General features: G+C 43.1%; 5 protein-coding genes and 1 pseudogene across 7 annotated transcripts in view; 2 read left to right on the plus strand and 4 right to left on the minus strand.

Annotated features, from left to right (window-relative positions):
* Positions 1–7,877: 7,877 nt before the first annotated feature.
* On the minus strand, positions 7,878–16,447 carry Insl6 (insulin like 6). The gene is given in 8 exon segments (XM_042054464.1): positions 7,878–7,987; positions 7,989–8,036; positions 8,038–8,072; positions 8,075–8,209; positions 8,212–8,262; positions 11,455–11,720; positions 13,566–13,632; positions 16,294–16,447. Coding segments are annotated over 8 exon segments (825 nt in total). The 3' UTR covers positions 7,878–7,918.
* Positions 16,448–18,580: 2,133 nt separating this feature from the next.
* On the minus strand, positions 18,581–21,556 carry LOC119806054 (prorelaxin 1-like). Its single transcript, XM_042054465.1, is given in 3 exon segments — positions 18,581–18,655; positions 18,657–18,853; positions 21,355–21,556. Coding segments are annotated over 3 exon segments (474 nt in total).
* Positions 21,557–23,659: 2,103 nt separating this feature from the next.
* Positions 23,660–24,130, minus strand: LOC119807085 (annotated as a pseudogene).
* Positions 24,131–40,133: 16,003 nt separating this feature from the next.
* Plgrkt (plasminogen receptor with a C-terminal lysine) lies at positions 40,134–52,642 on the minus strand. Its single transcript, XM_038340428.2, has 6 exons — positions 52,532–52,642; positions 51,603–51,663; positions 49,284–49,370; positions 42,516–42,646; positions 41,907–42,016; positions 40,134–40,535 (listed from the first exon to the last, which is right to left on the minus strand). The coding sequence occupies exons 3-6, from the start codon at positions 49,362–49,364 to the stop codon at positions 40,414–40,416; spliced, it is 444 nt and encodes a 147-aa protein (XP_038196356.1). The 5' UTR covers positions 49,365–49,370; positions 51,603–51,663; positions 52,532–52,642; the 3' UTR covers positions 40,134–40,413.
* A 99-nt stretch (positions 52,643–52,741) lies between these two features.
* Cd274 (CD274 molecule) lies at positions 52,742–79,086 on the plus strand. Of its 3 annotated transcripts, XM_038340397.1 has the most exons (10): positions 52,742–52,897; positions 55,212–55,231; positions 59,061–59,187; positions 59,493–59,703; positions 64,395–64,460; positions 65,438–65,773; positions 71,268–71,552; positions 73,634–73,741; positions 75,319–75,378; positions 76,396–79,086. In XM_038340397.1, the coding sequence occupies exons 5-10, from the start codon at positions 64,409–64,411 to the stop codon at positions 76,416–76,418; spliced, it is 864 nt and encodes a 287-aa protein (XP_038196325.1). In that variant the 5' UTR covers positions 52,742–52,897; positions 55,212–55,231; positions 59,061–59,187; positions 59,493–59,703; positions 64,395–64,408; the 3' UTR covers positions 76,419–79,086. The 3 variants fall into 3 exon arrangements, with proteins under 3 accessions (XP_038196325.1, XP_038196338.1, XP_038196317.1); XM_038340410.1 differs by lacking the exon at positions 59,493–59,703 and having other exon boundaries at positions 59,061–59,297; XM_038340389.1 differs by lacking the exons at positions 52,742–52,897; positions 55,212–55,231; positions 59,061–59,187; positions 59,493–59,703 and adding an exon at positions 59,821–59,886.
* Positions 79,087–98,380: 19,294 nt separating this feature from the next.
* Positions 98,381–144,179, plus strand: part of Pdcd1lg2 (programmed cell death 1 ligand 2) — a 64,770-nt gene continuing 18,971 nt past the window's right edge. Inside the window, exons 1-3 of the mRNA XM_038317721.1 lie at positions 98,381–98,549; positions 119,424–119,491; positions 137,793–138,098. Of these exons, the coding sequence (XP_038173649.1) occupies positions 98,536–98,549; positions 119,424–119,491; positions 137,793–138,098 (388 nt within the window). The 5' untranslated portion in view covers positions 98,381–98,535. The remainder of the gene's footprint in view (positions 98,550–119,423; positions 119,492–137,792; positions 138,099–144,179) is intronic.

The following is a 144,179-nucleotide window of genomic DNA, read 5'->3' on the forward strand; positions in this document are numbered from 1 at the left end:
TAGGTTTAGCTCCTGGGTATCTAGTTTTATCAGCAATTGCCTTGAGGAATCTATCTCCCCAGAGTGTGCATTTGGTACCTTTCGTAAAGATCAGGTCGCTGCTACTGTCTCTGGTATCATCTGGAATTAGGTCATTTGGTGAGGACTGCATTGAATCTGTAGATCACATTTGCTAATCTGTCGGTTGCACAATAATTCTTAAGCTCCACAAACATGGGAGGCCCTGCTGTTTTCCTAACTTCTTCAGGGAGTGTAGTTATAATTGTAGAGGACTTGGACATCTTTGGTCAGTTTGGTTTTGAGGGTGTTATAAGGAGATTGGCTGCTGAATTATTTTTAAGTCAGTTTCTTACTGGTGTGTGAAAAAACCACTGAGTTTTATGTGTTTTACGTCTTGCTGCTTTGCTGAATTGTTTGCTAGAGATAAGGTTCTTGGTGAAATCTTTAGAATTTCAGATCATGTACTCTGCCAATGGGGGTATTTTTATATCTATGCCTGTTGCTATCATTTTATTTCTATCTATTGCTCTGGCTAAGCATTTGAGAATTATAAGCTCTGCTCTTGAATAAGACTGAGAACTGATACCTTTGTGCTATTTCTGATTTAGAGGAAATGCCGTTAGGTTTTTCACCGTTAAGTAGAAACCACAAATGCCTTGCCTTTCATATTAAGGCATAATATTTCTGTTTCTTGGGACTTATGTTATAAAAAGATGTTGAATTTTGTCAAAGATTTTTTTCTCCATCTAGTCTTCTAAGCTTGTTTTTATGAGTATTTACCTGCATTTAATATATATGCACCATATGTCCCTGGTGCTCCCAGGGGCTAGAAGAGGGTTGTCATATCCTCTAGAACTAGAGTTACGGACAGTTGTGTGCCGCCATGTGGGAACTGGGAACTGAACCCGGATTTCTCTGTAAGGGCAGCAGATGTCTTATCCACTGAAAATCTCTCCAGACCCTATGTTGTGATTTTAAAAAAATATATTTTATTGGGAATTTTATACAGTGTATTTTGATCATCTTCACCCAAGCCTCCTTTGACCAGCCTCACCTCCTTGCCCCTCCTCTCCTCCATCAAGTCCAGTTTGTGTTGCCCAGCCACATTTGGGAATATATGGTGAAACTGATGGCTTTCTTTTTTCTTCAGGTAGCATAAATACCACCTCCCAGAGCTAGGAAGCTGAGTAGGGATAGATCTTCTGGGTGAGTGCCTGCTTGGCTCCTCAGTGTTCTGTCAGTCCAGTAGGTAGGGCCTTACTGTCAACTTCTGGGGTTTACCAAGAGTGTTGGCAGTAGCCTGTCATGTTAGAGGGAGGACTATATATGGGATCCCATCTGCTAATAACTAACAAAGAAGTAACCTACTCCTGGTACTGGGTTTTCTTGGTATTGGTTTTTTGTTTTGTTTGTTTTTTGCTGATATGCTAGTTTGGGTATTATCCTTGTAGTATGGCTCTTTAAAACTTTTTAAAATGTGTATATATTTAAGAGCTTCTACGTAGGCTTTCATATAGCTTTTCAAAAGGTTTTTAGTTTTCTTTCTGCATATTCCTTCCCCTAGCCTGCCCTTTAAGATCTTGGGTGTGTGCTTGCCTACCTGCCTGCCTTGTTTGCCTGTCTACTTTTTATCTGGTTTTGGTGGTCAGAGTAATAGTGGATTCTTAGAATGTAGTTAGAAGGATTCTTACATCCCTGATATATAAAAGTCTCACCATATAGTCACTGGCTGGCCTACAGCTTGCATATAGAAACAAGCTGGCCTCAAACTCACAAAGATCCACCTGGCTTTGCCTACCAAGTGCTGGGATTAAAGACTGTGCCACCATACCTGACCCCTACATGCCATAGGCAAGTTCAAAGGACAATTGTAGAAATAAGTTCTCTCCTTCCACCATATTGTCTCCAGGGATCAAACTCAAGTGGCCAGCCTTAACAGCAAAGTATCCTCACCCACAGAGCCGCCTCACGGGAGAGCTCATGTGAAATAAAACAACAAAAAAGGCAGAAAAGGAGAAGCTAAAAGATAGAAGAAATATCCAACCTAACGGATTTGGCAAATCATAGCAACAACCAAAAAGTAAACACACAAGAAGACTCAACAATCATGACAGCACTTTCTTAAGCTCACAATGCCGCCACAGTGGAACTCATAGCTAACGGAATAGATGCCAAAAAAGAGATTCAGAATCATACTTTTTTCTTTAGAAAGATCAGTGACCATATACAGACTAATGGAAGAAGTAAGGAAATCAATTCAGAATCTAACCAAGGTGGGACAATGGGCAATACTTAGAAGCAGAAATTGAAAAACATGGCAGAAAATTTAAATGAGGAATTAGGGACTCTGAACAAGAACCAAACAGGATTTCTATAAATGAAGGAATCGGTGAAATAAAAGCACAATGGAAATAAAGCATCAACAGACAAAACCAAGCAGAAGCACAAGTTGTCGAGATAAACATGGCATAAAGAGAATGGTAAATGTAAATATAAAGCACAGCAGCTAGTCAGTGGAATCACACCAGCAAGTTTTCCTAAAACAGAAGAGGACATCCAAATACAAGAAGCATTTGTTTTTGTTTCTTGAGACACGATCTCACTCTCTAACACTGGCTGGCCTGGAACTCAACTATGTAACCAGGCTGCATTGAATTCAGTGCAGTCTGCCTGCCTCTGCATCTATAGTGCTGGAATTAAAAGCACGTATCACTATACACAGCACAAGAGGCAATCTGAATACCCAGTAGGCATGAACAGAAGAACCTCTCTCCAACATAGTCAAATCAAGATGCAAAAAGATAGTAAATCTTTAAAAGTACAAACTCACAAGAGTAACATCAAATAACACCAGATCTCATTAGTAGCATAAATCAAGAAGGCACAGAATGACATATTTTGATCCTGAGAGTAACCGCTAGCCAAGATTTTTATACCTCTCAAATTTATCTCTTAAAATTGATGTAAAAATACTAACATTTGGCCGGGTGGTGGTGGCACACGCCTTTAATCCCAGCACTCGGGAGGCAGAGGCAGGCGGATCTCTGAGTTCGAGGCCAGCCTGGTCTACAAGAGCTAGTTCCAGGGACAGGCTCTAGAAAACCACAGGGAAACCCTGTCTCGAAAAACAAAACAACAACAAAAAAAAAACCCCTAACATTTTGAGATACAGATTAAGGCAGTTCATGACAACCCTGCCAGCACTGCAGAAAATACTTAAGAAATGAAATGCTATACAAAAAGACAAAAGTCAGTCTCATCCATGAGGAAGCAGGAAAAAACACAATTCATGAGAGGAATAGATAATCAGAGAGCTGGAAGGAACTCATTCATTTCCACACACAAACAGTAAATTTCAATACTAATAAGATAGGAAGGGAAGAATTATCAATAATCCAACCAAATAGAACAACAACCAACAAAACCATAGGAAATAGTAAACCTTTTTTAAAATAACATTAAATGCAAATGACTTCAACTTACCAACTAAAAAATGAAAACATGCCACATTAGAAGACAAGATCCAAACTATGTGTTGTCTCAATACATTTCATTGTCAAAGATATTCAAACACTAGGAATATGGAGAACAGTATACAAAGCAAACAGAAGCCATAAGCAAGTTAATATAACAATTCTCATATCTGATAAAGTAGATGTTGAACTAAAACTAATTAGAAGAGAGAATATCAATATACATTTTAAAGAAAGGAACAAGTAACCAAGAAGATACAAGAATGTGTATTTATGTACCAAATCTTGGAGCTCCTAGTTTCCTAAAACAAACACTTAAAAGGCATAAAAAAATCAGACATGACCAGATACAATACAATATTTTGGTTGCCATACTCACCTTTGGATAGATCTTCTAAACTAAAATCTGACAAAGATTTAAACTATACCACAAATCAACTAAATTTAACAGATTTATAGAATATTTCATAGATAGGACCTGTATGTTCTCCGTAGTAATAAAGCTTCTTTAAAATCAATCATGACTTCTATATAGCCAGCCTTAACAGATGCAAAGCAATTAAAAATAATTCCTTGTATGTTAACATATAATGATAGAATAAAACTAGGTATTAACAGCAAGAGAAAGAAACTACAGAATACTTGAATATCAAATATACTTTTGTATGAACAGTGGAAATTTTTTAATTCTTAGATTTGAATATAAATGATAGCACAATCCACCAGAACCTCCGCTAGTCTAGTATCTGATAAATGCTGTCAGGCAAAGTTACATGATTCAAAACCATAATATATAGATCAGATCAGTACACCAATAAACTGGCCAAGAAAGAAATGAAAAATATCTATTCATAGTAGCTTCACAAAAATAATAATAGCCATAAATAAATCTAATGAAGGGGGTTATCTCTGCAATAAAATCCTTAAGATACTAAAAATGGGAATTGACAACACGGGATGACGGAGATATCTCCTGTACTTCTAGTTCGACAGCATATTGTGAAGGTGGCTACAGTGTCTAAAGTAATCGCTGAATCAATGCAATTACCATCAAAATCTCAGAAACATTCCTCACAGAACTAGGAAGAAATACATTCATAAGGAAACACAAAGTTAAAAGAACACTGTTGGCCTGGGGAGGCAGAGGCAGATGGATCTCTCTGAGTTGGAGGCCAGCCTGGTCTACAGAGCAAGTTCCAGGACAACTAGGGCAACAGAGAAACCATGTCTCAAACAAAAACAAACAATGAACAAAAAGAATACTGTTGGATAGCACAGTGCCTAATCTCAAAGCATACTAATCTCAAAGAGCAATGGTGACAAGCCAGCATGGCGCTGACACAAACCAGATGCACACACCAAGGAACAGAGTGACAGGACCCAGAAACCAATCCACACAGGTGTACGCACTGTTTTCAACAAGGGAGCAAAACCATACACTGGGGGGAAAAACACAGCTTTTGTCAACAAATGGCACTGAGAAAACTGGATATGTGTATGCAGAAGAATGAGTTAGATCCATATATCTCACTCTGCACAAGTCTCAATTCCAAATGGATCAAGGATTTGACCATAAAACTTTAATCACTACAATTGCTAGAGAAAACACGTCAAGATTCAGGCATAGGCAAAAGGGTAGAGGTGCTACAGTGATACATAAGGTGGTGCACGCCTTCAATCCCAGCACTGGAGAGGCAGAGGCAGGCGGATCTCTGAGTTTGAAACTAGCTTGTTGTACATGGTAAGTTCCAGGACAGCCAGGACTCCATAGTGAGACCCTGTCTGGAAAACAACCATATGACCTAGCAATACCACTGCTAGGTGTATATATATATATATATATATATATATATATATATATATATGTGACTCAGAGTCAATAGTCAATATATGGGAGAATCTTGCACGCCCATGCTTAAATCTGCACTGTTCACAGTGGCTAACCTAGGTAGTCATGGACAAGTGAACGGATAAATAAATGTGGTTCATATACACAACAGAATTTTATTCAACTCGAAAGAAAAATAAAATTATGACATTTCAAGAAAATATATTAGACTGTGAATTGTTATATTAAACAAAGTAACCCAGACTCAGAAATACAAACACTACGTTTCTTCTCGTACAGTGGTTGTAGACTTTGACATTTACATATGTAAGTGTAACTGGGGAAGGGAAGAGTTGGGGAGAGAAGGCTTAGGAGGGAAAGGAGTATGGAATAACTCAAGGTAGAACCTGGGGGGCTACTCGAGCAAGAAGGGGGATGGGTAGGGCGGGGAGCAATGGGATGAGGGAGCAGCAATGTGGGAGGAGGCTCAACAGAAACAGAATGTGTTTAAAAGAAGCATAAATGAGACACACATTTCTATGTTGGATGCTTACTTAGTCCTGGCTGTCATTTTAACTGGGCCTGCATTCAACCAAGAGGCAAACATCTGGCCACAACTGTGAAGGACTTTCTCAAGTGGGAAAATCTATTCGAATGTGGGTTACACCTTCTGGTGCAAACCGAGATATAAGAGGGCCTAAGGGAAAAGGCTTAGCCTTTGCCCCATTTGCCTTTCTGACAGTTCTACCTTGTTAGTATGTTCATCTACACGCTGCCACCACCACCGCCGCCACTATATTCCTTTGCTGATGTCAGAACCAACTTCTTCAGCTTCCAATGGAGAGTAATTTGGACCTGAAGACCAGTGGCTCTTCTATGAATCCTCCAGGCCTTCAGTACCAGACGGGACTGCTGAAGCATCCAGCTTTATGATCTCAGCGTCCTCCAGTGTGACGACAGCCACTGCTGGACTTCCCTGACTGAAACTATGTAAGTCAATCCAATGAATCCTCATATATATATATATATATATATATAATATATATATATATATATATATCCCGTTCTATTGGTTCTGTTTCCCTATAGAACCATGACTGTATGTATACTTGCTACTTTTAAAAACAAAAATTATTTTTTTGAAAAACAGCAGGAACTTCTGCTTCCTCCTGCTAAAGGCTTGACAATAAGATCTCTTTTAAAATCAATCTCCATCCACCCAGGGGCCAGTGAGCAGGCCGGCAGGTGCAGGGTCCTTCTCCAGCACCTGCTCCCTTGGTGAACCATGCACCTCTCTTCTTTAACTTTAAACCATGCCCAGCCTGTGAACCTCTGCAGTCTGGTGAAGCCCATTTTCTTTACTCTTTGGCTGAAAGTTTTGCTAGGGGTAGAGGCCACTGTACCTACTGTAGGGTGGGGGCCACTCTCTGTCCCCTCCCTACTGGAATGCCTAGGTCTGATGTTAGGGTTCCATTTCCTTAACGAATCTGGTTTTTGTCCAAATCGAAAGGTAATTTTCTAAATCTAAAGCCTTGCGGACCTACTCAAGCCTGACTATAGACGTAAATTCCTGTCCAGATTTGGTAGTTCTCTCCGTTTTACAAAGTAACTAACTGCAGACTAGACTTCGAAAACAGCAGGAAAAACAGTTTACAAATGCACAGGAAATAGATGTTTGCGTGGAGAAGAAGTTTTGTTCCAAGACATAATGCAGCCAAAAAGGAATAGAAACGTCCACTTGAGCAGAAGTTATAATTATACGGCACAATTGGGAAGAAATCTAGAGACAGCTTGGCTGACGCTGTACCCATCAATGAGTGGGTAAGAAAATTTCTACTCTGGAACCTCAGATTAATGATTTGTTCAAGCCCCCCCCCCTTTATATTATTAAAAATTATTTCATCCACGGGGCTGGGAAAATGGCTCAGCAGGGAAAGGGGCATGAAAATAAACTCAGGACCTAAAATGTGCCTCCGCCTATTGCAGGAGTCATCAGCGGCTTTAAAGTTGCTGTGACAAAACTGGCTTCCGGAAATGAGCTTAGTAGTTATGGACCGTGTGATAATGTATAATTATGTAGAAAGAATGTGAATAATGTTGCCCATATTCCACTTAGAATGCAGCTTAAGAAAGTTTCAACCACAAAGTGCACCAAACCAAATAGGTAATTTCTAAATGTCTACATGAACTGTGGCACTTATAGTAACATCACCTTTAAAATACATATGACAGGGGCTGGAGAGATGGCTCAGTGGTTAAGAGCATTGCCTGCTCTTCCAGAGGTCCTGAGTTTAATTCCCAGCAACCACATGGTGGCTCACAGCCATCTGTAATGAGGTCTGGTGCCCTCTTCTGGGCTGCAGACATACACACAGACAGAATATTGTATACATAATAAATAAATAAATAAATAAATAAATAAATTAATTAATTAAAAAATATGTATGACAAAAAGGAGCCACTAAATACCTAGATGCCTGGCACCACCACGAGACACTGTCAGGTGCTCATGAGTGTTCTCCCGTTCAGTTCACAGAGGCATAGCCTACAAGCATACTTCAAGAACTAATAAGTGGTAAATTAGACACAGAAAGTATTTATTAAGCTAGCATGGTTTCTACGATGGCTCGTACATCTCAGTCACCAGTGATGCTTGTGTTATCATTAAGTTTTAAAAATCAACATAACGGGAGACATGCGACGGCCAGCTCTTCTTTTGTGCACCCTTTAAGACAGGCATTTATCTGAGAAACCTCTGCGTTTCCTCGGGGATGGATCCCCCAAAATAAACTGCTGAAGGCATTGATTTGTTTGTTCTTTTTCTCCTGAAGTTTCACACGCTCAACATTGGGATGGACAATCACGGGGATGAGAACTCTTCTGTCTTTTCAAAACTGATAGTCAGGTGGGACCTGGGGTCCCAAGTGTTTATTGCTTTCTCCTGAGAGGCAGATATGGGGACTGTTGAGAGAGAAGGAAAAAAATTCTATTTATTCAAATCTTCTATTAGATGTGACTTTACATTAGAATACTAAAATCAGCTAATTATTAAAAAATCATTTGAAATGAAGTTCAGAAAGTACAGTTGTCCAGAGGCAACACAACTTTACTAAAATAGGAGAAGACTGAGCAACCTTTGACTATTTTGTGATATTTTTTTATTACAATACCACTCACGTGGTGTAGAATTCAGCATTTCACAACAGTGAAACCCGTGGTTCCTAGCAGATCTACAAGCTTGTGCAACCATCAGCGCTAGCTCACCTGGGAACATTTCTTTCACCTCTCAAACACAGTAACAAACAAGCAAACAAGCCAGCAGCCCCCACCAACAGTTCCTCCCATGCGCTCTCCCTCTAGCGCGGGGCCGACCTTCGTCTGTTCTCTTTTCCATGAATTTCTCTATTCTGTACATTTCACACAAGGGTAGCTTCTGCTGTGTGGTCATTTTTGTCTGTCTTTCAATTATCAATTATCGTAATATTCCCCATGTTTATCCAGGATGTTATACATGCTCCTCCTTTGTTCCTGTCATGGCGAAATAACTCCCCATTGTGTGGCTTTCCCATATTACATTCCACCCATCCATCTATTGGGTCCTGGATATTCTGGTTGTCTTCAGGTTTTAGCTATTATGAATAACACTGCCATGGATATTCATGCCCACATTTTTATGTGTTCATGTTTTCAGTCCTTTTGGGAATAAAACCTAGGAGTGGAACATTTAGGTTCTGTGGTGGTGCTTCTATGGCATCCCCACAACACTGGTATTTCTGAACATCTTCGGCATGGGCTTCTCTGTGTCGTTTTTAGAGAAATACCCATTAAATCTCATGTTCATTCTTATTTGTTCTTGGTTGCCTTTGTTAATTCCCAGTCAGACTGTCTTTTATGTATAGGTTTATAACTAAGCAGTAGAAGCAAATAGGAAAATGTGGAGAAAGCTGAGATGTACAGATTTATTATCAGATTGTTTCTGTAAACTCAATCGACATTGGATCTGGATGATAGAAACTAAAATAACTCCTGAATATAATTATGCAGAGGCTTTGTGGATGTTCACAGTGGCCATATTCAGTTCTTCCTAAGAGGACATTTTTTTCCAAGGCCTTAACCTCAGATCCAGCTTCGTGAGCCATGCAATGCATTACGCAACTCCATTGTAAGCTCAAAGAAAGAAACCTAACATGGTGGGTGATGATTCATGGCATATGGGAAAATTAATCGGCCCAGTCAGATTCCTGCATTTTAAAATTAGAAGTAAGTAATAAGAAAAAGAAGAGTTAGTGCGATTCAAGACTGAAAAGATTTTATGAGGCTCGTCATAGGATAAAGGACATAGTACAAATGAGCAAAAAGAGAGAGAGGGGGACGAGGAGGAGGAAGAAAGGGAAAAGGAGGGGATAGAGGTGCAAGGAGCTGGGCCTTCTGAATTCATTGCTGGGTTTTCATTTCCCTTCTTCTTTTATTGTGAGGTTTTGCCAGGGACACTTTGTCCCTGAAGCTAGGGCACTACCCCTTTCGGCTGCTATTGTGATTAATAAAACAGAATTCTAACTACACTAAACAAGAAAACAAAGATCCAAGGGAGCAGATTACAGTGAGAAGAGAAGGAAAAGGATGGGGAGAAGCAAGATTCCGGAGAAACGGTCATTAGACATTTGGAATCAAGATGAAATAGATTCCTATGAGCAACTAAACCTACAGAGAGACAACACAAAACCTAAGTCCTTTAAGGACAAAGAAAGTCAGAGCATAACCAGTCACCCCCTAGAAGACACACACAGATGGTCCTTTGAGGTGGAGGCCCCCTATTCCCTAAAATACAGTAATTTACCCAACAGTTCCATGGTCATTTAAGGAAGCGCAATTAATAATCCCTAATTCCAAGCCAGGTTAAGAAGACTGAGGGTTTTTGTTTTTGTTGTTGTTGTTTGTTTTTTAGGTTCGTATGAAGCAAATTTCCTCTTACAAACAGAAGTTTTAAAAAAGAAACTATGAAATTACATTGAGTTAAATCCTAAAAATACGAGTTTACAACATAGGAGAAAAGCTTATATCAGAAAGGCCTGGTCTACAAGAGCTAGTTCCAGGACAGGCTCCAAAGCTACAGAGAAACCCTGTCTCGAAAAAAAAAAAAAAAAAAAACAAAAAAAAACAAAAAAAAAAACCCAAAAAAACAGAAAGGTAAGGGCAGGTCAAAGTCACAAAATGTGTCAACGCTAATTCACGGTCAGCCAGCAACTGTTGCAATCAACAGAATTTTCACCACTTTGAGCTCATTTCTTAACATCCTTCCCCATATAATCTCCCTTCCCACCTCTCTGCATAGATGAATCAGCCACCAGGATTCGGCTCATCTGCTCTTGCCCACTCTGGTCCTTCCCTGTGTCCTTTATTGGTTTCCATTCCACACGAATTGCTCTTTGGTTTTGCGTTCTTTCCACTATCAGCCATTTGGAATGAACCCTACTGACCTTCGCTGATTCTTTCGCTTCCTGTACAGGCCACCCAGACCTCCTTGCTGTTCCCAGTAGAATTAAGATAGAGCCGTCTTTCCCTGCTGTTTCCTCTAAACAAACACCCTCGCCCCTGGATCCATTTTCTACTGTCACGACGCGATGCCTGGCGGTGGCTAATTTCCAATGAAAAAAACTGAACTTAATTCATGATTTGTAGATGGCACAGTGCCCAAGGACCTTCCTGTAACATCATCCCCTAGTGGAGATGCAAGACAAGAACGTGGGAACAAGAGGCGACAGGAGGACGAAGTTGATTTTGCAACAGATTCATTCAGGATAATCCACGTCTGTGATGATGGCCCGAATCCACTTCAAAGGTATTTAGTTCCCTTTCACTGGACTTCACCTCCCAACACTGCGGCTGGGGGATTTAGCTTCTAACACATGGAATTTGCACACACGTTCAAATCACTGCAACCTTTTTTGTCAAATGTTATCTTTTTAATAAGGCCTACTCTGGCCACATTATTTCTTCTAGATATTCATATTAGATTGTATGTTTTTAAAATTGTCTTTACACGTATTCTAGGCACAGATTTCTATCTCCTGCAGAAACTCACGGGCAGAGCAAAGTAGAGTCTAAGAAATGCTCACTGACGAGCAAACGCACACCCTCCCTTCAGAGTTTTACCTGGGCTTGTGAATCTTCCCCAGGCTGAAGAAGGGATTTGGTCAGGGCTGAAGGTTTTGACGTCAGTCTGTAAGGAGTGGTGAGCGAGATGGGTCAGAGGAGTTTGGTCGTCCATCTCGAACTGGCTCCAGTCGGTTTGGCCACACAGTTTTGTAATTTCTATCAGCAGGTGCCTGCCGCACAGCTTCCTAGGTTTGCCCTCTTGCTCCTGGGAGAAAGCAGCCAGTAGGAGTCCAAGCCACAACACACGCCGGGAACAGCAACAGCTGCTTCATTCCCTGGGCTCCGCCGCAGAGCCAGGCGCTGCAACGGCCGGTCGCCCCCGCCCCGCCGGACCCCGCCTCCTCCCCACCACGCCACGCCCCTCGCCACGCCCCTCTCACGCAAGCCCTGGCTATCTTTTCCAGAACACTGAGGTTAGGTGTGTGGTGTTCTAGGCCTGCTTGGACTTCCGGCTTGCAGGGAATTGAGAAAACAGGATCTTTTCCGCCCAGAAATCAGAAAGGAATGTCCTCCATTCCCTGGCTTTTACTCATTTTCTTTTTCTTCCTGGCCAAGAGACTGCCATTAAAATATGAGAAACATAGACCCCGAGTAACCAAAAATGTTCTAATGGAGATGCTGCAAACTACACCTGGAATGTGAACTCCTGTTTGCCGAGTGGGTAATGAGATCTCTTTTCCCTTCGGAAGACATCCTCTCATCTCCTTCATTATATTTTTTACTTTAAGAAATCATTGCTGGAGCTAGAGAGATGGCTCTGCACTTAGGAGCATTTGCTGCTCTTGCAGAGGAAATGGGTTCCTTTGTAGCACCCACATGGCATCTCACAACAGTCTGTCACTCCAGTTCTGACCTCCATCAGTACCAGGCATACACGCGGTGCATATACAGACATGCAGGCAAACACACATACACATCAAATAAAATAAATAGACCTTTTAAAAAGCATTAATTTTTTTAAGGTTAGCATGCGAAATAATGGGCCTAATCATGGTATCTTCTCACATCGATGGCATTACATTTGCTTTCGTTTATTCCGTGCCCTTATTGTACTCGACCATACCCCCACCGGTTCGGTTTCTTTCTTTAGTAATTCTCCCTTTCACTTTTTTTTTAAACATGGATCTTATTACTTAATTTCCTCTAGTTTCCTTAAGCACTCATCTCTCTTGGGGTCCCCTTTGTAGTTTCATATCCTACAAACACAAGCATATACATATATACATGCACAAATATGTAGTTTTAAATCTAGATTCCATGTGTAAGTGAAAACGTCATTTAGTATTCTGCTCCTGGTAAAAATTTGCCTTAGTTTATTTGTATGAACACATTCTACTTACAATAAATCTTTTTTATTGTTTTATTATACTTATTTACTGTGGGGGGAGGGTGCCACAATGTGTGTGCATGGGGGTTGGAACCAGTTCTCTCCATGCACCATGTGGGTCTCAGGAACTGATGTCACTTTCTCCAGCTTGGTGACAAATGGTTTAACCTGCTAGGGTATCTCACTGCCCAGGAAGGAATACGTTCTTAACTGCTACACATTATCATGACCAGTATAAGAGCTAAATAGATTAATAGATTTCTTTTTTGTTGTTGCTTTTGTTTTTTGAGACAGGGTTTCTCTGTAGCTTTGGAGCTTTGGAGCCTCTCCTGAAGCTAGCTCTTGTAGACCAGGCTGGCCTCGAACTCACAGAGATCCGCCTGCCTCTGAATCCCGAGTGCTGGGATTAAAGGCGTGAGCCACCACTGCCCAACTTTAAATAGATTTCTTTAGCTGAAAACTTTATTATTTAAATGAAGAATTTTGAGTGAATAAGTTCTAATATTATAAAATTAATCTCAGGCTTATTTATTAGTATCCTGTGCAATTAACTATTCTAGAACATTATTCTAAATATGTAAAGTATTTGTCTATCTGAGTCAAACATACTTTATTTAACATGATTTACAATTGCATCCATTTTCCTACAAAGGTAATAACTTCATTTTTTCTTTATGAACCTATAAAAATTCCATTGTGCATATTTACCATATTTTTTTAATGTAGTTTTTATATTTAAATATGTGTGTGGGTGCTGAGGTCAAAAGTAGTGTCAGATCACCTAGAGCTGGAGGTACAAGTGGTTATGAACTTCCTGACGTGGGGGATGGGAACCAAACCCAGGTCCCCTGGAAAAGCAGCAAGTGCTCTTAACCACTGGGCCCCGGGCCAGCACGTTATCACTGGGCAATCATCAGCTGAAGGGCACCTGGGCTGGTCCCACTCCCTAGCTATCTTGAGTGGTGCCTCAATGAACAAGTGCGCGTCTCTCTGATAAGGTACTGTAATACTTCCAGCTCTGCTCTTCCTGGTAAGCATTTCTTCAGCTATTCAGGGTCTTCTGTGCTTCCATGGGAATTCTGGGGTTATCTTTTCCAGTGCTGCCAAGAATGGCAGCGGGATTTTGATGAGTGTGGTACTGAATCTGTAGACATCTTTTGCTGGTAATAGTCATTTTTTGCAGATTAACTCTGCCTCTTCTTGAGCATGGGAGGGCAATCTAGTTCTATTATCTTTTCCAATTTATTCAGTGTCTTAACGTTTTCACTGTAGAAAATTTCATCTCCTTCATTTGGTTTAGTTCTAACTAGTGTTAGGTATCCAGAAGTTCAGGGAATAAGAACTCCCTCCCTCAGCGAATTCATTGCTGATCTGTATTAAGGCTGCTGATTCTCATGTGTGATTCTGTCCTGTTACCCTGTTGAGATATTAATCAGTTCCTGGAGTTTTCTGACAGCATCTTATGCTGTTATCTACTCATCGGTTTAGTATTTTTACACTTACCCTAAATAATTTTTACTTCATAATAATGTAAGGATGCTTATATATTCATAATACATTCTATAGAAGTTTTCAGTTTTAGTGATCATTGGTGATATATTAGTGATATTGTACAAATATATTTGCATATCTCGTATGGTTTGGGTGTCATTGCTGATACAGCATTTAGTTTTTCTTGCCAAGTGGTGCTGGAGATTGAGCCCTCAGAGTAGGCTGCTTAATAGGATATTGACCACTAAATCCAGAAGTGGTAATCAAACAAACAGATGTACAGATTGCAACACAGAATTCAAGAAACATGGAAAAGCAAGGCAACTTCTGAACCCAAAGACCTATCCTGAAATAAGTCAAATGCCAGGTGAAGAACTTCAAATGTTTCTGATAAAATGACCAGTGGTCTGAAAGAGACTATGAACAAGTAGCATGACATCAATCCAGAATCTAGAAAGGAAAATCAGCACACAGAGGCGAACATCATCCATATAGATTTAAAAAACAACAAAATTGGAAGAAAATTCAGCAAAGAATTGAAATTTTGAAAGAAAAAGGAATATTGTAAATGAAAACATTAATGAGTCAAATATCAAAACGAAACAAACAAAAAAAAGAGAAAAATTTGACTAATAAACTTCAACCAGGCAGAAGGAAGAAAATGAGAGAAGGTAGTGAAGGCTGATGAGATGCAGTAACATTCAAAACACAAGGAGATTTAAAAAGCATGACCACAGCATCCAGCAACTCAGGGACACAATCAAGAGACCAAACCACAGAATCCAAGAATGGAAGACGGGTCCGCAGAGAAACACTAGAGGGCACAGAGAATATAGTCAACATAATTGTAGCATTAATTCCCCCAAATCTAGAGAAAAAGACATCCAAACATGAGGCATTTGAACCCCAAGTGCACAGAACTAGAAAAGAACCCCTCCGTGGCATATTATAGTCAAGGTATCAAAAACAGGAAGTGAAAAACAATATTAAAGGCATGACAATCAAAACTAACACCATCATCACACAAAGATAGAAACAGTAAACATCAGCTCTCTTATAAGCAAGAATCTTAAGAAGGAAAGCATGGAGGATACATTTCAAGACTGAAATTAAATAACTGCTGACCAAGATTGCTGTGTCTAACAAAACTATCTTGGAAACTGATGGAGAAATTAGACTGTCTTTAGTATCTCTTAGTATAAGATGATTGCCAGCAGCAAGTAGGATACTTTGACTTCATGCATTCATATGTGTATCTCTTGTATTTCTTTTTCTTGTTGCTCCTAAGAATTTAAGCATTATAGTCAGTCAAAAGGAATGACCTTGTTTTGTTTTCATATTTTTGAGTAAATGCTTTCAGTTTTTTCTCATTTAGTGTATATTGTCTTATAGATGTGTTAGGTTGAGACATGTTCATTTTATTCCTAGTATCTGCAGGATTTTTATCATGAAATGATGTGGGATTTCCCTCTGTATGCTGTGAATACCATGGGTTAATAATGGAACTGCTTTGGGCCTATAGCAGAGCTATAGGGGAACAGAGGTAGGTAGGGAAAACTAAACCAAATGCTGGAAGAAAGGTGAGTCAGGGAGAAGCCATGTAGCCCTGCTGGAGACAGACACGGGAACTTTTCCTGGGTAAGCCACAGCCTTGTGGCAATACACAAGTTATAGAAATGGGGTAAATTAATTTGTAAGAGTTAGCCCATAAGAAGCTAGAGCTAATGGGCCAAGCAGTGATTTCATTAATATGGTTTCTGTGTGGTTATTTCGGTTCTGGGCAGCCGGGAAACAAAACTAGCAGCCTTCTCCAACAATGAAAGGAATGCTGAACTTGTAGAAGCCCTGGTTTTTTTTAATGTCAACTGAGATGGTCTTGTGGTTTCTGTTCCTGAAGGTCATTTATGTGTTGAATTACACATAAATTTGCATATGTTGAATCAGTCTCTTCTTTTGACTCACTGAGTGGCTTGAATGAGCGTGGGTTAAGTTACTTCCTATAGCATGGGCAAACTTACCATCAACTACACCACAGAAGAAACTGACCCTTCTCAGGGAGGGATAAAATCTCAAAGCACTCCACCCATTTCCTGATCCATGATGGATGCTGAAGGCCCCAATTTTTGTGCAGTCCGTGTCCAGAAGACAGCATTTCAGAGCCTGCTTCCACATTCTCTAACACTTTACATGTATTACCACTTCACATCCTCCCAACATTTCATGGGCTTTCATGGGGTTGCTATAGATGTCCAGTTTAGGGCTAACCACTCAATAGTCACTTAGTCTCCCATACTTTGGCCCATTTGTGAGTCTCTGCATTAATAACTGCCTTCTTTCATTTTCAATGAAATGTGGAGTTATTAAAGGATTATATAATACAGATTAGGACAATCTCAGCACTTTTCTTGAAAACAACCAATATCCCAACTGTACTAAGCCACAATGTTCTAGTCAGAAACTCTTTCAGGGAAATGCTGTAAGAGAAGAACATACCAAGCATATATAGATGGAGACATAAAGGACTCAAACTTTATGTGTCAGACAATCTTATCTATGCGATTCTGTGCTATACCAGTTCTGGCTAGTTTAATGTCAACACAACCACAAGCTAGAGAAGCCTTCAGTTGAGGAAATGCCTCCATATGATTGGGCTGTGGGCAAGCCTGTTGGGCATTTTCTTAATTAGTGATTGATGGGGAGAGCCCCACCCACTGTGGGTAGTGCTGCTTCTGAGCTTGTAGTCATGGGTTCTAAGAAAGCAGGCTGATCAAGTCATGAGGAGCAAGCCAGTAAGCAGCACTCCTCCACGGCCTCTGCATCAGCTCCTGCCTCCAGGTTCCTGCCTTGTTTGAGCTTTTGCTGTGGGACAATGGTCTTTTATCCTGTCACTTGTATTATTTTTAATAAATGCTGATTGGCCAGTAGCCAGGCAGGAAGTATAGGTGGGATGACTAGGCAGGAAGTAGAGGCAGGACAATGAGAATTCTGGGAAGAGGAAAATTGCAGTCTGCAGTTGTCACCCAGACAGAGAGGAAGTCAGACACAGAGCAAGCAAGCTGTGATTGCCTCACTGAAAAAGATACCAAGCCATGTGGCTACCACAGACAAGAATTATGGGGTAATATAAGTCAAAAGAGTTAATAAGAAGCCTGAGCGAATAGGCCAATCAGTTTACAATTAATGTAGGCCTCGGTGTGTTTACTTGGGACTAACTGGCTGCGGAAACGGGGCAGGGACAGAAACTTAAGACAACAAGCTTTGTCCCGACTGTCCTTCAGTGATGAAGAGTGAGATGGAAACAGAAATCAACCATAAACCCTTTTCTCCCCAAGTTGCCTTGGACGTGGTGTTTCAATCATAGCAGTAGTGGACAACCCTATTGCTTGGCTTTGTATTTTCCCATGCACACCCCTTATAAGCCGACATGCGGTAAATGGAACGTCTTTGTTTACTCCATCTGAACAGAATGTGGTCCTCCAGGCAGTTAAGAATCTTCATCTGATTTGTTACCTGATACCTTCCTTGCCTTGAACGTGTCCAGAATACAGTAGGTTCTTAACTAACCCTTAGTGTAATAAATACAAAGAATGATGCTATCAACAAAATAATGAATTAAGTGACAGTAAGTTTATAGTATTTGGTAAATCAATGAATAAGTGAGTAAATGAGATTTATGAGTTCTTTTGTACTGTTCCCTAACTTCTGTCATCATTTTAGTTTATTACTATGCTGCTTAGAGTTTAAAATCTTTTCTTAAAAGCTTATCAGTGATATAGTCACCTTTTATTCGTATTTATTATCTAGTGCCTCCTAAATTAGACATAATGAGTATCTGTTGTGGTGAAAAGACATTTTAACTGCGATTTATCATTAGCCAGCTGAATGAATTTATTAAATTATATTAAATTAATGATATTTAAATTTATTTATCTTATTAACTTTTTAATTTTATATATATGAGTGTCCTGCCTGCGTGTATTGTCTGTGCAAAGCCACTTGTATTGTGGTGCCTGCAGAGGCCAGAGGAGGGCCCAGGACTTCCTACGAGGGCATTTATATTGAGGTTAGCTCTTATATGTGCTTAAGTGGGTAAGATTTCATAGCCTTCAAAAGCAATAAGATTGTTAAAAAGGCAAAATGAGTTTTGCATTAGAAGTATTATTAACAGAACAACAATAATGGAAAAAACATTTCTTTCATTCAAATGGAAATCCCAAATGTAAATAACAATTTCTCAGATTCTTATAATCGAAGGGAACAAAAGAGGCATCAAGCAGGTGCAAGGATGCACACATCTGGTTCCCATCAGCAGTACTGAGCGATAGCTCTTCTGGGACAACCAAAGTGGCAACATTGATAACTCAGCCATACACGGGACTGCCCTCTTCCTCCGTGCAGAGTATCCAAGGGCAAAGGCGTTGGTTTCTGGAGGACCGCTGGCTTCTGCTTCACCTTGTGTCTTATTGGAACCTTTCTCAAGCCTTCCAGGCTGCCAGCTGAATTGTTCAGTGGTGGTGGCATGCTGCTGCAGCTCTGGTAAGGGCAGACGCGCCCCGCAGTGCATTGTACCTTGAGCTCCTGTGACCAATTTGTGAGGGTCTTTAAGCATCGTATCCGAAGGCGCCGCATCTTTGTTGATGGATGGCACAGTTTTCTGTGATGTTTAAAAGAAAGTGGGTGGGGGAGAAAGATATTCTGTCAAAGAGCATTCGTGAACTAAGACACTTGAATAGCAACAAACTATTTTTGCCAGGATATATTAAACACTGAAACAGAATCAGCAAGTACGGAATATCTAAATGGTTTTGCTTGCTGGACAGGTCAGAGTGCTATGATTCTTACCAGGGTTCTCTTTACGCATGGCCTTCCAATATCTTTCTTCATCACACCTGCCTTGCTTTTTATCACAGTAGTTTTTCACCCTTTGACATAGAATGCTTACTTTTCTGAAATCGTGTTGGCCATTGAAACATTAGTGTTCACATTGCTAGGCGAGGCGTGGTGGCACACGCCTTTAATCCCAGCCTTTGGGGGACAGAGCAGAGGCTCTGTGGGGTCTACAGAGTGAGTGTCAGGCAGCCAGGACTAGGTAGAGAGACCCTGTCTCAAAACAAAACCCCACTAATATGCATGTTTTCTAGCCTGAGTAATTTCTTCATTGCTTTTGAGCCATGAAAGGAATCCTTGAAAAATATTTTCATAATTTTAAGAGCTTAAGTGTCCCATAGTATGAGGTATGCTTCAGGATAGCTTTTAAAAGACAGAGTTTCCAACAGTTTCAGCTCTGACCAGGAGGATGGATGTCTCTAAACATTTATTGTAATCTTTTCCTCCAGATGTTTTGCTCCAAGTCAATGGTATTGTATATTCAAGAGAGAAACAGCTTAAAACAATGGTTCTCTCCACCTTCGTAACACTGTGACACTTTAACACACTTCCCCATCTTGTGGTGACCCCAACCGTAAAATTATTTTCATTGCTACTTCATAACTGTAATTTTCTACTGTTGTAAATCGTAATGCAAATATCTAATATGCAGGCTATCTGATATGTGGCCCCCCACCCCCCAAAGGGGTCTCAACCCACAGGTTGGGAACTGCTTGCTTAAAAGAACGCCATGTGCTTCTCAAAGAGATTAGTGTCTCCCACAGTACATGTGCCAAAGTGTTAAATGTGCGGTTTGCCCAGTAGGAAATGCTGCTAGACCCACCTGGCCCCTGCCTTCTTTATACCTATCTATAGTTCAGCATGCCCTGACTGTTCCATGTGGCAATGCCAGTTAGGAGTTTAAAAAGAAAACATTTTCTGCCAAAAAAAAAACCCACACAAAACACAACAAACAAACAAACAAAGATCCCTTACAGTAACACAAACCCTTCCGACTTTTACCTATTCCAAATGCACAAATTAAGAGTTTTAGCAAACAAAGAAACTGGAAATGTTGGTTATGTTCAAAGTTTAGAACAATGACTCAGTCTGGCTGCTGTTCTTCTTCAGCTTACCAGGAATAGGAAAACCCAGGAATCCAAAAGACACAGTAAGCGTGGAAGGGAGATGCCTGGGTAGCCATGGACGCTTACCCTTCAGAGAAAGCCAAGCCCTTCACCTATACAGGGGTGCGCTAGGACAAAGCTCCTTCCTGTGAGTCCTGCCATTCCCTGAGCCAACAATATACTTCAGCAGCTGGAATTTGGCAGAGGGAAAGCAATAGCACTGTGGCTACTTTACCTTCTCACTGCTCCCTGCTAGCTCTAAGTCGGCCATGCAGGTGACATTCTGGGCGAATATATATATATATATCAGAAGTTTTAGCTCTTTTCTGAAGTAAGACTCTTGAACTTTAACGTACCTTATTGGTCCCTCTTTGCTCTAAAACTTTGTCCAGATAGAGCTTTCTTGGTGGCCAAGCAAAGCTGATGATAACTTTCTATGAACTTAGAACTAGTGAGCAAAGGCCAGTTATAGTTTGGGTCAGAGTTAATTTACAGGTTTTTGTGCCTTGAAATTCTTTATTTAAATAATTTTTAGGTTATTTTGAAATCCATATTTTTAGTTTGTAGGTACTAGACTCAAATATTACATTTTAATCTAACTGAATTCATACAGGTACATGCTTTTTAATCACTGAAGTTTTATATAGCACCAAAGAGTGTTCGGCCACGGTAGTCTGAAGGCTAGCCTCCCTTCTTGCTGGTCCCCTTCACTTTCCTCTAGGGTTTCTCTTGCACTCCCCTACCCTTTAGATTGAACTGCAAGACCTAATTCGAAAGGATGCAGGTCAAGGCTGGCTGGCTGATATGCCTAAAGCGGGGAGCAGGAGTTCTCGCAGGCATAATCCACAGCCCAGATTTGGGCTCCCCTAGGATCAAGCACTACTCTAGCATGAAGCTGCTGGCGGCTGCTTGCATGCCTACCTCCCTCTGATGGGTTCTCATTGAAATTCTTTAATCCAAGCAAGTTACAAAGACCAAACCTGAGGCTGGAGAATCATAAGCCATAGAGGGCTGGGTCTTTCCCACTAGGGCAGCCGGTGGGAAGCACAGCACCGGAAAGCTGGGGAGAGTTTCAAGGATGCTCACCTGTTATTGACCTTTGTCGCCGAGCTGGCTCCTTCCGGTCCACTATCAGTGAGGTCCCACAGATTTCGATTACGGTTCGGACATATGTACGGTCACACACCTTAATGACTTCGTTCAGCCACTCTTCCGAGACCCGTGCCCTGCAAGGCTGGTTTAACAGCAGCCAGAACCCCAGGAGCGGGAGCAAGAACTTGCTGGACATCATGGTCTGGGCAGCTTCTGGAAAGCTCAGCCTTGGCGGGACTAGGCTCTGCAGCTTTCCTAGTGCTGGAGCCGGCTTTTATGTCCCTTGGGCGCTCTTAGCGCCTAGGTAGATGGTTCCAGCTCCACCCTCTTTCCACCCACCCGAGGCAAGGCCTTCTGGGATTGATCTTGATCACCTTGCTGACCTTCCTTCTCTGCGTCACCTTCTGTCCTTATCCCTCTCACTGCACTTTTCCTCTCTGCTCTTTGCCCTCAAACCATTCTGCATTCCGAAATTACTCTGGATTCGAGACTTTTCCTTGGTTCCAGAATGAACCATGGCCCCTGCTCATATGGAGACCACCTCCTTACAAACAAAGGCTTGCCAGCACGAACATGTGCCCCTACCTTCCAACCCCAGTAAGAGTTGTAGTTGTCCAACCCCAGACAGCCTGTCAGTCCGGAGAAACTATAACAGGAACGGACTAAGCGGACGATTTTTTCACCCGAAACCTGGTAGAAAACATTGAAACTTGTTTTTTGTTTTGTTTTGCTGATGTGAACGGGGCTGCTTTTGTGATTTCTTTTCGGCAAATTCCTTCTTGATGTTTTAAAATGCTGCTGAGTTTTGTACGTTGGTTTTAGACTCTAGAGTGGAGATTCTGCTAGTCATAATGGAGTACATTTTTTCTCTGTATAGAATCATGTAATCTGCACCATTTGACTTCCTCCCCTTGTAATTGTTTTCTGCGTTCTTTATTGAGTTATCGTTCATCCTAAACTCTTCGGGACTATCTTGAACAAGAACATGGCCCTTCTCTTGTTTTAAATATCAGATGAAATGCTTTTAGCTTCTCTGCCAATATGATGCAGGCTGTGGCTTATCATATACTCTTATGTTAGATATGAACTTTCTATCATTTGTTTTAAATCATGAAGCAATGCTGGATTTTATCCAATGTTTCTCCTACTTCTATTTTTATGATTTTTGTAATTAATTTACATGATTATATTACAGTTATTGATTTGCAAATGGGAAACCATCCATACATCTATTTTTAGGATGCAGCCACCATGGTTCATGAAACATTTTTTTGATGTTTTACTATTTTGTTGAGTGTTTTTGTGTCTGTATTTATCAATGACATAGGTTTATAGCTTTGTTCATCGTATCTTTGTCTCCTTTTGGTACGGGGTGATGCTTCCCTGGCAGGATGAATTTTGACTCTTTAGAATAGTTTGAGAATAAGTGATACTTCTTTAAGAATTTGGTAAGATTTTGCTGCAGAGCCAGCTAAGGTCAGGCTGTCCTTTGTTGGGAGACTTCTTGGTTGCTCAGTCTCATTACTTATACTGTTCTATTCTGGCTTTCTATGTCCTCATGGTTCAATTTTGGTAAATTATCTGTATCTAGAAATTCATCATTTTTTCTTTTATTTTAAAATTTTAAATGAGATTGATTTATTAGATATTGTACATAGCATATAAGGCCTTTTCAGATTTTTTACATTATCCTCAGTGATGTAGCTCTAATATTTAGTAGCAGACATATAATCAAAAGACCAAACTACCTCAGTTTGTGGTAATTCAGTCTGGAGGTCTAATCAGACTAAAGATCCAAAAACCTGTGATGTGCTTTTTAAAAAAAATGAACCTGGAAATTAAGCAAACTAGAGGATTTTTTAATTAAAACCGCTTCAATGCTAATAATAATAATAATAATAATAATAATAATAATGATAGCCACACTCTCTTTACATATAGTTTTTTAGTTACAAAAGAGAATTTGGGGACATATAGCCAGACTGCTAATGTTTTCAAAGCCATGTGTATGTTTTGGTTTAATCAGAAAACTCAAAATATCTTTTTCATTAGACATGTGTAGGAATGTTTAGCATATGAAAATACTGGTAACAGAAAACTAAGCTGCTGACAGCATTATTCCAACCCCCACAGCAAGTTTTATTTTTATATAGCATCAAGTCACACAGCCCACGGGAGGTCAGCTCCCAGTCTGCTCCAGCATAGTAAGAGAAAACCTCAGAGTAGTGAGGGCTTAGGAAATTTTTTTTTTTTTTATGTTGAAAAGGTGTATATTTAGAATTAGCCGGCTGGGCTCAGTTTAGATGATTCCAATTTTGTTGGCAACATCCAGAGCATCATAATCAGGAGCCAACCGGACATACGCCTTCTTCTCTCCGTCGGGTCTTATGAGGGTGTTGACTTTGGCCACATCGATGTCGTAGAGTTTCTTCACAGCCTGTTTGATCTGGTGGTTGTTGGCCTTGACGTCCACAATGAACACAAGTGTGTTGTTGTCTTCTATCTTCTTCATGGCTGACTCGGTGGTCAGGGGGAATTTGATGATGGCACAGTGGTCAAGCTTGTTCCTCCTGGGCGCGCTCTTCCGGGGGTATTTAGGCTGCCTTCATAGCCGCAGGGTCTTGGGCCACCGAAAGGTGGGCGATGTGCGAATCTTCTTCTTTTTGTGGCCGTGGATGCCTTTCAGCACTGCCTTCTTGGCTTTCAAGGCCTTCGCTTTAGCTTCCGCTTTGGGAGGGGCAGGAGCTTCCTTCTTCGCTTTGGGCGCCATCTTGACCTTAGGAAAAATTCTTATCTGAGGGTTGCTCTTAACCTAAGAAAAAAGGAACAAGCACATGCTTTCCTGATGGTACTTTTCTCTTTTACTTCATCTTTAAAATGCTCTCTGAGAATCTCTCTGTCCCCACACAGCTACAGAGTCATTTACAGCTTCCTAATTAGGTCTCTGCAGTCCCTTCTCACAGCTCTACCCAGTTCTTCCTCTCAGTTCTTTCATTTCCAGCCAAACGCTGGAAAATTATGAGTTACATTTTCAGGACCTGACCCATTCTCTTAATACAAGATACATCACATAGTTTCTCTTAGGCTGGGGCTGTCATGAATAATGCCTGGTCCAGCACGTAGGTTTCAGCTGATGAGGGTCCCCAGACACTAAGCAATTGGCTGAACCTTGAGGAGCAGGAGTACGTGCTGAAAGTGACATTATAGTTACTAAATTCCTTCAAGCTATGACCTTCGATCAGCAAAATAACATCTGGGACGATGACTTCGTATGTTTGTCCCTAAGGCCAACCAGATATTTGTCTCCAGGGACAACAAACCTACGTAGAATTTGTTCTGTAGTCAAAAGTTAGCTGTCCATGTAAAAGGTTGTCTTTGTGACTGAGAATCCTGTGTCAGTCTGAGGGATGTAAAATACCCTAGTCTTCGTTCTATTCATCAAAATTATACAGCAAAAATCATCTTCCTAATCATCCGCAGCTATATGTGTGCCCAATAAGTGTAAAACACACCACCAAAGAACTGTGGAAAGGACAGCTGTTCTTATCGGGGAGGCACAGCAGGGGCGCTTGAGAAAGCTAAGAGCAGAAAACAACCCGTCCATTACAGTCCGTAACCCACAGCTTTGCCAAGGGGGAAGGGACACCCAACAGGGAATCATGTGTCTGGTGGGTCGACCTGTTGAACATTAGTGCCATTGCTGTACACGGACCCTGAATTATGACCACCGCAAGCTTTGTTTTCATAAAGTACCAAGACATTTTGTTTTTTTTTTTAAAGACATACACAATGAACTTGATTCTTTAATCCAGCATAAAGTATGCCCTTGTCTCTGCTACATGAGAACGGGTGGCATTGCTGCTGGCGTCTGAAAGAAGAGGCTCCCAGGGACCATGATGGCAGCTGCCCTGAAGCCATGTTCTGAGGTTTTCAGTTTGTTGGTGCATTGGTGCTCACCAGTCCCTAGGGATCCTTCGTGTTCCTCACATACTGGTTTTATTGCACCCCTCTTTGTTTGTAATTTTAATTAATTGCATCTCCTTTATTCTCTCTCAGTTGTTCTAACTAAAATTTCTTGATTTTTGTCTACTCAAAACCCAGCTCTTCATTTCATTTATGTTTTCAGCTATATTTTATTCTCTATTTATTCTTGTGGTCATTGTTATTTTGGATTTGGACCTGTCCTGTTGCTTTTCCTGGACTTTGAAATGCACACTTAAGCTGTGTTTTTTTTTTTGAAATCTTATTCTTCTTCTGAAGCATTTCTTGCTATTATTTTTTAATCCATAACATTTGATTCTATCTTCATAAGTTTTAAAACTTTTCTTATTTTAGGCTAAAAGTTTATGTTTTCCATTGCATGTTTAAGGATGTACAAGAAAAGAGAGATGCAATATGGCCAATATAACATAGTATAATTTTTTATTATTTTTTGTACTAGGAGTATATAGACATGGATTAAAAACAATTTTAATTTTCTTCATTACTTCTTCAATGACTTAGTGTTTACTCAGTATCATTTGTAGTCTTCTACATATATTCATATATTATATAATTTCTGAAGTTTCTTTTACTCTTTTGTTGTTGTTGTTATTTTTCCAGACAGGTTCTCTGTGCAACTGCCCTGGCTTGTCCTGGAACTCTCTCTGTAGACCGGGCTGTCATTACAAGGAACTCACAGAGATCCAACGGCTCTGTCCTCTAAGTGCCGGATTAAAGTGTGCACCACCACTGCCCAGCTAGTTTCTTTTATCTTGATTTCCAGTTTTATTTTATTATGACAGAAAAAGTACTAATATGATTTTGATTCTTTTAAAATCTGTTATTTGTTTTGCCTTATGTAGAGAATGCTCCTCGTGCTGAATGAAATGAGTGTGTATGTGGCAGAGCTGCGGGGTTGAGAGTTTCCATTAGTATCTCCCCTCGTGTGTTAATGTCGGGGTGTTTCTTTTTATCTAGATGTCTGTTCCGTGTTGAAAGAAGGAAGCTGAAGTCCCCATTCTTATTGTATTGGAGATTATCTCCCCCTTTAGTGTTTTATGATTACATTCTTTAGTATGGGTGAATTTACTCTATAATTGTTATGTCTTCTTGTTGAATTGATCTCGTTCTTGTCTCTCTTTTATAGTTTTATTCAAATGTATTTTATTTGATGTAAGTATAGGTATTCCTCTCTGCGACTGTTTTGTTAAAGATCTATCTATCTATCTATCTATCTATCTATCTATTTAATGTGTACTGTCTTTTGCCTATATATACTCTGTATGAGGATATTGGATCCCCTGGAATGGGAACTACAGACAGTTGTGAGCTTCCATGTGGGGTGCTGGGAATTGAAACCTGGGTCCTTTGGAAGAGCAGCTAGTGCTCTTAACTGCCTGAGCCATCTCTCCAGGCCCTGCCTACTGGTTTTCATTAGCGTGGAATGTCTCTTTTCTGTCTACACAGTGTGTCTGTAGTGGTGAAGAGAATTTCCTGTGGGCAGCATAGTGTTAGATTGGGTGACTTACTGAGTTATTTATTTCTAAGATCATTTGGATCTTCATCTTTAATCCACTCAGGCTATATCTTATTAGTTTTTTCAAAGAAATAATTTTTTTCCTTTTCCTTTTGATAACACGTTAATGTTATGTATTAACGTGTCTCTGTGTGACATTTCAGGTCCATGTGGATAGCATGCACTCGTTGAATCCAGCCTCTCTTTGTCCAGCCCTGCCCACCTTCCCAACCTCTAATTTTCTTTTTTTTCTTTAAAGTATTTACTTGTTTGTTTGTTTATTTATTTATTTATTTATTTATTTATTTGTATACAATGTTCTGTCTGTGTGTATGCCTGCAGGCCAGAAGAGGGCACCAGACCCCATTACACATGGTTGTGAGCCACCATGTGGTTGCTGGGAATTGAACTCAGGACCTTTGGAAGAGCAGACAATGCTCTTAACCTCTGAGCCATCTGTCCAGCCCCCACAACCTCTAGTTTTCTACACACAGATCTTGTTTTGTGTTTTACAGAATTATACACTGCTTGGCAAGAAAAAGTATGGAAGCAACCAACAACTAAAAGTCTTGTTCTGTTGATATTTGGGAAGGAAGAATAAAGCTAACTCCTTTCGGGGTGTATAACCCGGAGCAATAGAATTGCCATACCAGAGAGACACCCGTGCGCCAGTGTGCACAGTTCACATTACTCAAGATACAGACTCGATGTAGTAAAGATACACAAGGGAATCTTATTCAGCCACCAGGAGGATGAAAGCCTATCGTTCTGTAGCAGTAGACAGAACTGGAAGATGTGTTACGTGAGATAGCCAGTGCACAGGAAAAGAAACACCAGCTTTTCTTCTCTGTCAGGGAGTCAGTGTTTTTTTAACCCGAGGGGTTTACTTACATTTAATTTATGTTATTAATAGCTAAGACTTACTCCTGTTAATTTGCTTATTTTTTTGATTTATGTTTTTCTGTGTTATTCTGTTTGTTTTGTTTAATATATTGTTAAAGTGCACTTTATCCACTTCTCTTTGAGCTTATTCTTTCAGCAATCTCATGGTTCTTCCTCCCTACCATCCCTCTCCCTCCTCCCCCTCCCTCCCTCCCTCCGTCCCTCCATCTTCCTTCCTCCCCCCTCCCCTCCCTCCTCGTCCTTCCTTCCTTCCTCCTCCCTCCCTCCCTCCCTCCTTCCTTCCCTTCCTCCCTCCCTCCCTCCCTCTGTCCTTCCTTTCCTTCCTTCCTTCCCTCCCTCCCCCTCCCTCCCTCCCTCCCTTCCCTCCTCCCTCCCTTCTCCTCCCTCCCTTTCCTTCTTCCGTCCTCTCTTTTTCTTTCTTCCTGCTTAAACACTCGCCAAGCGCCTGATGAGAATTTTCTCTAGTGGGTGATTAACTCTCTCTTGATTTTGCTTCTTCAGGGTCTTCATTTTTCTCCTTCATTTTTGAATAACAGCGTTGTCAAAAGCAATTTGTCTAGGTTGTCAAGTGTGTTGTTTCAGAACTTGGAGTCAGTCGTTCCCTTCCTTCCCGCTCTGAAGGTCTCTGTTGTAAAGCTGTTGTTGGACTGATGGACCACGAATGGAACTTTGTACCTTTCCACTCTTTCTTTTAAAGATTTAAATAATTTTTTAAAGTGTGTTGTGTGTGTGGTGTGGTGTGTGGCACGCATGAGGAGCTCAGAAGACCATATCTAGTCCCCCAGAGCTGGAATTACCTTGTATTTTCACAGTGTGACTAAATATGCCACAGGAGGGTCAACTCCGACCATTCTACTTGAGGATCCACGTGTCTTCTATATGTGCATGTCTATCTTTGAGATTGGGGCATTTTCTAACTATTTCCAACCTATTATTTAATAGGCTTTGCTTGCTTCTTTGTTTTTAATACTTGTCTCTATTTCTTAGGCTTCTGGTGGCCAAATGTACTTATTCCTTAAGAATGTCTCAGAGAGTCAGGCGGTGGTGGCGCACACCTTCAATTCCAGTACTTGGGAGGCAGAGGCAGGCGGATCTCTGTGAGTTCGAGGCCAGCCTGGCCTACAAGAGCTACTTCCAGGACAGACTCCAAAGTTACAGAGAAACTAGGTCTCAAAAACAAAAAACAACAAACAAACAAACAAACAACAACAACAAAGAATGTCTCAGAGACACTATTTTCTTTTCTCTCCCCTTCTTTTAAATTTTCTTTCATTTTTATATTGCGATCATTGGTGCTTTGTCTGCATGTGTGAGGGTGCTGGATACTCTGCAGCTGGAGTTACAGACAGGTGTGAGCTGCCATGTGGGTGCTGGGAACTGAACCCTGGTCCTCTGGAGGAACAGCCAGTGCTCTTAACTACTGAGCCACTTCTCCAGCCCTTCCTCCTTTTCTTTTCTGCCTGAGATATTTTAAGATCTGTCTTCAGCCTCAGGTTTATCTTCCTGTTGAGCTAGCCTGTAAACATTCAACCTCAATTTTCAGCAACTTTTCGAGCTCTTTGTTTAGAATTATCTGCTTGGTTCTTTCCCAAGATCTCAAGCACCACGCTTAATTGCTCTTTCATGGCAGTTTGTTTTCCTAACTTGCCTCTCGCTGTGCTGTCTTTAGTGCTGTTTGGTTTTCCTGTACTCATTCTCTGAAGTTGGATGCTTTACCGGGCATTTTGCCAGTGCCCTTTGTGCTCAGGTCTGTTGTTCGTGTGTTCCTTTAGAGGCATCATGTCTTTTTCATATGTCTTGGATCCAGAGCTGATATTTGCACACTGATGGGTCACTGTGGCTTTTGGAGTACCTTGTGTGTGGTATCAGTTTACTAAGACATGTTGCCTTTTGCTCCGGGTGGGCCCTGTGGTACAGGTACTCCACAGCTTCAGTTGTGAGTGATGGCTGCGGATACGTATGACGTGTGTGGTTAGAAGAGTTGGAGACCCGTTCTGTCTCCCGGCTCATGATGAGCTCAAGATCCTCCAACGGCCCAGTGGCTGTGGCCCTACAGCTGTGGGGTGAGGCGTTTGTGTGGGAAGATCTTTGACAGGGGGATGGTGTGGAGCATAGCCACCCCAACCTGGGGCAGCTCAGTTGAGTAGCGGCTATGCATGGCAGCAGTTTTGGGGGTAGGACACTGTTGGGAGCTGTGAACCTCCAGATCCTGAATTTCTTGTAAACAACTTGTTTTCCTCTGCTCTGAGCAGCCTGTAGCTGCTTTGAGCATGAGACCCTCAGGAGTTCCTGATGGCAGGAAAGTGGTTTCTGGTGGGTTTGGCTGGGGCGTGGCTATCAGTTAAGGATCCTTCTATAAGCTGCTCCTGGACACAATAAGGGAGACATTCTTGGGGCATTCCTGTTTCAAGGATGACCCGTGTCTCTGTCTGTGTGTCCCTGTGTGTTTAAATCTCCAGGCCCTTGCCTGGATCGTGAATGGTCCTGTAGTACAGGCACCCCAATACAGGAGTAGTACCATATGTCATGTAGTTACAGTGGGTGGTATAGGAAGCATGGACCCGCATCTGCATCCAGAGGTAGCTCAGGCTAAATATACGGTTTGAGCCAACTTTGGTGCTAACACCAGCACTGATATTCTGTCAGGCCCAGGGCCAGCACAAGACTGTGTCGGAAGTCCCCATCTGCTGGACTCCCCCATTCACCCTCTCTCCTGTTGTATGGTATCCCTCCCCACCAGGAAAACTGAGGTTCAGGTTCCCGCACTCTATTCCACTCTCTGATCTTTGTGTCCTCCAGGGTTCCTGTTTCTCCTTTCCTGTGTCCAGCACCGCTCTCTTCAAAACACAGCTATGTATTTGTTATTCTGGTTCTTCCTATTGGACCAGGAGCTGAGTGTTAGATACCTTTAGTCAGCCATTCTTGCTCTTGCTCCAAATACATTTTTTTAAAATAAAAACATCAAGTCGAGCATACACTGGTTGTTTCTCACAAGGGTTTTGGGCACTCTCGAATAGTACATGTATTAGTTATGATAATATTTGAAGACTGAAGTAATTGTCTTTCTTCCAAATGGTTCACCATGGGTCTTCTTGACAGCACATAAAACCCAGTCCTGTAAGTGAATGCTTATTCTGAGGCTGTGAGCTCTGTCTAAAGCTCTGTTTTTGGAGAGGAAGCGGGAGGTAGGCAGGGTTGAATCTGCAGGGCCACTTCTGTGTCAGGATGTCACCTGTGTCCCATTGTCCTGGCTCTTTTGTATTGACGTCACTGTTCTATAGAGCACAGGTCTCATCTATGCCTAGAGCCTCTGCGTTCCCTTGGCTGACCTCAGTTCCTCTCCTGGAGGCCTTCTTCCTGAACTAGCTTCTGACCTTCATCGTCACCAGTCAGGAGCCTCAGGCTTGGTCAGAGACTCTAAGGGAAAAGGGAGACACAGTTTTTAAAAGATGGGCTTCCTACTCTTCTAAAGCTGGCTGCTAATAACTCCCCAGGGCCTTGTGTTTTCTGGTCAGTTCTTGCTGTTTCCCCAGTCTGCCCACCACAGACAGTCTGTACCTGAGCCCGGTGATGATGTCACAGAACCTGGATCTTGTATTTAGTTTTATGAAGGTCTATTACTAGTAACTAAGTAGAGCCTGGTAGTGGTGGCACATGCCTTTAATCCCAGTGCTCAGGAAGCAGAGGCAGGTGGATCTCTGAGTTCGAGGCCAGCCTGGTCTACAGAGTGAGTTCAAGGACAGTCAGAGCTATAGAGAATAACCGTGTCTCAAAAAACCAAAAGCAAAAAATCAAAAAACAAGAAAAAGAAAAGAAAAAAAATGAAAAGAAAGATGGCGACAAGTGCCTGTAAGCAGGGCCCCAGACGATGAGCTGTGCTTCTGACCCCAGACGATGAGCTGTGCTTCTGACCCCAGATGATGCACTGTGCTTCTGACCCCAGACGATGTGCTGTGCTTCTGACCCCAGACGATACGCTGTGCTTCTGACCCCAGACGTTGTCCCCACAAGCCCTTCTTGCTTCTCATCCAGTAGGACTCTCAGGAGCCATACTGAGAGCCACTGATGTCGTACCAAGCAGCACTGACTGAGAGCCATACCCCCAAAACCTGCCAGCCATACGCCTCATGAGTGTTAGCCTCAATGCTGCATGTTGGGTAATTGGTTGGTCCCTGAAGTGGAAGCGTTTCATTTCCAAAGAACTAAACAAGATTGTGTGTGGCTCACCAGTATTGGACAAGGACAACGGCACTTCACTTGAATAAAAACATGTTTTATACCAAGAATCCTGGAAACCACAGATGGTTTCCCTTGGCTGTCCCTGAAGAAGTGGAGTCAGTTGCTGTCCCCTGAAATAGTCCTTATAACAATTGTGATCTTGTCATTCTTTGAATCAAATGTCTGTTTTACTTTCTTGTGAGGCAGTGGGTTTTTTTGTTTGTTTGTTTTGGGTTTTTTTCCCGTGAGAGTATGAGTCATTACCACAGTTTAAGTTGATGTCAAGTCTCATTAAGGGGTCAACTGGGGTCTAAGGCCTAAAATGAATGGCCAGCAATATCACATGCTACCCCGATACCAGGTAAATCTGGAAGGGCCTCAGCTGGCCTGCCTATAAGTTTCTCCTCCTCTGTACTAGTGCTGCTGAAGTCTGGCAGCTAAACAGCCCTCCTTATAGAGAGAGCTCAGCGCCATTCTTGCTTGTCCCAGCGTAGTGAGTTTTAACCCTCTGCTAGCTTGCTGGAATACTCAGATAAGCCAATCACGTGCTGTCATGGGAACCGCTTCACCATCTCAATAGGACAAATACCTGTCTCACACACAGACCTTGCCTAGTCAGTCTTTCCACGCTTTCCACTCCTGTGTGGCCTAGAACAGCAAACAAGGCCCGCGTTCCAGACCTGGAACTGTATGCTTAATGTCTGCTGTTTCTCCAATCTGCCCACTACCAGTAGGCATGTTTGGTCACCTTCATAACCCTAAAAGGAGAAGCCCATCTTCTCCAGCAAAGTGATCAGAAGACAATTCAAACAGCCTACTCCTACAATCTACCCAACTCCTCCTCTTTCTTTTTTCCCTATGGGTTGAGGTAGTTCGAAAGAAAACCACCCCCAAAGGGAGGGGCACTATTAGGAGGTGTGGCCTTATTGGAGTAGGCATGGCCTTGTTGGAGGAAGGGTGTCATTATGGGGTCAGCTCAAGCCATGCTCAGTGTCTCAGATCATTTCCTGTTGCCTGCCTACTACATCCGCCTTCACGCTGCCACGTCCCACCATGATAACAATGGACCGAACCTCTGAAACAGTAAACCACCCCATTCAATGTTTCCCTAAGAGTTGCCATGGGCATGGTATGTCATCACAGCAAGAGAAACCCTAAGACAGAAGTATAGGTCTTGCTTTAGACTTCCTAATGCAGTCTAAGATCCCTGCGACCTTTCCCATATCCGTTCCCAAGAGAAAACTGCCCACTTGTCTTCCAAAGCCCAAAGCGGGCTGCAGCCCCTCCTGCTGGGAACTGGATGAGGTTCCCATTGCTGTACTCCCCACCAGTACTCCTCCTCTGTCCCTTTCTTCTGGTTGGAGTCTTTTCTTTCTTTCTTTCTTTCTTTCTTTCTTTCTTTCTTTCTTTCTTTCTTTCTTGTGAGTTTTTAAATTTTTATTTATTTTTATTTTATGTGCATTAGTGTTTTGCCATGGGTGTTGGGTCCCCTGGAACTGGAATTACAGGCAGTTGTGAGCTGCCGTGTGGGTACTGGGAATCAAACCAGGGTCCTCTGGGAGAACAGTCAGCGCTCTTAACCATCGAGCCATCCAGCTCTCCAGTCCCAGGCTGAAGCCTTTCTAACTAAAGTATTGTATTATAGCTTTGACCTGCAGCCAGAACTTCTGGTTCTTAGAGAGTTGTCTGAGGTTTCCAAGTGCAGCTTCCAGGTTGTTTGCACGCAGGGCTCTGGGGCTCCCCAGCATCCGGGATGCTGTTCCTGTTGTGACCGCTCTGCTGCAGCGGCTCACTGTTTGTCACTGCGGCTGGAGTTTTTCACCAGCCGGAAGCCCTACAGCAGGCTGGCAAGCTCCACATCAGGCATCCCTCCTACCCTACTGGTTGTAGGACCTTTGGGCATGGAACTCTGCTGGCAGATGTAGGGCCACGAAGGCAGACCTAACAGTTAGAGGCCAATCCCCTTCCAGACTGAGCTTTCAAATGAAATGCCAACCACACCATCCCAGCACTGTCATAGCTGCGGTGCCTTCTCCGCCATGCTGGACTGTACCCTGTCAGACCACGAGTCCATACATCCTTCCTCCCCGATGTTGCTTCTTGTTAGATATTTGGTCACAGTGATAAGTAGCTGAAACACCTGTGTTGTAGTAAGAGGGCTGCTTGTTCATCAGGCCACCCAGAACCGAAATAATCACACAGAAAACTATATTATTTAAATCACTGCTTGGCCCATTAGCTCTAGCTTCTTAATGGCTAACTCTTGCATCTTAATTTAACCCATTTCCATTAATCTGCGCATCACCATGGGGTCGTGGCCTACCAGCAAAGTTTTAGTGCGGCTGTCTTCAGCGGCAACTCCATGGCTTCTCTCTGACTCCGCCCTTTTTTCTCCCAGCGTTCAGTTTAGTTTTCCCTTCCTACCTCTATTCTTTTGCCCTATTAGGCCAAGCCAGTTTTCTTTATTAATTAGCCAGTTGTATTCACAGCATACAAAGGGGAAATCCCACATCACTGTGTTAGCTGTGGGTTTGTTGTATATGGACTTGAATGGACAGAGGTACATTCCTTCTATGCTTAATTTGTTGAGAATTCTCACTATGGATGAGCATTGTATTTTATTGAATGCTGTTCCTGCATCTGTTGAAATGATTGTGTGCTCCGTCTTTTATATTATTAATGTGCTGTGCTAATTCAGTCTGCTTACTCATCATTGACCTGTTCAGGTTTTCTGTTTCTTCATGATTCAGTGTTCACAGGAATCTACCTGTTCCTTCAAGGTTATCTAGTTTGTCCGCGGTAATGATTTATAGCCGTCTCTCTTTTGATTTTTAAGATTTATTTCATTTTTGACTCTGTGTACATGTGTCTGGAGGGAGGAATGTGCACATGAGTGCAGGTATATGGGGAAGTCAGAAGGCCTCAGATTCCCTGGAACCGGAGTTTCAGGTACTTGTGAGTCACTTTACATGGATGTTGGGAACTGAACTGTGGCCCTCTGTAAGACATCTGTTGCAATAAATGTCTCTCTAATAAATGCTTTTGCAACATCTGTAAATTTGAAACATTGTACTTCTATTTTAATTTTTCATGTTTTTTAAAAGTTTCTTTTCAGGTACAATTGTAGGACAGGAACATACTGTTTAATTTCTACAAGTTTCTTAATATCCCATGATTCATCTTATTGCTTTCTAGTTTCAAACTATGATGGTCAAAAATGTGTTTGATATGAATTTAATCTTCTGAAAAAAATTAAGATGTGTTTTGTGACTTACCACATGATCTCCCATGCAGAACGTTCCTGAACAGTTCTTAGGGTTGTGTTTTTGGCAGCTGAGGGAGGAATGGAGGTCTGCTTGTTCTGAAATGTAATTCAGCTTCCTTGCTTTTTATGTAGGGTTTCTGTCACCTGACAGATGATATTTAGTGTTGGCCACCTTGCCGAGAGCCTCAGCAGCCTAGGCTGAGGCTGTCCACAGTCATGATGGTAGCTGTTGGAGTCTTCAGTGGCAATGTCCCCAACATTCTCCCAATTTTTCTTCCACTGTAGAAATTGTGGCTGAAGGCATCCCTTTGGGCACTGTGTCTGGCTTGCTCTCTGTTTGCTAACGATGACTCTATGGAATTCCATAGAGCTTAGTCCTGAAGCACATGACAGTTCTGGGGTCTGGGACAATGACAGTATTAGTTACTATCAAACTTTCAATAATGATGTACAAGATTTAGATATTGGTGAGCCTGCCAAGCAGTCCAGAATAAACACATAGGTGGACACCAAGTTAGAGGTTCAGTGACCCCAGGGTCAGTGTAGAAAAACTGATACCCAGAGCATAGGTATGCACAGAGAAATTTTGGTGTTCAAGTATGTAACAGGAAGTGCCTGCTTGTTCATCCTGGCTGCAAGGCTAACTTAGCCCCGAAATAACCACACAGAAATTGTATACATTAAATAATTGCTTGGCCCATTAGCTCTAGTTTCTTATTGGCTAATTCTTACATCTTAATTTAACCCATTTCTATTAATCTGTGTATCATCATGTGGCAGTGGCTTACTGGGTAAAATTCTCAGTTTCTGTCTCCAGGGGATCCATGGTGTCTCTCCGACTCTGCCCTTCTTTCTCTCAGTTCTGTCTTCCCTGCCTACCTAAGTTCTGCCCTATCAACAGGCCCAAAGCAGTTTCTTTATTGACCAACGAAAGCAACACAAAGAAAGAAGGATCTCCTATACCACAAGTACAAGTTAGTTCTGGATAGCAATGAGTCTGGTGTCTGAGAGGTGAGCCAGGCAATGTAGCCAAGGAGTGTAGATCTAGAATGTGGACATTTCTGGAGCAGTGTGGGTTGGGGTTTCCCAAGGCTGGGGGAGGTGGTGGGGAATAGGCAGTCAGTCTCCCTCTCTATGGTTTCTAGGAAGGAATGACTGCTGAGTACTCTGGGACAAAGAATCTGGCATCCTGTGAGGAACAAGCCTCTTGGGAGCATAGTGGATGCTGAAGGTCCCCCAGCCTTTCTTTGCTATTGGCCAATCTGGTGTCTCAGATGTGCATCAATGGGCCTGTCTATGTAGATGCTCCATTTTATTCTGCCCTGCTGTGTTGCAGATTTTTGATGGGCCCTCTAAGGTTATTTTGTTTTATAAATGTTTTGTTCATTTGTTTGCTTTTTGTTTTTTGGGAGGATGAAGGCTTCTACCTCCTACTTCATCATCTTGGTAACGTCACCTCTTTGACCCAGGTTGTATTTCAGGATATTTTTTTAAACCACGTTGAATAAATTCCTCTGAATATTAGGGTTTTTTTTTCTGCTCAACATTATACTTTTGTTTTCTAATGCGTGTAGTTTCAAAAGTTCAGAAAAATCAAATCTGACAGATTTAAGAAATGCCTTGGTTTTTAAAGATGAAAATGGGCATTATATGGATATATATGTGTCATATAGAGAATTCCCACTTATGGGTCTCAATGACTATTATTCTACCATTCTTAAGGTCAAAGGGTATCTTCTACTCTTGTGTCTACAATTCTCTCTCTCCCCCCTCTTTCTGTGCATGCATACATACATGCACATACATACACAGACACTATTTATTACTTTATATAGTCTCTTACTCATTCAATTATGACAGTGAAAATTATGGCAAGATTTACTATAATTTTAGATAATATACCTTGAAATGCACAAATATTAGGCATGCAATTTTGACAAATGGACACAATGGTGTATGCCAAATCTTTATCATGACACAACAGTTCTATTTTGCCTCATAGCCCTTTCTAGTCAATCCTCAGCTTTCCAGGAAAATGCTGCTATTTCCAGGAAATGCTTAGGTTTCATAAATGGAATCACAATGAACGGGCTTTAATTTCTAGGGGAATTTCCCAGAATGAATCTCTCATTAAGAAACGAGAACAAAAGATGACAGAGAGGAATGAGAGTTTGGGAGTGGATAACAATTGAAGCAATTTAAGTAATGGGTACCAAATGGGCTCAGGAAACGCTGGTCTGACTGACGCTATCCCTGCCCAGTGCTCCCAATAGAAAGGAGTAAGAATTGCCACAGACAGAACTGAGTTCATAGCGAAGACTTCTGACAGCATCTAATGTTCCATTTCAACACCAGAATTTGGCAGAAAAATTTATAGTAGAACTCTTTCTGAAGTTCCTCTTTGACCCTAGGTGATAACTTAGACTGATAGAAAACATGAAAACCACGCAGATTTTCTGAAGTATAGTTCTGCTACTTAGGTGGGTTCTGTACTTCGAGCAGCAGAGTCACAGCAGTGGGGACACTTTTCTTGCCTGTATAAAAAATGAACCAGCCTGTGAGAGGACCCCACTCCCTACACTGGTTTTGGGAGTAACTTAACTCAGGCAGTCCTTCATGGCCTGTCTACTGGTGGAAGCTTTCAAGTCAGCCCCCTTGAGTCACAGATCATCCCCTTCTGGGCCTTGTGTCCTGCCTGTACATAACCCAAGAACTGCTCTAGTCTTCATAAGACTGACCAAAGTAAGCATTAAAAACAATCAGACACTGCTCTCTGCAGTTTGGTGGTACGCACTGTCTTCCTGGAGTTTCCTGCGGGTGCCCACAAGGCCAAACCCAAGGGAACATCTTCAGTTGTCCCACAGAACAGACCCCCCCAAAAGCAAGACATACCACAGTGGTTGAGTAACACCAGGCTGTGTTGATAATGATTTCTCAGCAGGAGCCTCTGCCTTTCTCAGAATGGCAGCACAGAAAAAAAAAACTAGGTTCTGACTAGAATCTCTAGAATATCACGTTTGGACATTCATACACTGGAATTGTTGAAATATATATAACACCTCAATTTCAGATGGTTTATATTTAGATCACATTGGTTGCAGAATTTTTGAAATTTGATATGTGTATATACACACAAATACATATATATGCACACTATATTACTATATATAATATCTTTAATATAATATCTTTCTGTCTGGGTGTGATGCTGTTATCTTTTATCTAGGAACTGAACCCTGGACCTCACACCTGCTAGCCAAGCACTCTACCACTGAACTTCATACCTCACCCAATATTCATAATCCGAGTCTGGCCCTTCCCCGTTCTCTTCTAATCCAAGCAGAGACAGGGTTTCCCTGTAGTTTCTAGAGCCTGTCCTGGAGCTAGCTCTGTAGACCAGGCTGGCCTCGAACTCAGAGGCCTGCCTCTGCCTCCCGAGTGCTGGGATTAAAGGCGTGTGCCACCACCGCCCGGCTCCAAGCAGCTTTTGTGGTTTTTTTGAGATAGGGTCTCATGTAGCCCAGGCTTTCCTTGAACTCACTGTGTAGCTCTGGGTGGTGGGCTAACCCATGCACTTTTGACCCATTTTCAAACACTTTATATGGTTGTAAGACAAAGCAGATGAGGCTTTTTAAAAAAGTATCTTATTTGTGACTTCTTTTGGTTTCATTTGTGATTCTAAGGATGGAGCCCAGGGCTCACACACACCAGGTGTAGACTCTATCACTGAGCTGCCCACCAACTTTGTCTCCCACCATTGACAAAGACAGGGGGCGAAGTTACTATGAATCTCTAACTCTTTGTTTCTTAAAGATACTTCCGTCTCTTCTCTCTCTTAATATGTTTCCCCATTCTTGAAGCCACACAAAGTCTGGGAGCTAACTGAGGAGAGACCACAGCTGTTTCAGTCCTTGGAAACTCACTAAAAGGTGCAATTAAGAGGTAGTAAATATTTAATTAATGATAACAGCTGAGATAACACAGGAGTGACAGATGAAGTGGTTGTCAGTTCTGTAAAAGGATGATGTGATAGAAGTTTTGAACAATCAGCGATGCTAAGGCCAGCTGAACTGGGGTTTAACCCAGCTGTGCTTAGGAACAGTTGCTCAGCACAGTGGCTTTAGCTTTGCTGCTCTGTGCACTTGGGAAAACTATGGCAGGGAGTGGACGTGTAGATGTGAGTCACCAATGAACTCCGCGCCTGCATCAGGACAAGGAGCTCAAAGGTCAGATAGGCAAAGGCGGCCAAGGGTCCTGTTAGACTGCACAGCAGCTAAGCCTTCTGTGAGTCTTTCGCACCACCTGAAGGGGCCTTAAACTACAGCTGGTGAGCAGTGACATTGGCAAAGCTGGCACAGCAAATCTAATTCTAAAGTTTAAACTCTTGACGAGCCATTTTGGGCACCCATAGCTCACCACTATTATGCAGATTGTGTGTGTGTGTGTGTGTGTGTGTGTCTTGCTATGTTGCTCAGCCTGGCCTCAAATTTAATAACCTCTTGCCTCAGACTCCAGAATAGCTGATATTATGGTAGTATTCTATTATGCGTGGGTCCGTTAAAGGAAATCTCCATCTCTTCCCTCTATAATTTCTTTTTTCTATTTAGTTATTTGTTCATCATTTACCCTGCTGTTTGAGCGTATCATATATGTATACAATGAGATAAGGACATATCACCCATGTTCCTCCGCACACTCCCTGCTGACTCCCACTTATACCTCTCGACTTCATCATCTCTTCCTCCTCTTCAACCCTGAATGCTGTAATTAATTTTGCGTTAGTCACCAGGGTTCTTTTGTGTGGGACAGGACACAATAGTAGATGCCTATGAGAGTTGATATCGAGTGGAAAGTCTGTATGAAAAAAACTCAAGCAGTAGGACATGGGTGTCAAATTCAGAACAATATAATTTATTAATTTTGCACTTGGATAACTGTAAAACACACACACAGGAAGTTTGATTCTTATTTAGAATACTGCCATGATTTGGTTGAGCATTAGAAATTTTATTTTAAAATAGATCAACAAATTTATTTTGAATTTTAATATTCTAAAATAAAAATGCATTGTATCAAAATCATGATCATTTAAAAAACTGTAAACACCGTGATTCAAGTCAACATTTCTGTGTTTTGAGTTGTAGCATGTACTTTGAGGGTACACGTGACTTCACTTGTCCATGACGAATCGACTCTGCTCCTTTCTGATTTTTTCAAGGCTTTCAAAGGTGATCATTCCTTTTGGCAGCTCCAACTTAGCCTTTTCTGTGTCTAATATGTCTTCGGCTTCCCCTTAAATAAAATGCAGAAGTGTGTAAGACCGCGGAGGGGTCATCAGCATTTTGGGAGAAGGCCTGATTGTTGTTACAGGGGCACACGGTGTGTGACACTCTGTGTCCGCGACCTTACATCCCAGAGGTAAGCATTGCATCTAGTTCACTCGGGAGAAGGAATGCACCACTTGGGGTTAACACAATGACGGATTCTGGAAACCCAGCTGCAGCTGCGTGTTGTGGCACACACCTATAACTGCAGCCCTCAGGAGGTAAGACAAGAGGATGGTGAGTTCAAGGGCAGCCTGAGCATCATGGGGAGACCATGCCTCAGAAACAACGAAGGAGAAATGATAAAGCACGGAGGGGGTAGACAGAACTACCTGGGCTTAACCAACACACAAAACATACATACACATAATTGCAAGTTAACACTAACAATAAATAAGCTGTCTGCAAGATGAAAAACAGTTTTAGAAATTATTAGAATTCTTTCCCAAAGATTTAAAACGTCCACATCTTCCAGCTCCTGGTCTAGGTCAGGGTAAGCCTTGATTTGGTGTTTGCCAGTTTCCACCATGACGCTCCCACTACGACCAACTTCAAGCCACCAACGGGATGCTGCTGAGGCTGAAGCTGTGCCTGCACTTTGTTGCATCTGCATGCTGCTTCTGCAGTTGCAGAATGCAGATGCAATTGATATAAGTAATCTATAATTCTCTAGAATAGAAAAATAATTAGAAACAGACAAGTTCTGGGTGCTTAATACCCTGTTTTAAATGTAATTTAGTATTTATTAGAATTTAATTATAAGTCTGTATACTCCTATTTAATTTAATTTTAGTAAACAACTATGCCTCTCATCCACCATGCAAAATTTGTCAAGTCAGTTCTTATGAGCTGGTAGGAGCTGACTTTATGCCACCCTGCTGGAGGGAGCAGAGATGTTCGTCATTAGCGTCTTCGGAAAAAGATCCTATCAGAATCTACGTAAGTCAAGGGTTTGTAAGGAGGGGATGCATGTGCGCATGTGTGTTCATGTGTGTACGCTTGCATGGAGAGGCCAGAGGTTAACACCAGTGTCCTCAGGCATTCTCTACTCTGTTATATTTTGTTTTGAGACAGTGTCTCAGACTGGCCTGGAGTTTGCCAAGTAGGCGAGGCTGATTAGTCACGGAGCCCAAGAGATCTGCCTGTCTCTGCCTCCCTGGTACTGAGATTACAAACTTGCACCACCACGCCCAGCTTTTCCACACGGGTGTTGGGGATTGAGCTCAGACCCTCGTGCTTGCTCAGCAAGCACCTTACCGACTGAGCCATCTCCCAGCCTTGAGAGGAGATCTTGAATCAGAAGATTAAGTAGGAAGCAAACTAGTTTAGGAAGCCTTACTTTTCATTCTTTGCAGAAGGGTTCCGTAGCCCATGTCATACTGGTAGGTGAAGATAAAGCTGAGAGGAACGATAGGAATAAGCAAGGCTGGCTTCTTCCGCTTTATTGCGCTGTTTCAGAAACAAAAAGATGGGTGTCAATGGTAACCAGCATACAAATATCTTGTCCTTGTAAGAAAAAGCACCTGCTTTCTGGAAGAATGTATTCCACTCATAAGTTATTTCATTAATCTGAGGCTTCTATAGCAATTAAATTTCCTTGCCCAGCATACCTCACCAGAGTCTCTGCTAATCTTTCTTTGACTTCAAGGCTTTGATTCCTCCTTTTAAAGAACATAAGGACACAGAGATACCATTCTGGGCCTCTGGGGAGCCCTCTTTAACTTATAGACTAGAGAAAGACAGAAGGAACCGAAGGAGCTAAAGGCAGAAGGAACTGTTACTTCTCTTGTTCTGCAGAGGAGAAAGCTAAGAGAAAGCTACGGGAGGTTTCTTTGTTTACATGAATAGTGTTGGGTTCAAAGTCCTACCTCAGCCAACCTAACAGTGCTATGATCATGGCAAAGACTGAATTATTTCAGAAAGATATTCAAGTAAAACGTAAACATACCCAGATGTTAAAGAGATGGTGGCAATGCCAAAAAACGTCCCGAAATATTTGAGGAATTCTCGAGACCAGGCGATCTGCATAGCCATTTGTCGTTCCCTCATCTCATTCTGCATGGTCAGCTGCCTTTCCAGCTACGCAAAAAGACAAAGGGGGAGAGTTATTCACCTTTCAGCTTAGTATGGTTCGACCATCTGCTCTTCCTTCTTCATTCGTCTGGACGTGTGTTTTATCATTAGATCACAACAGATTTTGACTAAGTCACTCTGAACAGCTCTGAGCAACTGTCCCTTTGCAGTGACAGCTCCTTCAACTGGGCACAGAACAGACAGTGCTCCTGCTCGCTGAGGTCTTGACTGCATTTTTGGTGGACCCCAGCCTCATGATGTGAGAGAATCTTCTGTTTGAGTTGATTTCATTGGTTAATAAAGAAACTGCCTTGGCCCATTTGATAGGCCAGCCCTTAGGTGGGTGGAGTAGACAGAACAGGATGCTGGGAGTAAGGCAGACGCCTCGGGCAATCGCCATGCCTCTCCTCTCTGGGTCAGACGTGATGGAGCCAGCCGCCAGGTCAGACATGCTGAATCTTTCCCGGTAAGACACCACTCGTGGTGTTACACAGATTATTAAATATGGGTTAATCAAGATGTGAGAATTAGACAATAAGAGGCTGGAACTAATGGGCCAGGCAGTGTTTAAATGAATACAGTCTGCGTGTTGTTATTTCAGGTATAAAGCTAGCCGAGTGGGAGCCGGGCAAGACGAAAAGCAGGCCTGCTCGCCTCATCACTACAGCCTCAGATATGTTTCCAGCCTTTTCTGTTTCATGTGAGGAAAGATCTATGGACCACTACACGCACCCACCTTGCCTGCCTCTGTTGTTAGTATTTGCTTGGAAATCATTTTGCCTCCTATCCATGCTGCCTTCCAGATACACCCAACCACAAGTTGAAATGCCAGGTCCTCATCATACAGTGTGGGTGGGAGAGTTGCTTTGAGGGGTCAATAGATCAATAGAGATCTTCACTTGTCACCGCCTGTGCCTTGTGCCGCTTTAGTCAATGCCCAGAACACAGGGCACAATACCTGACTGGCTTTTCAAAGAAACGCATGGAAGCAGCAGCGGTAGCAAAATGAAAACCCAAGGCTGTGATTTGAAGAGTCTGAGTCTTCAGAGGGAAACCTGCTTTCTTCTTAGCCTCTTAATTCTAAACACCTGACAGTACAGTTCACCAGCAAAGTTCAGAAACAAAGCGAGAGTTCATGATGGAAGAAAAAAAAAAACAACGTGATTTGGTTTCTAGCCGTGTCCTCCTCGTTCTGGGATGGCAGGAACTGAGAGGAGGATGGTGTGAGGATAAGGCCTGGCAACCTCCCCTTTCTCTCCCTCCCCCCACAACCCAGGAGAGTGTCAGCCAAACTCCAGATGGGCCAGAAAGCCTCCAAACAAGGAGGATTCTGGGAGGAGGAAACCAAAGCAGAGAGACAATGGTTGCAGGGCAGGCCTGGGTTCAGAGCAGGCCTGAGAGAGTTGGGTTAATCTCAGCTTCCCAGGTGTCTGCATGGTTTCCATATCACCTGGAAAGGTTCCCAGGAGGTCACTAAAAATTAGAAGCAGGTGGCATACCAGAGGGTCACTAAATCATAGAGCCAGGAGAACTCACAGCAGACACTTGGGTAATAAGCCAGAGGTGGTGGGAGAAGGTTTGGATCTCAAGGGTCCACAGCATTGAAAAGTGTAGGTCATGACCAGACTCACCTGGAGCATGATCAATGCCCTCAGAACAAATCACTTCGTTTCCCAGGTGGTTGTGAACAACAGCAGAGAGGTTTCCCTCAACTAGAGATGCCTCCTCTAATGGACGTGCCACCTGAGGTCACCTAGGCCAAACCAAGATTGTTCCAAGGAAAAGTAAACAGAGAAGGAGAAAGAGCAAGGACCAATTAAGCCACTTCGCCTTGCCAAAATTTGCCTTTATCGGTTTGAGTTCCATTAAAGATTAAAAATATGCCTTTGTATGCATGAATATTGAGTGTGCAACCTCCATCCTTGCTAGATCACTTATTTCCCAAACTCATATAATAATGCAGATCTCCCAACATGATATAAATACAGCAATTAATAATTTGCATGCATATAAAAAGGTATCTAGATTAAAAAAAAAAAAGGCACAGAAAAGCCCAACATCAGTGTTCCGAGTTATAAACATCTGTGGAGTTCTTCAAAGTTCCAGTTCCTATCCCAGCACCCAGAGCAGTTAGTCCATGTGTAAGGTCAGCATAAGTTTCGTTTAAGTTTATTTTACTTTATTTCATTTTGCTGGCGGTCTAGGTAGCTGTGGTGTGCAGTTAGGATAGAGAACTACTGCCTAAAGGAGCTATCACAGGACAGTTTTTTGTTTATTTACTCGCAGTAAACATTAAGCAGATAAAAGTCTGAGACTGATGGCTGGGAGCTTTGGAAAGATTGTGGGACTAAACACTACGATGTTGTGGTGAACACCGAACACCCTCTCCTTGTCGTATGCATCAAGCTTATGGTAGAGAGTAAACCCAATGTATCAAAATTTTATAAACCAGGCAAGAAGTTAGAGGACGCCCAAGATGGGATGTGACTCTGGCGAGATCCCGTGACTGCATGAGAAACGCGTGATGGAGGAAGGGGAAAGGGACTATCTAAGCAGGCAGAAATGGTACCGTAGCATGAAGAATAAAAACCCAGAGACAGATATTGGGGTTCAACCTGAGAAACAGAAAAGGAAAGCAGCCAACCACTAGCTCTTATCTCTACCTCAGACCAAAAATGGGTGAGATCCTGTCTCCACGAATCCTGAAGACTCCACACCTCACACTCCACACCTCACACTCCACACTCCACTGAGCCCCTGTCTCTCTGCCCAGCCATATCACTCCTGTCTCCACCTCCCTAGTGCTGGGGTTAAAGGCGTGGGAGCCCAAGTTCTGGGATCACCTTTGTGTGAGCAGTTTTTCTTTTAGACAGATTCAATCTCCTGTAGCTCAGGGTGGCCTTGAACTCATAAAGAGCTGTCTGCCTCTGTCTGGATTAAAGGTGTGTGCCACCACTGCCTGGCCTGTATGACAGCTAGTACGGCTGCTTTGCCCTCTGATCTTTCTCTGTGGGAGGCTGCCGTTTCCATCCCGCCTCACTAACATCTGGATGCTGTAAAGTTGTTTATGTGCGCCACCTAGTGGTACTGTGGAAAAATGCTCAGCAACAGGGGTTGAAAGGTAGTTTCTCTCCTTACCCCTCAAGCTTCTTTTTCTTTTCTCTCCTCCCCCATTCTCTTCCCTCCGCTCTTCCCCTCCCTCCCCCTTCGCTTCCCCCCCCCCCGTCTCTCTCTAACTGTGTCTTTTTGCTTGTTGTACTGCACCTCGTGCCTGCTAGGCAAACGCTCTACCACTGAACCATAGCCTCCAGCCCTAGTACATTGTATGAAATTCTCAAAAACTAATTTTTATATATTAAAAAGTCCTCTTTTTTTCTGGTTCCTGAGGGGGAAAAACAAAGACCTTGTGCCTACCAGTCCCCGGCCATTTATACAACCGTATAATCTCCTGAACCCATGCAGGGACCCTACAATACTTAACGTTACGTTCTCTGAATGGGAAGATGGACTGAATTCAACTGGTGTAGTCTGAACAAAGTTTGCAGTGAGGAAGGGAGGTTGATCCAGTTCAAGACGCTGCCAGCGATAGTGAAATAATGTGTCATGTTTGTATGGAGAACTCAAGGTGACCAAATCTCTCCCATTCACGAACTCTGACCCTCGGGGGAGGGGGGGGGTGGGTTATAGAAACAGGAAGCTGGAGAGGAAGGTGGGAGGTTGCAGTTGAGCTTCAGGGAGTCCCCTGCCCAGTACACCAGCACCCACTTCTGGACACGGCTTCCAAGTCCTCCCTGCTTTGGTCTGCTAAAGCTGCCTCTACCCCAAGAGGGCCACAGCCAGGCTAGTTCATGCAATAGAATTTTTTTTTTTGTCTCAGTTCTAGGATCTAGAAATCCAAAATCAATGGAGTCGAATCCTTGACAAGCTATGAGGAGACCTCTGCTCCTGGCTTGGAGATGACTGTGTCCATATTTGGGGTACATGACCAAATTTCCTCTTAAAAATTACCAATGTATCAGATTAAGGTCCACCCTAAGGATTTATTTTAACTTGATTACATCTGTGAAGACCCTATCTCCAAATGAAGTCATACGAGGGTTAGGATTCCAGCATACAAATTTTGAGGGGACTTAATTCAGACAGTAACTGAAGGGTCCGAGAGGCTAGACAATCATGGCTTTTTTTTTTTTTTTTTTTTTTTTTTTTTTTTTTTTTTTTTTGCTGAGCTTTTGTTTAAAATAAGTTTTGTTCAGTGGAAGCCTTATGATCTTGCGGTGTGACATCTCCACTGTGGGCTGGGGAGTCCCAGACAGGGACAGGGACAAGGGAGGAGGGGCCTGATGGCTGGTCAACTGAAGATGGTGTATTTGAAGGTGCAGCGGGTCAGGTCCTACCTCACCTTCCCTCCGCTGTGTGCCAGTGAAGGAGTCATTGCTCTAGGGAAATTTTCACCCTGTCTTCTTCCAAATGAGAGAAAGCTGCTGGCTCAAGAGGGGCTGGGTTCCTAGGCTGGGCTCCCCCTTGGTTTAGATAAACTGGAAACGGATGACCTCGAGGCCGCATCTGGAAAATCTGCTCACTGGGATTGATTCCCTTGCCTCTGGTCAGTCAGGTGACTAACAGGGACCACAAATACCCCTGCACATCCTTGACGGGTAGATCAAAAAAGTCAGGCCCTCACTACTGGAGCCATCTTGGCTGTGTGTCAGTGAACAGCCCCACACAATGAAACAAAGCCAAGGCCTCCACGCGTCTCTTGCTCCTGGTTCATGGTAAAAGCCGTGGATTCCCCTCCACTTGGGGTTCCCCATGCGTGACCTACATCCACAGAGTGCGGCACACCCACTTACGCCCATGCCCACGGCTGTCACCTCTGTGAACTTTGAGCAGCATGAGGAAGTGACACCAGCATTACATTACGCTCATGCAGCTTCGGAGCAGTGACGAAGTCCTCTGACGTAGGACTCTGTAACTTCCAAGAGGAATAAACTCCCCAAGTCTTCACAGAGCCTGAGGTCATGTGGGCCGATTAAGAATGAAACTCCCGTAGTTTCCACACACAGGTGGCTCCAAGTTCCTGACATACTGGGCTGATTCCTATACTGTGGTCACTTCTGGTCATTGCTCTGTTACAGTAACCTCCCTCTCCACCCCCCCCCCCAAAAAAAAACCAAACAAAAAACCACTTGCCCATTCTTTCAATTTTTCCATTTCCCCCCAAGAAATCATTGTCCTACACAGAGACTCTTACAAGTCTTTAACAGCAACGGGGTATAGTGGCAGATACCTATAACCCTAGCACCGAGGAGACAGAGGCAGGAGGACCAGAAGTTCAAAGCCATCCTAGTCTACATCACCAGTTTGAAGCTGGCCTGTGCTATATGAGACCCTAACTTTAAAAAAAAAGATTTTAATAGCAATGACAGCAACACCCAATCTAAGCAAGAGGCATTATATTATACACTCTACATGGCGTACATTCTATTTGCTGTGTATCATTTTTCCAACACCCAGTCTAAGCAAGAGGCATTATATTATACACTATGTGCTGTGTATAATTTTTCCTTCCTGGAGCTTCTCTGGAGGGCGCATTGGCTATAGGGTACAGACCGGGACACTGAGGACAGACTGTGCAGGCCATCAGGTTGATATGGATTCAATGGCAGTCTGGTTTACCTCTGATTTGCTCTGCCCAAGAGTAGTGCTGTCTGCTCTTAGAGCCATAACAGACCACGGGACCTACGTGATCTTTGTCTAAAATCTTAGCAAAACAATTTGGGACTAATTTCTCAACTTTCAGCTGTGAGTTACAAAATTTTAAAATTACTTTGACAACTCACATTAGGCAATTCGGCAATCTCTTTGATTTTCTTCTAAACATCTACTGTATAACCCAAGGTCAACTGTAGAGTCTATAGCAGTTTCCCAATGCCACTTCAACAAATTATTAACTGAGAGTAAAGGGAATGGGCTGGCAAGGCTCTGTCTTTCTGGAGGTGGCAGGGGAGAGTCTGCTTCTTTGTCTTTTTCAACTTATTGAGGCTGCCTGCCTCTTTTGGCCCTGACTCCCATCTTCAAAGCCAGTAGAGGGCTGCTCAGTGTGGGTTTGTGGTTAAGATTTCTATGTGTAGCGCAATATGACATCTTTGAATTCTTTCTCCCCCCTCACGCACCACACACACACACACCCACGCACACACGCATACACATACACACACACACACACACACACACACACACACATGCATACACCTAGTCTCCATAAAAAGGCTCTGGGAATACAATCAACCCATATGGATAAACCAGAATCACACCTCTTTATAGGAATACACAGTAAAGCCCCTTTCCGTGTAAGGTGTCATAGTCCTAATATAGCCACAGGTTCTAGGAATTCCAGATACCTTGGGTATATTCCGTTCATAATATACTCTAAACAATTAGGTGTGGTGTGGAAATTTTGAAACAAGTATCTGGATTGGAGGTGGGCCATTCACCAACTAGGCAATCGTCCACTTTGTCTTTGAGGATGGTGCCCAAGAGCGTTTTAGTTAGGGGTCAAGGGTAGTCCAAGAGAACACACCTCTAGAACACCATTCTAGAAATTCTATGTGATTGGAGCATGACATCTTAACGAACACGTTACCTGAAGTTGACTGTGCATGACTGTGAACTCCCTTTGGTTTTTCATGTTCTCATTCATAGATTTGGAGAATATAAACCCCATCTTGACCTAAAGCAGGAAAAGACGAGGCAACTTTAAATAACTGACTCTGTGCATCCTTATACAGGCCCTAAGTTATGCTCAACAAGATAAAAGGAGAGGAAAAAAAATGGCTTAGAGACTCGTGCAACTACTTACTGGCTGTTTAACCTCAGGCATACTTACCCAGCCTGGCCTCATTACTTAGCCAAGACCAGTCGATGGAAATAATTTCCCATCTCTGTCAATCCACAGTGCCATGTTTCCTCATGTTTCTCCCCACTACAAATCTAAGGCTATCCACCTTCTTACCATCTGTGCAGTAGACAGGGAGGCCTTGCACCTGAGGATGCGCGTGCAGAAGTACCTTGGTCTGTCTCGCTGGTACTTGTGCTGTCGGGATGACGTGTCTCACGGTCAGTGTGTCAGTGTTCTTCCCGAGGTCTCACGTTCCTATCCCTCTTCGACACACATCTCATTCCCAGCGTCTGGCAGCTGGTGTCCCTTAGCTCTCCTCTCCCAGCATCGCCTTCCTTCCCTCCACGTCACCGAGGCTCTCAAATGGAGGGAAGTGAAGATGCTTACACGCTCTTGCAGGTACCACGGCCCATGATAACCCCGGGTGTTGGTCTTCACTTTCTTTCCACCTCGTTTGAGACAGTCTATTCCACTTGCTGCTCATCTGTGTACAGCAGGCTAGCTGGCTGGGAGCCTTCTATGGATCCTCATGTCTCACCTCTGGGACTGCAGATTTTCATTGATTCGGGAGCTTCCACCACAGGTCTTCATGATTATATGTCAAGAGCCATCTCCTCTGCCCGGAAATGTGTTTTTAAAATGACCACACTGTAGAATTTCTCCTCTCCTTCCAACGGAAGTTACAGCCCAACCAACTCATTGTAAGTTGGAGATATCATGGAGAAAAATGCATTTACTACACCTAATATACTGAACATCGTGGTTTATCTTAGCCTGCCTTAAATGTATTCACAATACTTACATTAGCCTACAGCTAAGTACAGACATCTTTTTATAATAAAGTGCTCAGTATAATTTATTTAGTATTACCCCAAAGCTGAAAACAGAATGGTTAATCTGTTTTACTAGCCCAGAAATGATTAAAATTTGAAGTTCGTTTTCTAATGAATGCACGTTGCCTTTGTCTCATTGATACCTGAAAAACAGTGACCCAGCCACACAGGCACACCCACACCAACCACCTGCAGTTCGCATCTTATTATCAGTAACAACCACCTAAGAGGGCTATAAACTGTAGGTGAGTCAGAACGCCTAATTGAGTTCTAAATCCAAGTGAGTCTGTGCAGCAAACATTTTCGTTAGTTATCGGTTTTCCTCTCAGAAGACTAGAAGGCACAGGGGAATACCACGACTTCTCCACTTTCTTCAATGTCGTTTCCGTCGGCTGTTGAATACACCATAATCTCAATGCTTTCCAGTCAGGATTTATGTCTATTCTGATCCCAGACAACAGCTATTTCCACATCTTTCCTCATCAGGAAATCCGGGGTCTAGAGTAATGCAGGAAATGAGCCGGAGGAGGACAGGGGGGGTTCACATCAGCTGGAATGGTTACCCTATTAGGAGTGGGAGCTGAGGGTCAGGCTTCAGTGACTTCCGTGTATTCCGAGAAAGAACACACCCTGGAATTACGTGGCCTTGAACCAATGAGCTGCAGAGCTGGGCAGAGGCTGAACTACGTACTAGGAAGAAAGAGCAGAGCCCTAAGTAGGCCTGGGAGGTCTTGAGGATTCCTTCCCATCGGCCATTGTCCCACTCGGCACCCTATGAGCAGACAGAGGACACTTGTGGGTACAGGGGACCTAGCAGGTTACTCTGCTATCTCAGTATTGACAGCCCAAGGGAGTCATTTCCAGCTGAGCTTGCAGGGGAAAGACTGTCAGTCATCTTGATGGTCTCTGTGGCTTCTACTTGACAAACACTTGCACAAAATAGGAATGATTCAACCCAAGAAAACCTTTGGCTCAGGCTACCCGGCATCCCTTGTCTGTCTTCCGCATGTAGGAGAGGAAGGTGGAATTTTTATACCTGCTGCAAACATCTTCAAAGAAATCAACTATTCTCTGGTTTACACACGCACGTGCGCGCACACACACACAGATCCCAGTCCCTTGGCACACTCATCTTTATAAGGGGCGAGCTCTCCCTTGAAGTGGTGAGACAATCCTCATGCCAATCTTCTAGAGAAGAGAAACTCTTCGGAAAGCTGGGGTTCAGGCTTACCTCTTTCCAGGCCTTGGACTCTTGGACTTTGGATGTGTCGGGGAAATCTCAGGTAGCAGGGCTAAAGACAGAGGGAAACCAGAAACAGTGTTCAAATGAGTGCACCAGCCTTGTAACTTCACCTTGAAGAGTGTTTCCAATTCCTTCTCCCCTATACCAATCAAAGTCATTGGCACCCCTTCCTTAGGGTGTTCCAAATACCCTCAAATTTTCTCTCTCCTAGAGACAAAATACTATCAACAAATGAATAAGAGTGACCTCGAATCGACACTATTACTGGTAACACAGGAAACAGGAGTGTAGTGTGGGGGGTGGCTTTTGGGGGGCATATTATTGCTCCAGCTTGCCAGCCATGATTCAAATTACTGTGGAAAGATGCGTTTCTGGGAGGAATGTTGATTGCAAAAATCCCAGACAGATTTTCTCTGGTCGCCCTGGGAACCAAGATTTGATTTGGAAAGAGAAAGAATTCGTGACTTCTGTCGTCCAGATTTCTGCCCTGCTTTATTAATTAAATGGGTCACAACATCACAATCATTCTCAAATCTTCCAAACTATATTCCCTAGTAAACTTAAGCAAGAAGCATGTAGCCTCTGGGGGTATTTTCCTGTCATTGTTTCCACTCTGGCTCTGAGGAGCCAGTTTCCTGTCATTTAGGTATTTCGCCTAGAGTTATGCCATGTCCCTGCCCAAGGCACTCTGCAGACTTTTCCCAACTTGGTGACAATGCTACTGAGAGCTCACTCTCGCTCACGGGGCCGGGTTGGCAATATCTGTCAGCCTCGGTGAGAGGGGGTGGGCATTAGCAGAACCCAGAGCCCAGGCCTTCCCTGCCCCAGCAGGAGCTGCAGCTGTCCGGGGGGGGGGGGGGGGATGCCTGCGGCCGAAACAACCCTCCCTCCCTGAGGCCGGATGCAGATGCACTCACGCGACTCGGTGCTGGGACGGTGACCTCAGCGGAGGACCCTAGCCAATGCCCCTGATCGATCAGGGCAGGACTGTGCTTTGCTTGGCAGAGCCTAGGGATTGGCTGGTTATGACAGCGGGTTGCGCTCTTCAACCAATCAGCGTGGCCTTTGGATCTTTTAAGGGCTCCTGTTCCCGAGGCCTGGGTTGTTCTTCCGGTGCCGGCGCCGGCGCCCGCGCCCTGAGCTGGGAGGAGGGTCAGAGCGGCAAATTGCGTCCACACTTATTGGGTGGCTTTGAGGGAAAGTCGAGGAAGCAGCATGGAAATGCCATTTCAAGTCCTCCGAGTCCCGACCCTGTAAAAATGCCGCCATCAAATGGCTTAAAGGTAAACAAGAAACAAAAGCAAAACAGTGATCAGAATTTCCATGTAACCTTTTGCCCTTCCCATATTACGTACTCCTGCTAGCAGTGTGTGTCTGGAGTAAGGCTCTCCAACCTCTGAAGAAACACCCGAGGACCCATTAGCACTCTTACCCTTGCTACCCAGGGGTTTGCCACACCGTAGAGAAGGCGTCTACCTCTTCCAGACCCAGACCTCCCAGGCTTGTGTAGATGCCCTCGACTTCAGTTCTCTGTATTCTGACTTCTAGATTCTTCATTTCAAACATGATTTGTTCAGTAGCCGGATGGGAAAATTGCAACAATATTTTTCTTTCTGTTTGTGAGAGCAGGTGTGCTACCAAGAGTAAAAGCTTTTAACGGGAGCTGAGCAGCAGATCCCTGATAACGTTTATGCGTGTAGACAAACCATGCCTCAATTCCGTTCGGTCTGCAGTAGGACTGAAGCCATCTGATTATCGAGTAGTGAGAGCTAAATGAGAAAACAGACTTAGATGCAGACACGGTGTTCAGCCCTTGGATAGCATTCTTCAGTAGCTCATAGCTGGCAACAGTGGGAGCTTCTGCTACCTGTCCTCTTGAAGGGCCCAGGAAGAGAGGGTGGTTACTAAAGCCAGAAGAGAGCTGGCCCTTAGGCAAGAATGCCTGACAGGAATGTTCAGCAGAGGAAGCCGTGCCCACCTTTGGGCAGAGAAGGTGAGAAAGGCAACCTTAGGAGGCATAACTGTTCTTGTGTCCACAGATAAGCACTAGCGGAACCAGAAATGTTAAACAGGCAGGGTTGTATCTTCAAAGGGAGAGATGTATAAGTCGTTTTTCTGCCCAGAGGCTGGGAGCGGAGGTAGTAAATAGCCTGGCGACCTTTGCTTTATCTGTGTCACTGAGACCACATCAGATTCTCCCCTAGACCTCTGTTATGAATCTGTTCTTCTCAGTCAATCTATACAACCCATCTTTATGGATCATGTCGCATGCAGGTAATCTACAGAACCCATCTTAATTTATTTTCCACCTTTTCAAAGATTTGATTTGTAGATGGAGCAGCGGGGCTGCGTTCCGCCACCTGGCTAGCTTTACACCCGAAATAATTACATGGAAACTGTATTTATTTAAACACTGCTTGGCCCATTAGTTTCAGCCTCTTATTGGCTAATTCTCACATCTTGCTTTAACCCATATTTAGTAATCTGTGTAGCACCACGAGGTGGTCGCTTACCAGGAGAGATCTTAACCTGCGTCTGTCTTGGAGAGGAGAAGCATGGCGACTGACTATGGCGACTTCCTGAAGGGTCTGCCTTCTCTCTCCCAGAATTCTGTTCTGTCTACTCTGCCTACCCAATTTTCTCTCCTATTAAAGGGCCAAGGCAGTTTCTTTATTAACCAATGAAAGTAACACAGAGACAGATGACTCTCCTCCATCATTGATTATTCTGGACTGTTCCTATAAACAAAATGGCTTTTACTGACTTCTTTTACTTTGACACTATTTTTTGTGTTCATCTAAGTTATAGCACAGGGACTGGTGAGATGGGTCAGTGGGGTGATGGACTTACCACCCTGGGACCCAGTTCTACCTCTGGGATTCACATGTGGAAGAAAGAACCCATCACTGCAAATTGTCCTTTGACATTCATAGGTGTTCCATTCATGAGTGTTCACTTGTACACATGCACACTAAATAAATTAGAAGCAAAAATTAAACAAATAAATTACAGCATGAATCATTGCTCCATTTCTTGCTGAGGCTAAATAATATCCCAATACATTTTGTGTGTTCACTCAGAATCAATGGACTTATGGATGGTTCTATTTTGGCCTATTATGAATAACATTGTTAGTTTTATGAACATATTTTAAGTTATCTTGGGTGTATTTGTAGGGGTAGAATTGCTGGGGCATACAGTAAATCAGAGTTTAACTGAGTGGGCTGTAGAAGCATCCAATGTGCTTACAGCTTGATGGCAGTAGATAAGGACACTCGTTTCACTGGTATTCGCTGGGTAGCAGACACCAGAGCCAGAGTTCCGGGTTCGAATCCCACTTGTATCATTTCCTGTCATGTAAGCTTTGACAAGGTACATGAACTGTAGGTCTCCATTTTAGCACCTGTACAAGAGAGCCAACTTCAGGAACTAAAGCTCCCAAGACTGTTCTCCAAGTTGGGTAGTCTCGTAGGTAGACGAGAGTCTGACACTTTTAAATACTACCTGTTTTACGATCACTGATACTTCTAATCATGTGATTGTGACATCTTACTAGTCTCATCTCATCTTATTAATCTGATAGCTTTTTTTTTTTAGATGATGCTCAGCTTGTCAAGGTGAGTCACTGAAATGCAGTAACTGAAGATGACAGAAGTGGAAGAGGGGGCAGAACGTGGAGGAAAGCTGTTCTGAGCAGGGGCCGTTACAGCTCAGAGTGTAACCTGAGTTGGAGGAGGCTTCACATGTTCCACTCGAAGCATTGCATAGCATCCCAAGAGTCATAAGCCTGACTGGGGACGCGCGAGGGAAGATTGATATGGGCGTGAACTCTCTTCTCTCTAGCTGTATGTAAATACTCTGCACAAAGGACGAGCAGGAAGCTCATAGATGATTCTCCTTTGGGTGCTTTTCAGCTGTGACGTCACAGTACCATTTGACTAAACCCCTGCTAACTTCCTCCTTCTGGAACCCGTGCAATTCACATGACCCTGTTCTCAACCTGTCCATTTCAGCCTCCTGTCCCAAGACCTGCAGCCTGGTCCCCTCCTCTGATAACCACCTCCTTCTCCTCCTCTTTTTTTCTCCTTCTCCCCCAGAAAATAGTCTCTGAACTCTAAGAACTGCAGCTCGAGAGAGAGCTCATCCAGTTAAGGGCCCTGGTTGCTCTTCCAAAGGACCAAGGTTTGGTTCCTAGCTCCCATATGGCAACCTATAACTCTCTGTAACTCCGCTCCCAGAAGGCCTGACAGCCTTCTGCAGCACAGACATATATGCAGACCAAACACCCATGCATATAAAGTCAACAAAATTTAAAAAGTAAAATAAAATGGTCTGCCCTATTACATGTGATATCCCGAGACACACACATATATACATACCTATATATGTGTGTGTGTGTATACATACCTATTATATATGTGTGTATACATACCTATATATATATGTGTGTGTATATACATACCTATATATGTGTGTGTGTATACATACCTATATATATATGTGTGTGTATACATACCTATATATGTGTGTGTGTATACATACCTATATATATATGTGTGTGTGTATACATACCTATATATATGTGTGTGTGTATACATACCTATATATGTGTGTATGTGTATACATACCTATATATGTGTGTGTGTGTGTGTGTGTGTGTGTGTATACCCTTTTGGTTTCCATTCCACTTTCTGGCATACAATTCTTAGAAACCTGTTATAATTGTCTGATTAATAAGGGTGCTTGGTAGTCTTTTGTTCTGATATATGACCACATAGCTACAAATTCTTTGGAATTTCCTGAGAGATGAACATGCCCTTCGTTCCAGTGAAGTCACTCTTGGCGAGTTCCTGGTTTTGACCTTGTCATTAGAATGACCAGACTGTGGGCAGAGAGAGCTTGACACTTTCACCCCCAACACCTGTCCTCCGCAGTAGGGAGAAGGGCTGGGAAGCTGAACTGATTGCTGATGAAGTCTCTATGAAAATTCTCTGAGCTAGAGCTTCAAGCAGCTGGGCTGCAGACCATCTAAAGGGTCCTAGAAGGTAGTGAACCCAAAGAGAAGCACGGAAGCTCCCTCCAGCTCCCACCTGACCATACTTTGCCCTGTGTATTCTTTCATCTGCATCAGTGGTGATGTCCTTTATAATAAACTAATTCTCATAGGTAAACTGTTTCTCCCAGTTTGTAAGTTACTTTAATTAAACAAGCCAGAGGGAGTCATGAAAATCCTAATTCATCGCGAGACCATCAGAAGCTCTAGATGCCTAGACTTAAGATTGGTATCTGTCATGGGATCTATCCTGTGGGGCTTTCCCTTTGACATGTGGGGTGTGACTTTACCTCTCCACGGATAGTTTTGGAATTGAATTGAAGTATAATGCCATCTTCTCAAAGCTCCTGGCTTCCATGAACACATGCTCCTCAGCCTGCCTTCTTCAGCTGGCTAGCATGCTGTCTGTAGAACACCATTATAGACTCCTCTGGCTGAAGCTATACTATGGATATGCATACAACGAGAATCCAACCTTCCTCCTCAACCTTCCAGACCCTTTCAGTTTAGACTCCAGCCACAGCAATGCTGGCTCCCAGAATCCACCAGGCTTCTCACCTTCACAGTGCACACCAGTTCCTCCTGTTGAGCCTGCTCCTCCTGCAGATGGCTCATGGTTCTCTCCAGAATTCACTTTGTGCATTTCCTCCCCATTGGTGGTTAGTCTTCATCGTCAACTAAGCGGAACATGAGCGGTAAGGAGGTTTTTGTCTGCCCCAGACGAATAGGGTAGGTGAGATAGGACAGGAAATGGAGATGTTAGAGATGACCAGCATGTTCTACTATTCAGTCTTAGCTAGCCACTGGTTTTCTCTTGTCTGAATGTTTCTCTTTATTTTGTCCAAATCAGAAAACTCAATTCATTTTCAGGGCTGCTTCTCCCTTATTTAGGTTATTTGGGCTTATTTGATAGATTTTTGGAACGATAAAATAATTTTTTAAAAAATTAAACCACGTCCTATTTTTCTCCTTCTGGAGGATACCAAATTTATTAAGGAGCGTGATTGACTTCATGGGAAAATGAGCATCTGAGGTGTAGGGCAGGTGGAGAGGTGAGGGTATTTTTCGGAGGACTCACATGCAAATCATTGCGAGCAGCAGGTTGAGCCTTCTGCAGTTCCCAGGGGCAGAACTGGGGGAGGGTGAGTTTCAGTTATCTCCGGCCTTCTCTGTTGACTCTGCACGTTGACCCTCGTCAATGCTTTTGTAAAAACAAAAACAAAACACCTTCTCCTCCCCCCCCCCTTGTAGTTTTAAAAATGATTCACGTGGTAAGAAACTACTCAGGGGCTATGACTTAATTCTCACTTGTCAAAGCATCATTTAGCTAAAGAACTCAGCTAAACAGTGAGTTTCTAGAGTGAATTGTTTATAAACCTGAGTTTTTATACGACCACGCTAACGTATCATAAATGTGCCTTGGGACTTGGCTATGGTTTATAGAGAAGAGAACTGTTGACTAGAAATGTGTTTGTCTGAGCTTGTGTACGTACACATACATATGTTTAAATTGGATTTCGACATATGAAGTCTAACTTTTATTTTTAGTCACTAAAATTGAGAAAACTACTTTATCCCATTATTAGGGTTCAAAAGACATTTGGAAGAGGGAGTAGCTCAGCTGAGCCTTCAAAGTCTATTCCAATTTTATTAATGATACCGAGAGATCCACATTCTCTAGAGATCCTCCAACAGAGACTAGAGATGCTTTGAGAACCTGAAAATCCGGTTACAGCCAAGCCAGTGGGCAGCCCAAGTCTCTCAGAGCACTGCTCTAGAACAATCCGGTTACAGCCAAGCCAGAGGGCAGCCTGATAGTCTCTCAGAGCACTGCTGTAGAACTGTAGTTTTAGTGAATAATTGGGAAAAGCAAAGCATGAAGAAGGCCCTTGAGGTCCAACAGTGAGATGCTTAAATGACACAATACTCCTTGGAGTTCCCATTGCTTCCTCTTGGAAAAAGCCCACATTTCCAGTTCCCAGAAGAGCTTTCTCGACTTTACCTAGACTAGACTTCCCCCACCTGGATCCTGAGAGGGCAGTCAAGTAGATTCATAAAGGGCATGGCTCGACATGGGAACTTCTTGAATGGCAAGGCAACTCGAGTTTCATTATGTCGAGGAACTTTGAGGAAGTTACCAAATCCACGATTTAAAAATATGTTTCCTATTATAGAGATAGACACACCTACTTTCTAGAATTAAAACCCAAGATTCGTTCTGTTGTTAACTCTTTATGCTGTGTAACTCTGTATGTAAAGTTACATCAAGATGGTCACAAATCCAGAAAGGGCTTGAAAGAGGTGGGGAATCGGACAGTAATTAAGGTATTTGGATTTTGAAGATAATATTGAAGTCTGAGATCGTATGACTTGAGATGTTTTGTTTTTTAAAGCGCTTACTGCTCAAGAACGGAAGATTTAAAGTCGGGTCCCCAGCACACACAAATAAGAGACTGAACCCCGGAGTGACATGGTATGGGGAGAGGGGAAGGGGCGGAGATCCCTGGAGCACACTGGCCGGTGAGTCTAGTCAACTGCAAACGCGAAGTTGGGGCAAAGAGACCCTCTCTCAAAGAGCAAGGTGGGGAGATGTAGAGAGACAACCTAAGGTGGATCTCTGACTTTCACAGGTATTCTCCCCTCCTCCTATCCCAACCCTCCCCTCCCACCGCCACCCAAATAACAGCTCATAGTTGTTGATTCAGAAGCGGTTCTTTTAGGAAACCTGATTTACAAGAAAGCGAAGGCAAGTTTCACTTTCACTTTTAGTTTCGTTTTTTTAAAAAATAGTTTTCTGTTTGTTTGTTTTTTCTTTCTCACGACAGGGTCTCACTATTGTAGCTCTGCTTGCCCTGGAGCTCTCTGTGTAGACCAGGACGACCTCCAATTGATAGAGATCCACCTGCCTCTGTCTCTGGAGTCCTGGGATTTAAGGCGTTCGTCACCACGCCGGACCCTAGTTCGTGTTTTCGGTAAATTCAGGTTCTTATCACAAAGTGGACCCTGAAGCCTTCAGCAGGAATTCCAATGGGACAGGTTCGCGCAGGGCTCGGATTTTCGGTTTCAGGGCGGAGGTGCTCAGGGTTCCCGCCCCGCCCTGAGCAGGGCGGGAACCCAGAGTGGGCGGGCCCTGCGCTATAAGGTTGGGGGGACTCGCTAGCGTCTGGCCACACAAGTCACACTGCACCTGCAGGTCGCCGCCTGTTTCCCCGCCTACAGGTAGGGAGCGTCTTCACGCCGAGTCCCGAGACCGCGGCTGGCAGGGCACATTAGAGCCAGAGTCCTAGATCCTTTGAGGATGGAGAGAGAAGAAGGCAACAGGGAAACACAATGGGTTAATAGGCAGCAGAGCCCTGCATGGCTAAGACCTCAGAATCTGTCTGGTGATAAGGCACCGTTAGTGTTAATGTGTGTGTTTATGAATCCGGTCTTGGGGTAGGTAGCTGGGTCAGAAGAGTTGGTCCTAGCGCGGCTTTGATTGTTCATTAGCAATGACTGGGTAAGTCGTCCTACTTGAAGCATCTCCTGAGGTCCCTTCCTCTGCTAAGATCCAGGGCGCTGGAGCCTAAGACTTTTACTCTATCTGCCCAGAGGACCTAAAGGAGTCTTGGAAGAGGAGCAGAAGAATTTAACATAAAAAGAATTTAACATAAATTTCTTAGACACATTGACCTTGGTTGGCTATATCAAGGTTTAGCTTGGGGTTATCGTAAGTACGGTGTTCTATCTTACCTACTTTTAATCTGAATAAATGATTGTGGATGCTCTCCTATGAGTTAAATAGCCAGTTTTTTATTGCTGTATTCCATTGTGCTGGATAATTAAGGGCATCACTCTCCCACTGATAGATGCCCAGGTTATTTATAGTGGGTTACTAGCTCAGTTATTCACTGGCCATCACTATGTGCAGTTGCCTGGAACATAGCTGGGTATTTCCTTGAGATAAACTCTTAAAGCTACCTAGTTATGTCTGGGTATCTGAAAGACCTTTATATGGAAAAAATAAACTGAAGATGGGTTCCAGAAAGTATATGCAGCTGACAATGGCAGTGACTGGCAGTATTTAGGAAGAACTTTATACTCTGAAAATATTAGCCTTTTCCAGCTGAATAGCGTAGACAGGAGGTCGTGGCAGCAGTCACAGTCCTGAAGGTGGGGATGAGAGGGAAGGAGTTCAGGTTTTAGGATCATTTGATAGAATTAGAAACTCGGGTAAATCTTCACTCTTACTTGTGAGAAAGGAAGCTTGTGGCTGCTCCCCTCCTGCCTTCTGTGGGAAGACAGAGAAGCTGTGCTCCAGGGTGCTCTTCTGGACTTCCCGGGGACAAGCTTATTTCCCCATCTTGAACGAGCTGTCATTTCTTCCACTGTTCATACTTTGGTGCCCTGTCTCTGCTCTCGGCTGGGAATTCATCAAAGAGTACAGTTTCTTGCCCGAGGAAGAAGTTGATCCTGTGCTCTTAGACCAACTAAGAGGTGCTGGCTCAGAGGTCAAGACCACGCTTATTTACGAGGTCCCTGGGCTTCCTCTTTTCCCCTCCCTCTACCAACAGCTGACAGCTGCACTCTGAGAGCCAGGGAAGGGAGGGTACGGTACTGAATTAGGTGAATATCAGACCTAGCTCAGCGTCCTTTGGTATGCCATCCTGTCTCATCTCCTTGGGCAGATGATGGGAGAGAAAGGTTTTAAATATGTGCCCAGTGTTAGGAAGAGGATAATGAATCACTCTATTTTGTTCTTCTGATAAATGTCCCCCCCACCTTTTTAAAGATAGTGTCTCACTATGTAGCTCAGGCTGACCTCAAACTCAAGATCCTCCTGCCTCAGCCTCTCAGCTGCTGTTACATCCTGCCCTTTTCTAACTTCAAGGGTTTATAATAGTCAATAAGAAGCCTATGACCTTAAGAGACAAAATAATTGATCAGATAATTATCATGAACTAAGCATTTCTTCAAAAAAAATTCAAGCTGCATTTGTCAAGAATTGAATTAGAAAAAAAAGTAAAAAAAATAATGTTGGCACAGTGGGAAGATGCAATGATATCAATTTTCAGAATGTGTCACGGATTGGGAAAGTACTTTCTCCTTTGACCAGCAATTCTCGTTAGGGAAATCTATCTTCCAGGCCTAGCCTTGGACCTGGCACACAATAGGTACTCACCAAACATTGCCTAAATACACACATACTTATGATTTTGAAAAAAAAGGGTCAAAACCCTCAACACCTAGCAATAAAGGGCCCATTAGATACAAGACTTACAGAAATTATGTCACAATCTTACACTTTTTTTTTTTTTTTTACAATTTTACACTTTAAAATGGCTAGTAAATGTATAGAAGAACTGGGACTAGAGAGATGGCTCAGGGGTTTAAAGCACTTACTGCTCTTCTTGGGGGACCCACAGCCCTCTGTAACTCCCACTCCAGGGTCTCTGATGTCCTCTTTTGGTCTCGGTGGGCACCGGGCACACATGTGGTACGCATACATACAAGCAGGCCAAACATTCCTACATATGAAATGAATAAATCTTAAACATGTAGAGAAAAGCTGTTTCATTGTTGGGGGAAAGGAAACTATCTACAGACACGCTCAGAGTGGCCACAGTTTCTCCATCTTTCACCGGTGGCTCTGTGGGCCAGCTCTGTTTCTGCCGTCAGGCGCTGTCCTATGTCTGAGAGGTCTTGGCAGCCTTCGGGCCTCTATATCATCACAGCAGAAGTGGCTCTCCTCCTTCCCAAGCAAACTTTGGCAACCAAATCTGTTAGCCAGTATTACCAAATACTCCCTGAAGGGAGTGTATGTGATGCACGCACAGTCGTTTCTGTAACAACGGCAGAACATTAAAATAAACTCATGGTCATTTCACCTCACTGAAGATGTCTAGACTCCATTTCCAGGGTCCTTGACATTCCATCACTTCATCCGCCAAACACTCGGAAGTTTGGTAGGTGAAATCATTCATTTTATTCTAACAATAAAAGTAAAACATGCGTTTATTCACTCATTTGAAAGTTGGGTGCACACATGAAAGACAAAGAGACCATTCATGGTTCCATCTCTCCTTTTCTGTCTTTCTTCCTTTAAAATTACGAACAGGTGAGGACTCACCTGTGGTCCCTGTAGAAGTCACGTTTCACTGAAGATAATCTGCAGATAACCATGGTCAGGCAGTATCTTCAGATGGGCTTGAGGGTTTCTTTAAACCACAAGTATATTTTTGCATTATGCGCTGCCCTCCAAGTTCCTTCCTACGACTTGGCAAACTCATTCCCTATGCATGTACTAAATTCTGCCCCTCATGGTCTTCGGAGTACATCCAGGTTTATTCGCCTTGAGGCTACATAGGGTGTTTCAAGTCTGGGGCTGTTGTTAGCCATGTTATCCCTGCTATATCTGTGTTCATTTGTTTTCCTACGGTGGATTTCTAAGACAGGGAAAAAGAGATCATATGACATACACAGTTAAAGTTTTAACAGAGCTTACCACACCGATCTTTAAAAAGCCATACAAACAGTTTCACATCCTTAGCAATGAAAGTCCAGAAATCCTGTCTACCTGTATTTCACTAACACTAACTATGAGGAAGCTATAATTTTGGAAGAGCAAAAGGTCAAGAATGTTATCATAAATCTTCAATATACTTTCTTAGAAAGAGTGTCCTTTCCTATGTCTATATTTATTATTCTCTGAACTATGTGGGGCTCTTGTTTATTTTCCTCCCAACCCGTGTATAGTTTTCTTACTGAGTTGTAGAGAGTGAATGCCCACAGCCCTAGTCTTCCACTTTATATGCCTGTCAAATAGATTGTGAGTAGGCACAAAGGCCAAGGAGACGCTAGGAAGGAGGACTGACTTTCCTATGACAGTTGTAAACGTGAGTAACACAGAAGAGAGAAGATGTTAAGGAATTGGCTGGGGTGTAGTACTAACTGTCTTTGACCACCCTTTTTGGACATCAGTTCCAAGGAAGAGTGCCTTCTGTTTCTTGCTCCCTGCTCCTCCAGTGCCCCAAACAGTGCCAGACTCAAGAAGAGATATTCAGTGTTCCCTGAGTGAATTAGAAAAATGTCGGCAGAATAGAGACCAGATCTGACAGCTACATCTCAGAGAGTGGTCCTGAGGCATCCAGACCTTAGTAAATGGGCCAAATCAAATTCTCCTCCCTTCCCACTCCTGTTATTGGTATACTTACTCTCTTTATTGGGAAGAAGAATTATAATTTGGAGTAGGTAAGAGGCAGAGGGGAGATTTTAATGTTTTTTTTTTTAAGATTTCAAACTCAATTTAAGCATTGAAAAATGAAAGTGAAAATCAGATTTTTCTTTGCTTTGAAGCTTTGCCTAAGGCAGGCTTCACAGTTAATTCTCAATGTTGAAAAGCATGGTGCAGAGGGAGGAGTTGGGGGGGGTATTCCCTTGGCTTATTTTGAATGTACGTTATCGATTTGGAGGGCTTATAACCCAATGTGAAGATGTTCGTCTCACCAGACTAATTTCTCCTCACTTGGTTCTGTAGAGCCTTGAGTTAGGAAAGGAAAGTACCGGCCTTTCAGCTTTGTCTCTGTCTCCACATTCACAGAGCGTGCTTGGTTCCGGCTGGCTTATCTGTGCATCCCGTCCTGGCTCTTGGGGGTTATTTCTATATGAGAAGGACAGATCATTTAGTGATGGCACACTGTTTGGCTATTTGAGTTAAGCAGTACCCCCTCTGTGTTTCCCGTTTCTAGATAATTCCAGAAGCATGAGGATATTTACCCTCGCTACGTTCACAGTCTGCTGCCACTTGCTAAGAGGTAAGTCTCCAAATCTTTTCAGTGGGTTCTGTATTTTCGGTATTGTAACCCTGAGTTGAAAATAGAAGTAATTTGTGTGTGTATGCATATGAAGTGTGTGTGGTGGTGGTGGTGGGGCGAATGCACACATGCATTTTCTAGGCACACATGTGGAGGTCAAAGGGCAACCTTGAGTGTTGGGCCTCATCTTCTACCTTGTTTGAGACAAGTTCTCTTATTTGTTGTTCATTGCCAAGGACTGCAGGCAGCTGGCCCCAAACCTCCTGGGGATTCTCCTGTCTCTACCTCCCACCCCACTGTAGGAGAACTGAAATTAGGATCGCAGGTACATTCTGTTGTAGCTGGTTTTTAACATAGCTTTTGGGATGAACTCAGGTCCTCATGTTGCATAGCAAGTAGCTTACTATGCAACAAAATAATTTAAAAGTCCCTAAAATAATCTAAGGGAGTTGTATTTTGCTTATTAAAAGCACACTCTAGTTTTCCTTCTTCGTAAATAAGTTACTTGTATCATTGTAAAAGATGAAGGAAAATACAGGGGCTGTAGGTAGATTTAGTAGTGGAACTCTTGCCCAGCATGAACAAAGCTCTGGATTCCATATCCCAGCACTGGAAACAAACAAAAGCAAACATAAAAAATTAAAAAAAAATTACAAAGACCTGTGGGGGTGGGGGGGGCTTACTATAAAACTATAGTTACTACAAAACAAAAAGATTGTCCATTTCCCATGCACAACTCCTAAAGATCTCTGGGAAATGGCGCACTGGTAAGATATTTGTATTTATTGATTTCTTATAAACAAGGCTGGGAATATACTATCTAAGTTGCTTGTGTTCTTCCCAGTGAAGATATTTTAAAGAAGAGTTTTGGTGTTCATGCAGTTCAACAAATAAAATGATTGTAACCTTTTACCCATTTTCCAAATGTGTTTGGAGGACTTTTCTGTCTTCTGAAGGCCGGTCCACTTTCTTTTCAGCCTTCACCATCACGGCTCCCAAGGACCTGTACGTGGTGGAGCACGGCAGCAATGTCACGATTGAATGCAGATTCCCGGTAGAACACCAGCTGGACCTGCCCGCCTTAGTTGTCTACTGGGAGAAGGACAACCATCAAGTTATTCAATTCGTAGATGGAAAGACAGATCGGCAAGACAGTAGCTTCAAGGGGAGAGCCTCGTTGCCAAAGGAACAGATTTTAAAGGGAAATGCTGGGCTTCACATCACGAACGTGAAGCTGCGGGACACCGGTGTTTACTGTTGCATGATCAGCTACGGTGGCGCAGACTACAAGCGGATCACACTGAAAGTCAATGGTAAGAATCCATCCGGATAAGAAAGTCTTGACCTGTGTTTAAGACATCTCTGTAATGCAGAGAGCTTTTCATTGTTGGAAGTCCACACCTACTTTTCACACAATCGCAGCCTGTTCGTCCATTCATTGGTTGGCTGATTCATTCATACTCTTCACCAATGAATACTCCTAGCATCTCGTGTTTGACAGTAAAGTGAGATCCAGTATCAGATAATGCACAGCCGTGCTCTGCAGCACTGTGAGCTTTCAAAGATTAAGTGCCAGGTGTTTGCTTCTTATCATTGTAAATGCAATATATACACTTAAAAATAATTTGGATATCATGGAAAGGAATAGAATCATAAAAATGTCCTTCCTCCCTGCAATACCATCATCCATGGCATGCATATGCTATTTGTGTATCCCTCCAGAACCTTTTTACTGGATTGGTTTTTTAAAAAATTCTATCAGGCTTAGCATATTTTCCTTCCCTTGAGTATCTCCATACAAAATCCAATATATGTGTATGTATGTAAGTACATACGTACGTACATACACACACACACACAGCCTGCTGTACGATTCACATTAAAAAAGAAAAGATCAATCTATGAAGGATGAAAACTGGTGATGTTAAGTACAGAAGAAGCCATTCTTCCACAGAGATGGTACAAGCCACGCCCACCAGACATATGTTTTGTCTCCAGGACTTTTATTAGGGTCACTTGGGAGTACATTGAGGAGGCACTAGTGGTATAAGTTCCTGAAAAAGGACTCCCAGAAAATATCAGCAGGTCACTTGAGTTTAAGGTTCTGGATTGGAACTAGCTAAGGGAAGGAAATTACCTTACTAACCACCCCTGCTTTCGCTGTTGGGTTTCATAGAACTGAGAGTTGTACCTCTCCCAAGCGTTCACACAGGCAATCCAAACGCCTGCCAGGACCAGAATTTCCCCAAGGCTCCTTGCTTCATATACTTCCCAAAGTGGCGTCCTTTCAATTTGGAACCCCCTTCCATGGTCTGCCAAAACTTCTCCCTGATTGACAGTGAGCTGAACTTTGTCTTCCCCAGGCGTATGTTTGAGATGATCTGCCTGCTTCTTTGGGTTTTCATAATAATCTGTTAAACATTTGACTCGAATTAGATAATCTCCTGTAATCTTTTTATTCCTAAACTAGTGTGAAGGTCAGTATTATGAAAAAAATAGGAAAAGTTCACACTTCTTATAAGGCATCAAGATAACTAGTACCTAAAACATTACGTAGAAGTTAGGATAATGTGTCCATTTGATGGCATATGAATGGGTCTCTGATGCTGGATCTCTTAAAGCTACCATTGTTATAAAAATATCACTTGTCTTTATTTTCATTGTCTTTTGTGACATCCATGAATGAAGGGATGTGGTTGTTCATATCTTGAGCACGTGTTAGCTCATCAGCAAGTATGAGGTGTCTATTTTGTTCCAAGACATTTAAAGGCATTATGAAGCCTGAAGGTCATGATCAGTCAAGGTTGCTGAACCTGAGGTAGGGGGAAAGAACAATCTTATCAGTCAGGAAGAAGGAATCATAGAGTTTAAGTCTCTGTGTCCAGACATCCCTGGTGACTTGTTGGGAGTAGCTGACTTTGTGGTGAGGAAGACTGTCTTCTAGATTATCTGCTCCACAATATCTCTGATGCTAAAGGCAACCTTCTGGAACTGATGACTTCTCCGTGGAGGGAGATTTGATGAGGCAAAGCTGATGGCAAGCAGACTTGAAGGTCTGCTTGTGTGAACGTTTCATCTTCTCTCAGACATCGCTACCTTGGCGTTCTACTCCCATCTCATCTTGTCATTTGCAGCCAGTGGTTTGGGAGCTTAGATGAGCTAGACCAAGGATTTGAGCCTGGGCTTTGTGGCTTTGGGGGGTGTCTGGGCTCAAATCCAGCTATTTGAGAGGCTGAGACAGGAGAATCACAAAATAGGGCAAAATAGGGCCTTGTCTGGGATATATGGGATATATACCCCTTGTCTGGGATACACACACACACACACACACACACACACACACACACATCATGTTCAAGGTCAGCCTGAGCAACTTAGCAAGACCCTTTCTCAAACAAACAAACAAACAAACAAACAAAAAGATTAAGAATAGGAACAGGACTGAGGACATAGGACACAGCTCAGCGGTAGAATACTTGCCCAGCATGTGTGGAACCCTGGGTTCCATCTCTAGCACCTTGGTGGCTGGCATGTAGGAGCTTTGCATGCAGAGGAAGTAGAACTCCTGAGTCATCTCCCATGCAAATGATTTCACAGTAATGCTGCTGCCCCCTTTCTCTTCCCATCACTGCAAGTGTGTGGCAGTAAAGCTCCCTGGGAGGGTGGACACTCACCCTGGGATTTTAAAGGTGAAGCATTTCAAAACTGAAATGTGAAAGGCTGTAGTTTTGTATTAACTCAATTGCCATGATCTCTTCGGGTGCTATTATACTTTCAAAAGGTTACACAAGACCCCAGGTATCCGGCTTTCAATTGAAATCTTTAGTTTTAATCACTGAAATTAGTATCACAAAAATGAAATGTTCATTTAATGTTTCTGGGACCTTAAATGATATTAAGCAGCTGTAGGAAACATTTTAATCATATGGATAGATGATTAAGGCCCACCAGATCCCCAAGTCCTGTTTAAATCTTTTCTGTGTTATCTGTCTCCATCTAATATGTCTCAGAATATCATTTTTATTCTCTCTTTCGTCTAGAACACAAACCGGAGGGGCAGTGGCTGGGTCTGTTTTATTCATTGTTGGGCCTCTATGCCTTGGCATATGATCATGTTCCTGTGCAAGAAGAAAAGAGAATAATATTTGTTGAAGGAAGGAATGGTTGTTTCAAAAACCATTAGCTTAAGATGTTTGTTCTCTGAACACACTTGAATATGGGAAAGTTGATTGCCAAAACTGTTTGCCAAGAGCTGTAAGAACTTTCTGAAGACCCACTGAAGCAGAGATTAAAAAGGGAGGAACACTGTGCTCCTGGTCCTACTCGTTCAGCTGGTGGTAGCAGGAGAAGTTGCATAACGCTTATGTGACTCCTAATACATGTTAGGCCACGAGCCTGGGCTTTTTGCTCGTATGAATTCATCTAATCTTTAACAGGACTCTGTGGAGGAGACCCTTGATCATGGCCATGCTGTTTTTTTTCCTACTTACTATCTTTCAAATCTGAATGTGTCTTTCAATGGATGGCATCTTAGATTCAATGATATGTGGCATTATTCTTCTCATTTGAAGGTTTTAAAAATTGAGGTCCAAAGAAATAATGCAGTTTACCCGAATTCCACCCATCTAAAACTATAAAACCAGGTCCTAAACCTAACTAGCTCGTTTCTGAAATCTGTGCCCTTGCTAATTGGGCTTTGCTGCCTAGCTTTGGGCTGCTGGAGTGCGCATCAAGCTGTACAATGACTTTAAACTAAACTGAACTTTGTTTGGTCTTGATCAGCCAGCTAGGTAGCAGAGTATTAGAGATCTGAGCCAGAGTTTTCAAAACAAGCAAAACAAAACTTGCTTGTCTAGCCTTTCCGTAAAGCGCCATAAACTTGTATGTGATTATAAAATATAAAATTGGCACCAACACATAGTTTATATCATAAGAAATTGTCATTTTGAAGATCAAAAGAAGATAACTGTCATCGATTTCATATAGTTGACTCAACATAATGCATGATCTATTCTTGAAATGGACAAAAATAGACATCCCAAAGGAGAAATAATTGGAATAAACAATATGTGTAATGTCTTACCAATTGTGACAGCATCGGTGTATATTATGATGAAATTCACCATTAAGAAATGGAGATGGTCTCAAGAATCTTGAAGCTTATTTTAGCCAATGCTTTATAATTTCCAACTCAGTATTTGCTTTTAACTTCAGAAAGTGGTTGATGAAGTCACTTCTGACATTTTGTTTTGCTTTGTGTGGAATTTTTTGCTTTGTGTGGAATTGTTAGCATTATCTTCAAATCTCTGTTTCTATAAGGAGACTTTTGAATGAGCTCATTAAAAAAAGGTTAATTCAGTTAAAAGTAGACACAGGGAATGGGTCTGTAGTTCAGCTGGTAGAGTGTTTGCCTGCCTTTCATGAAGTTCTACTTTAAAACCAGATGTCGTGGCAACACTTGCCTGTAATTCCTGCACTCAGGAGGTATAGAGTTATCTTTTGCTACTTAGCAAGTTCAAGAGGCTAGCCTGATCTACACAAAACTCTCAGCCGGGAGGTGGTGGTGTGCGCCTTTAATCCTAGCAGAGGCAGGTGAATCTCTGAGTTCAAGGCCAGCCTGCTCTACAAGAGCTAGTTCTAGGACATCTAGGGCTGTTACACAGAGAAACCCTGTCTTGGAAAACAAAACAAAACAAAACAAAACAAAACAAAACAAAACAAAAAAAAGAAAGAAACTCTTTCTCAAAACCAAACAAACAAAAAGGAGAATTTGAAAAATCCACAGTAACCCTCCTCCTTCCTGTGGCTGACAGTGACGTACAGTGACTACCATCAATGGTATGAGGCATAAATAATTTAACAGGTACTATAGCAAACACATAAGTAGAAGTTCTTACATTTTAACGTTGCGTCTTCGTGCATGTGCCCATCTTCTTATCTTAGAGATAAAAGCTGTGGGGGTTCAATCTGTGTGGATGAATCAACCCTTTGGTTCACCATGTTCTTCTTCAACTAACGCCCAGGAAGAGTGAGACTAGAAAGCAACTGTTTCACTCCAAATGTTCTATCATTGACAGTGATTTTAAATGTAAACCTATAATTCCCAGAAAAATTAAATCTTGGGCAGTGTGGGATAGACGCTATTGTGGTGACATTATTTCACGAAGTGCCTATTTAATAAGGTATAATCAGTGGTTTCATTTTTAATTGTTATTAAATATGACAAGTACAAGACTTAGGGCTCAAGTGTTCATAAAAGCCCTTTTGTGTTTTGAAATCATAATTATACCTATTTTATTGGTGGTCATTTTATTGATTCAAGGGCAACAAAACATCATGTCATTATTTCAGTTTGCCTTATACTAGCTGCTCTGTGTCAAATTTCTGTGAAAATATGTTGCAACACTCTTATTATGTCTTTGGCTGCGAGTAGGTAGTAAAGTCTCTCTCCTAGGTTCTAAATGGCTCACTAAAACATTGAGGGCAGAACAATGATTATTGATTTAATAGATATAATTTATATTTAGATAGAAAGACCTTTGGTTTCAAGATGACAATTTGCTTTATTTATTTGAGACATTTAGTTTGAGCCCAATAAGCTCACCGGTGTGATTATTCCTGTAATGTGATTATTTAAGCCCAAACATGGCCCAGATTTGAACAGAAAACCTGAGGTAGACTAGCACGCACTCCCTGAGCTGAGCTGGAGACATAGTTCCCCAAGAACTGGCCCAAGTTGATAGTATTTGTAAGCAGACAGCACCTGCAATGGGAGAGAGCCCTGACCTCTTTTTGCTTATGATCTAGCCCCGTACCACAAAATCAACCACAGAATTTTCATGGATCCAGCCACGTCTGAGCACGAACTAACATGTCAGGCTGAGGGCTACCCAGAAGCTGAAGTGATCTGGACAAACAGAGACAACCAATCCCTGAGTGGCAAGACCACTGTCACCACTTCCCAGACAGAAGAGAAGTTTTTCAATGTGACCAGCACTCTGAGGATCAACGCAACAGCTAATGATGTTTTCTACTGTACATTTTGGAGATCACAGTCAGGGGAAAACTACACAGCTGAGTTGATCATCCCAGGTAAACTGCCCAATTCTGTCCCTTCTCCCCTAGCATGACAGCTGTCTGTCATAATCACTCAGTGCCAGCTGACTGAGTGCATGGATAAACAACACTTATGTTTATTAAATGTATGCTATTTCCTCATTTTCTTGCACACAAGCTATAGTGCTACTTAAAAAATATTCAGCAAGTGTTTATTGAGTATTTGCTCATGGCAAACTGTATGTTAGGCACTGAGTGTTGGCAGATGAGTAGGACAAAAGTCACTGTGCTCCAGGAGAACAGGGGACAGCTGCAATGTAGGAAAAACTGTCGCAGCTGGGGCACCATGGGAGCATGAGATAAGGACTCAACTTTCATAGCGGAGCTGCTGTCTTCTCTCTAGGGCTTCTGTAGTAGGAAACAAATGCTTTGTCCTTTCGTCTTAGTCTCAGTATGAAGGATCCTTTCCCCCTGTGTTGCTCTGATGTTTCAACTCCAGGAAGTCTGTCTTGTGCATAGAACATGAGGCTGATGTCTTTTGGCAACCTACTAGATTTCTGTGTAGTTCACGTGCCCTGTAAGGGTTGTAACTTGCCTGGCAAAGCTGTCGTACAGATAAAATGAGCTGTAGTGTGTGGAAATCCTTTGAGAACCTTCCCTCTATAAGTTCAGCTGTTTTTTTAAGCTTGTTACCTTACAGAAATAGATGGGATGGGGGACAGCCAGGTGAGAGGCTCAGAGCATTAGGAGGACTTAAATCCAGGGTATTCTGAAGAGAGTTGCTTGTGCTTCACCTCCTCTCCAATGTCCACCAGCAGTAGTGCTCTAGAGAGCTTAGAAAAAAGAAAGAAAACTACACAGAAAAGTCAACTAATATGAAAACACAGCCCAGGATGGACTTGGAACCAGAAAGAGCAAACAAATGTAGAAAACCAGGAAGACAGCCTAACTGAATTGGGCTCCCTCATAAAAGCTGTCTTACTGGGTTCCTGCCATTCGATGCTTTTTTATGAGGCTGGAGATGTAGCTCAGTTGGGAAAGTACTTGCCTGGCATCCACAAAGAGCTGACACCCAATACCAGATAAACCTGGTGATATAGGGTTCACCTGTAATCCAAACACTTCGGTGGTGGAGGCAAGAGGCGCAGAAGTTCAAGGTCATCTTCAACTACTTAGCAAGTTCAAAGCCAGCATGGATCACAAGAGACTCTGCTTCAGAAACAAAACAAGCGAACATCATCACAATAAAACAACAAAAGCTGTTTGATGGCAATTTATTTTTGGGGCATCCTGGAGTAACTTTCTTAGCCCCTCTGTCTTCTTGCCTGTAACTTGGGTTTGTTTGGTTTTATAAGAAATAGTTGGTAGGTTTAACATCTGTTACTTTGAAATGCAAGTACAATATTTGTGAACAGGCTTTATAAACCATGTAGTTAAGTATTGTGGATCTCAGTTGATTCATAGTGGGGACAAACAGGAACTGACTTACAACAAGAGATAGGAGTTGGCAATCCCAAAGCGTCCTCGTGCCCTGGGACCTACCTTTCCCAAAGCTTCAGATAGAGACACTGGCATGAGAAGCCAATGACTAGAATGTCAAGAGAGTTTCAAACATGGGAGGATAAAAACACATATTGGTCCGCAATCATGACCACAGGTGTGGAAGGCAGAAGCTGCTTAACAGTGCCCAGTGGTCTTCCATGTTCTAGAGTGGGCCTTCCATGCCATGTTGGCTGTTAGTGTCTATATTAAAGAGTGCACAAGAAACTTACTTCGTCGAGGTCCCCATTTAATATTGCAGTCACTTTCTGTGGCATTATGCTAAACATGTCACAGATAGCCACACAAGACATCCCTAGCATTTCTGTTTGATAGGCTGAAACCTTTGGAGGTTTCAAAGTCAATCCGCAGTGGTAGAATTCAGTCTTGGAGGTTTCTAAAGCCATTTGCGGGAGAAGCGTTCAGTCTGTTTCACGTGTGCAAGCCCTGACTGGCTATTGACTTTTAGTAATTAAGATTACCCTAGAGCCAAACTAGATTTCAGGAATGACCTTTCTCCTGACTATTTCCAAGCAAAACCTTATCTTTAGTCGGCATCTTTCAATTCTGTTTTTCAGAACCACCTGCAGAATTTCTCCCAAGTAATAGGACTCACTGGGTACTTCTGGGATCGCTTCTACTGGTGGTCTTTGTTGTAGGCCTGGTCTTCTGCCTAAGAAAACAAGGTATTTCCTTCACCGCTGTGGTTTCTCTGTTGCCTGGGGAAAGTCCATGAAGGTCTTCTTACCGCGATATTGAGTAGGCAGTGTCAGAGACAGTACCTACCCTAACTTGATAAGGGCAGCCCCGTACCACAGGGAGCTGCCTGACCCAACAGGCTAGCAGAGCCTTCCTGGGAAACACTTGACCTTGAAGGTTGTGCCCTTCACTTTCACTTAGACAAAGTAAGTTTGAGCTGTGACTCCGGGGCCCGAGTCTTCCTTCAGCCCTGCTCACGTAGCTGTTCCGCAGCCTCTCCTACCTGGGAGTGTGCCGTTGGACCGTGTTGTACTTTGGAGGGGTGTGAGTTGGACAGGGAAGCTAAAGGACTCAGCTTTCAAGGCAGCACTGCGGCGTCCTCCGTTCAGTCGTTCACAGGAGAGCCGGGCGGCACCCCTGTGTGCAGAGGTGAGGTGTAGGTGTAGGGGTAGGACGGGTAGCATTGGAGGCTGAAGAAGACAGCTGTAAGGTTCCTTTTAACAAGCAAATAACCACAGACTTTGAAGAGACCCATTGTGCCTACTGGTCTCAGTTGAATTCAAGTTGAATTCCTTGCGACATCCTATTGAGCTGGATTCTGGGTACCCTAAGTAGGGAAACATTTCTGTCTAAAACTGCTATCTTTACCACAAAGCATTTTTTTTGCAGACTTTCTGGAATCAATATGACATAGTGTTTTAAATAATTTCTGTATATTGATTTCAGCATTTACCCATAAGAATGATTTAAATCTAGGAAAATGAGTGCATTCAAATAATGTCATCCCCTTGTAAGATGACTTAGAGAAAACCTTTTCCCCAGTACTTTGAAGTGTATACCCAGAGAGCCAGTGATGTATGGACTTGCCTGAAGCCAAATAGGGAAGTAAAATGTGGAAATGAACTTCAGTCTTCTGAAAGGAATTCCCCTTTAATCCTTCAGAGGATGAGTGTGTGAGGAAAGCCATATAACTGTGGGGGTAGCAACCAGCTGTGTCCAAAGTACAGGCCCTGACCAGAACCAAGAGGGTGGCCAAGGTGTGACATTAGGTTTCAGTGACACATCTGGACTAGGACTAGACTTGGGCTTGTGCAAGGAAGGGGTTGTTGCCAAACTGAGTCTGGAAAGGACTGATGGAGAATGAGTGTAGTAGAGATTCAGTAGGTAATAGAATAGTTCAGGATGTTGGCCAGCTCTGAGGGTAGGACGGGAAACAAAGTAGACAACCCTAGAGAGAGACAAAGAGGAGAGAGAGGGTGAGAGGAAAGGAGGGAGGGAGGTGAAAGAGAGAGGGGGGAGAGAGAGAGAGAAAGAGAGAGAGAGAGAGAGAGAGAGAGAGAGAGAGAGAGAGAGAGAGAGAGAGAGAGAGAGAGAGAGAGAATGTGTACTAAGTTGTTGAATAATTAGCTTTGGGGTTTTGGACCTGGAATAAGGAAGCTTGTGGACTAAAAGTCTGGTGATTAAGATTGAGTAATGCCTTATAAAAACCTTGAGTTGAAACTTGAGTCACTGTGGGTCATAGTGTTGTGCTCAACGGAATTAAGATCGATTTCTCTTCATTCAGTGAAAACTCTAGATGTGGAGAAATGTGGCTTCGAAGACACAAAGTCAAAAAACCAAAACAGTAAGTGCAACAGAAGGGATGGGTAAACGGAAAGACAATGCAGTTTGGTCCTGCAGGGCTGCGGTTCCAGCGCTCTGTAGGCTGAGGCAGGGGGATATTGCGTTGCAAGCCTCCTGAACCACATAGCAAAAAACATAAACAGGAAGAAGAAAAGACTATTATAACAAGAGAAATTGACTAGTCGTGACCTCCCCTCCTTCCAAAGGAGGACCAGGGGCTCCTCTGCCTCACAACTCCCACAGCTGAGAAAATTCTGGGATGGTCCTGCATAGTAAAACCCAGCTCAGGGCTGCAAAGAGTTGGGAGCAGGAGGGGAGGGGCACTTTTGTCTAAGCTGCTGATACCTTGGTAGCCCCGCAACCAGAGAGAGTGCTGAGTCAGATGAATGTGTAATTAAACAAAAGGTTCTGCTGTGCGGTCAGCTGTTAACTCATTATAAATATGAGAATCATCTCCATTTTACAGTAGAGAACGCAGAGCCAAGACTATAAAATAAGGTGGCAGGAACACTCAGCCTCACCATGAACTTTCGTTCCCATGCTATGTGCTCCATTTCATTCTGCTGCTAATGTCTATGTTTATAGAAGTAGAAAACCCTCACTGCCCTAAATTTTTAAATAAGCTATATTAAGTTTTCTAATTCACTTTACTGTGGTTAGAACCCAAGGGTACCACTGAGCCCAGGCAGCTGGCTCATGAATTTGAGCAGACTTGGGCAGGTTCCCTCGTGTGCACTACCATTTATGCTGCTGAGTTACCCGAGGAACCAGCCTAGCTTGCTCAGCTTGAGGGTTTCTCAGTCCAGCAGGTTTTCCATTTTAAAAACCAGGGCAGTCCCGGACAAACAAGGGTGTTCAGTCATCTGTCAGCATGCAAGTGTTGTCAGATTTGTCTCTGTCTTATTGCAACCTTATCATATGATCTAGCAACATCCAACTTGTTTGTCTTGCACGTCTTCATGCATTTCCCTGCACACTCCTTGCCCCTGTGAGATTATTATACTATTGTCCCTTCTAGATACACAGTTCGAGGAGACGTAAGCATCACGGAAACCTCTGATCTTCGAGGTGGGTTTGGCAGTCTGTGGTCTGTGAATGAAGGGACCCTTGGGATGTGGGCCCAAGGACTCAAAATGGAACCTGGGAAGACAAGAGAAGAGAGAAAAAAGGCGAGCCTGGGACAAAGGACATTTCTGCAGGAGACACCAATAAGCAAGTTACCCGTTAATCATCTTGGAAAAGTGGGCTGAGAACCCCTGGCTCAACATCTGGCCCTTGCAGAAGTGCCCTTTCCCTCCACTCGGTGCCTGGATGGGCGGCGGAGAGTCACGAGTGTTGAAGTATGAGTGTTCCTATTTATTTTGAGTTTGTGTGTGTTGTCGAGGGAGTGTGGTTGTGCCTGCTGCGTTCTAAAACATAATAGATGCTAACATACGGTCACCAAACTCTACTGCTGCTTACCAACTTGTCCACAGGCAGAAAAGCAAGTGCACTTGTGAGGTGCTTGATGTCCTCTGTGACTACTAGTGTAAGCGGGACACGTGGAGAACACACGCTTGGTTCGACAGTGCTCTTGCTATTCGACTTGAATAATCTTTATTCTCAGTCCTTGAGGCTCTGTGGTAGTAATTGTTCCATTGAAGTGTCAGCTTTACAAGTGTACTACATGCCACAGTCTCATTTCATCTCCATAGCAACAACCCTCAGGGTACTCACTTCTCCACTAGCCCAAGAAGCTGAGCAATTAAGTAACTTGCCCACAGAATAACAGCTATCAGATTTCTGTCCTTTCAGGATACAGTTTATAGCTAAGAAATGAATTTAAAAACTGCTTAAGTAGCATTGATTTCACACAGCCTTGTATACCATGCTGGCCCTGAGCATAGAGATGCAAGCCAGGGTACTGGCTGGATATGCGTATGCATATGCTTAAATTCAATACTCAAAGCAATGTTCATTGACAAGGAGTCTATATTTAAAAGACTCTGGAAGTAACTCTTGAGTTCCTTGTCTAGCATTGGATTTACATCTGATTGGTTACCTTCGCCATACAGTCTCACATCCTCCTTGTGATATCTGGCATTGCTTAAAAGTTCTTTTTTATTTTTCTATCTAAATGATATTGAGGGTTGGGGAGATAGCTCAGCTGTAAAACACTTTCCTCACAAGGTATAAATCCCCAAATTTGTTCCCCAGAACCCACATACAAAAACAGCTGGGTATATCTGCATGTGTTTGATCCCAGCACCAGGGAGGCAGAGACAGGCAGATCCCTAACTCTCATTGGCTGGCCAGGCTTATGAGAGCTGATACCTCAAAAAATAATGTAGACAGTGCCTGAGAAATGATGCCTGCACACACACATGCACTACACATGCACATGGACACACATGCAATCCAAATACATATCAACAGGGTGCTGACTCAGAACGGTCCCAAAGACAAAATAAAACTCTATTCCATTGCCCTAGCCTTGCTAGCCCCTTCCCAGAAGCAACTGGTGTTGTTTTTTTGCACATATATTTTCCCAAAGACGATTAATAGGTAGAAATATATGTTAAAGTACCTATATCTATATTTTAATTCCCAAATAGTAGCTCACTGTGTATTTTCTATATTTGCCCTTTTTATTTAATGTTCTGATCTTTATGCAGCTGCTGGACCCTATTTAAAGATCCAAGAAGGGAACTGCCTCCTTTCTAGGGTTTTCCTTCCCATACCTCCAGATGTTTCTCATACTGCCTAGGCCAGGCATTGTGTCTGCTATCCCTACCTGTAAGATACCATTTATAGAGCACTTACTTACTCGCTCACTGAATTTGTGTTTGGTTTATTTTATGTCTGCTCAAAGGGAGACCATGAGTCCCCAGGGTGCACTGAGTCAACCGAACACCAAGGAGTTGGTAGCCTTCTGGGTCACTCAGCACACCAAGGAGTCGGTAGCCTTCTCTGTGACTCAGCACACCAAGGAGTCGGTAGCCTTCTGGGTCACTCAGCGAGACACAGTGCTGGTACTGCTGTTTTCCCTCTGCTTCTTTTCTTAAACACAGATGCTCCGCTTGCTTATTATAGGTTCTCCCTGGAAATCCCAGCATTGCTCCTCCTGCTGGTTGCCCTGGACCTGCCCCTTAGCTCTGCCTGAACCCTTGAAGGTCACTGCCTCTCATTGCCACAGGGGCCTCAAAGATAATGTTTTCTTGGGGGGAGGAGGGGAGAAAGAGCCCAGAGCTTTCTTTCAGTCCTCTTTGTCTGGTCCCATGTCAGGGCTGAAGAAACAGGCCAGGTATGGTGGTGCATACATGTCTCTAATCCCAGCCTTCAGGAGGAGGGGCAGGTAGATCTCTATGAGTTGAGGCCAGCCTGGCCTACATAGAGTCCAAGTCAGCCAGGGCAACACAGTGAAATCCTGTCTCAGAGGTAAGACTGATAAATCAGAACCCCCAAGGGAACCCTTCTGTTACCCGTTCACACGTTTATTTGCGGGATGATTCTCATGGCAATGTCCTGTTTGTATGAAGTTTAAGAAAATATATAGTCGAGCGAGACTCCACTTACTTACTTTATTTGAAATCTTAACACCGTCTCACGGCGTTGGATTGTAATGGCACTTTATACTTTTGTGTTGTGGATCGCCCTAAATGTAAATTTTATTTTGCATCTAATTGTCATTGTATTGCATTAATTTAATAAAATATTCTTATTTATTAAACATTTTTGTTTCTTAAACCATTTCCAGTCTAACCTCCAGCGGGACGAAGTCACTTTGAATACCTGAGATCGCTGTCTTTATTCTCCCCCCAAAACACATAGCTTTTATGCTTAGATGGCATGTTATCAGTCAAAAGTCTTCCATCCAAATTGGAGATCTGGGGATGGGGTGGGAGGATAAAGCAGAATCCCCAGAACCAGGGATGTGAAGGGGCTTTGCTTGGAGAGCATGCTCAGGTATGCATTGGCATCACACCGCAAAGCTGCACGCCCCTCAGTCTTCAGGTTCTGAAAAGGAAGCGAGAAACCTAGAACTAAGTTCAGGACTAGGACCCAAGACTTCCCTGGAACCATAAGGAAGTCTACAGTCCTTTTAGACAAACACCATCACACGCACCACTAGAGAAAGTGTGGCTCTTTGAATGTCTTGGCCACTTCCTCACAATTCAGCTTGAAGAAGCTTTGGATCCTTGGATAATTTCTTGAAATCAGATGCTCTCAACACATGGTAACTGCTCCTAATGACAGATGACAGACTCCGGATGTTTTTAGAGGAAGAGCTATATCTTTATAGTAATAATGACACACTGTCTATGTCAGTTCCTGGACAATCGACAGGTTTACCAGCAGAAGGCTCCATGACAGGATCGGATTATGTGCCAACACCATGTGGATTAATGTCTTTTCTCTGAATGGTTCCTTCCACCTCCAGTTCCTGTTTTGGCAGTCTCAAAGTAGAGTTATACAAAGTAACATTTAGCTTCAGAAATCAATCTTCCACTTCCTCTGCTAGTATCTCAGTGACTCACACTTACATCTTACTGGGAATTGTGAAGAAACACTCCACGGCTTCAAGGGGCTTTCAGTCTTACTGAAGACACAATGTAAACAGTTGTTTAAAATGCTGGTGAGAGTTTGGTGCTGCCTGGGGCCAGCCAGAAGATAAGATGGTGAGTCCTGAACAGAGGAGTGTGACTTGGATCTGGGTTGTCCCTCAGACAGTCATCAGCTGGAAGCTTGGTCTCCAAGGCAGTGGTAAGGCGGGGATGACTTTAAGAGCTGATGACTGGTCCTGAAGAGGCATTAATGGTTTTCTGTGGAAAGTGAATCAGGCCCATATGGTTACTGCAGGAAGCTGACTTCTTTCTTGGATGGTTTGGATGGGATTAATTCATATCACGGCTGTTCTCATGAGATCTCAGTTTTCCTTCACGGGCTCTCCCTTTTCATCTCTTCCTCTCCAATTCCCTTTGCACACTGCTCACTGCTCTCACCTGTGTTCCTGACACACGATGCTACTCCACCATGCTTGGACGCTCTCAGAGGCCTCTACCAGGTGTGCAGCGCCAGCTTGGGCTGTGACACCCCTGAAAACGTTAGCCAAAGAGACTTCTTTTCCTTGTCAAACAGCCACTCTCAAATTTAAACTCAGAGTGAATCCTAAGGCCTGGGGTTCTTTTCAGAGGACAGCTGAGTCGTCATGGCCACCCTTGATGGCTCGAAAAGTGACTTCTTCCAGACAGTGTAAATGGGACAAAGAACCTTGGTGCTTACTTACGCAGATGGTGGGGAGGTCAGGAGGCACTGCCTGTGGTAGCTAAGCTGCAGTTTCTGTCAGATTACACATGATCTATCATTTCCACTTCTACAGCTTCCCATGTGTGATAGGTCACATACTCATAAACTTAGCCATTGTACCTTTATTCAGAATGACCAAATGTTTAACACTGTTAACAAGGAATGGATCAAACAGATGCAGGTACCGCTCAACAATAGAATACTTTAGTAGACAGCTACGAAAACAAAGAAGGAATCCTTTTTGGACTGATATGGGAACAATCTCCAAGATGGTTCTATTGTTAACGGTAAATTATGCTGCACTTGGGGCATTATATTAATTATATATAGAATATGCAGCCTATGAATATTCATTCACATGCTAAGTGCTAAGTATGGCTAGATAACCCATGCTCTTAATCTATACATTATGAGCTCTATGTGTCTGTCCAGAAAATACAAATTTTGCACTTTTGGAAAAGAAAAAAATGTGCATTTTGCATGTATTTGCAACAAGTACATGTTTAGAAAGAGGAATGAGAACTTGATAGAAGATGCCTTATGTCGAAAATTGGGACTATAGTAGGTAAATTTAAATTATAGAAGGAAGCCTGCTATCTCTTGTATCTTTTTTGAATCATCTTTTTCTCCTTTTCTTTCTTTTTCTTTTCTTTTCTTTTCTTTTCTTTTCTCTCTCTTCTTTCTCTCTCTCTTTTTTTGTTTCTCAAGACAGGGTATCCCTGGCTGTCCTGGAACTCTGTATATCAGAATGGCTTCAAACTCACAGAGATCTGCCTACCTCTACCTCCCAAGTGCTGGGCTTCCAGCTGTACACCACCACTGTTTGGCTGCTTTTGAACGTTGTAACTATATTGTCATTTCAGATAACTAAATTGTAACTAACTAAAAGTCTGAGTTCAATTATTTACCTTCCAGGGTCTTTCCTTCACTTTGAAGATAAACTTTCCTTCACTGTTAATATATAAAGATAATACAAAAATCAGCAGCTAGAGAATTTAAAAGCTTAATCAACTGTCACTTGAATTTCAGTGTGACCCTGAGCTCAACTGAATCGATTCATTTTTCTTTCATATTTTTTTCTGTTTTTGACAAGCCTTCCCAACACAGGCTCTGACCCATGAACACCCAAGCAGATTGTTTATTTAGAGATCTGATTATGTAGCTGTAGGGTTGGATCTGCATGATAAGGATCCTTACAGAAGAATAAGGCACCATACCTGCCCACTGTTTATGTTCCCATGGATGGAATGATTGAGAGATCTAGATCACAGCCAGCATGCAGGAATGGTCCTCACTTCTGTTGGTGCAGTATGAGAAGTGAGTTTTCACACACTCTTGCAAGTGAATTTTAGCAAAACATAGGTGGGGCTTTTTTGATCAGTAATTTGGGGCCTTTGTTGAATCTTGAAATCCCCTAGGACTAGGCTTTCCCTCTCACTTAATATCTGGGTTTCTTCCAGGCAAATTCATCTGTCTGCTTTGAGATTAGGTATCCAACCTTCAAAAGACACAAACATTTGTTATGCGGAGAGAAAGGAAAAGAGAAAGTCTCTGAGACGTTACTCTATGGATAGCGATATAGACAAAGCTGAAAGTCCTTGGGAGCTCTTCTGCTGCGGTGCTGGAAACTGAAGAAAATGCCAGGACACATCTATAACAGAACAAAACAAACAAACAAACAAACAAGCAAGCTAGCAACAGTAGCTGTCAATCAACCAAACAAAATCCTTCCTGCCGCGGCACCCAATAGAGAGCAAGCCTTTCCTGTCAGTCATCTCTTCTTTCTGAATACAGTTTAGTAAGCATGAGCTAAGTTATTAATGTGAATGTATATGAAACCAAATAATGTTCTCTTTCTAGGACATTGAAGGTGTTGACAACTTCAAAGCGATTTTAATAAACCAGGCATCTAGGGAAAAACTGGACAAAACAAAAGGATGAACAAACAAAAAAAACCAAAACCAAACCGAAACAAAACAAAAACTTTTTTGTACAGGTCAGGACTCTTACTTCTGATTGTGAAAGGGAAGCACGGGTCTGTACCCAGAAACCTCTGTGTGGTTGGGAAGAACAGGTGTTTAATGCCTTAAAAACCCGAGCCGCTCCTGACCTTAGGTGTGTCTCGAGACAGGGTTTCTCTGCAGCTTTTTTAGAGCCTGTCCTGGAACTAGCTCTTGTAGACCAGGCTGGCCTCGAACTCACAGAGATCTGCCTGCCTCTGCCTCCCGAGTGCTGGGATTAAAGGCGTGCGCCACCACCGCCCGGCTGATTAATTTCTTATAAGCAGTGAAATAAGTATTCATTTCTTATAAGTGCCTTCATTTCTGTTCATGGCTGAAACCATGGTATAAATGAGCTCCCTCCCAAGGAACTCTGCCACTCTGAACCAAGCTGCTGATTTGACTTTCCGAAGGCATGGATGAAGCACCAGATGAAGAAAGAAAGAAAGAGAGAGAAAGAGAGAAAGAAAGAAAGAAAGAAAGAAAGAAAGAAAGAAAGAAAGAAAGAAAGGAAGGAAGAAAGAAAGAAAGGGAGGACATGACAGTTCCTCAGGGATTCAGATTTTTATTAGAGACTTAAGGGAGAGCACAGGCAGAGGCAGAGACATTTGGGAGAGTCCAGAGTGAACAGGACCAGCAAACAGAACCTGGCCATGTGAGGAGAGGGGAGTGCCAGAAGCCAAGAGGCCAGGAGAGCAGGAACTAAGATATTAAAATGGCAAGAGACAAAAAAAGAAAAGAAAGGAATAAAAGGACCTCCGTAGTCAAAATGGTTGGGTTATATAGGGAAGAGCAGCTGGGGGAAGAGCAATCCAGCCCAGTTCCTGGGCTGGAGAAGTTTAGGGTAAGGGGGTGGGGTTGCCATCCAGGAGGACCCTGTAATAGGTAGGGACTGAGGGATGCTGGGAGAACCTGGCAACCAGCATCAGCTTTGATATGATTCTAGGGATAAGTAAGGATTTACCCTGTAGCCAGAATGAGACCATCTTCCACTGAGCTTCATGGAGAAGGACATCTGAATGAAGTCTTGCTTTTGTCACCGTGGGCAATGGGGTCTGAGTGTTCTCTATGACAATGGTGCCCTCTCCAGATCCTAACAGCCTTGCATAGACTAATTGTAGCCAGCTTCTAACTAATTTCTGCTTCCTGGTTTTAGTTCCATTTTTTTCAATACTTATGCAAAGGTCAGCAACATCCTTAAGCACACTTTGGTCTTCCTGGCTTCTTCTTGGTCAGGAAACCTAGGTGGTTTTGTTGACTGAGAGACAAGCGTGAATACTGTCCCCCACATTCAGACTCCTACCTATCCTTTAGGCTTCTTTCTTTCTTTTCTTTTCTTTCTCTTCTTTGCCTTTTCTTTTCTTTCTTTCTTTTTTCTTTTCTTTTTTTCTTTTGTATTTTCGAGAAAGGGTTTCTCTCTAGCCCAGGCTGTCCTGGAACTTGCTCCATAGACTAGGCTGGCCTTGAACTCAGAGATCTGCCTGCCTCTGCCCCCTGAGTGATGGGACTTAAGATATGAACCACACTGCACAGCTTGGTCTTCCTTCTAACACAGGTGGCAGACATTTTCTGTTGATGGCCAGACCTGGAATATTCAGTCTTGCGGGTCTTGATTGCTCAATTCTGTCCTGGTAGTGCAAAGCATCCATGTATATCATGAAAGTCAGCTTTGGGTCACTGTAACACAATAGCTGAGAAAAAAATCAACATAAGGAAATATCTTCTTTGTTTCACAGTGTCAGAGAATTTGGTCCATGAGTAATTGGCTCATTGTTTCTGGGCTTGTAGTGAGAAGAGCATCCTGGCAGAAGGCCTGGCGTGGGAAAGCTGCTCATTCTATGCTGGCCAGGAGGGAAAGGAAAAAAAGGAAGGATAAACTATACCCTTTGAAAAATCGTTCATACTTCCTCCAAATAGGCCTCCACTTTCTGTGTTTTTATTAATAGCCCAGCAAGCATAGACAAAGCTTTCAACACATGAGCCTTTCGGGGACTAAAGAGGATTTCCTTCTTGTTGAGTGGGTTTTAAGTCTAATTAGAGAGCTGTTGGTTACCACTAAAGTATGTGTGTTATTACTGCATCCTTAGGGGTTTTCTCGTGATGGCCATTGTGGTTTATAGGACATATTAGTCTTTGTAAGGTTATCCATTAGATCCATCAACTGATTCATATATGGGGATTTTCTCTAGGGCTCGCTCTTAACATTTCTAGGCTACATCTCTGCTAACTAAGATAAAAGGCTTGTTTCCTCCCCACCTAATCATGTAAATCACGAACCTGGGTTCTTCACTCTTGTGCCCAGGTGCCCACCCTACTCACAAAATGCTATCTCTGATCTTCTCACTTCTAAAATGTGACACCAAAAGACAAGAGTCACAGGTAGCAATGCGAATAAGATTATAGATATGAGGATCTACAGATGCCAAAAGACTGCTCGAGAATTGGATGGATTAAAGGCCATAAACCCTCTGTGCCAAATGTCAAAGGATTTCCCAAGGTCTTTGGAAACCCAAACCTGTTAGTAAGACTACAGTTGGATTCATTATTTATTTTGCTCATTTAAAAAATTTATATCATCAAAGAATGTAACAAAACTCTAAAACATTAACAGTGGAATGATCATGAACCAGAGTTAGATCTGGTTTGAATTTCAGCTACGCTTCTGCCTGTGTATCTGAACTTGGATAGGTTATTTAGCGTGTATCTTGATTTCCTCATCTATATATTGGAGCCAGTGATAGCATCTGGCTAGAAGAGTTACTAGAGCAATTGCAGGAGTTAAACACATGTGAAAACATTGTTTAGAGCATATATAAACTGGTCAAAAGCATATGTATGTTCAGTCTTAGACATGCAATAAAGTTCACATCGGCAAACAGAGTCAATACACCCGCCTTGGCAGGCCATGTAGTTATTCAAGGACACAGGTGAAAAACTACTCAAGTCCCTTTAAGATAGGGTTTTGAGTTCTCCTTGGAAGACTACACACACAGAAGATTTTCACAAGTGCACACGGAATTTCCTCACATCGCTTTGATTGACAATACACAATGTGTACTGGACTATCTTCTGTGTCGTAATCTTCGTGAGTCCAGCTGTGCCTGCTTGCACAAGTTCCCTGCAACTGGGTTTGTTGACTGTTGACATTCCCCATAGAAGGAGGGGGAGGGAAGGAGGGTCGTGGGACTCTCACCTGGGTCTCTAGCCTCACCCTCCACCAAGCTGTGTGCAATTCTGCCCTAATTGCTCATGGCCCTGGGAAAGAACTAGAGGACTGTGGCTGGGTAAGGAGGTGAGGGGCTCCATCAGTCATGGGGTGGTCATCTACGCTGAGCTCACAAGCTCCAGTGTGACCATGTGTCCCCTTGCAGGCCCTTAACTACTCACTTACTGTCAGTGGGTGAGAGTAATACACACATTGCTTCCTCCAGAGTGAACTAATGACATCCCACCTCTGTCACGGGGGCTTAGAAAGATGACATCCTACCTCTGTCATGAGGACTTAGAAAGATGACATCCCACCTCTGTCATGGGGACTTAGAAATATGACATCCTACCTCTGTCACGGGGAACTTAGAAAGATGACATCCCACCTCTGTCGTGGGGACATAGAAAGATGACATCCTACCTCTGTCACGGGGAACTTAGAAATATGACATCCTACCTCTGTCACGGGGAACTTAGAAAGATGATATCCCATCTCTGTCGTGGGGACTTAGAAAGATGACATCCTACCTCTGTCGTGGGGACTTAGAAAGAAGAGTAGATGTTTATGTCTCCTTGCGAAGGAATTTTAGCCACACCCGGCAGAGCCTGATAACAAAGGAAGCTGAAAGCTAGCTTAGTTGCCCAGGAGAAACTGGTGCATGGCCACAGTAAAATGTGATCTTTTATAGAATTTAGGCTCTACTGAGTCCTTTTAGTTGTTCAATAACAGTTTTTAAACAGTTTTGAAAGTTTTATTTATTATTTTATGTTATGAGTATTTCCAGAATGTATTTATGTTGTAGTTTGTGTGTGTGCAGTGCCTATTGGATCCCCTGGGATTGGAATCAGAGAAGGTTGTGAGTCATATTGTGGGCGTTGGGAAATTGACTCTGAGTCCCCTGGAAGAGCAGTCAGTGTTCTTGACTGCTAAGTCATCTCTCCAACCTCAAAACATTTTTTGAAATTATTTTATCTATAGTCTAGGCCTATGAATGAAGAATTCTTCATTTTTTTATTTCATTAGTTTTAGGATTTACTAGAAAAATTTTACTTTTTGGGTTTAAAAGCAAAAATACTGGTAATTGATTGGTTTGCTTTGGCCCAAAATCTTAGAAATATTGTCAGGTTTGGCTCAGAAAAACCAGAAGTAGTTTCATTCTTTCAGCCAAGTAACATTTATGGGACATTTACTAGATGTCAGGCTTTCAACCCGATACTGAGAACAAAGGAAGGAATGTCTGGAAGGATCAAAGAGCAAAGCTCCTGCTCTCTGGGAAACTCACATTCCAGGTGAGACATGAATGTGCAGATAAATAACGCAAAAATTAAGCAGCCACATCAGTGCAACATTCTAACCAATAAGGGGCCGTGCTGATGGGTAGCAGAATTGGGAGCCAACTTTAAATAGGATTGGCAGGCCAGGGGCTTCTTGTAAACAGTACATTTATATGAATGCCCTATTCATAACCGATGAAGCCCTAGAAGCACAATATTTACCAAAGCGCTAATAAAGGGTAGTTGAATTTACCAAGATCATGGGAAGCCAGAGAGTGATGGGCAAGGGTGTGGAGGGCGCAAGGTGAGAGTCCAAAGCTTGGGCACAAGGTGGGAGCCCAAAGCTTGGGCGCAAGGCGAGAGTCCAAAGCTTGCCATTCTGGTCCCCAAGGTACATAGTAAAGTTCGATTCTGTTCTAAATGCAATGAGAAACATTTGGAGGTTTTTATGTAGGTGCATTATCAACAGCGCTGCGTGACTGGCTCTGCTACGGAAACAAAGTTGCGGGGCCATGGAAGCAGGGGCTGTGGTGTTCAGGTCAAAGCTTGGGGAAAGCAGGCAATAGGGAGGCCACCTTGTGAAGCCCATGGATCCTGACGTCGAGTTTGTCCTTCTGGTGTATCCCCAGAGAGCGATTTGCCTCAGACTTGGTATTTCTCTCTCTGCTCTAGCCCTACTTCTGGTCTATGTCCCTTGTTAGATGGTATGGACCCTTGTAATGGTTTAAGTCCTTTCCCATCCTAGAACATGTATTCTTTATTTCTTCCAAAAGTAAGAATTTCACAACACAGCCTAGAAAGACATGGCCATGTTTCTGGGTGGATGGACCCAAAGATTTAAACTGTAAAGACAATGGGAACTGTAAGAAAATGGTTCTATAAAACCTACCTTGCTCTTTGCTTTTACATACGGGACTCCATCTCCTTGTTGGCTTTTGCGGGGACTTGCGGATTTGGGCATAACAGCCACAAAATATGGTTAAATGTAGATCGTGTAGCCAAGAAGGTTATTTGATACTTACCTAGATTGTGCGAAAGGGAGACCTTGGGAAATTCTGTGGAATTTGAGGGTTGGGAAAACTCAAGTTTGATTATGAAACCATCGACACAGGGTGAGTGTGGAGAGGTGAGGTACAGGAGGAGGCTACTTCCTCAAATGTCAGGACGATTCTGAGAATCACTCTGGTTTGAACTTCAGGTTACTGGAAATGGGAATTGCATGCACATGCTTGTGCACGCAGCATCCATACCTCTCAGAAAGAGGTAGTGTTGGTGGTAGCGGCACACACCTTTAATCCCAGCACTTGGGAGGCAGAGGCAGGTGAATCTCTGTGAGTCTGAGGCCAACTTGGTCTACAAAGTGAGTTCCAGGATAGCCGGGGCTGTTGCACAAAGAAACTGTGTCTACAAACACCAAAAGACAAAAACAAACAAACAACAAACAAACACACAAAAAACCCAAACCAAAACCAACAACAAAAAGAGAAGAAGACATAGCAAACATCTTTTTTTTGTTTTGTTTTGTTAAAATACCACGTCTTGCCAATAAAAATCTCTTGCTGGGAGAAAGGGGCTAGAAGGGGGCTGTTGGCTAGCAGTGTGCGCAGGGTCAGGGAATGAACCCACTGTATCCATAAGAGAAGGGTGCTATGCCCTCTCTCTAGAGTAAGCGTCCCTCAAATTGTGCCGCTCTTCTCCCCATCCATTGCATGATGGTTTTCTGACCTTCCTGTCTTTTCATTCTGTTTTTATGAAATAATAGTTTTATACATTTATACATGTATTTTGATCATGTATGGTGATCTGTCCATCACTTCATCTCTCTGACTCCCCTATGAGCCCTGCTCTATCTCCTCTCCAATTTTGTTGTTGTTGTTATTAATCTTGAGTCCATTTCGTCCTCTCCATATAGATGTGATGTGAAGCCATCATCCTTGGGTGTGGACTCTATATGTGACCTAAGCAGAGTGACTCTTCTTCCCTTAGCAGTTATCAGTTACCAGTAGCTCCTCCACCAAGGGCGATGTTTTCATAGGTGTAGGTCTTATACAGGCAAACACGTGTGAGATGATGCATTGTGTTTATATTTAAAGCAAGATCTTGCATGGTAGTTGAGGCTTGCCTAAAACTTAATATATATTGCAGGCAGGGCTTGAACTATCAACCATCCTCCAGTCTCAGTCTCCAAAGTACCGAGATTACAAACACGAGCCATCATAACATAAGAGAAGCCATAACTGCCTTGGTGGATCCCATGGCAGGAGGGAGACTATGGCGGGTAAGGGACAGACAGATACGCCATACAGACAGAGCTTGAGCATGGAGAGTTTATTCAGTGGATATTGGGAGGGAATAAGGGTAGGAAGGGTATGAGGGGGAAGAGACAGAAAAAGAGAGAAATAGAGGAACGGAGAGAAAGAGAGGCAAGAAGAGAGAGAAGAGGAAAGGGGGAGAGAGACAGAAAGCTGCCTCTTTAGAAGAACAGCAGACAGAGAGAGAAGGGAAGAGGGCAGAGATCATCTTGCCTCTGCAGGAAAGGGGAGATTGGGAGTGGATGGAGTTTCTCTCTTAAAGGGACAGTACACCCAGACAGGGAAGACCATCATAACAATCATAACAATAGTGTCTCTTCATTCTTAGTACATCACACCAAGGGGCTTCTTAGAGGACCCTGGCTCATTTGACCCAGTTGTTTTCCTGAGTATTGAGGTCGTAATATGAACTTGAATGTGTGTTTTAAAATGCAGAGTAAACTGGGTTACTTTCTCTCACTTCTAGGAAATTACATTTGTGCAGACAAATAGTGTTTATGTGATACAGAGAACATGTACCTGCAGGAGAAATTGTGTGTGTGTGTGTGTGTGTGTGTGTCTATTGGCTGTGCAGGAGCTCACCTGTGAAAAGCAGCAGCAGAAACAAGCAGAGAGGAAAGGAGCTGGAGCTGAGGAGGAGTGGAAGCAAAGGTGTCTTTCCTGCAATCCCACTTCTCATGCAAAGCACCCGGATATCGGATAGATAGCGCCTCAATCCACTTGCTGGTCTATTCCCCCATTCCTCTCCCAGGCTTGGTGGGCTCCACTCAAGGCCCTTGTTTGAGTCGCTTTTGAAAATGCTGGTAGCTTTGGCTGTTGTTTGTTCTTATTTTCTGTTTGTTTTCTTTCTGTAGACCTTTGCCTGCTGAGGGCTGGGATTACCATGCACGACTATCCTGAGAGGTTTTTTCATCACTCTTGAGGTTTGACTTTGAGTTCAAGATTAGCTGTTCTAGAGATGCTGGGACTTCTCTGTTCTCGTAGGAGGGCTTGACAGAAGAGAGCACCACAATGAAGAGAAGCAATGATGAGCAAAAGATACTCAGAGCTAAATGACGCTCTCTGTGCAGCCTTCAATCGTCTGTTCACTGGGCCTCAGTTTCCCTACTTATCAATGGGAACGATGAGGCTGCCTCTGTCTTTGGGTTGTGATAGCAAAATGGCGGATGTATTCAAAGCAGTTGTCACTGTCTGGCAGTGTTTACACCTTGGCAGAGCTCAGCCTTTGTTTCTGCTGCTCTCATTAGGAAGGACTGCAGGTGACAAATTGTGATGTACAGTTCTGTGAAAGGACGTGCTACCCTAGCTCTCTATTGTCACATGCCCACAAGACTCTACAGTGAATGCAGCAGATCCACAGGAAGTGTATGCGTCCGCGTCCACATGGAGAAGCTGGTCTGCAGAACCACGGGAGCACTTGTCTTTTAGAAGGTCACTGTCAATTCTGTAGAAATTTCTGTAGAAATATGACTCTTCCCCATTTAAAAGGGGATTCACCCCCCCAAAAATACCTCGGTAGTATAACCTCTTCTGCATGGAATGACCTTTCTACATTCCCCCCACACCATGGGGCCTTAGAGCGATAATACCCACTCTTTGTTCTAACGGTCAAATTTACAACTACCCTTGCTAACAGACCACACAGAAATTTCTAAAGAAGACAGGCACTGAGCTGGAAGGTAGCACGCCCCACCCTGCAAACAAACAAACAAATCTGGGTGTCCCCCAAAGCTGGTCATCACAGAAGACATTGACCTCTCTGGTCAGAGGCCTGCTTCAACATCAACAGCCACAACTCTGGGTCTTTGGGTCGCTGCATCAGCTCACCTGCTCTGCTTCATGGGGCATGGAAGGCCTGAGCCCTGAGCGGGACCAAGAGGCATGGGGTGGGGAAAAGGCAGAAATGGAAGCCGTGGGTTCGAACCGCTGTTGCTGAGAGCTCTTAGGGTCCAGCTGGCCACCTGTTTCCTCAGTTTCTTCCAGTTTTGTTTCTTCTTTTGTTAGCTGAGGACCTCTTCTGAGGTATTCCATTTAGAAGTGACTAGTTGCTATAGGTGCCTACCTTGCAGCTACTCATGCTGGGCCACTTCACTCCCCTGCTGTCACCACTAACACCACTTTCAGGCCAAGATGTAGGGAGCAGAGGCAGCCCTGAATGTGTATTTCAACACGGGCACAGCCTGTCAAGGACTCCAAAACCAACTGGCCCACGGGAAACTGGCAAGGCTTTCCTCAGGAGCCCAAGTAGTATTTATTGACAACTGAGCAGTGTGTGCAAGGGACTAGCAACTGCAGCTTCCTCCTCCTGGATGTTTGCATCCTGAGACTGCTGGCTACAGAGACCTCCTACCCGACAACTAGCCCCGCCCCCTGTGCTGTACCTCATAAACTTGCTGAAGTTCCCTGTTGTGACCATAGTGGTAGATTAGATCCCAGCCTCGCTGTGTATGTGTGTGTGTGTGTGTGTGTGTCTGTCTGTCTGTCGTCTGTGTGTCTGTGTGTCTGTCCTTTCTTCATTCCCTGCTGTCCCTAGCCAGGGTTCTGGGACCCAAACAGAGCCGACTCCACACTGAGAGCCACAGATGCCAGGGTCTTCAGGTCAGCAAGTCCTCAGAGCAGGCTGGGAGCTAAACATTCTGTGTCCCTCACCACCCTGTGATGATTCTGTTCATCTGGGCACAGTTCCCTGAGGCAGACACAGTATCTCATGAACCTCTGTGGCCCCAGTCTCCGGGAAAGAACATTCAGTAAATGAGCATTCTCTGTTGAGCAAATAATTGGGAGTTAGCCACAAGAAGCCTCGAACTGTGGAACAGCAGATAAAGTGGCATTTGCAAATGAGCCTATCTGCCCTTTAAATTTTCTGTTTTCTGCATGCCTACTTCAGAGTTCTGACACTGAGAAACTGCTGACTTTTGTCAACCAGAGGGGACAGTAGACCCTACTTTACATGAGACACTCAAGGGAAGAAATTCTGTATACATTATGAGTGATCACACACAAAGCCATGTGTGGTGAGCCAGAGCTCTGAGCAGTCAGTCCACATGGCTGGGAGACTGGCTGGCTTTACGGGGACCCATCTGATTTCCACACTACCCCCTCCTCTAGAATTGCATCGCTTCAAAGAGCAGGCCTGCCATTAACTCTGCGGCCTATACCCAGGAGAGAGCAATCAGCATTTAAGTATCATTCCCCTCCTGCATGGCCGCGCGAGTCATCTTAGAGAGAAGGCACACACGAGCTGCGTCTCGGAATCTTGTGGCTTCACTTTTCTTTCCTCTTTTTGACTCAGTGATTGCTGCCCGTGGGCATCAGCCGCATGAATTCCCTAATACCGAGCCACCAAATCAGCTTCTCCAGAGACAGCTGTGAACTTTGGAGAACTACAGCGACTCCTGAGTGTCCGTCGGGGTGTCTAGGTGGTACCCGGGTACCTCTGTGCATTCCAAGTTCCCACCTGAGGGGATTCTGGCGAGCAACCAAAAGCCACTGACTTGAACCACTTAAGGAACCACCACTGACTTGACACTTACATATGAGTCGGCTGTCCCCTCTTCCACCTTTGACTTCATTTGAGGAGGTAAATCAATACTTCACTTTTTTTTTTTATCTGAACTGAAACCTTAGAGTCACTATGAGAACCCAATTCCATTTACCTGAGTCTAAGTCTAAGGGATTTCTCTGCTTGACCCCAGCCTTTATCCACTTCCGGGTCTAAAGGCTCAGGTAGCAGGAACTATACTCTCTTCTCAGTGTGGTCCCAGAACATGTCATAGCCGTGGTTAGCTCTCGTGAGGGATGCTCTGGAGAGATGGGCTGGCTCTAAGGGTCCTTCGGTCTCCAGACTGTCTCTAGTCCTGAAGTCTTTTTCTTCTTCCTCAAGCCCTACAAGCAAACTCAGGCCTGGCTCAGCGTGGTGCAGGAGGCCGGGGCGGGCGGTTCTTCTGGCTCTGTTTGATCTACTTGAATCAAAATTCATAAACACACATAGGCATCCACATAAAACTGTGGCTGCGAACACAACTCGGAGTGTGGAAGGGATTGGGATGAGGACCAGGGCTCTAGCCAAGGTAGTCTTTCTTTCCCAGATGCTATGCTTCAGTCTCTCAAATAGAGGCAGGTGAAGGAGAGAGAGATGGGGAGCAAGGAGGATGGGGGAGCTCACTATGAGAGGCACCAAGGAAAACAGTGGGTACAGGGGTTGCTTCCTGGTCCTTCTTACTCTCTAACCAACAATTTGAGGTGACACAGTTCATTGAAATGTTTTATTTTTAAAGGGGCCACTAGCAGTTGGTCAAATCCTCTTAAGGTGTTGAGTAGAGACCTTCATCGTATCCCACCCTGAGCCCATCATTCCCAGGGCACTTGTTACAGCCTAGTCTCATGTATTCTATCAGCTCTTGGGAATCTGCTTCACATACGCACGCAGTTCACCCATGTAAATGGCTCTACTGTTCCACGCAGGATAGTGGGACTGATACTGCAATCGAAGTGCAAGCATCTCATCCCAAAATGGAACCATGTGCCCTTTAGCAGTTCCCCGGACGCCTTCCTATATGAAGCCATCATTCAGTATTTTGTCTCTATGTGAATTTGTCTACTCCGGATGCTTCATAGCTGTGCAATTATATAACATGTGGTCCTTAGTACCCGGTTTCTTCGTCATAGCTTTCTTTAAAGGTTTACCCTACTATATCCATATCCATATCATATCATATCGTATCGTATCGTATCGTATCGTATCATATCATATCGTATCATCACACCATATGTCAGTGTGTCATTTATTCTGAGGACTGAGTTATGTCCCATTGTGGGGGGGGGCACTGTGTTTTAGGCCTGTTTCTGGATATTTAGGTTGTTTCCATTTGACTGTGATGAATAACGGTGCATTGACGTAGAATGTGCGGATACGTATTTTCACTTCTCTTGTTAGGTATACATTGCTGCGCATAGGTCAGACGTGAACCCTGCACTATGGTTTGAGGAACTGACAGAGTCAGTCTCATCTAAAGGCCCAATCCTATATCCTTCCAGCTCAACACTTACTCCCGAAGCAAGTTAAGCTTCTAGCTTTCCTGACTCGGAGCAGAAGAGTGACGGCCATCGTTCATTCCATCCACTGTTAGTGGCCTTGCAGCCCCATCTTCCTGTGCCGTGAGGGTTCCCCCATTCTGCACTGTCGCAGTAGGTATTGAGGCTTTATAGTTCCTGTGGTCCAGGCCTGGGAGCAAAGGTGTTCCCATTCCTTCATCCCCATGAACGGCCCTGTATTCCTTTACAAGCATGGACAGGGTCGGGGAACTCCCTGCTTTGGAAGCTTCAGGCAGCGAGTCTTTTCAGCTCTCTGTCAAACGTCAGGGTAGAGCATCCGGCATTCTCCCCTGTGTCCAGGAATGAGTGGAAGTAGGACGGCACCAGTCCTTTCTAGGCTCCCAGAAACTTCTATTTCGCGAGTCCTCTCATTTTCAGTCAACCATTTTTCGTGGTTGAAGGCCAGGAGACAAGTTCCATCTCCTCTCCCTTACTTCCTGCTTGACCTCTGACCCCTGCTCCTGAGACACCCTTCTGAAGGAAGCAGATTTGACCTACATTCGACAGGAGTTTTGTGACTTGCCTTTTAGCCAGGAGCCATCACCTTATTCTCGGCTCAGCATGCAGGTGCAGTGAAGTTGGGGCAGGAAAACACTGCACTGGTGCCTGGTACCAACCCGGCCATTTGTAATACCTTAATTCTCAGAGCCCTTGTCAGTGGATGAGCCAAACCTAGATTCTGGCTCTGAAGCGAACATCTCAGCTGCTTTGGACAGATCTTCAATCTGTGCTTATATCTCCCTCCCCTTGAGATCAGGCCTTCCTCAGTAGAGATCTGGTGGACTCCCAAGCCAGTGTGCATCCAGAAAGTGACTGGCCTCCAGTTCCTGGGCTGTAATCCAAGAGGCCAGTTTTCAGGTAGATTCCCAGGCATGAACCTCCATCTTCTCCCTGTCCCCAGCTGCTTATGACCGCCCCACCCACAAGTCCCCATTGTCTACAGGAGGCTAGCCTTGTGTGTCTACAGGAGGCTAGCCTTGCTCCCTTCTTTTGTGTTCCAGATACGGTTATGGACTTTGGGAACGTTGGGAAGACAATTCTAGCATAGGTGCTGGCTCCGCACAGGTCTGGTGGCTCCCCTAGCTCTTGCCCTTTGATTGCTTCCCCAAAGCCATTTTTCTCCTCATCCTCATGCTGTGTGTTTTCTCCCTTAGGCCAATCAGAGTGGGCAGGGTGGAATAGATTAATTCAGACCTGCAGGAACTGCAGCAGTGCAGACTGAGCCCCTGCTGTGTGACAGACACCATTCTGGGTGGCTGATGTAAACATTTCACGCTGTGTCGTGTTTGTTAGGTGGCTTCAGGTTCTATACATTGAACAGCATCTTCACGACAGTGCATTAGGATAAAATGTCTTAGGGAAGGGCAGAAACGGTTGTGACACAGCCTCTCTGTTCTGCACAGAGTGTAAAACTGTGCTAAGTTTTGAACACTGATGTGATCATTAACATTCAGATTATCATGGCATGTTTTCTGACCTAATTTGTCATTTTTCCATTACCAAATATCCATACAATGTTGGGGAGGTCTAATCCCAATCTGTCTGTCTCTGTCTGAGTTCCTCTCTGTCTGTCTGTCTGTCTGTCTGTCTTTTCTCTCTCTGCCTGCCTAAGACCTTTGTGAACGGAGCACAGCGCTTACAGGTGTTTCTAATTTAAGGGCTTCCACAGTTGTGTCTTCTTTTTTTTTTTGTTTTTGTTTTTGTTTTTGTTTTTCGAGACAGGGTTTCCCTGTAGTTTCTAGAGCCTGTCCTGGAACTAGCTCTTGTAGACCAGGCTGGCCTCGAACTCAGAGATCCACATGTCTCTGCCTCCCGAGTGCTGGGATTAAAGGTGTGCGCCACCACCGCCCGGCCCACAGTTGTGTCTTCTTTATTAAATAATTGAAAACACAGGAGCTGTTTGCTAAGTTCTTAATATGTCTCCCTGTTTTGGTTCAGCAATCGAACAGTACTCTCCATTATTCTTTTGTGTAAAAAGTTCTTTCTGTCTGTTTAAAAGAGTAATGCGTGCTCATAGCAGGCAGAGAATCCAATAGAACAGGATGAAGGAGCAACTGTAAACAGCAAACTGCAAAGCTGCCTCCTCTATGTGCCCCCCCCCCAGGTGCTCTGTGGGGCTTCAGTGTCTGCTCCCCCTGACATTTTTCTAGACATAGAGATTGCAGGCCAGGGTGCTAAGATGCCACCTTGAGTGGCTTTGGCTCTGCTGTGAAGAGACCCGGGCTCTCCCTGTTTCAGACTTACCCAGAAAAGTCTGAGAAGTGTTCAGGCAGCTAGAGGAAACTCAGAAGGAGGCCCGAAGAGTGATTGACATGCTTCACCCGGGGGCAGGGGGGGGGGGGTTCCATAGATGCTAAACTCCCAGTCACTCTGAGAGTGCTTCTTAGAGTCTGGATTGGGAGGCAGTGCTTAGAGGAAGGACTGAGAACTGCTTCCCAGACAGGCTCCCCCTTGTTACGTTTCCCCATTTCTGTAGTTGAGGCAACAGCTCTGTTTTGTAATCATTCCCTCTTACTCAAGGGAGAGAGTAGAATAAATGTTTTATTTAATATTTAAAAAGCATGCAGACAAGTATGAAAGAAGAGCCCGCCTTTTCAGAAGGAAAACCAGAGGTCAGAGAGGCAGGGAGGCTGGAGCAGAGTACAAGAAAATCCATGACCTGGCTGAGCCTGCAGACCTAAATCACTGACAGCCATCCCTCCCTCAGGGTGCAAAGAGAAGGCCACTGCCCCCACATTTGACTTACTCCACCTTTGCTTCTTATCACTTTCTTTGAATCTTGCTCTTTCCAACATTATAGAATAATGGGGCATGAGTTCAAATCCAGCCATGCACCTAAGAAACCATTGCTATATCTTGGCCATTCCCTCTTGTGTGAAATGGGTTCAATAGTTTCTAGGATGGAAGTGACTTTGTGAATGGGATAAGATACTGTGGTGAGTTAGCGCCCCCGGTCATACCCACCTAGACGCTGTACTGAGTTAGTGCCCCCCATACCACCTCCAGGTCATATCCTATAGGTCTAGAACTTCAGAATTTACTTGGAATTTGGGAATTTATAGATAAAATTATAATGGATGAAGGTGGGCACTAATGCAATAGTCGATGCCTTTGTAAAAACAGGAAACACGGGACACAGATGGGACAAAGGCTATGTGAAGACAGGATGAAGCTGCACATGGCAAGGGATGCTCAGGGTTGCCAAGGGGCTACTGGTGGGCAGTGCTCTCGTTTTATTTCTCTCTCTCCCCCACCCCCCGTGTATGTATGTGTGTACGTGAACATGTGTGCATGTATGTGGGCACACTTTTGTGTGGATGCACATGTACTTGTGCTATGAATGTGGAAACCTGAGGTTGATGCTGTTGATGGCTCTTTCACCTTATTCACTGAGGCAGGGTCTCTCATTCAGACCTGGAGCTTGTGACCAGGTTAGGCTAGTCTCGAAGCTATTCCCGCAGCTTGCTGTGGGGAGTCCCCTGTTGTCTGAGGACCAGGGTCACAGCTATATGGCAGCAGCTCCAGAGGGACTGACAGGGATGTGACTTGAGAGCCCTATAGACGAAGCAGTGGTGCAGAAAGCAAAACCTAAACTTGCTTGTAGGCAGTATCCTTCAGTTCCTCAGAAATCTTGAATGACAACCTGCCCAGCCCTCTTTTTTTTTTTTTTCTGTTTAACAGGAAAACAGAACTTCAAGGATTACAACGGCACATTTTCTTCCCTTGCTGAAAATATCTGAATATCAAATGTGGGCATGGTTTTACTGCACACCTTCCTGTCTTACAGCTAGAGAGAATCCACTTGCTATTCTCATTGCAGACAGTTTTGGTTGCTGGTGTCACTGACTTCAAGGGAATCGGAGGCAGAGAGCTGCTGTGTGACACTGTTTCTAGCGTCCCTCCTTGGGGAGCTGTGCTGAGGCCTGCTGGTGCTGGGAGGACCCAGGGCAGTGCCTTGAGAAAGTCTCCTACTGTGAGTCTGCCATGGTGGGGGGACGGTGAGTACATTTTTTTTTTTAAAAAAAATCATGTTCTGTCTGAGAAATTGTGTTTACAGGGAAATTTCTTCTCCATTCTCGGGGTTCTCCCACTCCTTCAGCGTTTGCTGTTCTTCTTGACCTCTTTATGTGGTAAAGATTTTTCTGCATTAAAAAAAAAGTTTCACTGTAGAGGAAACCATTCTTATTTTGGGTTTAGATTTTTTTATTAATGTTGTGCAGGGGCTAAGGGGTGTCATAGCCTGTGTGTTGAGATCAGAGGATGCTTGTGATGTCAGTTCTGTCTTCCTGCCTTTTCATCACAGGAAGGGAGCTCAGAAGACAAGTGCCTTTACTACCAAGCCATCCCATCAGCCTGAGAAACCTCCCTCAAGATTGTCTCCCTCACAGTATTTGAAGTGTTAGCAGTTTAAACATTTTCAAAATCTGTTTTTCTACAACTGACGTCTGTGGGTGATTACCCCTTTGGACAGCAGTCAATATTCCAAGCTGGTCTGTGTTTACAAAGCAGGAATCTAAGAGTACACTATTAGGGAGAGAAACTTTTTTAAAAAAATAATTATATTCCACGAATCTAAACACCCTTTCTTTAATTTTTAATGTGAATTTAGAATATAATTGTATCGCTCTCCCTTCTTTTTCCTTTCTCAAAATCCTTCATATATCTTTCCTTGTTCTCTTTCAAATTCAAGGCCTCTTTCTTCATTAGTTATTGTTACATTCATATATGCATATATGCGTGTGTGTGTTCCCAGGTACAGCCTGCTCAGTCTGTGTAACGTGATTCCTGTGTATGTTTTCAGAGCTGGCATTGGTATTGGGTAGCCGTTTGATGTGTCTTTCCCTGGGGAAGGCTATTTCTCATCATTCCCTTCTGGAGGGTTGAGGCCTTGTGGGTTTTCTCCTTTCTTTTTGTCATGTCTGTCATTGTTCTTATTCAGCTCCTGTTGAGGCAATCGTGTTGCTGAGCCTTTATGGGTATAGATTCTAACATTTCCAGAGGATACAATCTCACAACAAACTCCCTGACCCTCTGACCCTCTTTCTGTCCCCTTCTGCAGTGCTCCCTGAGCCTTAGATGCAGATTGTTTTGTAGATGTATCCTTTGGAACTGGTCTCCCCAACTCTACATTAACCACTATTTAATTAAAAACATAGATTGCAGCCTACTAAGTAGCTTATATTTTCATATAAGATAACCAGAGAAGAGATAGAAAAATTAAAGCTGCAGTAAGTGTTATTTATTGATATACCTAAGAGGAGAACTGTGGCAATGGATTCATGCAGAGTGAGTGAGAGAGTAGCAAAGCTTGAGAGAGATTCCCTGCTACTCAAGACTTCCAACCTTGAAATGATAGACAAAAATTGCCAAAATGCTGAGTAAAAATATTCAGTGGGAGTAGTAATCAGCTGTATCAAGCCGAGGTGCCATGAGCAGTGGTCAGTGATAGTATTCGGGCATCTGTACTGGGTTGCCCTTGGGGTTCTGACAGGATATGTCCTTAGCTACAGTCACTAAGAGCACCACTAACAGCCCTGTGCACATTTGCTATGTTCCCTTTAAAAGGTGGGCCTGTCCACCTCCTCTCTCTCTCTCTCTCTCTCTCTCTCTCTCTCTCCTCTCTCTACTCTCCTCTCTCCCTCCCTCGTCCTCCCCTCCTCATCCCCCTCTCAACACACTCTCTCTGCCCCTCTCGTCACCATACGCCACTTTACTTTATTTAATCGAAGAAGAGGAAAGAAATCTAAATCTCCACTCTCTCCTCTTCCCATCTCTCGCTCATCTCTCTCTCCCGCTCTCTCTCCTTCTCTCTCCCCTCCCTCTCTTTCTCCCCCCTCTCCTCTCTTTTCTCTCCCCTCTCTCTCCTCTCTCTCTCCCCTCTCTCCTCTCTCTCCCCCTCTCTCCTCTCTTTTCTCTCTCCTCTCTGTCCCCCTCCCCCCTCTCTCTTTCAGGCAGGAGGTCTGGCTACAGAGCATTTGAGTGTGGTTGTGAGCAGACTGCTGCAGCTTGCTTGCTGTCAGGGACCTTGAAATGCCATAGAGTTGTGGCAATAAACATGGCTACAGCTGGTACCTCTGCCATGAGGCTAGAATCTCAGCAAGCTAAGGAATGGGCTGGATCCAGCCGTCAAAGCCATGGCTTTAATCCTACCCATATTGCTTAGCAAATTAAAGACTCATGTGGTCAGAAAAAGAGAGAAATATACAGTAAAGATAGATTCAAAAATAAAAAAAAACCCTCTAAATGGTTTACTGTGTTTAAAAATATATGTAGGCTTGGGAGAAAAAAGTAAAGAAGAAAGTAGCTGGATGTGGTGGCGCACACCTTTAATCCCAGCACTTTGGAGGCAGAGACAGACAGACCTCTGTGAGCAGGACAGAAACCCTGACAACAATTTGCTGATGATATAATAGTATACATAAGTGACCCTAAAAATTCTACCAGAGAACTTCTACAACTGATAAACACCTTCAGTAACACAGCAGGATACAAGATTAAAAATAATCAGTATCTCTTCTATATACAGATGATAAGAAAAACATCACCCCCAACAATAGCCACAAATAGCATAAAATATCTTGGGGTAACTCTAACCAAAGAAGAAAGCCTTTGATCTTTGCCTGCTTTTCTCCACTCTCCTGAAAGTCCATTCCTTCACTTTTATTAGAGCTGACTTCTTCAGGATTCCAGTGTATACTGAAGACCAGCTGAGACATTCAGCCTCATGGACTGAGAAAATTCTGGATTCTTGGGCTTTCCGTTCATTGTCAGCTCTTGTTTGATTAGCTGAACTACAGCCTTTAAGTCATTCTAATAAATTCACATATATGGATTTATTATATATAACATATAACACACACACACACACACACACACACACACACACATATATATATTCAATTCTATAAGCTTTGCTACTTTAGAGAACCTTGACTCATACACTGGCTGTGGGGGGCTCCCTGAATGCTATTGGACAGCTGTTTATTCAATAGGATGGTAGGCAGACCACCAGAAATGAAATGGAATTTGCAAGGGGAAGTTCGATGGCGATTTGAAAAGAAGATACTGGGAGAATCCCCAGATAGTGCTTAGGTACCATGCTTCAGAGTTGATTAGCCTTAGAAGTTCGTAATGTGCTCTTTTACTAGGGCAGTTTTTTCCAGTCCCCAGTATTAGCTGACAGTTCCGTGTTGGAAATGACTTCTTTGTCCAGCTTTAAAACGTTCTGGCCTTAAGACCCCAGTCGTCTTGGTTGTTTCTCTTTTTCTCACCTGTATGGTTGATCAGTTACCAATCGTTTTCTCAGCTGTTCTCTCAAAGGTCTTACCTTTGTTTTGCTTCCCTTTTCTGACTCTAAACAAAGATTTTATGATCAAACATCTAGAAGAAGGCAATAAGCCTCTGACTGGCCAACCCTCCCTTAGTTCTGCCAAGGAGAGAGAGAGAGAGAGAGAGAGAGAGAGAGAGAGAGAGAGAGAGAGAGAGAGAGAGAGAGCACACGCAAGAAAGCATGAGCATACACATGCGCACAACACACCCACACCCCGATTTAATCTCTTCACGCTCCTTTGGCATCTTCACTATTTTTGGATGACGGGCACTACAACCTCATTATCACCTCTGTCTGGCACTAAGCGTATTATGGTTTCAGTTTAAATTTCAGAAATCACTTTCGTCTGTTGTGTCCCCTCTGTTTTGCCATGCGTGTGAGTCTCTGAGGCTTTGTGTCTGCACTTCCCAGGTCCGTACCCAAAGAACTTCCAGACCAAATTTCCCAGCGCCTTAAAGGCCACATCAAGGACCCCATCCCTAGAAAGTCTCCACATCTGCAGTCAGTTTACATGGAGCTCGCTCTGTTACCACTCCTTTTACACCAGCCTGCACTTGGGTGTGACTTTGGACCTTCTACACTGTGTAATAGTGTCTTTAGTTTGCAAGGGTCTTTTCTTTGTTTTCTTTTTTTTAAATTTATTTATTTATTTTTAATTAAAAATTTCCACCTCCTCCCCTCCTCCCATATCCCTCCCCCTCCCTCTCCAGTCCAAAGAGCAGTCAGGGTTCCCTGCCCTGTGGGAAGTCCAAGGTCCTCCCCCCTCCATCCAGGTCTAGGAAGGTGAGCACCCAAACAGACTAGGCTCCCACAAAGCCAGTACATGCAGTAGGATCAAAATCCAGTGCCATTGTCCTTGGCTTCTCAGTCAGCTCTCCTTGTCAGCCACGTTCAGAGAGTCCAGTTTGATCACATGCTCCATCAGTCCAGCTGGCCTTGGTGAGCTCCCATTAGATCAGCTCCACCGTCTCAATGGGTGGGCACACCCTTCACGGTCCTGACTTCCTTGCTCATGTTCTCCCTCCTTCTGCTCCTCATTTGGACCTTAGGAGCTCAGTCCAGTGCTCCAATGTGGGTCTCTGTCTCTAGCTTCATCCATCACCAGATGAAGGTTCTATGGTGATATGCAAGATATTCATCAGTATGGCTATAGGATAGGGCCATTTCAGGCTCCCTCTCCTTAGCTGCCCAAGGATCTAGCTGGGGACATCTCCATAGACACCTGGGAACACCTCTAGAGTCAAGTCTCTCGCCAACCCTAAAATGGCTCCCATAATTAAGATATATACTTCCTTACTCCCATATCCACCCTTCCTCCATCCCAACTGTCCCATTCACCCCAAGCTCTCCCCATCCTCCCCTTCTCACTTTTTTTCTCCCCATCTCCCCTTACCCCCACCCCATCCCCACCCCCAAGTTTCCAATTTATGCCTGGCAATCTTGTCTCCTTCCAATATCCAGGAGGATAACTATGTTTTTCTTTGGGTTAACCTTCTTATTTAACTTCTCTAGGATCATGTATTATAGGCTCAATGTCCTTTATTTATGGTTAGAATCCACTTATGAGTGAGTACATACCATATTCATCTTTTTGGGTCTGGGTTACCTCACTCAGGATGGTGTTTTCTATTTCCATCCATTTGCATGCAAAATTCAAGATGTCATTGTTTTTTACCGCTGAATAGTACTCTAATGCATACATATTCCACACTTTCTTTATCCATTCTTCCATTGAGGGGTATCTAGGTTGTTTCCCGGTTCTGGCTATTACAAATAATGCTGCTATGAACATAGTTGAACAAATGCTTTTGTAATATGATAGAGCATCTCTTGGGTATATTCCCAAGAGTGGTATTGCTGGATCCTGGGATAAGTTGATGCCGAATTTCCTGAGAAACCACCACACTGATTTCCAAAATGGTTGCACAAGTTTGCATTCCCACCAGCAATGGATGAGTGTTCCCCTTACTCCACATCCTCTCCAGCAAAGGCTATCATTGATGTTTTTGATTTTAGCCATTCTGACAGGTGTAAGATGGTATCTCAAAGTTGTTTTGATTTGCATTTCTCTGATCGCTAAAGAGGTTGAGCATGACCTTAAGTGTCTTTTGGCCATTTTAACTTCTTCTGTTGAGAATTCTCTGTTCAGTTCAGTGCCCCATTTTTAAATTGGGTTAATTAGCATTTTAAAGTCTAGTTTCTTGAGTTCTTTATATATTTTGGAAATCAGACCTTTGTCTGTTGCGGGGTTGGTGAAGATCTTCTCCCAGTCAGTAGGTTGCCTTTTTGTCTTAATGACAGTGTCCTTTGCTTTACAAAAGCTTCTGTTTTAGGAGGTCCCATTTATTCATTGTTGCCCTTATTGTCTGTGCTACTGGGGTTATACATAGGAAGTGGTCTCCTGTGCCCATGTGTTATAGAGTACTTCCCACTTTCTCTTCTATCAGGTTCAGTGTGTTCAGATTGATATTGAGGTCTTTAATCCATTTGAACTTGAGTTTTGTGCATGGTGATAGATATGGATCTATTTTCATTCTTCTACAGGTTGACATCCAGTTATGCCGGCACCATTTGTTGAAGATGTTTTCTTTCTTCCATTGTATACTTTTAGCTCCTTTGTCGAAAATCAGGTGTTCATAGGTTTGTGGGTTAAAATCCGGGACTTCTACTCGATTCCATTGGTCAACATCTCTGTTTTTGTGCCAATACCAAACTGTTTTCATTACTGTAGCTCTGTAATAGAGTTTGAAGTCAGGGATGGTAATGCCTCCGGAAGTACCTTTATTGTATAGAATTGTTTTTGCTATCCTGGGTTTTTTTTTTTTTTTGTTTTTTCCATATAAAGTTTATTATTGTTCTCTCAAGGTCTGTGAAGAATTTTGTTGGGATTTTGATGGGGATTGCATTGAATCTATAGATTGCTTTTGGTAGAATTACCATGTTTACTTTGTTGATCCTTCTAATCCAAGAGCAAGGGAGATCCTTCCATTTTCTGGTATCCTCTTCAATTTCTTTCTTCAAAGATTTAAAGTTCTTGTCAAATAGATCTTTCACTTTCTTGGTTAGACTGACCCCAAGATATTTTATGCTATTTGTGGCTATCGTGAAAGGTGATGCTTCTCTGATTTCTTTACCTTTCTGCTTCTTTATCCTTTGTGTATAGGGGGAAACTGATTTTTTGGAGTTGATCTTGTATCCTGCCACATTACTAAAGGTGTTTATCAGCTGTAGGAGTACTTTGGTAGAGTTTTTGGGGTCGCTCATGTACACTATCATATCATCTGCAAATAATGAAAGTTTGACTTCTTCCTTTCCAATTTGAATCCCCTTGATATCCTTATGCTGTCTTATTGCTATTGCTAGAACTTCAAGCACCATATTGAAGAGGTATGGAGAGAGTAGACAGTCTTGTCTTGTTCCTGATTTTAGTGGAATGTCTTTGAGTTTCTCTCCACTTAATTTAATGTTAGCTGTCGGCTTGCTGTATATTGCTCTTATACTTAAGAATGAACTTAGCCGGGCGGTGGTGGCGCACGCCTTTAATCCCAGCACTCGGGAGGCAGAGGCAGGCGGATCTCTGTGAGTTCGAGACCAGCCTGGTCTACAAGAGCTAGTTCCAGGACAGGCTCTAAAGCTGCAGAGAAACCCTGTCTCGAAAAACCAAAAAAAAAAAAAAAAAAAAAAAAAAGAATGAACTTTGTATCGCTAATCCAAGAGCTTTATCATAAAGGGGTGTTGAATTTTTTCAAATGCTTTTTCAGCATCTAATGAAATGATCATTTGGTTTTTTTCCTTCAGTTTATTTATATGATGGATTACATTGATAGATTTTCATATGTTGAACCAGCCCCGCCTCTCTGGGATGAAGCCTACTTGATCATAATGTATAATTTTTTGGATGTATTCTTGGATTCGGTTTGCCAGTATTTTATTGAGAATTTTTGTATCAATGTTCATGAGTGAGATTGGTCTGTAATTCTCTTTCTTGGTTAAGTCTTTGTGTGGTTTTGGTATCAGGGTGACTGTAGCTTCATAAAAGGAGTTTGGCAATGACTCTTCTGTTTCTATTTTGTGAAAAACATTAAGGAGTAAGGAGTATAGCTCTTCTTGGAAGTTCTGGTAGAATGCAATGAATTCTACATTGAAACCATCTGGTCCAGGGCTTTTTTTGGTAAGGAGGTTTCTGATCATGGCTTCTAATTCCTCGCGACTTACAGGTCTATTTAAACTGTTCACCTGGTCTTGATTTAATTTTGGCATATGGTACTTATCTTAAAAAGTGTCCATTTCTTTCACATTTTCCAATTTTGTGGCATACAGGCTTTTGTAGTAAGATACATTCTCTGAATTTCCTCTGTGTCTGTGGTTATGTCCCCCTTTTCATTTCTGATCTTATTAATTTGCGTGTTCTCTCTCTGGCGTTTGATTAGCTTGGATAGGGGTTTGTCAATCTTGTTGATTTTCTCCAAGAACCAGCTTTTTGTTTCATTGATTCTTTGGATTGTTTTCTGTGTTTCTATTTTGTTGATTTCTGCCCTCAGTTTGATTATTTCCAGTCTTCTACTCCTCCTAGGTGAATCTGCTTCCTTTTTTCTAGATCTTTCAGGTGTGCTGTTAAGTCTCCAATGTGTGTTTTCTCCATTTTCTTTATGTGGGCTCTTAGTGCTATGAACTTTCCTCTTAGCACTGCTTTCATAGTATCCCATAGGTTTGGGTATGATGTGTCTTTGTTTTCATTGAATTCAAGGAAAACTTTAATTTCTTTCTTTATTTCTTCCTTGACCATGGGTAGTTAGTAGTTGACTGTTCAGTTTCCATGAGTTTGTAGGCTTTCTGGGGTTAGAGTTGTTGCTGAATTCTAACTTTATTCCATGGTGATCCAATAGTACACAGGTGGTTACTACAATTTCTTTGTATCTATGGATGTTTGCTTTGTTACCAATTATAGGATCAATTTTTGGGAAGGTTCCATGTGCTGCTGAGAAGAAGGTATATTCTTTTCTGTTTGGTGGAATGTTCTATAGATGTCTGTTAAGTCCATTTGGTTCATTACATCTGATAGTTTTCTTATTTCTCTGTTAAGTTTCTGTCTGGTTGACCTGTCCATTGGTGAGAGCAGAGTGTTGAAATCTCCTACTATTAGAGTGTGGGGTTTGATGTATACTTTGAGTTCTAGTAACTTTTCTTTTACATATGTGGTTGCTTTTATATTAGGGGCATAGATATTCAGGATAGAGACTTCCTCCTGATGAATTGTTCCTGTTATGAGTATAAAGTGTCCATCTCCATCTCTTCTGATTGATTTTAGTTTGAAATCAATCTTGTTAGATATTGTTAGTATAGCCACACCCGCTTGTTTCTTTGGTCCATTTGATTGGAGAACCTTTTCCTATCCCTTTACTCTGAGGTAGTGTCTGTCTTTAAGTTTGAGGTGTGTTGCTTGTAAACAGCCGAATGTTGGATCCTGACTTCGTATCCATTCTCTTAACCTGTGCCTTTTTATAGGTGAATTGACTCCATTGATATTAAGTGATATTAATGACAAGTGGTTCTTAACTCTGGTTATTTTTTTGGTGGTAGAGTTTGTGTGTTTCCCTTCTTTGAGTTGTGCTGGTGGAGGGTTGTAAGATGCTTGTGTTATTATGGGTGTTGTTGGCTTCCTTGGTTTGTGATTTTCCTTCTAGTATTTTTTGTAAGGCTGGGTTTGTGGCAACATATTGTTTAAACTGTTTTTGTCCTGGAATATCTTGTTTTCTCCATCGATAGTGAATGCAAGCTTTGCTGGGTATAGTAGTCTGAGCTTGAATCCATGTTCTCTTAGTATCTGCAGCACATCTATCCAAGACCTTCTGGCTTTCGTGGTTTCCATTGGGAAGTCAGGTGTAATTCTGATAGGTTTCTCTTTATATGTTATTTGACCTTTTTCCTTTGCAGCTCTTTTTTTTTTTTTTTTTTTTGGTTTTTCTAGACAGGGTTTCCCTGTAGTTTCTAGAGCCTGTCCTGGAACTAGCTCTTGTAGATCAGGCTGGCCTCAAACTCAGAGATCCGCCTGCCTCTGCCTCCCAAGTGCTGGGATTAAAGGCGTATGCCACCACCGCCCGGCTCCTTTGCAGCTCTTAATATCTGCTCTTTATTCTGTATGTTTTGTGTTTTGATTATTATATGGTGTGGGGATGCTTTCTTTTGATCCAGTCTATTTGGTGTTCTGTATGCTTCTTGTACCTTCATAGGAATATCTTTCTTTAGGTTGGGAAATTTTTCTTCTATAATTTTGTTGAATATATTTTCTGGGCCTCTGAGCTGTAATTCGTCTCCTTCTGCTACCCCTATTATTCTTAGGTTTGGTCTTTTCACGGTGTCCCAGATTTCCTGGATGTTTTGTGTTAAGAATTTGTTGGATATGTTTTGTTCTTTAATCAGTGAGTTTATTTTCTCTATAGTATCTTCAGTGTCTGAGATTTTTTTTCTTCTATCTCATGTATTCTGTTTGTAATACTTGTCTCTATAGTTCCTGTTCGTTTACCCAGAATTTCCATATCCAGCCTTCCCTCAGTTTGTGTTTTCTTCATTACCTCCATTTCATTTTTCAAGTCTTGAACTGTTTCCCTTACCTGTTTTATGGCTTTTTCTTGTTTTGCTTGGTTTTCTTGGGTATCTTTGAGAGACTTTTTCATTTTCTCTACCTTTTTGTTTGTCATCTCTATTTCTTTATGGCAGTTTTTCACTTCCTGTTTAAGGTCCTCTATTATTTTCATAAAGTTCTGTTTAAAGTCGATTTCTTCGATTTCTTCCAGAGTAGGGTGTTCAATTCCTCTTGTTTCGGGATCCCTGGATTCTGGTGATGTCATTGTTGCCTTTCAGGTTGTTGGAGGAATTCTTGCATTGGTGCCTGCCCATCTCTTCCTTCAAATGGAGCCAGGAGAGTCTTGGTGTCTTGGTCCAGTCTTTGCTATGACTGACTCTCTGGGTGGATCTCAGTGCAGGGGCAAGAACTGTTCCTGTCTGGATGGAACTCCTCAGCACTGAAACAGGGATGCCTGGTAGCCCCCCTCTGGGTGGATGGCCTGAGTGCAGGAGCAGGATGCTGTTGCTGAGCCAAGGACCTTGCAGACAGTAGGGCAGGCTTGGGGGAGGCAGGGTCTTGTGTAACAAAGAAACCCCTGCAGCAGGAGCTGGGGGAGGGAGGCTGTGCTCTCTTCCAGGACAGGCCGCCCGGGATAGCACACACTCACCCGTCTGGATGGAACTCCTCGGCACTGAAACAGGGATGCCTGGTAGCCCAAGGACACATGGACAAAAGGGCGAACGTGGGGGCCACAAGGGTCTTTTCTTAAATGAGTCCTACTCTGAATTCTCCACTGTCTGATATAAAGGCTCACAAAAGCCAGCCTGTATATTAGGGGAGCTCAGTGTTTATTGAATGACAAATTGAGATGCAGTTTGAACCAAACATCCCATTAATTGAGATGGTTAACAATGTAAGACTATAAGTTGTCTATGATTTAAATACGACAGTTACACCCATGAGAACAGAGCACTGGCTAAGATCCCCTGTTATCTATGCAAACTGGCTATAAACAAAACACTTGAGTCCAGGTAGATATGACACAAGGATGTGTGACAGAATCTCGGGACCAAGTCTGCATTCTTTTGCTGAAAGGTACCAAATTCAAGTTATTTCCTAACATTGCTAACACCATTTTCAGTCTTAGATACTGGATCTCAGAATTGGTAGCTAAGCCAGACACATTAATCTAGTCTCTATGTCTATTTAATCTAGGTTTTCCTGGGAATGCTAGGCTGTGCCAGACACTTAGAAGATGTAAGGAACCAGATAAAACTGACAATGTTTAATAAAAAAAATGAAGTGGTACACAAACACGATCTGCTCTTCTCTTAGCCTTTCGGCTAAGATCAAGACATTCAGGATCTGTTCTGCGGGTTATCATTACCCCAATTCACAACTTAGGATTCTTGAAATATTTCCAGAGTGCCTTGCTTGGGTTGTTCAAAGATTGAGGATCTCAAACTTGGCTGTGTCTTATGTTCTGCAATAATAGCTTGACATCCAGTAAATATTTTGAATAAAAAATGAAAGCTTTTCCATATTTTCATAACACCACAAAGTAAGTTCTTTATAATTTGGTCAGGTGGCAGAAATGGCAAGAAACTAACCCTATCCAACCAAGAATTGAAACTACCAGCCCCACTGTGAGTTTTGAGCCTCTTACCACTTTTTCTTAGAAAAGTGTTTCTCAACTTACAGATGGGTTCTTGATTACTCTGGAAAAGGGTAACTTCCTAATGCAATTGAATAAGCTGATTTAAGTACATCTTCTGTAGAAACAATGAGAAAAGGAGTAAAAATCCTAATAGCTCATGCCTGTAATCCCAGCACTGCCCTAGTAAAGAAAGAAGATCAGAAGTTCAAGGCCAGCCTGGGCTACATAAAACTCCATCTTAAGAAAGCTGAGTAGTGATGATAATATTGTCAATAACTATACAGGGGAGAAAGGTGACTACAATCTATTGAAATAAGACAGGTAGGGAACACGCTAGAAGTGTTCCTCTGCAGATATGTGCTTAGAAAGCCCACGGGAAGGTCCTCAAAGGAGGTGGCCAAGTAAGTCAGATAAACTAGAGAAAGACTTCTGCTAGGTGAGCCCTTAGTGGTTTGGTGAAATAAATGGGTAGAAGGAAAGTTGTGCAGTTTCTAAGTCTAAGATTGCTTATCACCTCGGAAGTGATACTAGCAATCACTTCAGAGGATGGTTTATCATTTACAACATATTATCCAAGTCCCCACACGCATTTCTATTCACTTCCTGATGTTTGACCAAGAGATCCAGGTGTTGGTGAGCCTGAGGATTTCTAGTACCCACCACCTCACAGGATACTTACCATAAAAATGGATACACGACAAGAAGGGGTAGATGGTAGGGTACTGACCTACAAAACACAAGTGAGATTCAGAAGGGAGACTAGAAAGATGGACTGGTCACACAGAAATTTTGTTTATTTGTGTCATTATGTGTTTATGAAGCTGAATAAGATTCCCTGTAAATGATGAGTCCATTAATTTTGTCTGTGCATTCAATCCCTACATCCCGAGACTCTCCATTCAATCCCTACATCCCCAGACTCTCCATTTAATCCCTACATCCCCAGATTCTCCATTCAATCCCTACATCCCTGAGACTCTCCATTCATCCCTACATCCCCAGACTCTCCATTCAATCCCTACATCCCCCAGACTCCCAATTCAATCCCTACATCCCTGAGACTCTCCATTGAATCCCTACATCCCGAGACTCTCCATTCAATCCCTACATCCCCAGACTCTCCATTCAATTCACACATCCCAAGACTCTCCATTCAATCCCTACATCCCCAGACTCTCCATTCAATCCCTACATCCCCAGACTCTCCATTCAATCCCTACATCCCCCAGACTCTCCATTCAATCCCTACATCCCCCAGACTCTCCATTCAATCCCTACATCCCTGAGACTCTCCATTGAATCCCTACATCCCGAGACTCTCCATTCAATCCCTACATCCCGAGACTCTCCATTCAATCCCTACATCCCCAGACTCTCCATTCAATCCCTACAACCTGAGACTCTCCATTCAATCCCTACATCCCCAGACTCCCCATTCAATTCACACATCCCAAGACTCTCCATTCAATCCCTACATCCCCAGACTCTCCATTCAATCCACACACCCTACAGACTCTCCAGACCCTGCTTGTCTGTCTATAAAATAGCCCATGCTTCCTTTACCTCATTGTACTTGACTTTTGCTTGCTTAACTATACAGACTCTAAGGAGTGTTTGTTCACAAAATGTGGTTCTCACAAAGAACTCAGAAGACAAAGGTCTTATTTGCATTAAGTAGAGTTTTGAGACAAGCTGATAAGGGAGGGGCTTAAGAGACCTGTGCGGACTACTTTCCACCAGTGGAAACTCTTGCTTAAGATCTTTGTCTTAAGCAAGTCCTAGGGTGATGATTTCTGCCTGGTACTAGCTCATCCTATTGTGGCCTTTACTGATAGGAAGGTCTTCCTAAAGTTTCTGTTTATGTAATGGAGAAAGAATTCAAATGGGAGCCAGACTCCTGAAGGGATGATTATGCTCATTAGCAGTAAGTTACTGTCTACTCAACAAAATTCTGAGACCCCCAAACAAATGCAAAAGCTTTAGTTCTAGCAGGAAAGACTAAAGCATCATCACCTGACATGCCAGTGATGAGCTACATGCTAGAGGGTACACTAAAGAACAGGGAACTGCGTGTATCTTGAGTTAGGAAAGGATTGTGTTGAATGTAGTAGAATGCAAGGCCTTTTAACAAGGCATGTTTGATGCCATACCAATCTTTAAAAACTCATAAACTGAGATAGAGTAAAACAAAATAATATTACAAAGTAAAATGAGATTGGAATTCTCACAATCAACTTGAGGTTCCATTCGTGGAAAAGGCATGGGTTATTCAGTGACTGAGGAGGTAAAGAGGGCCAGGGCAGGAGAGGCATTACAGACTGTCCCAAGGTAACTTGTCTCTGTAAATGATACCACTTTGGTTTTAAAAGAATCACTTTTGGCTGCTGAATTGAGCATCAAATGTCAGATGTTGGGATTAGGATCTTAGAGTCCTATTATCAGAAAGTCACAGAAATCGTCACAAGAGATGGTACCGGCCCCAACTGTTATGGGACCTCTGGGGGTGGTGACAAGGGATTAAGTTCTGAATACATGTGAAGGGAGGGTTTACAGGATGAGCTGGTGGTCAGAAGTAGAAAGGGAGAAGAAGACTGAAGAATAATTCCAGGGTTGATGTCCCCTGCCTCAATAAGGCTGGTAGAGAGGAGCCGGGACACAGAGGAGGAACCGGCCGGGAGGCAGCTATGCTAGTGCGGCAAGAGATGGGAGTCTCAAGTAAGGTGATGCCAATGGACATCAGAAAGGTGAAGGATTGTCTAAGATGTGTGGCAGATGCATAAGGGAGGGTTAGAGGAAAACATGAGACGACTCCTGAGGTTCTGGCATGAGGTAGTTATTATTATTATTGTTGTTGTTGTTGTTGTTGTTATTAGAAAGAAAGTACAAAGCTTTTATAAGTTATCTAAAGTGTTAGAGGCTAATAATTTGTAACCTCCTGATTGGATTGCTTACATGCCTGGTTTTAGAGTCTGTGTTCTTATGCCTTGCACAGGTCTCATTTTCCCCAGAAGCAAAATTAATAGGACAGGAGCCTGCAAGCTGGAAAGCACCTTTAGAACACCCTGTCCCTGAGCTTTCCAAGGGGGCAATGCACCAGGAAAGTCCCGTGAATGGCTGAAGAAGAAAGGGAAGCTGAGCCGGGAGCCCTTTCTGTTACGCCGCTGCGTGCCATCCTTTCTGTTACGCCGCTGCGTGCCGCCCTTTCTGTTACGCCGCTGCGTGCCGTCCTTTCACAGGTCTAAAAATAAGGCGGCTGGCAAGTGCCAGGCCTGCTGTCATGCATGAAAACAGCAGCTTTCCAAGTTACGCTTGCATTTTGACAAAAGGAAGGCTATTATCAGGTTCAGCTAAGGTACATGGCAAGTAGTACGCCCTGAGTATTACCTGTGTTGTGTGGCCTTTCCTGAAACAAAGGCAAGGACCCAAGATCGTGGACTCATACATCTTTACTTGTAAGTGTTCGTTGTAATGAGTCATTGGTCTGGCACGAGGCCTCTGGTTTCTGCTATACCACAATAATGGGTTCTCTTTGGGACTCCTCTTGGCTGTCCTGTTGTTGCCCTGTGTCATGAAGATCCTGTAGCTTTGGATCTACAGGACCAGCCTTTTTTCATGCTCATAGATGGGGTGGATGTTGGATGGGCCAACTTATAGCCCTGGTTCTGGGCCTGGGTTGTGGCTGCTTTGGTTAGCTTGCTGGTTTTCCCTCAACCTCACCACCAGGGCGAACTCTCCAGCATTGCCCAAGCTAGCTTACCCAATGCAGCTGATGGCAAAGGGTGAGGCCAGTTCCCCGGCTCTTATACTCTGGGGAGGGGGCAGCTCTACCGTGTTGCCCAGGCCAGATGTGGGGTCCATTCTCCAGAGTGTTGCAGCTAGCGCAGAGTACCAGCTGTCTTGTTATCATGTCCATGAGACTGGCTCTACTGTGGCCCAGGCAAGGTGCAGGGCCTGCTCTCCCACTCTTGTGACCCCGGGGCCAGTTCTCCCACCTGCTGCAGATGGCGAGGGGCAAAGGGCAAGGAGGAGGCTTCTCTCTCACCCGTGCTGTTGCAGGGCAGGCCAGTAGTGGGGTCATATCTCTCACACTCATAACTTTGGACTGGCACACCCGTATCCCTGCTAACAGGGTCAGCTGTAGTGTTATTGCCCAGGGGAGGTACAGGGCCAGATCTCCAGAGTGCTGCAGCTGGTGAGGGGCATGCCCAGCTCTCCTACCTGCCACAGGCGATGGGGGTGGGGGAGCAGCTCTCCCATGCTCACATTCTCGAGCCAACTTGCCCCCACCTCACCTCTACCCCCATCAACAGGGTACAATGGGCATTTTTGAGATTTTGCTGACCTAATGTCTCCACCAGATGGTCTGGCTTCTTCCATGACTGTCCACTCTAGGAGCACCAGTTTCAAAGCCATCTCAAGTGGATTCTGAAGACATCTCTTGAAACCAGCCTAAGAACTTTGTTATTGAAAGAATGAATGCCCGGTGTGTCAAGCCTTAGTTTATTCTGCCCTGGAGAAAATTATCTGATATACTAACAAACCTCAAAGGAAAAAAAGCCTTGAGTCATAGGATCCCACATGGTGAAACATCAGGAGTCAGAAGGGAGACGTGTAGGCAGATGTCTGGATTAATTAACACAGTTTCTGCTGGCCTTCAGCAAGGGTCAGTCACTAGTTCCACAGGGTTTGGTTGTGAGGAGTAAAACAGACAGTGAACAAGAATGTCAAGTTCCCTAAAAAGCAGGCCATAGAACACAAAGGTTCTGAATTGCCTGGTTTACGTTAAAACAAAGTGTTCTTGGCCCATCGGTGCGACCTCTTTTAACTGGTGAATTTGGGGAGGGCAGTCTGTTTGGCATTGCATAGCTTTCTGTATACAAAAGATCAGAATACCCAGAGCAAAATAGATAGTTATTTATCAGCTATCAGTTATTATGCTATCAGCTGGACCTTCACGCTTGGTCTGCCTCTTTGCTGGTGCCTCTCCTCACAAAGGCCCAGACATGTGGGAAAACTCCAGGTCTGTTCTTTCACACTTTGTCTTTCCCATCTCTTGTGGTTGATGTCATGTGCACTGTGGCCTATGTTACTGCTATACACTGTCTTAACCATAACCTCCAACTCAGAACTGTCTGCCCTTCAGCCTCTTGAGCAGCTTCACTTGGAACTCTAGCAGGTACTTCTGATCTGATGGCTATTCTACCCCAATGACTCGATTCCCCAAGCCCGGGAGTTTTACTGTACATTTTAAACTACTTATCTATATTGTCAGCAATTCCCTATGAGTTTTTTTTTTTCAAAATATAAATCTAGGGAGATGGCCTAGTCAGAGACCACACAGATCAGATTCCTGGTGCTCACGCGCTTCCCTCCATTCCCTCCTCAACCTTGTCTGAATACTTGATGTGGCTGACATCCTGAAACTCAATAAGTGGAGGCCAAAGAACCCAGAAATGTAAGCGAGACTCTCTTCCTTTGAAAGAAAGAAGCAGACAGATGGGAGCTCATCAAATCCAGCTGGACCGGGTATGAATGAGCATGTGATCAAACCGGACTCTCTGATTGTGGCTGACAATGGGGGCTGACTGAGAAGCCATTGAAAAAGGCACTGGGACTTGTTTTTATGGCATGTTCTGGCTTTTTGGGACCCTAGTCTATTTGGATGCACAGCTCCCTAGGCCTGGATGTAGCGGGGAGGGCCTTGGACTTCCCACAGGGCAGGATTCCCTGTCCTCTCTCAAGCAGGGAGGGAGAGGGAGGAGTGGGTGTGGGGGAGTGGGAGGGGATTGGGAGGAGGAAAGGAATGTAAATATTTGAATGGAAAAATAAAATAAAATAAAAGAAGCAGACAGACACGAGAGGGCAGATGGGGGGTGGGAGCAAGCACTAGCAACATGCACTGAGCACCCCACAAGTATCGCCCTTCTGATTTTACTTCTTTATACTTAACTTTGTAATGTGAAGAGGTTGGACCAAGTTTAAACGACTGAGCTCTCCTTTCACATCACAGAAGCCATAACAACTGGTAACAAAGTCCTCTGCTTGCCTCTCCCGTCTTCAGTTCTGACTGGCAGGAAAAGGGAAAGAACTTACTGCCGGTGAGGGAAGAAATTGGGTGGGAGGAGGTGCAATCTTGAGTAAAATCCACAGTGGTCCATGGCGTCCTGTAGGCTGCAACATGCGGTTTTATCAGAGGGCCATTTATTTTGTTCAAATTGCTTTAATTATCAGAATGCATAACTTCTAAATATACAAATGGGAAGTTTTAGAAGCTTGGGATGTTGATATCACTCAATGGGTATAGGTGCTTATTGGGCAAGCTTGGAGACCCATGTGCCATTCCCAAAGCTCACAGAAAGGTGCAAGGAGAGAACCAACTTTATAAAGTTGACTTCCACATGCACATCAAAGCACACACACACACACACACACACACACACCCTGCCCATATCACCAATAATAATAATAAATAGAATTTTTAAACTTTCAGAAACTGGGAAAAAAGAAAAGAAATCAGAAAGACAGGCTTCTTTCAAGGGTTGGAAGACTTAATGATGAGATGATCATATTCCCTTTGGACAGAGCTGCAGAGTCAATGAAATTCTTACCAAAGTACAAAGTCAGTTTCTCTTGTGCAGAATAGACAAGTCTACCCTAAAATTCATACAGAAATTCAAGGGAGAGAAGCAAAGAAGCAGGAAGGGTGGAGCGAGGGAGAGAGAGGACTTGAGAAGGAACAAAGTTGAAGGTCTCACTTCCTGATTTCAAACTTGCCCCAAAGCTACAGTAATTCGCACTGTGTGATAGGGACATAGGACAGACATAGAGCTGAGCAAAATGGATGAAAAGTCCAGCAATACATCCCCCACATCAAGGAGGCTGAGATAATTCTACAGAGAAAGAATAGTTTAGTTTTTAAAATAAATTTTAGTGGAACATGTACAAAAGAACTTTCTTTATCCCCCCAAGGGTAACTCAAAACAGGTTAGAGACCCAGATATGAACAGAACATATTTTGTTTTTAGAAGAAAATGTTAGGAAGTGATAAACAAACTTGGCTTATTATACAGCGGAGTAACTTTATGAAAGGAATAAAGTATTGATCTGTGATGCACAACAGGTGAATCTTGACATTATGTTCACCGCAAGAGGCCTATCACAAAAGATCAAGAGCTGCTTGATGTCATTTATGTGAAATGTCCAGCACACAGAGTTGATCAAAACAGAAAGCAGATTTGTAACTGCTATGATTCCAGGAAAAGGAAGGGGAAATAGGAATTTCTCTAACTGGGTATAGTTCCTTTCTTGTGGTAATTAAATTGTCAGAAATATCAGAGTTAAGTAGTGGTGTTGGTCACGCAACTGTGTGTATACACTAAACACCCTGCTGAATTAATATTGTGCTTGTGAGACTCTGCATTAGGTTTATACAGCTTTCTTTTGTGTGTTAACTATATTTTAATGACTATTATTAAATAAATAAATTTAAAGAACACATAGATAGCAAAACCTTCAACAGATCACTTTCTTCTACGAGTCCCAGCATCCTAATGCAAGCTATCACACTGCCCTCTAAGACTGCATGGCCATGCAACTCATCCTCCCGCTAGTAGGCAATTCTCTAACCAAAGCAACATCCTCTTCTAAAAATGCAAGTGAAGTCCCCCAGGCTCCAGAGAGTATCCCTTCACCAACAGACTGTGTTCTCTGAACATCTCTGCTCTCCCAGGATTCAAATGCACAGCTTTCCTTGGAGAAATGGGTCCACAGCTAATAAAGCCTCAAGGTCTCCTCAAGAGAGAAGAGTTGACAACAGTGTGCCTTCCCGGCTGCTCTGTGGATGCAGAGAACCTGGAACAAGAAGCGAAACAGAAGGTGGAACCAGAGTGAGCTGGAGCAGGGCCAGTACACCTCCCACCCCCGCTAGACCCGCTCTGTCTAGAGCTCTCAGAAAACACTGGGGTTCCTTCCCCACCCCACAGTCAAAATGGCTGTCTTCAAGGAAACAGCAAAACACATCGGATGCTGGAGAAAGATGCAGGGAAAAATGAACTCTTGCACCCTGCCAATGGGAATGAGAATTAGTACAGTCACATGGAAATTAACATGGATATTCCTCAAAAAGGGAAAACTGATACCACCATATGACCCAGCTGGTCCCCTCCTAAGAACCCAATGGAATCTAAGTCATCCAGCAAAATACTTGTGTATCCATGCTTATTGCTGTACCATTCATAATAACCAAGTTATGACAGTGGCCCAGGTGCTTGCTGATGGATGAATGGATAAAAAATACACTGCATATGTATACAATAGAACATTATCAGCCGTAAGGAAGAAATCAATGTCATTTTTAGAAAAAAGATATGTGAAAATAGGAGAAATGCTAGTGAGAAAGGGAGCCGTGAGGAGATGGGAGGAACATATAAGGTAATGGGAGTAAATATGATCAAAGGACATGTATGAAGAGGCATGACGAAATCTATTGTTTTACACAACTAATAGTCAATAAAGAGTTTACAACACGAATGTAAATATTTTCAGCATATAGATATTAATCAGCTTCTTTGAGGTATGACTTAGAATAACTAATAAACTATCTCCATTTAATGTGTTCAAAGAAATTAAAATGTAGGGCAGGCATGGTGGCACTTGTGTACTCAGGAAGCAGGAGCAGGAGAATCAGGGGTTTAAAGCCAGTCTCTGCTATATAGAGAGAATCAGCCTGGATAGTATGAGACCCTGTTTCAAAAAATAATAATTAGAAAGCTCATTAAGAGGCAAGCCTCACAACGGGAGCAGTGGGTCGCAGCACTCAAGAGCTTGACGTTTTCCTCCTTGACCAACTAGGAAGTGATGATCACCAGCTCTGATCTCCTGAGTTGATGTCCTGTTCTTCAGGGTCCTCTCTAAGTTCTGGCCCAGCTAGAGAAGATGGCGTACCTTATTTATTTGGTAAGGAAGGCTAGCGTTCAAGATTTTGGTATTGACTAAATTTTAGAAAGTGACGGGGGAGACACGAAAGGATACGGATGATCACCACTGTGAGTGACGAGGTCCATCCTCTCCTCCAGAAAAGGCCGTGAAAGAAGGAAGAAGAGCGAGCGTCTCATTTGAATTCAGAAAGAGTGCCTTCTTCCTCCTTGTGTCTTGCCCTCTTCTGCAGAAAAGACATCTACCGCTTCTGTTCTTGCCTTGGCTGTCACCTGTGTCTCCCACAAGATTTGTATCTGGGCCATTACTATTCTCTTGGGAGTAGTTAAGCCAGCAGAGACTGAGAAAACTCACTAAGCTCTGAGACTCTCAATTGTCTATTTCAGATCGCTACAGACCATGTTCGTCCTGCCGCTGGTGCTGAGCCTGGGCTTGCAGCTTCATCAGATAGCGGGTAAGAAGGGATAATGGGGGGCCCGGGAACAATGGGCAGGAGGTGGCCCCTAGCCAAAGCTGGAAACAAGTGTGCTCCTCTGTCTGTAGACTTGCTTTGAGAGGAGTGTGGATATTTCAAGTAGCAAAGAAAAATGGTTCCCTGGGTGGCTGGTCCCGTTTTACAGAAACAGAGACTGGGAATATTAATCCATCTGTCCCCGTTATCCAATGCTTGCAATGAGACCGATTAGTCAGGACACACGCGTCTGAATGGATGTGAGAGAGTAGTGGTTTAGCTCCATTTAAGGTAAGGGGCAAACAGCTGCCTCCCCTCCATCAGGAACAGTGACCAGGGCAAACAGAAAGCACTGTTAGTCCTATGAGTTCTTTGTTTGTTTGTTGGTTGGTTGGTTGGTTTGAGACAAGGTTTCTCTGTAGTGTTGGGGCCTATCCTGGAACTGGCTCTTGTAGGCCAGGCTGACCTCCAACTCCAGAGATCCGCCTACCTCTGCCTCCCGAGTGCTGGGATTAAAGACGTGCGCCACCACCGCCCGGCTTCATATGAGTTCTTTTAACAAGCAATGGCGGCAGCTATTGGTCATTTAATGTCTTATTGTAGACTAAACTGAAAACTCAGGGTCCCCATAAAGTCGCAGTGGAAACCGAGTCTGAAGCCGATGGCTTTGAACTTGACGACGGGACATCTAGTGGAGGATGTGGTTGAGCCTGGAGAAAGCAGTTTCAGAATTGATTGTTTCCCTGGGGAAGGTATTTCAGATCACTGGTGTGTGCGATCAGGGTGGCAGTACACATTCAAGAGAACACTAGCTAAGAAAAGAGACAGGCGTGGAGGTTGGGAGTCCACATGCTCCACAGTAGAAGCCCGGGGCTTTCTTTGAGAGGAACCCTGGGGACAGCGATCCTTTGCCACTGGATAACCTCTGGATGAGAGGTCTCCCCATCTCACCCTGTCCAGGGGGTCGGCCCTCCACTTCTCTTCCAGCCGTGCTCCTTCCTTGGCTGTGGGCTGCTTAGACTGACCTGGCATTAAGGACACATATTTGGCACATTCTTCTTTAAAAAGACCTTAGTATTTTTCCTTCTTGCTGTTTCTCTCCATCCCAGCGATAGCCGAAGGAGTACATAATGATTCCTGCCCTTATTGGCCAAGAGCTTTTGTTCCCATAAAGCTGTATGGGCAAAAGCGGGGTCTGAAGTTGAAGTTCCCAGCCCTGACAGGATTGGGGATTTCAGGAGAAACTTAGAGAGTGTGTAACTTCTATAGATGAGGAACTGTAAAACCACCAGGGCTGAGACTTTGCTGGTTTTCTTATATATTTTCTCTTAGAAAAGGAAGGAGCTAGGGAAACTGGGTGGTGGGGTTTTTGTTTTGTTTGCCTGATTTTTTTATCTTTCTTCTTTTTATTTCATTTGTCTGTTTTTTAAATTTCATTTATTTATTTATTTAATATCCCAACTGCAGTTCCCCCTCCCTCCTCTTCTCCCATTCCCTCACCCAACTTCCCTCTGCCCCACCCCCCATCTACTGTTTCTGTTCAGGAAGGGGCAGGGCTCCCATGGAAGTCAGCAAAATATGGCTATCAAGTTGAGGTAAGATTAAGCTCCTCCCCTTGTCTTCAGGCTGGGCAAGGCAATTCAGAATAGGATCTCAAAAGCCAGTAAAAAGCCCTAGGGAACGGCCCCTACTCCCATTGTTAGGAGTCCCACAAGTAGACCAAGCTACACAGCTATCACATACTTCTAGAGGGCCTAGGCCAGTCCCATGCAGGCTCCCTGGCTGTTGGTTCAGACTCTGCGAGTTTCTATGAGCCCAGGTTAGTTGTTTCTGTGGCTTCTCTTGTAAAGTCCTTGATGTCTCAGACTCTTATAACCCTTCCCTCCTCTCTTCAGAAGGATTTCAAGAGCTCCGCCTAATGTTTGGCTGTGGGTCTCAGCATCTGCTTCCATCAGATAGTGGACAGAGGCTCTGTGATGACAATTGGGATAGTCACCAATCTGATCACAGTTCAGACTACGTATCCGCTATTGTTAGCCGTCTTGGATGGGGTCATCCTCGCAGGTTTGTGGGACTTTCCTTTGCATCAGGTTTCAACGTGATCCCCAAACGCCCCTTCCCTTCCAGTTATCTCTTCCAGTATTATCTCCTGCTACATCCAGCCCCCTACCTGCCCCTGGTTCACCCGTAAGATCTCTTCTATTTCCCATTCCCAGGGAGATCCATGCATCCCCTGCTTGAGTCCCCCTTGTCTCCTAGCCTCTCTGGGTCTGCGGATGGCAGCATGGTTATCCTTTGCTTTACATCTAATATCCACTTATGAGTGAGTACACACCATGTTTGTCTTTCTGGGTCTGGGTTACCTCACTCAGGATTTTTTTTCTAGTTTCGTTCATTTGCTTTTAAATTCACTCTTTCAGTCTTCACTGGATCTTTCCATAGAGGAAGGACTGTTCCCTTTAAGAAAAGCAGCACAGGGCAATCACAGTCATTATGAGCTCTGAGTTCAGTATTAAGAGAGCAGGAAGGACATGGGAGGCAGGTGTGTTTACATTCACAAGAGGGCTCATATATGCTGAATGTTGTATAAGGCAATTTACGTATCTCATTCAATCTTTACAACACTCGTTTGGCAGGTAGAGAAACTGAGGAGCGTTACTACTGTGCCCTAGATGAGAGTGTTACTAGGTGCCATACGAAAGATTTGCCTACACTGATGTCCTTTCTGCCCTATCCAGATGTGCATACCTTTTTCTACCATTACAGTAAGATGTAATGGTAGACAATCTCTAAATCTTCTAACTGGGGATGGAATTTTTACAGAAGTTTGAAAATGGATACATGTTTAATGCTTATTCTGAGCATTTCACAAATCAAAAAATTTATGTAATGAATTTTTTGATGAATTAATAAAAAGAAAAGCAAACCATCACATTTTGCTCTATCCAAAAACTTGGAATTCTTTTTCTGCTCTTTCTTTGCAGGTAATTTTAATTCAGATGAATGTTGAATTAGGATGCCCCCTTCTTCCTGTTTTTCTTTAAATCATTATGTGTCCTTTTAATTCAAGTATTTTGAGTTCAAACAAAGCTCTTGGTGGAAGCCCCTAGAAAACAAAGCTAAGGAATGGAGATGGTTTGAGCAAAGAAAAACGGCCTGGGATAGGGAGAAAAAGGAAAACTTCAGTATCCACACTTATTTATTTGTTTAGACGGTTCTTTCTAAGAATTGTGCATCTCAGTATTTTTTAATAAAACACAATTTTAAGAATATATAAAAGCTTTAAGAAGAACCTGAAGGCAGTTGGGCTGCAACCTTCATTGTTGGAGAGAATACCCTGGTTATCATAGTATTTAGATTGAAGATCCCACTTCCTTAAGTCCACTGTGTGTGGTACTAAGCCTGCATTCATCACAGAAAAAAGGAGTTCCTATACATGAGTGACATCAACGTGAGTCCTCGTTACCCTCTATGCACACATTCCTAATTTTAAATTCTAAAACTAATGCTTATTTCAACATTCAGTCATTATGGGTGGATAGAGACATCCCTAATTCTCTGTCTGAGAAACTGTAGTCTATTACCAGTGTGAAAGTAAATTAGTCACCAACAGGCTGCTGCATCTGTGAACGGAGCAGTGTCATGCTGGGTAAAAAGTCAAGCCCTGAAAGACGATATACAGCACAATGTCTTTTTCATCGTCTCTTACTCATACCCTTAAATGTATAAGGTCCAGCTGGGTGAGATAAGCAAAAGATTGAGACTCACACAATTCAATATCAGTTGCTCCTGGGAGGCAGTACACGTGTCAATAGTCACGTGTTGTGTTCAAGTTCTTGGATAAGGGGTAGCTTCCCAGATGCTTGCTTTTGTTGTTGTTTTGAGACAGGGCTTCTCTGTGTAGCCCTGGCTGTCCTGGAACTCGCTCTGTAGACCAGGCTGGCCTCACAGTCACAGAACTCTTGCCTACCTCTGCCTCCCAAGTGCTGGGATTAAAGGCATGTACCACCACCGCCAGGCAGATGCTCACTTTCCTACATGAATTGCTTTAATAACTCTTCTTTTTTAAACTTTATTTTATGGGCATTGATGTGAAGGTGTCAGATCCCCTGGAACTGGCATTACAGACAGTTGTGAGCTGCCAAGTGGGTGCTGGGAATTGAACCCGGGTCCTCTGGAAGAGCAGCCAGTGTTCTTAACCACTGAGCCATCTCTCCAGCCCTTAATAACTTTTCTTTACATCGTTCTGTTGTAAAATATACTAAAGACACTGAAAACCACATGAAGCCAGTGCAAACTTAACACAACTGGACACTTTGGAAACACCCCCAGATTGGTTAGGAGCTCCCCAGAAATTTACCTGCTGCAGCCCAAGTAAGCTCCTCCTTGGAACACTGCTCAAGGCATTCTTTCCGCCCTGAGCTTCATAAAAATAAATGGCTACAGATTAATAAGAAAAATCTTTTTTAAGCATTGAGACGGTATGCATTCTTTGTAGATTCCAAGACAGCAAATGGAAGTAGCCCTTTTTAAGTGACTATATATATTACACTGGGCATTCTGTTGTTTATTTCCCGAGGCCCCCCAATCATGGGCATTGCAGTTATTTCAATTTCTGGGTCAAGTGTATTTCTTCAAGACCGTAGAGAAACCTGGCTCATTCTGATTCCATGAGCCATTAATCAGTAGCTCTTTCCTTATATATATTCTGTAGATACCCCATCTATAAAAGTTGAATGGAGTGCTTAGGGATACAATTTCACGGTAAAAGTATTTAAGTTTACATAGAGTAAAATTCACCCTGTCACTAAAAGTCTGTGTATTTTGACAAATATATAGTCATAGAATGGCCTCGACAATCTAAATGGGATCAGATGCTCCTTATGTAATTATGTCTTTGTTATTAATAAACATATTAATTATATTGCATACGGAATTTACTGTGATATGCCCGCACGTGTATATAACATATATCGTGGATACTCTTTGCCATCTGGCTTCCTTCTCTTAGTGTAATGCGTTAGAGGTTCATCCGTGTTGCTGTCTGTATCAACAGTTTGTTCCCTTTTGCTATTGGATGGTGTCCTGTTGTAGGTGTGTGCTGCATTTTGCTGATCCATTTCCCAGCTAAAGGGCATCTGGGCTGTTTCCCATTTGTGACAATTTTAGATAAAGTTGCTATAAATGCCTGCAAGTAAGTTTCTGTGTGGACATACATTTTAATTTTACTGGTTAGCTATACTGAATTTCTAGACCCTGTGGCCACTGTAAATGAATGTATAGGAAACTTCCAGAGCTTTCTCCTGCAGTTGTGCCAACCTTACATCGCCACCAACAGTGTCTGAGATTCGGTTACTCCTGGTATTGACATTACTCTGTTATTCCGTGTCATCCCAACAGATGCATAGAAACACCTTGTTGTGGTTTTGGTTTGCTGTTTTCCAGTAACCAATGATGTTAAGCACATCTTAATATGCTTATCGGCCAGCCATTCTTTTGTTTTGTTTTCTGAAACAGAGCTTCTCTGTGTTAACAGCCCTAGCTGTCCTGGAACTAGCTCTGTAGACCAGGCTGGCCTTGAACTCACAGAGATCTGCCTGCCTCTGCCTCCCAAGTGCTGGCATTAAAGGTGTGCACCGCACCACCACCGCCCGGTTTGGCTAACCATTTATCTTCTTTGATAAACTGTATATGTAAATTATCTGAAAGTTTTTAATTGGGTTCTTTGTTTCCTGGCAAAGTTTTGGGTGTTCTTTATTTTATTCTAGATACAAGCCTGTTGTCAAGTATCTGGTTTGTAAATATTACCTCTCAGCTTGCTTTTCCATTTTTTATACATTTTTATTTATATTTATTGAGCTCTACATTTTTCTCTGCTCCCCTCCCTGCCTCTCCTTTATCCCCTTCAGTCCTCCCCCAAGGTCCCCATGCTCCCAATTTACTCAGGAGATCTTGTCTTTGTCTACTTTCTACTTCCCATGTAGATTAAATCTATGTAAGTCTCTCTCTTAGTGTCCTCATTGTTGTCTAAATTCTCTGGGATTGTGGTTTGTAGGCTGGCTTTCTTTGCTTTATGTTTAAAAACCACCTATGAGTGAGCACATGTGATAATTGTCTTTCTGGGTCTGGGTTACCTCACTCAAAATGATGTTTTCTAGCTCCATCCATTTTCCTGCAAAATTCAAGATGTCATTATTTTTTTCTGCTGTGTAGTACTCCATTGTGTAAATGTACCACATTTTCCTTATCCATTCTTCCGTTGAGGGGCATTTAGGTTGTTTCCAGGTTCTGGCTATAACAAACAAAGCTACTATGAACATAGTTGAACACATGTCTTTGTGGCATGATTGAGCATCCTTTGGATATATACCCAAAAGTGGTATTACTGGGTCTTAAGGAAGGTTGTTTCCTAATTTTCTGAGAAATCACCATACTGACATTTAAAGGGGTTGTACTAGATTGCATTCCCATCAACAATGCAGAAGTGTTCCCCTTTCCCCACAACCTGTCCAGCATAAGTTGTCATCAGTGTTTTTGATCTTGGCCATTCTTACAGTTGTAAGATGGAATCTCAGAGTTGTTTTGATTTGCATTTCTCTGATGACAAGGATGTCGAACATTTCCTTAAGTGTCTTTCAGCAATTTTAGATTCCTCTGTTGAGAGTTCTCTGTTTAGGTCTGTACTCCATTTTTTTATTAGATTATGTGATCTTTTGGTGTCCAATTTCTTGAGGGTTTTTTTTTGTATATTTTGGAGATCTGTCTGATGTGGGGTTGATGAAAGATCTTTTCCCATTCTGTAGGCTGTCATTTTGTCTTGTTGACCATGTCCTTTGCTTTACAGAAGCGTTTCAGTTTCAGGAGATCCCACTTATTAATTGTTTCTCTCAGTGTCTGTGCTACTGGGGTTATATTTAGGTAGTGGTTCCCTGTGCCAATGCATTCAAGTGTACTTCCCACATTCTCTTCTATAAAGTTCTGTGTGGCTGGCTTTATGTTGAGGTCTTTGATCCATTTGGACTTAAGTTTTGTGCATGGTGATAGATATGGGTCTATTTTCATTCTTCTACATGTTGATATCCAGTTATACCAGCCCACTTGTTAAATATGTTTTTCCATTTGATATTTTTTACTTCTTTATCAAATATCAGGTGTTTGAAGATGTGTGGATTGATATCCAGGTCTTCTATTTGGTTCCATTAGTCCTCCTGTCTATTCTTATGCCAATACCAGGCTGTTTTCAGAACTGTAACTCTGTAGTAGAGTTTGAAGTCAGGGATTGTGATGTCTCCAGAAGTTCTTTTATTGTACAGGATTGTTTTGGCTATCATGAGTTTTTTGCTTTTCCATATGAAGTTGAGTACTGTTCTTTCGAGGTCTTTAAAAAATTTTGCTGGGATTTTGATGGGCATTGCATTGAATCTATAGATTGTTTATGGTAAGATTACTATTTTTACTATTTTAATTCTGCCTACCCAAGAGCATGGGAGATCTTTCTACTTTCTGGTGTCTTTTTCAATTTCTTTCTTCAAAGATTTAAAGTTCTTGTCATACAAGTCTTCCACATGTTTAGTTAGAGTTACTCCGAGATATTTTATGCTATTTGTGGCTATTGTGAAGGGTTATGTTTCTCTGATTTCTTCCCCAGTCCTTTTATCGTCTGTGTACAGGGGGGCTACTGATTTTTTTTTGAGTTAATCTTGTATCCTGCTACATTGCTGAAAGTGTTTATGAGTTGTAGATGTTCCTTGGTAGAATTTTTGGGATCACTTATGTAAATTATTATATCATCAGCAAACAGTGAGTTTGACTTCTTTTCCAATTTGTATCCCCTTAATCTCCTCTTTGGTGTCTTATTGCTCTAGTGAGGACCTCAAGAACTATATTGAATAGATATGGAGAGAGTGGACAACCTTGTCTTGATTCTGATTTCAGTGGAATCGCTGGCAGTTTTTCTCCATTTAGTTTGATGTTGGCTATTGGCTTTCTGTATATTGCCTTTATTATGTTTAGGTATCTTCCTTGCATCCCTGCTCTCTCCAAGACCTTTATCATAAAAGGATGTTGTATTTTGTCAAATGCTTTTTTGACATCTAATGAGGTGATCATGTGGTTTTTATTTTTCAGCTTGTTTATATGGTGGATTACGTTGACAGATTTTCATATGTTGAACCATTCTGCATCTGTGGGATGAAGCTGACTTGATCATGGTGGATGTTGGTTCTGATGTGTTCTTGGATTCGATTTGCTAGTATTTTATTTAGTATTTTTGCATCAGTGTTTATGAGTGAGATTGTTCTATAATTCTCTTTCTTAGTAATTTTTTTGTGGTTTGGGTATCAGGATAATTGTAGCCTCATAAAAAGAGTTTGTCAATGTTCCCTCTGTTTCTATTGTGTGAAACAATTTGAGGAGTATTGGTATTAGTTCTTCTTTGAAAGTCTTGTGGAATTCTGAGCTGAAACGATCTGGTCCTGAGCTTTATTTGGTTGGGAGACTTTTGATGACTGTTTCTATTTTTTCAGCAGTTATAGGTCTGTTTAATTTGCTTATCTGGTCTTGATTTAATTTTGGTAAGTGATATTTATTCAGAAAGTTGTCCATTTCCTTTCAGTTTTCCAATTTTGTGGAGTCCAGGTTTTCAAAATATGACCTGATGATCCTCTGTATTTCCTCCGTGTCTGCTCTTATGTCCCCCTTTTCATTTCTGATTTTGTTAATTTGGATATTCTCTCTCTGCCTTTTGATTAGTTTGGATAAAGAGTTGTCTATTTTGTTGATTTTCTCGAAGAACCAACTCTTTGTCTCATTGATTCTTTGTATTGTTTTCTTTGTTTCTATTTTGTTGATTTCAGCTCTCAATTTGATTATTTCCTGCCATCTAATTCTCTTAGGTGAGTTTGCTTCTTTTTGTTCTAAAGTTTTCAAATGTTCTGTTAATTTACTAGTGTGGGATTTTTCTAGCTTCTTTATGTAGGTGTTTAGTGCTATGAACTTGCCTTTTAACACTGCTTTCATTGTGTCCCATAAATTTGGGTATGTTGTGTGGTCATTTTCATTGAATTTTAGGAAGTCTTTAATTTTCCCCTTTATTTCTTCCTTGACTCATTAATGATTCAGGTGAGCATTGTTTAATTTCCATGTGTTTGTGGGGGTTTTTTGGAATTAGTATTGCTGTTGACTTCTAGTTTTAAACCATGGTGATTTGATAAGGTACATTGGGTTATTCCAATTTTTTTTGTATTTGTTGAGGTTTGTTTTGTTACCAAGTATGTGGTCAATTTTTGAGAAGGTTCCATGAGCTGCTGAGAAGAAGGTATATTCTTTTCTGTTTGGATGGAATATTCTATAGATGTCTGGTAAGTCCATTTGAGTCATAACATCTGTTAGTTCTCTTATTTCTCTATTCATTTTTTGTCCGATTGACCTGTCCAGTGGTGAGAGGGGAGTGTTGAAGTCTCCCACTATTAGTGTGTGGGGTTTAATATATGATTTAAGCTTTAGAAGTGCTTCTTTGAGATAGGGTGCCCTTGTATTTGGGGAATAGGTGTTCAGTATTGAAATTTCCTCCTGATGGATTTTTCCTGTGACTAATATGAAATGACCTTCTTTGTCTCTTTTGACTGATTTTAGCTTGAAGTCTATTTTGTTAGATATTAGGATAGCTACACCTGCTTGTTTCTTAGGTCCATTTGATTGGTATTTTTCCCAACCTTTTACTCTGAGATGATGCCTGTCTTTGAGGTTAAGATGCATTTCTTGTATGCAGAAGAGGGATGGATTCTGTTTTCATATCCAATGTTAGCCTGTGCCTTTTTATAGGTGAGTTGAGTTCATTTACATTAAGGGATATTAATGAGCAGTGTTTGATATCTCCTGTTAATTTAGTTTTCATCATTGGTGATGTTAATTTGTGCATTTTTTTCTTCTTTGGGATTTGCTGTAATGAGATCATCAATTGTCTGTGTTTTTGTTGGTGCGGCCATCTTACTTGGGTTGGAGTTTTCCTTCTAGTATTTTGTGTAGGGCTGGGTTTGTGGCTAGGTATTGGTGAAATCTAGATTTGTAGTGGAATATCTTGTTTTGTCCTTTTATGGTGATTAACAGTTTTGCTGGGTGTAGTAATCTGGGTTGGCATCTGTGGTCTCTTAATGTCTGCATAATGCTTGACCATGACCTTCTGGCTTTCATTGTCTCTAATGAGAAGTCAGGTATAATTCTGATAGATCTACCTTTATATGTTACTTGGCCTTTTTCCTTTGCAGCTCTAATATTCTTTCTTTACTCTGTATGTTTTGTGTTTTGATTATTATGTATCGAGAGGATTTTTTTTTTTTTTTGGAGCCAGTCTATTTGGTGTTCTGTAAGCTTCTTGTATTTTCATAGGCATATCTTTCTTTAGGTAGGAAAAGTTTTCTTCTATGATTTTGTTAAGTAAATTTTCTGTACCTTTGAGTCAGACTTCTCCTTCTATACCTATTATCCTAAGATTTGGCCTTTTCATGGTATCCCATATTTCATGGATATTTTTGTTTAAGCTTTTGTTAGATTTAATGTTTTCTTTAACTGATAAGTCTATTTCCTCTATTGTATCTTCAGTGCTTGAGATTCTCTCTTCCATTTCTTGTATTCTGCTGTTCATGCTTGTGTTTGTGGTTCCTGATCTTTTCCCTCATGATTTCTGTTTCTATAATTCCTTCGGCTTGTGTTTTCTTTATTGTTACTATTTTAGTTTTCAAGTCCTGGAAAGTTTCTTTTATATCTTTGGTTTCTTTTTCTTGGTTTTCTTTAAGTGATTTGCTGATATCTTCCAATTTTTTGTTTGTTTTTTCCCTCCATTTCTTTAAGGAAATTTCTCATTTCATCTTTTAGAATTTCAAACATTCTCTTGAGGTTATATTTTAGATCATTTTCTTCTGGTTCATCCATATTTGGTTGTTCAGGTCTTGCTGTGTAAGGGTCTTTAGGTTTTACTGGTATTGTTTTGCTCTTTGTGATGTAGCGTGTGATCTTACCTTTTCTACTCATCTTTTCCTCTAATAGGTGTGGTTGGGGCTGTCTGAGATTTTGTTGAATAACCTTGTAGGTGCCAGTGAATCCAAAGCTCAGATGGTTGTTCCTCGTGGTATAGTCAGTGTCACAGTTCTAGTTACCCCATTGGCTACTCCTGTTCCTGGAGATAGCTCAGTGCTCCTGTGCTTTGCTTTGCTCCCTTGGAGTTTGCTGTCTCAGGCCTACTTTGGCCTAGGTTGCTGGCTTTGATCTGTTTCTGTAAATCTTGGTCTGGATCTCTTCCTAGAAGTCCCTAACTTAGAATTGGACCTGTTCTGGTGGAGATTGCTGACTCTGGGTGTGATTGCTGGCTCAGTCCTGATCCACCAGTGTCCTGGGACTGGTTTGGCTCCCAGGACTAGATTTGCTCCTGGCTTCTACTCCCAGTGGAGCTTGTTTCCTCAGGCCCTCTCTGTCCTAGGTCAATTTTCCATTTTTAAAATGATGTCTGTGTTGTGATGCTTCCTGTAGTCTAACTTAAGGGCGTCATCTTCGTGTCTCACACTCTGGCTCCACATCTAGGCTCTCGGCAACTTAAGTAGAAATGAACATTTTGTAGCTGTACATTTTACATTTATAATTATCATCCATTTTGAGTTGGTGTTTGTAAAGAACGTGGAGTACAAGTTGAGACTCAGTTAGATTTTGCATGCCAGTGCCCACTCACTCCAGCCCCGTTCTTTTTGGTCTTTCTCTTCTTTATATGGAAGCACCTTTGACTCTTTGACACAAACCAACAGTTTATATTTGTGTGGGTCCATTGATCATTGTGTCTAGCTCTTTGTCAGTATCTCCGTCTCTTGATTATTATAAATATGTATAGGTGATTTGATTGTTTTCATCTTTCATTGCAAAATCTAAAACTACCTTTAAATTAATGAGAGACACTTTAGAAACAGTGTTTACTTTTATACTTGTGTCTTAGACAGAAATAAAACAATTTTTTTTTTTTTTAGTTTTTTGAAACAGGGTTTCTTTGTAGCTTTGGAGCCTGCCCTGAAACTAGCTCTTGTAGACCAGGCAGGCCTCAAACTCACAGAGATCTGCCTGCCTCTGTTTCCTGAGTGCTGGGGCTAAAGGCGTGTGCCACCACCGCCCGTCTAAAAACAACCATTTTGCTATCATGGATGCTTTTCCTCTTTCATCATCCCCCATCCTCCAGATGTGGATGAAGACAGGGTGGCGTAAGGAGGGAGGACAAGACTGTGATGATGCCTGGGGTGCCCTGCTGAGGAGCACACCCCAGTCATTCCGATTTTCAACTTCCAATGACTCTTGATACATGCAGCGTGATGGCTAATCTTATCAACCTGAGGAGCTTTAGAACACCATGGACACACACCATTAGGTGTGTCTGTGAGGGCATTTACAGAAAGGTTTGACTGGGCAGGAGAGACTCACCCTGAATGGGCAGCACTATGCCATGGGCTGGAGTCTTAGACTGAATAAAGAGGAGAAAGTGAACTGAGCACCAGCACCCACCAAAGAGGAGAAGGTGACTGAGCACAAGCACCCATCAAAGAGGAGAAAATGACTGAGCACAAGTACCCATCAAAGAGGAAAAGAAGACTGAGCACAAGTACCCATCAAAGAGGAGAAGGAGACTGAGCACCAGCACCCTTTCCTCTCTGCTTCCTGACTGCAGATGCAGTGTGACCACTCTTGCTACCACACCTTGGCTGCCATGATGGAATGTACCCCTTCAAACTGTGAGCCAATGGAGGCCCTTTCTTTCTTACATGGCTTCTTGTTAGCTCTTCTGTCTCAGCAATGTGGAAAGTAAATGAAATAATATAACAAAGAAATGGGATCTGGCCAGGACAGTGTTTCTGAATTGAAGGGTGTTCCACGCAATGCTCACACAGAGGGCAGAACACGAGCCTTTTCCGAAGAACAGCGGCTATGTGAAAAAGCTTCTGACCCCATCTCACATTTCAAGTACACTATATAGGAAGCCAAAAAAAGTAAACTTTTGTTGTTCAATGGAAAAAGTTCAAAATTAGCCTAAAGAAGAAACTATCTTGGGAGCTCATGCAAATGATTTGTTTTGTATTTCCTGGAGAGGTGACAGGTGCGAGCTTGCTTGCAAATAAAATGCCAAGCTGACCGCAGAATCTTCAAAAAGATTCCAGAAGTATCCCGTTGGGTGTCCTCTGTCTGATAACTTCAAGAGTTCAGTTCTGGATCGGAGCCTAATTTAGTTACTGCATGGCACATGAAATACAAACAAAACACGTTTACCTTAACGCAAAGCCCAAAGTTCACCTCTCTCAATCACAGATGCTGTCCACTCATGCTGGTAGTAGCTGCTAGCGTCACAGCCGAGAGGCATCGCGAGCACACAGTGCGAAGTGTGGTGTGCATAGAGATGAACTTGAATTCCAGTTCCATGGCCACCCCTCATCGGCTTTACACAAACTGTGCCCTTTGTAGAGTCCCAGTTTCCCGACCTGTTACACACGGATTGTGTTTCCCAGTTTGGAGGGTTGGTGGAAGAACCAGTAAGATGGGAATATAAGGCTCCTTTAGTGCTGGGATCCTTAAGAAAGGTCAGTTGCCACTCTTTTTCCCAGCTACAGTCCAAATGCACCAATGCCGTAAGTCTGCCTCACAGATCCTGCTCTGGGTTTGGGACAAGCCTAGGCAAGTTGGAATTGGTGCTCAGGTGAAGCTGAAGGCCGTGTTTTGGATGGCAAGATGGTAAAAAGGTGTTTGCAACTGCAGATGTTCAATTTGCCTAACTAGAGTTGTTCAATACAGTCGGCACAGTAGAAACTCCCAGGAGAGTTGCCAAAGGGTGTCTGCTCTACCCCTATGAGTACTGCTTCGTAAGAAGCCAAATTGGGATTTGGGTGTTTTAAAAAGCCTTTGCTACGGTTTGGTTATGTGTTCCTCAAAGGTTCCTGTGCTGGCGCTTAGCCTCCAGGGCAGTGGCGTCGACTTGGTGGGGCCCAGAGGAAGGTAGTTAAAGCTGGAGATTCTGCATTATGGATGACATCTGTCATCCATATGGATGACAGTGCATGACATCTGTCTTCGAAGAGTGGGTAATTATGATGAGATGCCACCTCAAGTCAATGGCCTTCTTCACGCTGTTGGGAGACAGGTAGAACTGGAGGGTGGCACCGAGCTTCCTGGACCCTTCACCACCACAATGTTAAGCCTCACTGGAAGGTTCCCGTGTCAGGCAGGCTGAGGCCTTCTGCTTGGTTACCCTGCCGTGCAGACAGCCTTGAGGAGGGAGTCTTCACAGACTTGATGACGGGTGTTTTCATTTCCTCTGTGAAGTGAAAACAGCACAGAAAAGCCCAAGGCAAGAGTATCTCAAAGGCGTGCTGTACCTCCTAATCTACCCATTTTCTTTCCTTTTTTTAAAAAAAAAAGAAATGCGAATTTATTAATACGAAGAACAGGAAGAACAAAGGAGGAGGAAGGAGAGAATATAAAAACTATTACTCACATATGTGCCAAGACCGAGGAAAGCACTTTAAAATCTGTGATCTTTTCAGTTCGCACAAAAGGCCTTCAAGCATTTTCCATCATGGCAAAGTGAGGCGCAGACAAGTCAGTCAGTTCCTAAAATAACCTGTGATGTACAGAGCCAAATCATGCATGGCCTAACCAAAGTTTAGTTACAGCAATGAAGCCCAATGTGATGGCCAAAATAGCAAAATCTTGGCGTTTGGCTATGAAGTGCTGCTTTTCTTGGTGGCCTTGTTGCCGTTGTTTGGTTTGTTTGTTTGTTAACGAAAACAACGCTGTGGAAATTCCTATGACTTCTGCTAAACTGTGTCCACTGTACGGCTGCTCATCAAATGGCGTTCACGGAGGCGTGACACATTTCAGAAGAAAGCGTCCTCTCCCGGTGCAGTCTGAAACTCGTTCAAATGTCAGGAGCACACAGGAGTAGGAAGGAAATAGTACATCTGCACTGAACCAGTGGGAGCTACACGTGGAAGTGGCTTCAGTTTATATAAAAATCATCTTAACAGATTTTTCCTGGTGGCACGCATAGAAGACTGGCCATCCCGGTGCAGAGCTCAGTTCTCATGAGGGCTCCGTGTTCTCAGAGTCCAGGGGAGGCCCGACCATAGTTATAAAATGCTGTCTGGTTGTATGAGTAGACATGTTTCATGGAACTGTAACAGGCCACCTTGATTTGCAAAGAAGAATATAAAGAGTAGAGACCCAGATAATTCTAAGGCCATTTTCTAATGAGTACTCAAGCCCAAGACTTTGCACATCTTGGAAAGTAAAATTGAGTCAAAATTAGTCAAAATAACAACCCTCAGTATTTCTGAGGTATTCTGATACATGATTTATATTGATTAATTACCCTTGCCTCTTATGAATGCTGGTTTCCAAATGCCACTTGTCTGAAGGTAAAACATTTTCCTTCTAAAGCTGGAGGTATCTACTCTACAATGGAGGAGGGGAAGGTTGGAAAGAAAAGAGAAGCCACATGTTTATAAAACACAGGGCTGGCAGTGATGGGGGAAGTTCTGATGTGATGGGGAGTTCCAGAGGAAGTACAGACAGTCTGTCTCTCATGAGAAGAAAGTGCAGAGTGGCCTGGGGTGTTGCAGTTCCGTAGCTGTCAGGTCCCTAAATCTTGTGGTTTTAGCATGCAGTGGAGTCTCCAAAATGGAATCACACAGGAATTCCTGAATGACAGCATCCTTTTACATAGTACGCTCCTAGGGTCTTCTCGGCCTGATCCGGCAAGGGCATGTGTGAGTAGCAATGTTTGGCAAAGGAGCCCATACCTTAGAGCCTTTCTCCTGGCCTCATGCTGCACAAACAGATGCTGGTCATGTGTGCACTGTCTCTGTGCCACGGATCTCTATAGACAGCACATTCATGTGCTCACTGTAGTGAAGGCAGAGAACAGAGGAAATAAACTTGCCAGGCATTTCTGGTAAAGAGCATTTGTGCGTATCACTATCCAATATGCTGGATGCTAGCCAAGAATTGCTAGTTCGTGTGATCTCTTGCAAAATGCACCTTGGTGAGAAGTTAAATATTGCCGGGCTCGTAATCTTTTCCTTCACTACTCTCCCCTTTGCCTCCCCTGATTCTTTATAGCTGAGACTAAGGTGTTAGATACTAGAAAAAATACCAAAGCAAAGTTAATTTTATCATTAACTTCTAAGGTGTGAAGGATATCAGGAGGAAAAACTTGAACCAGAAGATACTTGCAAGCTGAGTATGGTACCACACCCTGGCCACCCCAGCACCCAGGAGGCTGAGGCAGGAAGGACTTGAGTCCAAAACCATATGGGGTTAGGCAGCAAGGCCCTGTCTCACAAGCAAAGACAATCTAAAGGAGACTGGCAGTGTGAATCACCAGCCAGCAGGAAACACAAATTCCTCATCCTATAGAGTCAGGGCAGGGAATGGACAACCATCCTGGTTAACTAATATCCTAGTTCACCACAGTTGTGCTGTGTGCCTAGCACCTGAGGACTTAGGAGGCTGAGGCAGGAGTCCAAGGTAACAGGCGGCCTGGGCTCCATAGTGAGACCCTGTCAGTGGAAGGAAGTAAAGAGGGAAAGGAGGGAGGAAAAGAGAGAAGGGAGGAAAAAAGGGAAAGAGGGAAGGAGGGACAGGATATCCTGGCTCATAAAGAATGTCTGCCCATCCCATAGATAGATTATTACTTTCCCAAGCATTAAACCATCGCCTGGAAGAACGTTTTCTGAGTGCCTGCTGACAGACAGGGGTGATACATGTGTTTCACCTTGTCCAAGTTTTCCCACAGAACCAAGAGATAGATACTAACCTCACTGAAAGAAAACGGACAGACTCTTGGAAGTTCAGTGACAGGCCCCACTCAAAGGCTCCTAACTGACCCGGACACTGTTGGGATTTGAGCCCAAGCTCACCTGTCACAACTATTTGATGATCAGATTATTTGATTGTATGAATGAATGAGAGATCTATTGAGTATAATTCGATCCAGTCTTGTGCACTGATTCAGAACTGATTTCAAGATCTTTCCATACCTCCATCATGAGGGTACCCATTCAGTACTGATGGATGCAGCATATAGTTTCCCACATCCTGTACACACAGATACTGCCTTCCCTGTCTGGGTTACAGGGCTATTTAAATTAGCTCGGCTTTTAAAATACAAGGTTTCTCTGTATAGGCAAAAATCTAGTAAAACACTAGTAAAACAGGGGCTAGGTGCAAAACCAAATACTTTTATTTATAATTTAAGTTCTCTGCAGGTGCTATTCCTCTTCCTGGGAGCTCCCTGCCTTAGGAAAAGAACCATCCATTCTAAAGAGTAAGCGTCTGTTTAGAAAACATAGCTGAAGGACTGAAATCAATTTCTCTAAATTCAGCTCCCTTTAGCCTTTGGTTCTCCCCCCATGAAATATCCTTGCATATCTCTGGTGAGATGTGTCTCACGCTCTGGGAAATGCTGGGAAGAGAAGCCACAGCTTTTCCAGTCCAGCACCAATGGGCTAACTCCAGGTTAACTCTACTCCTGCATTCCCTGGACAAAACTATAAAATCCTAATGACAGTACATCCAGGTCAAGATTACAGTATAAATATGGTTATAAAGTACCGTCCGTGAAACTTGGCCTGTAGTAGTTACACACAACTCCATTTTCTTCCTTTGACTTTATTGATTCAAAGTAGTGACCATCTATAGTGGGTTCGTATGACTTGGTGATTATCAGTCAAAGATGGAGACATACTGCAGTGGCCTTAGCTGTGCGCTCTTAGGCATGTAGGTTAACCTCTCTGTGCCTCATTGCATTTTCAAAAGGGCAGCAGCAATGTGCCCATCTCACTGGCTTCCGGGGGGACGAAATGAGGTGTTGCTGTATCTAAGAGCTCTGTAAGAGGTGGGTGTTGTTATTATCCCTGGTTGGAGGTGGCCCTCAATGGTAGGACAGCCTATGGTCTCACAAGAGGAATGCCCTGGACTGGCGGCAGGCTCTGAGGTGGGAGATGTTGGGGCGAGCAGGCCTGTCCATCAGAAGCTCCCGCTGGGGTGTTCAGGAGAAGGGGGACCAGCTGTGTGGCTGGGAATGTTCAGAGAAGAAAACTACCTCAGCGTACTGAGACAAGAACTCTACTGTCTCATTACGGGATGTGGGAAGGGAAGCGAGGAGCCATGCAGAAAGCTCAGAGAATGACAGGGGTCTCCCGGAGGATGGTGGAGGGGTGGAGCCGAGCTCCGGTTCTAGAACCGGGATGTGACAGGATTCCAGCAAGCTGTCTTTCCCTTTCAGCTTTATTCACGGTGACGGTCCCTAAGGAAGTGTACACGGTAGAGTTTGGCAGCAACGTGAGCCTGGAGTGCGATTTCGACCACCGGGAATGCACGGAACTTGAAGAAATAAGAGTCAGTTTGCAGAAGGTAGAAAATGACACCTCTTCGCCGAGTGAGAGAGCCACCCTCCTGGAGGAGGTGCTGCCCCTGGGGAAGGCCTTGTTCCACATCCCCAGTGTCCGAGTGAGGGATGCAGGACAGTACCGCTGTCTGGTCATCTGCGGGGCCGCCTGGGACTACAAGTACCTGACAGTGAAAGTCAAAGGTGAGTGTTTGCAGGTCATCGCTGGCGGAGGGTTGTGACGGCTGCACGCCATAACATACTGCTCTCAGTAGCTCAATTGAAAGAGGATGCAGTTGGTTGTTTTTTACCCTTTTGGCTCTTTGCTCTTTTGAGGAGCCCGACCACTCAGCTCTCAAATAAATCACACACATGGAGGCTTATTCCTACTTAAGAATGCCTGGCCTTGGCTTGCCTTATTTCTAGCCAGTTTTTCTTAAACTAACCTGTCTACCTTTTGCCTCTTTATTTTATATATCTTTCTTCACTTCTTACTCCGTGACTGCCCCATGATGTCCTCCTCCTCCTTCTCTCACTCCTTGATCTCTTCTTCCCATAATTCCCCTATTGGCTCCACCTGACAGCCCACCGATGCTTTCTCCTGCCTTGCTATTGGCCGTTAAGCTCTTTATTAGACCAATCAGGTGTTTTAGACAAAGTAACACAGCTTCACAGAGTTAAACAAATGCAACATAAACGAAAACAACACATCCTTGCATCATTAAACAAATGTTCCTCAGCATAAACAAATATAACACATCTTCAGCTAATATTCCACAAAAGAGGCAGCTACTTCAAAGTGGGCAGAAAAGGCACCTGAATGGAAATATGTTTTGATATCTGCTATATAAGTAAAGATAAAGGGGTTAAAGTAGCAGACACAGTGGGGCTAGAGGAAGCCAGGCAAATGAGAAGACAGCCTGACTCATCCTCGGCTGGACTCAGGACCCTCTTGTGTGGGAAGCAATGGTCGTCATGGAGGGACCTGTTGATTCCCACAGACTCTAAAAGAAGCACACATATACATGTCTAGATCTTCACAGTCCCCATCTCTTTCCCAAATTGATGAACCTGAGAACGTACCAGCCAGACAAAGCTTTTAGGGTCCCCCTGAAACACCCCCTCTTTCTCCTTCTTCATGAATGGACTGACTCCTTTTTTATTGCCTCAAGGCTTAAAAGCTCCACAGGGTCAGACAAGAATGAAAAGAACCCGCCAGGGCCCACATGTGGCTGCTGCCTGCTGCACGCAGCTAACAAACGCTTTGCTTCCAGCAGAACTGAAGGATGATGAGGGTCACCTAGAGATAACTGCTGATAATCAAGAATTAGCGTTCTTTGCCTGATGAACCATGTCTTTCAAATTGCTTCCAATTCCTACCAGCTGATTCATGTGAACAAGGATTCATTAGTCCTTTTAGCTACAAAAATTAAAAATACAAATAAAATTATTGTTGACTTCTTCCTCATGGTGGAATAGTTTTAAACATAATCTATATGCATTTTAAGATCGAAGAATAACTTGAATGATACATTTCCAATACACTTTTATTTTTCACACTTAATAATTGCCAGTATCCAGGATAGTTTACACTTTGATAATATGGGTTGATAATGGTAATGAAATCACATTATAGAAGAAAATTTTGGACACCTGAAATCCCATAGTAATAAGGAAAAATTTAATTTCAAAAGCTGTACATATTTTGTTAAGTGTAAGACAACTAAGAATGATGAATCAGAGAACTACCAGACATATATGTGTATTTGTAAGAATGAAGAAATTATTTGTTGAAAATACAAATATTTATAGAATCCTAAATATGTATTTTCTTTAATATAGAAGCTTATGAAAAAGTCTAAGAATCAAACTGACACGCAAGAAAATTAAGACACACACTGCCCTAATTTTCATCAGAGGAGTGTAAGCAGAGTGCAATGTTAAAGACCAAGGCACGAAAGTAACTTACTGCTGTGCAGAATCTCAGATCTGGGGCCCGGGGAAGGATCCTACAAATGAAGTATGAGTAGAGGAAGGGTTAGTTTTACCTTTAAATCTGGGGGACAGATCTGAACAATAGGTACGCAACACCTTTCTCCACACAGCGATTCATATTAAGTATAGGGGAAAGCGTTGATTTCAAAAGCGTAGAAAAAGGATGCAGCAGATAGAAGAAAAGATCGAGAAGAGAAGGTGGCTTCAGGAAAACCAGGCTGTAGCAGTGTAACTAAGAGTCTATGATGGCGGGAGAGCGGCTGAAGCGGAGTAAGAGGCACGGAGAGAGGCCAGGGCCTCACGAAGCTGCAGAGGTTGATAAGAAGCCTGCGAAGAGGACTCAGGTAGGCACAGAGCAATAGAGACCTGGACAACAGTCAAGCCAGAGCTAAGCTTCGGAACCGATGAACCATTGCGGGAATGAACTGGGTACAGAAGCCCGGGAAGGTGTGAGTGTGACTTCAGCAGGCTGAGGAAGGAGGCAGCATGACTCCCTTTGCAGGGGATTCGCCACAAATGAGGAGGGCAAAGAGCCTAGCCAAGGAAGCTGGAAGAAAGCCACGCGTGGAAAGGTGGCTGACATCTGAGACTCTGCCCAACCACACCCCTCCCCCCCCCATGAACTAATGGAGCCAGGCCTCTTCCCTCAGCTCCTTTCCCCTCGGGGAACAAAGGAATAAGCCTGTTGGAGTCAAGAACGCAATGTCCTGACTTTCCAAGAGGGTCAAGCTTCTGGAATTACAGTCTGACCCTGTATTATTCTGCAGGCTGTTTAATAACAGATTGAAAGCAAACACTGGAGATTTATTTCAGTGATTTGAAGTTTTCCTGGAATCTCTAAGGCAAAACACATAAGAACTACATTTTCCGTTTCATTACAGTCACTGTAATGATTAAGATAATAATGCTGTATGCACAGTTTGTTCTTATCTTACAAGTGGTATGGAGGCTGAGAGACGGGGAAGGGCACTTACTGTGCAACTGTAAGGATCTGAGTTCAAATTCACAGCTCCCACATTAAGAACAATGCAGGCCTGCGTCCTCAACTCACTGGCCAGTCAGCCTAGCCAAAACCGTGAACATCAAGTTCAGGGAGAGACCCTGTCTCAAGGGAATAGAGTGGAGAACAAGAAAGATGATCAGGGTTTTCTTCTGATCGTCACATTGGCATGTCCACCCGCATACACACATGCTTACAGAAACATACACCATATATGCCACATACACCACATTCCCCCAACACGGGCATGCCCCCCTGCACATGCACAGGCTTACAGAAACATATACCATATATGCCACATACACCACATTCCCCCAACACCGGCATACCCACATGCACACAGAAACATACACCACATACCCTCCCCCAACACGCACATACCAGAGAAATAGAAACCATGAAATCTGTAGAAATCTAAAGAAGAAAGTAATCCTTTTTTTAATGTTAGAGACTGAAATGTCAACAAGGGACCAGGGGAATAAGTCACATTAGCAATAGCACCAAAGAAGAGGTAAAGGGGAAAGCCGGTCCCACGGGACCCCCAGGGTTATCACTTGACAGACTCTTTGGTGAGAGCTGGTGCCAGGTATGAAATGGTTCTGCGGCTAGAGAAATCATCAGAGCAGAGATGGAGGGAAATGTCCTTTAATTAGTAATAAGTTTAAGCTGAGAATTTGAAAGATCATGTCACCAGCCCTTGGCTAACGCCTTTCAGATTCTCAAGACCAGGTTCTTAGGCATGGAGCTTATTATGTCTCTTACTCAGCCAGACGAATGTCCGTGGGATGATACTGAAGAATGAGCTTCCCAGTGGATGTTCGATTACTTATTGTCCTCATGCCAAAGACATCTTCTGGGGGATAGAGGAGCTTCCACTTATAGATGTAGTTAACTATGAGTTAGGTAGCTAACCGATTGCTAGTATGAGAAAAATAGACATATCTTTGCTAAAGATAAAAGGTGGTGTTTTCAGTTGGTCTAGTCACAATGGAAATCAGAATAAAGGTTCCCCAGAAAACTAAGAATAGTACTATCGTTTGATCCAGCTATAGTACTCCTGAGTATATATTCAAAGAACTCTAAGTCTGCAGCACACCATAAAAATACCCACCATGATTCACAATAGCCAGGTCACAGTCTGGTTGCCCCCAACAGATGAATGCACAAAGAAAATGTAGTATACGTGTTTAATGGAGTATTCAGCTATAACGAAGAACAAACCCTGTTGTTTAAAGAAAAATGGCTGGAACTGGAAATCATTGTGTAAAGAGATATAACGGAGACTTGGGAAGAAATGTATTACATGTTTGGTCTCATCTGTGGAATCTAAGGGGAAAGGGGCCTGCCAGAGGAGAGGAAAGGGTGGAGAAACGGGAACATCACTGAGGGTAATGGAGGGTGACTGTCATCCAAGAACAGTTAATGCATGTATGAAAATCTCAATACGATCTATATACAGTCTTTGTATGCCATACAAAGGATGGCAGGATCTTTAAAAAGCCACATTTCACAATGATAAACTTCAGCTCTATAGAGAGAAATGACTTTTTTTTTTTGAGACAGGGTTTCTCTGTAGCTTTTTTAGAGCCTGTCCTGGAACTAGCTCTTGTAGACCAGGCTGGTCTCGAACTCACAGAGATCCGCCTGCCTCTGCCTCCCAAGTGCTGGGATAAAGGCTTGCACCACCACCGCCCGGCTGAGAAATGACTTCTAAATGTGTGTGCCTCTGACAGTATACTTCCATCATATTAAACATAGATCGGACAGTTGGATCGTCCTCCCTTGGAGCCCCCACTCTCAGTTATTCTTTTACTTTTTCTTTTAAATTATTTTTATATTTTGAGATTATAATATAATTATATCATTTCAACCTTCCTTTTCATCTCACCTACCCATATACCCATCTTTTTCAAAGTCATGGCCTCTTTTTTCATTGTTGCTACATATGTGTGTGTGTGTATACATATATATCTCTGCATACACGAATACAACCTGCTTAGTCTGTACAATGTCACTTACATGTGTGTTTTCAGTGATTACTATTTGGTATTGGATAACTAGTTAGTGTTCTCTTCCTTGGGGACAACTTTCTTCTACTCTCAGCATTCCTTAGTTGCCTGTAACTCTTTGTGTAAGGTTGAGGCCTCCTAGGCTTTGTCTTAATAAATCTTAGTTCTTTGTTCAAAATTAATTGGAAGACAAAATGAAGAAGATGACAGCAGTCATGACAAATACTTGTGTATGGGAACTTTCGATTCATCTCTGCTGTAACAGATAGGATAAACTATGCAACGGAAGACTTGAGAAACACACTAAACTGTCCTGACCTAATTGATATGTCTAGAATACCAGTCGCAGATTACCTGTTGCTTCTAGGTTCATGTCTAACACTGACCACGGTAGTTATCTAGCAAAGTTGCTAGAACAGACACTTCATTGAGCAGGAAGTTGGAACTCTTAGACTTTTAAAACTGCTTCCACCACTGAAACTCTAAAATTTGTTCATCTTTTCTCAAGAAAAGTCTAGCTTCCCTATTATGCATTGTTGGGGATGATGCCTCTATAGCCACTTCCCACAAGAAAACGAGGCATTTTTTGACAGTTTAAGGAACTGTCTTGTCATAACTGTTAGCTGTCACTACTCAGCGCTGTGACACAGCATCTGATGTGAACAACTTAGGGAGGGACGGTTTATTTGAGCTCCTGCTTCATCGGTTCAAGTTCATCATGCGCAGGAGGGTACAGCACACCAGAATTCCCATCATGGCTTGCTTTCTCTTTAGTTCATTTGGGTCCCCAGCCCATGGGATGGTGCTGCCCGTGTTCAAGGTAGATCTTCTCACCCGCTAGTTAATTCTGAAGAAGTCCTCATAGACACACCCATGGGCATGGTTACCAATATCCTAGGAACTTCTCATCCAATCAAATTGACAAGATTAACCACCTCAACAACTCTTTTTACTTCAAGATTGCTTTTGCTTCAATGATTTACTGAACATCTATTTAAGGAACTAGTTCCTATTTAATAAAAACCAGTGCTTGCTTCCCCCTCATCACCAAAAAGTGCACAGTTTATCGTCGATACTTCTAGCTATTTACATGTGATGTTACTATTTGTTACTTTCCAGATATGACCTAAGATTGCTGGATAGTCTTTGTGCCCTCCAAATATCTCCTTTTAGTTTCAGATATCCATGTTCTAGAAAGTAGGGAATCTCATGTGAATAATTCATTCAGCATATACTGCGTAGAACATGTCTGTATTGAGAAGTAATAATAAATATGCCCAA

Source organism: Arvicola amphibius, chromosome 1 (genome assembly GCF_903992535.2).
Source record: "Arvicola amphibius chromosome 1, mArvAmp1.2, whole genome shotgun sequence".
Classification (NCBI taxonomy): Eukaryota; Metazoa; Chordata; class Mammalia; order Rodentia; family Cricetidae; genus Arvicola; species Arvicola amphibius.

Bases quoted from the DNA above. Each gene is read 5' to 3' on its own strand.
- Cd274 (XM_038340410.1), top strand. From the start codon at position 64,409: ATGAGGATATTTACCCTCGCTACGTTCACAGTCTGCTGCCACTTGCTA. The intron at 64,461-65,437 runs GTAAGTCTCCAA...CTTTCTTTTCAG, and splicing joins CTGCTGCCACTTGCTAAGAG to CCTTCACCATCACGGCTCCC. The intron at 65,774-71,267 runs GTAAGAATCCAT...CTTATGATCTAG, and splicing joins GATCACACTGAAAGTCAATG to CCCCGTACCACAAAATCAAC.
- Plgrkt (XM_038340428.2), bottom strand. From the start codon at position 49,364: ATGGGGTTTATATTCTCCAAATCTATGAATGAGAACATGAAAAACCAA. The intron at 42,017-42,515 runs GTATGTTTACGT...TTTCTGAAACAG, and splicing joins ACCATCTCTTTAACATCTGG to CGCAATAAAGCGGAAGAAGC. The intron at 40,536-41,906 runs GTAAGGCTTCCT...ATTTTATTTAAG, and splicing joins CCTTCTGCAAAGAATGAAAA to GGGAAGCCGAAGACATATTA.